The sequence below is a fragment of the Amblyomma maculatum genome, chromosome 11 (assembly GCF_055883805.1).
Source record: "Amblyomma maculatum isolate TAMU_Amacu chromosome 11, ASM5588380v1, whole genome shotgun sequence".
Lineage (NCBI taxonomy): Eukaryota > Metazoa > Arthropoda > Arachnida > Ixodida > Ixodidae > Amblyomma > Amblyomma maculatum.
In genome coordinates, this window is record NC_139354.1 from 69,657,483 (window position 1) to 69,801,661 (window position 144,179).

Sequence of the window (144,179 nt, forward strand, 5' to 3'; positions counted from 1 at the left end):
ACAAATGGTTTGACTGAGCGCGTTAACAGAACGCTGATAAACATGCTAGCCAGGTATGTGGATGCAGGGCATAACAACTGGCACACCATACTGCCCTTCATCACGTACACTGTCTCGCCGAAGAAGCTCGGAGAATCGCCCGCTTACGGGCTGGTGCTTCACGAGAACGTTTTACAGTACGATATGATGTCAGTCACCGGCGTGTCACGTACTCTATAGGCGATTTATTCTGGCTCTGGCGTCCAATTCGACTTCGCGGCCTACATCAAAAACTCTTGGCCCACTATGACGGCCAATACGTGGTTGTCAAACGCATCAGTGATTTAACGTATGCAATAGCCCGCCTGACAGCATCGGGTCGTCGGTCTGCCAAAACTGAACTCTGTCATGTTGCCCGCTTGAAGCCGTCTCAGCCTCGCACGACTGAAGAACACGCCCACAGGGCTTCGGCAGAGTAGGGGAGAAATGTCACGCTACTGACGACGATGAAGGATTGTGATGGTGTCAGAGGAAGAGGAAGAAGCGTTGGTTTCTGGGGGCTAGTACGGTTCACCTTCTCCCGCTGCATCAGCACTGTAAATAAACACCCCCTTTCTTATTTTATCGTAACAATATTTCCATGATCATGCCTTCGAAGTTAAACGTGCAAAGTGTTATTTATCATCTTATGCAAATTCATTCATACTTAACACTATCATTGAATGGAATAACGTGACATCGCACATCGCTACAGAAACTAACAAAAAAAATTTCCAAGAGCTACTTAATTCGCTGTGACGGAAACATGTAGAATAATTTGCTATTGCTTTTATTTCCTCAGTTCAGTTCAGATCAGTCGTTCAGTCGTGTCCGACTCTTCGTGACCCTATGGACCATTTCACGCCACGCTTTCCGGTCTCTCACTATCTTCCTAACATCACATAACTTCATCTGCAGTGCCTCGAGGATGCCATCTAACAATCGCGTTTGCGGCCTACCCCTTCTCCGGCGACCGTCAACCTTTCCCAACATCAAATCTTTCTCCAGCGACTCCTCTCTTCTCATCAGATGACCAAAGTAGCTGAGTTTTAACTTTAGAATTTGACCCTCCAATGAGCAGTCAGGGTTCATGGTCGACAATATCGACTGATTTGATCTTCTGGCAGTCCAAGGAACTCTCAAGAGTCTTCGCCAGCACCACAATTCAAACGCGTCAATTCTTCGGCGGTCAGCCTTTTTCACAGTCCAACTCTCGCATCCATACATCCCAACTGGAAAGACCATAGCACGAGTTATACGGATCTTGGTTGGCAGACTAATGTCTCTGCTCTTTACTAGGCGGTCAAGGCTAACCATTGCTCTCGTTCCCAGAAGCAGGCGTCTCCTAATTTCATGGCTGCAGTCTCCTTCCGAGGTAATCTTGGAGCCCAAGAAGAGAAAATCTGTCACAGCTTCCACTTCTTGTCCATTGATGCTCCAGGACTTGATAGGGCAAGACGCCATAATCTTTGTCTTTTTGATGTTCAGTTTAAGCCCAAACTTCTCACTCTCTTCTTGTACGCGCATCAGAAGTCTCCTGAGTTCCACTTCACTTTCTGCCATTAAAGTGGTATCATCCGCATATCTAAGGTTGTTGATACGTTTTCCAGCAATCTTCACTCCATATGAAGACTCGTCCAGACCGGCCTTCCTCATGATGCACTCTGCATATAGGTTAAATAGGCAGGGCGACAGTATGCAGCCTTGCCTCACTCCTTTCTCATTCGGAAACCAATCTGTAAGACCACGCCCAGTTCTGACTGTGGCCTCTTGTCCTTCATACAGGTTCCTGAGGAGACAGATGAGGTGAATTGGAACTCCCATCTCTTGGAGAGCTTGCCACAATCTGCAGTGATCTACGCAGTCAAACGCTTTCGCATAATCAATAAAGCAGAAGTAGATGGGTTTCTGGAACTCTCTTGCTTTTTCCATGATCTAGCGGAGGTTCGCAATTTGGTCTCTAGTTCCTCTGCCCTTGCGAAACCCAGCTTGCACGTCCGGAAGCTCCCGATCCACATACTGCTGCAGCCTACCTTGGAGGATTTTCAACATCACCTTGCTAGCATGCGAAATAAGTGCGATCGTGCGGTAGTTGGAACAATCTTTGGCACTGCCTTTCTTTGGAATGGGGATGTAAACTGACCTCCTCCAATCCTGTGGCCACTGCAGAGTTGTCCAAATCTTCTGACATAATGTATGCGGAATGCTAACAGCGTCATGGTTGAGGTTTTGAAGCAACTCAGCTGGAATGCCATCACTTCCGCTGGCTTTCTTCTTAGCAAGACTGGCTAAGGCCCATTCAACTTCACTCTTCAGGATGCCCGGCTCGAGATCAGTAATCACAACCGTCTTATGTTGGGTTTGCACATTCGGGTCCTTCTTGTACAGTTCTTCTGTGTATTCCTGCCACCTCTTCTTTATCTCTGAGGCTTCAGTGAGGTCCTTGCCTCGTTTGTCCTTTATCACGCCCAGCTTAGCACAGAAGCTTCCTTTGATATCTTTGATTGTCTTGTACAGAGCTCTTGTGTTCCTTAATTGGCTGTTGTCCTCAACTGCTTGGCACTGTATGTTCAGGAAGGCATTCTTATCTCTCCTTGCTATTTTCTGAAAATCCGCATTGAGAACCTTGTATCTTTCTCTTTCCCCCATAACTTTTGCCATCCTCCTTTCCTCAGCTATTTGCAAAGCCTCTTCAGATGACCAGTTTGCTTTTTTGCATTTCTTTTGCTTTGGAACTACCTTAGTAGCAACTTCTTGTATTATATCACGAACATCAGTCCACATCTCTTCGGGCTCTCTGTCTTCTAGATCTAATTCTTGAAATCGATTGCTCACTTCTACAGCATATTCTAATGGAATTTGATCCAGATCATACCTGAAAGGCCTTCTAGTTTTCTGAGTTTTCCTCAATCGAAGCTTAATTTTGGCAACAAGAAGCTGATGATCGGTGCCACAATCGGCCCCAGGCCTTGTTTTTACTGCTTGTATAGCGCTTCTCCATCTCTGCCGGCAAAGAATATAATCGATCTGTTTCCTGTACAGACCGTCCGGTGAAGTCCATGTGTACAGGCGCCTCTTGTGCTGTTGAAAATGAGTATTCGCTATGGTCAGGTTGTTTTATTGACAAAACTCTACTAGCCTCTGTCCAGCTTCATTCGACTCGCCAAGACCGAACTTGCCTACAATTCCGAATATTTCTTCACTCCCGACCTTAGCATTCCAGTCTCCTACGAGAAAAACGACGTCTGATGATGGGGTGCGGTCTAAAAGGCATTGTAGGTCCGCATAAAATCTCTCAACGTCAGCTTCTTCAGCAGCAGTGGTCGGTGCATAGACTTGGATAACTGTTATGTTGAGAGGGTGGCCTTGGATCCGAAGTGAAATCATTAGGTCGTTTTTGGGGTTGTACCCTAACACTGCTTTACCCATTCTTCTGTTTACTGCGAGAACGACCCCATTCCTTCTCTTGGATTCGTGCCCAAAATAAAAGACATAATGGTCGCCGGAGTTAAATTCTCCCATTCCGGTCCACTTGAGCTCGCTGATACCCAAGATATCAATGTTCAATCGGTTCATTTCTCGCTTGACGACATCCAGTTTACCTTGCGTCATAGATCTTACATTCCATGTTGCTATGTGATATATCTCCTTGCAACATTGGACTTTCCGGTCGCTTCCCGACACATCCACAACTGAGCGTCCTTTTGGCTTTAGCCCAGCCGCTTCATTCGTCCTGGAGCTACTAGGAATCGCCCTTTGTTCATCCCCAGTAACACGTGGGACGCCTTCCAACCTGGAGGGCTCATCTTCCGGCGCCATATCATTAATGGTATTGTGACTGGCCATAGGGTTTTCTTGGCAGGAAATACTGGAGTGGGTGGCCATTACCTTCTCTAGTGAATCACATTTTGTCAGAACTCTCTGCCGTGACCTGTCTATCTTGGGTGGCCCTACACAGCAGAGCTCACGACTTCATCGAGTTTCGCAAGCCCCTCCGCCACGACAAGGCAGTGATCCATGAAGGGGTTTATTTCCTCGTTTCATTTTATGTTTAATGTTTTTTATTGTAATTGTTGCGAATTGCATTGTGTTTTTTACAATTGTATCCCCCTCTATGTAATACCCTCCTTTGGACTGCCTTTACGGGTAACCTGAATAGATAAATTAATAAATAAAAAACTGAGTCAAGTGGACATGCCTTTTCTGAAGCTGTGCTGCAAAGATGATAAAATGTTATTTTTTCCAAGGAATTTGTTAGATAACCAGAAACTATATGTTCTAATAACTTACGACACAAAGAAGTAATTGATATTGATCGGTAATTAGAAATAGCTTATCGCCGTTTTATGGATGAGTACAACGCGGGCCATTCTCCAGGCTTCAGGAACATCACCAGAACGCAGCGAAACTCTAAAAATCTTGGTTAAAAACACATATAACAGTGCAGGAAAACGTTTCAGAAAGGCATTGGAAAGCCCGTCAGGACCGGCGCATTTTTTATCAGCGAGTTTTTGCAGCATTGACAGAACACCATTTAGAGAAACATTTGGAACATGAGCACGACCTTCCCAATAGATTCTAGCTGTGGTTGCCCCCTCCATCAGAAATCCGCTTTGAAAGCACTTGTTAAAACTTTGTGCTATCATCGTACTGTCAGGTACAACTTCCTTATTCATTCGAACTTTGCTCTTGTCTTGACTGTTTCGGGGGAGCGCTGGGTTAATGTCAAAATTGCGCTGCTTCGCTCGGTTGGATGCATCGCCTTCAAATTGGCTGGGGAGGGAGAAAATGTCTCGGGTTTCCGCTAGCTCATCAAGGAAAACAATCGTCATGCTCTTGTTCAGGTGCAAGTATTCGTCGGTGAAGTTCGTGACGAGCACATCAGCTTGTCTATGACGGAAACGGACAACGGCCCTTGCGATGTCAAGTCGTCTATCCAGAAACAACTGAGTGTTTCGTTTGACAACCCCTTCCGTGATTGCGACTTCTGTTGTAACTACAGGGACGACGACGCTTGATCGGGGCGGTAGGAACAATTCTTCGTCGAGGACGTTGAGAGCGACGTGATGCGCCGAAGTTCTCGTAGTAGGTATGGCCTTGTCGGTCGACAGCTTGATTAGTTTGGATCGGAGATCGATGATCGCTCGATGTTCGTTCAGAAATTCCATGCACAGAGTCACATCGTGGGAAGAGTGCTGTAGGGCGACAAAGCTGGTAGGGTAGGTACGTCCATTTACTGTAACCCTTGCGGTGCATCGCCCCGATGGCGTAATAAGTTTACCACGAGCAGTGCGGACTAGTGCGCCGTCCCAAGTGTTCGTCACTTTCTCGAGCTTGGCGGCGAAAGCTCCACTAATGAGTCCATGAGTCCGTCGACAGCAATCTTAAGGGCGCTTGTTTGCGTCCTAGTATTGCACGTTGGTTTCGGTGTTCGATCTCTGCTTCGTCCGTGCTGAGGTCACGGCCGGGGTACAGCGCCATCACTTCGCTGGGCGGCAGTGGTAGCTTAAAGTTTGGTCGTGTCATCTTGGATGTTGACGACGGCCGTAGCGGCGGTGTCACCTTGAAGTCTGGGCGCGTCGAGGGCGTCTTCGCAGGTAATGTGGGCGTCGTTACTCGTCATCGGCGGCGGAGGATATTCGTTAGTTCGCCGTATAGCAACATCACCTCCAAAGATTGCTACATTTAGTTTCCCCTACGAGGGCTTGGGAACCTTCCTCGCATACTGTCATTGTAGCTGTGGCCTGGCGATGAAACGCGGGCCCTGTACGGCGATGGGGACCTGAATCGACGTATTTGTGTCGCCAACTCACCGCTACATAGGTAGTTCTCGATTTCTTGAGGTCGTTCACTGGGGCGGGGTCCAGCAGCAGCATTCTGAAACCGAATGGGGTCCAGCAGCAGACCGTGTTCAAGTTGGAGCCCTTGAAGCCGGCGACTGGTTTGGTGGCCTGTTGGCTGGTCCTTCAGAGTAATAGGAACGAAGCTGGGGTGTTTGCTTGAAGGATTAAAGGCGTGGTGGTGACAAGGTCGATGACACAAATGAACAGTCGGTGATTGCACTGAAAAAACTCTTTATTGAGCTGACGCGCGCTCGCAAAAAAAAAAAAAAAAACTAAGCAACTCTGCAGCGGCGATAGCAACAAATGTGCTCGTCGATCGTCGAACAAGGAAAGCCCGTCGCACTCGTCAACGCTCAATTTAAAGGCTTCACAGAACAATCTAGATAACGTCGCAAACTGCTAGTAGCACAACCCAGAACATTGTAGAAACATACGCGAGTGATCGGAATCTTCGAGACAGATCTCGGCGCATCGTTCGCGACAAAGAAAATGATAACGCGTCGTATCGCGACAACGAGCATGAACATACACGGGATACAGAATTGATAAGCGCGCCAGAACAACATTGATAAGGCCGCATTCCAGCGGCTGTAAAACCGGAATGAATAAAGATTTAAACAGTTCGCGGCAATATATATATATATATATATATATATATATATATATATATATATATATATATATATATATATATATATATATATATATATATATTGTCATGCGCCTTCGTGGAACGTCGACGGAAGATGAAGAAGAACTGTCCAGTAGATCGAAGAAGAAGAAAGAAGAGCAAGGGCAGAGGGACGTTTGTTGTTGTTGTTGTTCTCCTCTAGAGGGACGTTTGTACGCTTCACCGCAGTCCTGTTCGGACCGATCCCTGTAAATAAACCTCCCGTGCGTACAAAGCGCGTAACAATGCATATATATATATATATATATATATATATATATATATATATATATATATATATATATATATATATCGTTCTAACTCCAATATATTGGATGAAGGGTTGTTCTGCAAACCTCTCAAATTATATTTATTCTTTTGCTGTTTTCGCATCCTTCCCATGCTTCATGATGTGAGCTAGAAGCATTTTTAATTTTAGGAAGCTTATTTAATAATCTGCAAAAAGTTTATAACGTCCAAACCGCGAGTTTGTAAGTGCGTGTTTTTAGTTCAAGTTATCTATCAGTTTGGGAAAATATTTCATACACGTGACAGCATGAGCGATATACGCCTTTTTGCATATTTTTCCTCCTTTTCCGTGTTTGCTTCTGCTTGCAGATGCCTGCACATTATTCAATATTTTATGAGGCAGTAAATCTGTCTGCATGTTTTTTCTTCGAAGCGTTGTGCGCATGGCTGAAAAAGATTTAAAAGAAGAGATAAGTAGGTATTATACTGCGTCACATTTTATAGACTAATTTCAATATGACTTCTTGACGGCGCTCAGTGTTAATGAGGCAACGTCTACTGCGAAATAAGCAGAATTTCGATGCGACACGTTTAGAAAGCGGAATAGCTCTTGTTTTATTTCGCTCTTGACGCAGTGATATTTATTACAGATCTGAGCAAGATATATTTCATATTTCTTAAATACAGATTCGGCAATCATCGCTACCGAGTTTATTCCGTCATCTCTCAGAGCTACCCTAACAATTGAAACGGGCTAAGTTTTTCCGTTCCAAAGGCAAACTTGAACAGCAGCCAGCAGTCACGCTAGCCGACTTTCAAAGGAGGCGTCATCATGCTCGGCCATGTTGTAGTCACCTATATGCTAACTGTGCTACGCGCTGCTTCCGGTACTCCCTTCGAAGACGATCCTCGATATTTAAAGAACCATCGCGCAAGTGAGGTAAGTTCCTCTACTTAGTACTTTTAAAGACGTTCTTTTGCTTTAGTCACAGTCTTAACCTGTTTCTTGATTTCTTGAGGTGAGGGCAAAGGAAGATTGCGATATAATATAGAAGAGATCGCAATTGGACACATAGAAAACACTGTTTACAAGTGAGAAATATCAAAAACGCTCAAAATATTCCTAATTTTAGTTTCGAATGGCAATATATATTAGGCCACAGCTTTTAGCACGTCCACCTGACGAAAAAGAAAAGAGCGACGTGGCAAAGTAACTCAAATACGTCGCATATGCTTATTTGATGTGAGACTCAGAAGCGGAAGCTCTACTTGTCCCATGCTAGAGTTGAACCTCAGTAATGGCTGGCAAACGTTATTTTACTATATTCAACTTTTTATCCTACTCGTCACCAAGAGTAGTTCAATTTATGTATGCCGTGTCGGGCTCAGCAATCCGCCTGGATGATTGTTAAGTGAACAGATACTTTTAAGAGACCTCCATAATACATTCCAAAATTGTGAAATATACAGCTATCTGAAAATGAAGGAAACTATATTCAGGAAACAATTTTTGCTAAAGTAAGCATAGTTTACAGAAGCGGCGTAAATAAAACATTCAACGTCATAAGAGTTAAGGCCCAGAACAAAGATGTGCTACAGCACTGAAAGGGATTGGGTTGCTAGGTACAAAATTGAGCTTGATGCAACTCAAAGCATTAGGAACACACGAAAATTTGCCGCAAATGGCTGAAAACTAGCGTCTAGACAAAATACCCTCCTGCGGGTGTATTTCTTTTCTTACTACTGTTAGCCTACCCAGTTAACTATTTTGTACACTTACAGGCGCGCATTCAGACCAAGTGGGTGCCTGAAAAAGAAGGCTGCTCTCAATATACCGGATATTATTTATTCCAAAATACCGATTCAAAAAAAGATCAGAAAAATTTCCTAAGGGCAGTACACCAACTCTTCATATTTCCTACTTATATCAGGTGCCTTTCAATTTGTTGGTAAAAGGTTAAACATAATCTCTCATATGCCTTAGATTGATTAAAAACCAACATTTAATGAAAACTAAAGCAGATAGTTATAATTGTAGGCGTCGTTAAAGGAGTAATTATAATAGCAGCTCTAAAAGAGGGTTTTCTGCATGTAACTAATTGAATAAATAATGTAATATTGTCACGTGTCGACAGAACGCCAAGGAGGGTCGAAATATAAGACTGTTTGATTAGTGGCCTAGAACGAGTCTTGCGATCAAGCTTCCTCCTTCTTCTTTCAGCTCGCGCTTGTGTTCCCATAGTCGTCATCTTCTGCGTCGTCTTCTATGCGGCATTTGCCCCCCTCCTTAGGAAGCATCGTCCCGATGAGAACAAAAGGAGGCAGGAGGTTAAGGTCAGCCTGAGTGGTATGGCTTCATACGCACGACGTGGACGACGTCAGCTTGGTGCTGGCGTCGCTTTGATGTCGACACTCCGTCTGGCATCACCTCATAAGTGACGTCGGTTAAACGTCGCTGAACAACATAGGGTCCAAAGTATCGCCGAAATAGTTTTTCGGAGAGCTCACGGCGGCGAATAGGCGTCCAGGCCCACACTTTGTCGCCAGATTCGTACATTACATGTCGGTGTCTCTGATTGTAACGTCGTGCATCATGCTCCTGCTGATTTTTGATCCGCACACGCGCTAGTTGGCGAGCTTCCTCTGCACGCTGAGCGAATTCCTCGGCGTCATGATCGAGATCATCGGTGCCGGCATTCGGGAGCAACATTGCATCCAGCATAGTTGTTACTGGTCGCCCTTGAAGGAGGCTGAATGGTGTCATGTGAGTGGTGTCTAGGCGGGCCGTATTTTAGGCGAACGTGACGTAGGGAAGTATTTCGTCCCAATTCTTGTGGTTCACGTCGACGTACATGCAAAGCATGTCTGCGAGGCTCTTATTGAGGCGTTCCGTCAACCCATTGGTTTGAGGGTGATAAGCAGTAGTTTTACGGTGACTGGTACCACTGAGGCGAAGAACAATTTCCAAAAGTTCGGCCGTAAATGTAGTTCCTCGGTCAGTTATAATAAGTGCCGGAGCGCCATGCCTCAGGACAATGTTCTCAACGAAGAACCTAGCTGCTTCGGTGGCGGTGCCCCTTGGTAGAGCGTTGGTCTCCGCGTAGCGGGTCAGATAATCAGTGGCGACAATTATCCATTTATTCCCGGCTGTAGACGTCGGAAATGGTCCCAGGAGGTCCATGCCAATTTGCTTAAAAGGTGTCGCTGGCACTTGAAGAGGGTGGAGTAGGCCAGCTGGTTTTACAGGGGGTGATTTACGGCGCTGGCAGTCAATGCACGTACGTACATAGCGTACACTGTCGCCGGCAGTTTTGGCCAGTAGTATCCTTGCTGTACTCTAGCCAACGTGCGGGTGTAGCCTCGGTGACCGGCGGTTGGCTCGTCGTGGCACGCTTGCAAAACTTCAGTGCGGAGAACCGATGGGACGACGAGCAGATGACTGCTTCCCCCCGGACGGAAGTTCTTCTTGTAAAGTACGTTATTGCGAATAAAGAATGAAGGGATTACTCGGGCGAAAATCTTCGGAACAACCGTAATTCGCTTCTTCAAGAAATCAATAAGAGTGAGCAATTACTGATCCTCTCGCTGCTGTTGGGAAAGCGTTGCGTCATCTATGACATCTAAAAACGCAGTGTCTTAATCGGTCATAGTGGAAGGTTCGACCGGCGCTCGCGAAAGGCAATCTGCATCTGTGTGCTTCTTTCCAGATTTGTAAATAACTGCCATGTCAAATTCTTGTAATCGAAGGTTCTAACGCGCGAGTCTCCCTGAAGGGTCCTTTAAGTTCGTCAGCCAACAGAGAGAGTGATGGTCGCTGTCGACTTAAAAGGGGCGAGCGTACAAATAAGAGCGGAATTTCATAACCGCCCATACCACTGCAAGGCATTCTTTTTCGGTTGCCGAGTAGTGCGCTTCTGCTTTAGATAGGGTCCTGCTGGCGTAAGCAATTACCTTTTCCACACCATCCTGGCGCTGCACCAACACAGCACCTAAGCCCGCGTTGCTGGCATCCGTATGAAGCAGTGTAGGGGCGTCGTCATCAAAGTGCGCCAGGACAGGTGGTGTCTGTAGGCGCCTCCTCAGCTCATTGCAAGCTTGTTTCTGTTCTTCACCCCAGCGAAAGACAGCGTTGTCACACGTCAGTGAAGTTAATGGGCAGGCTATTCGTGAGAAGCCAGCAATAAACCGACGGTAATAGGCGCAAAGACCTAAGAAGCGCCACAATGTCTTTTTGTCCGTAGGTGTTGGGAACTTGGCGACTGCGGAGAGCTTTTCAGGATCCGGCCGAACACCTTCTTGGCTGACGACGCGGCCTAAGAACTGCAGCTCCTCGTAACCGAAGTGGCACTTCTCGGGTTTTAGTGTGAGGCCCGCAGATCGTATGGCCTGAAACACAGCTAGCAAACGGAGTAGATGCTCTTCAAATGTAACCGAAAACACGGTCACGTCGTCAAGATACACCAAGCATGTTTGCCACTTAAGTCTCGAAAGCACAGTGTCCATCAGTCTCTGAAATGTTGCTGGCGCCGAGCATAAACCGAACGGAAGGACTTTAAACTCATACAATTCGTCGGGAGCGATGAATGCTGTCTTCTCCCGATCCCTCTCATCCACTTCGATTTGGCAATATCCACTTTTCAAGTCCATCGACGAGAAGTAACGTGCATTTCGTAGGTGATCCAAGGAGTCGTCGATGCGAGGGAGAGGGTACACGTCTTTTTTGGTCACTTGGTTGAGCTTGCGATAGTCAATGCAAAATCGTATCTGCCGTCTTTCTTTTTAACAAGTACCACGGGGGAAGCCCAGGGACTCTGTGACGGCTGGATAACGTCGTCTCTAAGCATTTCGGCCACCTTGCGCTGAATGGCTTCACGTTCTTTCGGAGCCACACGGTAAGGATTTTGTCGAATCGGGCGAATCGAGTCATCCGTGATAATCCGATGTTTTGTCAAAGGCGTTTGGCCGATCCGTGATTCTGAAGCAAAACAGTCTCGAAATTGATCTATGAGATCCAAAAGGCGGTCCCGCTCTGAAGAAGACAATTTTGGGCTCACATCAACGATGGTTACGGGTGTATTGCACACTGATCCTCTCTGTTGCAGTAAGCAGCAGTGCTGCGCATTTGGGAGGCTGTCGAAAAAGGCCACAGTTGTGCCTTTCGAAATTTGCTGACGCTCGTCGCTGAAGTTTGTCAGCAGCAGTTCGGTATGCCCATTGGTCAAGTTGACCAGCCCTCGAGCTATAAAAACACCTCGGCTGTGTACCAGGGTAACTGCCCGTTCCGCGACGCCATCGCCTGTATGCGCCACGTCGCATTTCACTTCAACAAGAGAGCATGATCGCGGAGGTAATGTCACCGTCTCATTGGCGACGCGTAAGGGCAATAGTGGTACTTGCGCATAACCAAGGTCTTCATGGTTATTGATGAAGGCAACGAGGCTGTCACGGATGCTGATTACAGCCCCATGAAGACGCAGAAAGTCCATGCCCAAGATGAGGTCTTTGCAGCAGTCAGGGAGAATAACGAAGCTGCCAACAAACACCGCGTTTCCTATTCTTATAAGGGGCAGTGCATTTCCCTGTCGGTGCCAGTAGCTGACCCCCAGCACTTCTTATTACTGGCCCAGTCCATTCAGTTTTTACTTTGCGCAGCGTGTCGGCCAGTTTCTGGCTAATAATTGAAAAATCTACCCCGGTATCCACCAGAGCATATACCGCCAGCCCATCAATGGAAACGGCGAGGTAAGCGCTAACAAAATTATCTGGGTTGATCGTCCCTTTCGGCATTTGCGGCAGAAGCGCGGCAAGGTCGGCGCTGTCAGCTTCGTCGTCATGGCTGATCATCTGGTACGGCATTTTCGGCGGTAGTGCGGAAATGTCAATGTTAGCGGCGGCGTCAGAAGCACGGGTTGTCGGCAATTGCGGCGGTGGTGAGGGTTTCGACACTTTTAGACTGGTTGCAACCTCCCCTCGCGAGGTTGCAGCTCTTAGTTTCCCCGGCGAGGGCTAGGGGACCGCCGTTCGCTAACGTCAGTACTGTTGCGACGCGTCGGCGAATAACGCTGTGGCGATGGGGAGGAGCGGCGGCGGAAGCCCGGGGATTCGGTTTCCTTGCTGACCGGAGGGTCGTCGTCGATTTGGGCAGAATCAGTGTCGAAGCGGCGGCGAGCAGAAGCAAGCGGAGAGGACTGCCCCTCTTCGCGGTGGCGGCAGTACCGATACACATGGCCAGGTTGTCCGCAGTAGAAACAAAGTGGTCGGCTGTCATAACTGCGCCACCTGTCAGTTCGGCGCAGTTGAGAGCGCCTGGGAGGCGCCCACTGAGGCCCCTGGAGGAACCGAATCTCCTGACGGTTCGGTGAGCTCGGTGGGGCGTGGTCTGGAGGTGGGCGACGAAGGACCGCAGCATAGCTCTCGGGCTGCGGCTCGAGGCAAGGTGCAGGAATGTTGGCCGTGCAGCTGATCGGTTTTTGAGCGTGGTATGGTTCGGAAAGGGGTGCCGCGTTGTCGACTGGATGATACTCGTTGCATGGTGTAGACGGTGATAGGGCGTACCGAATTTCATTCCTCACTGTTTCCATGAGGGCCCCTGACTACTGAGCCTTCGTGGTCGTAATTCGCAGCAGCTCCTCAAGGACAATGCATCTAATGATGTCTCGAAGAATGGTCGTATCTGTTGCAGTCAGCGCCGCCGCAGTCGTCTGGGCACAGTTGACCGGTCGGTTGTACTGGCGGCACCGGTCTTGGAAGGCTCGTTCGATAGCCGTAGCGTCCTTAACGAACTCACTCACGGTTTTAGGGGGGTTGCGGACCAAGCCGGCAAACACCTGTTCTTTGACGCCATGCATGAGATGCCGTAGCTTCTTTGATTCACTCATATCAGGGTCGGCACCGCGAAAAAGGCGAGCCATGTCTTCCGCAAACATAGCCACGCTCTCATTCGGCTTCTGGATGAGCACTTCAAGCAGGCGCAGCGCATTGTCTCGTCGATCCGTTCTCGCAAAAGTATCTACCAGCTGGCGGCGGAAGTCATTCCATGTGGATAAGCTGGTCTCGTGGTTTTCAAACCACGTTTTAGCATTATCCTGAAGGGCAAAATAAACATTGGACAGCTTCTGGTCTGCGCTTCATTGATTGATTTTGGCCACTCGCTCAAACTGGTCAAGCCGGTCCTCGACATCTTCAAACGCGTCCCGCGAAAGCACTCTGGTACCTTGGTGTTCTGAAGAGTCACCGGCGTAAGGTTGGTATGTGCCATGGCTTGGGGAACCTGACGAACTTGGGCGTTTGAAGAGTCGTTCGGCAGATGGCTGTACTGCGGGGCTAGGCCTAGAAGGCGGCGGCTAGTGCGATTGACAGGAGTGTCGATGTCTGGGATCCGCTGTGGACTGCCGGAAGGAGTCTTATGCATACCCAGCACCTCCACCAATGTCACGTCTCGACAGAACGCCAAGGAGGGTCGAAATATAAGATTGTTTGATTAGTGGCCTAGAACGAGTCTTGCGATCAAGCTCACTCCTTCTTCTTTCAGCTCGCGCTTGTGTTCCCATAGTAGTCATCTTTTGCGTCGTCTTCTATGCGGCAATATGTACAACTACTGCCGCAACGATCAACTCATCTTCTTCAAGCGTAGTACTCCTTGGCCGTCCAATGTGCTTAGCATCAAAAATTCTGCCGTGTTCGTCCCTGTATGCTCTAAGAGCAGGCTCACCGCTTCTCTTGTCCTTCTGGTACGGCGACAGATTTCACGCTGAGGGACGCCTTCTATGCCCAATCGCATGATCCGCCTTCTTTTCTCGATTGAAATCCTTGGTGGTATTCTTGAGAAGTGCAAAGGCCGATGCAGACGTTCTCGGCTTTATAGATTCAGTGGTCCCTCAGTGACCAATGACAAGTGAGAATGTTATCAGGATAGCAGCGCATACTGCAAAGGCTCTGGCCTATAACGTTGATAAAAGTAAAATACGAACATTCAATCCAGGTTCACAATAGAATAACGGGAAGCCGCTGAACGCATAAAAACGAGAATGGTCGCATTGGGTTTGGTACTTCGCAAATATGCTACCTAGGGCTCAAATAGAGGAGAGAAGGCCCATGGAACGACTTTGCATACAAGATGTCCCACAGCGTGAAATCTGTCGCCGCATCTCAGGGGCGAGAACTGAGGTGAGCCGTATTTTTAGAGTATATAGGGACGAAGATAGCGAAATTTTCGATGCTGAGTGCAGTGGGCGCCCAAGGAGCACAATACTCGAAAAGGATAATTAATTGTTACTGCCGTGCTTGAAGACCCCTTATTGAACGTCAGGGAGGTACGCAGCGCACTTGGGCTCAGTTTCTGCAGCGAATAAGTGTTGGTAGCAAGATATGAGTGTAATGCACTGAGTGGCTGCTCAAAAGCAGCACCTAACAACAAACGAGAGGGAAGAGCTACTGGACTTCTCCGGAGCTTTCGAGCAGTGGTGTACAGAGGAGAGCGGGAAGTGATTTACACGGAGGCGTCCACGTTGCGCACACGCTGGGACCGACAGCAGCGTGTGTGGCAGTAGTTTAGTTCAACCACAGTTATGATCTGTCATTCTTAGAGCGAACGAAAAACGCGGCTAAGGTTGGGCTATCTTAGCTGTGCCAAAACCGAACTATGGTTTGCAATGCATTGTAGTCCTGAGAATGTAGCGCAGTCTCGCTTCTCCCGCTTGTGTTTGATTCGACATAAATACAACGTCGAAAACGAAGCGGATTATTTTCTTTTGCGACCCAGACGCTTGAGGGGAATCTTTGATTTGTCATGTTTTAGCAATAAGCCTCATTTTCCTGAAGCGAAACGGGTTTTAGCTCGGGACGCGACATAAGATAATATTTGCTGACACATGTTCGCTCTCTTATGCTCAGGTATGCTGGGTACACCTAGAGTCTGCACGGCAGTGGCTACAGCTCAGTCAGTGTTTGGGTCACTATCAGTAAGGACGCCGTCGGCACACGCGTGCGACTGAGGGCTTGAACGTCAGACTGAGGTACTGCAAAATCCTGAGGGGGCACATTATTGTGTACGTCATGGACAGAGACCAGCTACATGTGCCAGAATGACATCAGCACATTGCACAAAGCGCGTGGAGTAAGCGTCCTTTTGAGGCCCTACGCCGTGCGTCGACTGGCGTGGCCGTCTAACGGGGCTGATCTTAGCCTTGTCGAGGATATCTGAGGAATCGGGAGAACGAGCGTTCCTAGCGGCGCCTTTGAGGTGGCACAGACGATTAGCTCGGAAATCCCGGCAAGGAAGAATAGGAACCCCTGCGCAGACGTTCGGAGCTATTGCCAGCACTATGCGACTCTATGCCAAGACGACTAAGTCAAGTCATCGCGGCAGACGACACCTTTTCGTCTCACTAAGGTCAGTCTGAAGAATGCCAGTGAGATTTTTATCTGCTTTCGCAAAAAAATTTCATTACTGAAAATAATTTTTGGGATTCGTCTTCCTAAGAATCTCTTCGGGACTGAACTATTGTATAGAAATTATCCTCAAAGACTACGTCTCGTAGACACTAAATAATAAAAAAAATGCATGTGTTTAGCTGAACAGAATATCAGGCTTATTGCGAAGACAGTGCCAATACGACAGCTTCGGAAGAGAAGCAGCACCCGCACAGAAATTCGCTGTCTCCGTTATCTTACTGGCGTGAAAAAGCGCCCCTCACGATGGCTGTCGATGCGGCGTCTTGGACCGCGTAGCCTAAACTCCCGCTATGGTGGATGCAGGGGATTAGTACTAACATCTAACATGAGGACACTATAAAAGGAGAAAAAAAATCTCCGACTTGTTTCTTTACACAGCCGTGGTTTGACGGACTGCGGCTGTCCAACTGATCTTCCACAGCCCGAGGTCCTCGATGAATAGGCGATGCGCGCACCCCTTCGTCGGGACCGTCAACGGAAAAGCAGCAGAACGAAACACTAGATATTACCAAGCGCGACAAGCCCCCGCGCGAGGGCGAGGGCGAAGTTTGTTGTCACTCGGAGCTCTCTGGCTGCCTGAGAGCGGCGCGAGGTAACAGCGCCCTGTGCGGCCCCGCAGCCACTCCACTACCTTGAGCGGTGGTCCATTGAATTAGTTTGTTTGTTTTGTTAAGTTTGCTTAGGGTAACCAACTGAGCATTCGCAGTTTAGACTTCTGCAAAGCACGCTAGCAGGTAAAGCGCGCTAATCAAAAGCTCTTGCCCTAAAACGGCTACAGTAACAAAATCATTTGAGACCATTTTCTTCATAAATGAAATGTAGCTACAAAACATGCAGCAAACTGAACCGACTCAGCGCTTTACAGAACAGTACAAGGTCCTGAGAGTGCAAATGATGGTGGCACACTGAATATCACGAGAGAATACGCTGCTCCATGTGGACCCTCTCTCCTGTTTTGCTGTCAAAGTACACGGATTTGCTGAATCCCTCATCTCGACATTCTGCATTTTGTATATCTGTTATCTTCATATTTTATCCGCAATCTGTCGTATGCTACTGCGTAATGGGAAATGCGGCTTAGTGAGTTTAAGTAAGCTGCACGGGTGTACAGCGGTGGTCAAAAGTTGCCAGGCAGCTCTGAAAAGCCAAGGAACTAATCCTCCCCGCTATTGCGGCGCTGCTATTAGGTCCGCGCCCCGCCGAGCGCCTGTGGCGTATGTCTTTAGACAAGTAGCTTCCCGGCTATCTGGAGTAGCCTCGTAACTTTTTACTACCTCTTTATGTACTTGCACATGAACAGCGTACCCGATCAGGCCGAACAGTAAGAAGACAGGCTCCCAGCTTACAGTCTTGTCCCACAGAAGAGGCAATCGCAATTGGCAAGGTCATCCCGTGAGGTAACACACTGCCCTCACTCACCGCTCACCGATAACCACCTGGAAAATACCACCTGTCAGAGGCAGCCAGACGAAGGAAACTTCCAGATAAAGCCATTGTCCCTCTATTTAAGAAACTAGTGCCAATGCATTTTATAGTGACAAGAAGAAATCCCATTGGTGGCTGTATAAACGTTTTTGACGGAGATTCGATACAACACTTGTGATTGAGGTGTACTCCCAATGCCGGTGGGTTAGAAACTAGGGCCCCGCCCCATCAAAGCGCACCGCATGACTGAGCCGGGGTCATTAGACTATAAATGTTATTCTCCTTCTGTCACAAGGAGCGCTGATGTGGTTGAAACATTGTGGTAGAAGTGCCCTACCTCTGGCATAGTTCGCTAACAGTTTGACCACGAAAGCGCTATTTTCTGCATGACGACTACATTATTACACTCACGTATAAACATCTTGCATATATTGACACATGCCATTCATAGACGACGAAGATTTGAACGGGCGATTCGGAGAAGACGACGAAGCAAAAACGGTGCTCCCCTTTCGTGCTGACCTGACTGGTTGTTAGTGTTCTTCGGTGCCAGAGTGCCAGAGCGCCTTCTGTGTAACGTTACGTTACAAATCTGGTGAAGGAATTGCTGTGTATTGATCCAGTCCTGCATAATCAACCTGTCACTACGGAGCTTACCCCCGTGCATCAACGCCTCGGCCGCCGCCTACGTGGAGAGCCCCCTGAATTCGGACCCCTTCCGGCCGCTACCAGGACGACGCACCCTCAGGTGGCCATAGAACCTGCAGCAATGACATCTGAGAGCAGGCTTCCCACCCACATTCTAGGTCATCAGCCGCAAACACCCCCCCCCCTTTTCATGGAGACGTGCTCGCGGATGCCGAGGACTGGCTTGGGACCTACGAGCGAGTCGCTCGTTACAACGAGTGGACTGATGAGCGTAAGCTCCACAACGTGTACTTCGCTCTTGAAGAGTCTCCACGTACATGGTTTGAAAACCATGAGGCTTCCTTCCCATCCTGGGCAGCCCTCTGTCGTGATTTGAAAGCCACTTTTCCTAGCGCCGACAGCCGGGAGCAAGCAGAAGCTGCACTACACTCTCGCAATCAGCGCCAGAACGAGAGCGCGCGTATGTTCTTTGAGGACATGACACGCCTTTTCAAGCGTGCAGACCCACAAATGCCAGAAGATAAGAAGCTGCGTCACCTGATGCGGGGGTTTAAACAAGAACTTTTCGCGGGACTGGTGCGCAGTCCACCGCGCACTGTGGCGGAGTTTCTCAGCCAGGCAGCGACCATGAAGACAACGCTGCAACACCGAGCCCGTCAGTACAACCGTGACGTGAATATCATTGGGTCCGACGCACCCCCTGTGCATGTCGGCAGCGACATGGACGCACTACGCAATCTCATCCGTTCTGTCGTGCGAGAGGAACTGCAAGCGCTCCGGATGCCTTGCAACACATCTTTTCCTTCACTGGCTGAAGTCGTCCGGGACGAGGTGCGTATGGCAGCTCAGCAAGTTGCTGACGTTCCCCAGCAGCGCGTTCCCCACCAAACGTTCGACGCGAGGCCCACCTACGCGTCCGTCCTACGTAAGACTCCCCCGCCGGACCATAGTATCAATGCCGCAGCTCCAGCAATGGAGCCGCAGGGTCCTCGCATGGAGAACCTCGCATGGAGCCGCATGGAGCCTCGCTACTCTCCTCCGCCAATCTACTAGCGACCCCGTAAAAGTCAAGTATAGCGTCCCCGGGACCGTCGACCCCTGTGCTGTCATTGCAGGCAAGCCAGTCACCTTTACCGGGCGTGCCCGTACCGCCGCGTCAACATGCGGGGTTTCGCCTCGGAGGACCTCTACCCTCAAAATGCCGAACGGCCTACTGAGATTGCAAGCGACCTTGCTGCGCGACAGTATCCCGTCACGTCCGGTTACCAAGAGCGTCGGTCTGCGTCCCCGACGAGCTACCGTTTGACAAGTCTGCCCTCTTCCCGATGCCGCTTCTCTCCCAGCCCTAGCCGGGAAAACTAATGCCAGCGGCCTTCGGAGGCAGGGTCGCTGATGTCGGGAAATGTGAAGGTCCTCCGTCATAGTCAGGCTGACCCGACGAGATTTCGCTTGTGTCAGGTAGCGACAGCATCCGGCATACTACCTCCGATTTATGTGTAACGATTGATGGAGTGGATGTCACCGCGTTACTCGACACTGGTGCCGATTATTCAGTAATGAGCCGTGGTCTCGCCTGAGAAGTGAAGAAAGTTTTGAGACATTGGTCCGGCCCGAAAATTCGCACGGCGGGAAGTCACTTGACTGAACCTGCAGGCAAGTGCACAGCGCGGGTCGACATCCGTGGTTTTGTGTATGTCGGAGAATTTATCATGCTTCCTGAGTGTTCGAAAGACTTGATCCTTGTTCTAGACTTCCTGCAGACCAACGGCGCTGTCATTGACCTGAAAGAAGCGCGTGTTTCCTTTTTGATGAAACGAGCCGTAGCGCGCATAGGAAATGAAGATCCGGGTCTGAACGTTTTGCGTATAGTCGACGATGACGTGAGGGTTCCGGCACGTTCTAGTGTGTTGGTTCTTGTCAAGCATGACTTATTCCCGATTACGAGGGCATCGCGGATGGGCACATTCCGCTATTACTCGAGATGGAATTAGCCGTTGCTCGAGGACTCGTACAACTCCAGAACAGTTGTGCTACTGTCCTCCTGACAATTTTTGCTAAGGAGATGCGGCATCTCGCCAAGGACACGGCTGTTGCCATCTTTCACGATGTCACTGCCTTGCCTCATTTATGCACCGCCGTATGGAACCCTAAAGAAGAGGGTTCTTCAAATGCAAATGTCAGAAGCAAACGTTCTTTGGCGCTGACATGCATCCACAGCTCATGCTGTCTATTCCTGTGACGTCTACGAATGACTTACTGATGGACCATCATCGACAGCTTCCAGAAAGCTTAAGTGTAGGAGCAGTTGCAGTTGTTCACATGATTCATTTGTCTTACACTTTTGTCCCAGCCCTATAAATCCATTTGAAACTTCCTATGAATATGTTAAGGCAATTGTAGCATTATTTCAAATATTAGCTCCTGTCGGTGGCTGGGCAAGAGGTTTGTAGTTTTCGGCATTCGGCATGGACTTTGCTTTCTATATTAGTCGGTTGGATATACGAAGACGAAATGAGGGTGAAGGAAACGCAATTGCGCAATATTTACAAACGTAACCACCATTTTGCTTCTTAAAACTGGCTAAGTCTAGTTATTTGTAGCCGATACGTATGTTTTATTTACCAATTTCTATGTATGTCCTAGAATGTTCACACGCTGTTTCGAGCATCAATTTAGTTGAAACCGTATATGGTGCCACTGGCGCAAGGTTCTAGATATTATTACAGTCTGTCAGGCAAGAAGATTTAATGTAGAAGTTCGGAATTTGTGATGCAAATTGGCACCCAACAATGCGTTGGTGGGTAACGTTGTCTATACTTCTATGCACCTGTATCATTCTAAGATGTTATTTATTTTTTATTTTTGTCATTATTCAATGTCAATTTTCGACAAATCAATCGTTTTATTTCCCCGTATTTTTGTTAAAACCTCTTGCTACTCACATCTCCACTTTGGTTTGAACATCAGAACACTCAATTATGAATTGTTATTTAACCTTATGAACCACGAAGCAATCATATGTATACAGCGCCGATTGTTATTCATGCAGTCTATTTCTTTCAGTTCCTAAGTGTATACGAGGTCATCTTCGTGAAGTTGCAGAGCCGAAATCCAATTCTGTACCCTTACACTATGTGTCAAGCAATGAAATTAGTGGACATCATTGGAGAAAATACATATAGTTTCCGGATATACGTCATTGACCCGAGGACACGCACACAAGATATGTGAGTGTCGTTTGATTTATTTGTATGCCTTCGCTAGCCAACTTTTATGATAGCAAGCTAATGCTTTTTTTTTTCCCACAGCACAACATTTTATACAATGTTGACTGCCTCCATAACAGCACCCCACCGCCATCCCAACATCTTGAGCTACCAGACCATAAAGGGTGAGCTCAAAGAAAATCTTAGCTTACACTGATATAGCTTAGGTACGGACACCCCTTGTATTCGACAGATATGTTTGCGCTGTCCTTATCTCCTGTTAGTTACAGTTTCGGGAGCATTGATACTCCTGGCTGTTGTGAAAATAATATGAGGACACGTTTCTCTGATTAAAACCAGTGCTCAAGTTTTTCAGACCTAAAGAAAATACAAGTTTCGGAACAAAGAAAATGCTCGGTAATATTTTCCCAACCCCGAAAAAAAGACCGACGAAAAATTTTTAAAGACCAGTGATTAACTGAGGTTTGCAGAGAAACATCGGGAGAGAGAATTGATGATGCAATGCAGAAACTTAAGTTTCCTGCGCATTCTGTAACTGTGAGTATTCTGTTATGGAGTGGATTTGCACCGCACGATACAACATATTAGAAGTTGGGAATAATTTCATCTGCTCAATGGGTGCGCGCTGTTACTAACAAATGAAATGATCAGAACAGAATGTTGCACAATTATTAGTTACTAATATTATAAACATTAAAGAGCACTAATGAACACTAGTATTATACGCAGAGGGCTATGAAACAAGAAATGGTAGGGGTAACATTAAGAGATGGGAAGCGCGCAGAGTGGGTCAGAGAAATAACTTAAGTTACTGACATTCTAGCGGCAATCAAGAAAAAGAAATGGGCATGGGCAGGACATGTAGTGCGAAGAGAGGACAACCGATGGTCGCTTAGGGTAACAAACTGGATTTCAAGGGAAGGAAAGCGTAGTAGGGGGCGGCAGAAAGTTAGGAGGGCAGATGAGGTTAAGAAGTTCGCAGGGGTCAAGTGAATGCAGCTATCACAGAACCGGGTTAATTGGAGAATTATGGGAGAGGCCTTTGCCCTGCAGTGGATATAGTCAGGTTGAAGATGATGTATATACGCACCATTTTAAACAAGTATAAACACCAATGAATCAGTAGATAGATAGATAGATAGATAGATAGATAGATAGATAGATAGATAGATAGATAGATAGATAGATAGATAGATAGATAGATAGATAGATAGATAGATAGATAGATAGATAGATAGATAGATAGATAGATAGATAGATAGATAGATAGATAGATAGATAGATAGATAGATAGATAGACAGATAGATAGATAGATAGATAGATAGATAGATAGATAGATAGATAGATAGATAGATAGATAGATAGATAGATAGATAGATAGATAGATAGATAGATAGATAGATAGATAGATAGATAGATAGATAGATAGATAGATAGACTGACCGGTAGAGAGATAGATAGACTGACCGGTAGAGAGATAGATAGATTGACCGGTAGAGAGATAGATAGATAGATTGACCGGTAGAGAGATAGATAGATAGATTGACCGGTAGATAGATAGATAGACAGATAGATAGATAGATAGATAGATAGATAGATAGATAGATAGATAGATAGATAGATAGATAGATAGATAGATAGATAGATAGATAGATAGATAGATAGATAGATAGATAGATAGATAGATAGTTTGACCGGTAGAGAGGCAGATAGATAGATAGATAGATTGACCGGTAGAGAGGCAGATAGATAGATAGATAGATTGACCGGTAGAGAGATAGATAGATAGATTGACCGGTAGATAGATAGATAGATTGACCGGTAGATAGATAGATAAATAGGTTGACCGGCAGATAGATAGATTGACCGGTAGATAGATAGATAGATAGATAGATAGATAGATAGATAGATAGATAGATAGATAGATAGATAGATAGATAGATAGATAGATAGATAGATAGATAGATAGATAGATAGATAGATAGATAGATAGATTGACCGGTAGATAGATAGATAGATAGATAGATAGATAGATAGATAGATAGATAGATAGATAGATAGATAGATAGATAGATAGATAGATAGATAGATAGATAGATAGATAGATAGATAGATAGATAGATAGATAGATAGATAGATAGATAGATAGATAGATAGACAGATAGACAGACAGACAGACAGACAGACAGACAGACAGACAGACAGACAGACAGACAGACAGACAGACAGACAGACAGACAGACAGACAGACAGACAGACAGACAGACAGACAGACAGACAGACAGACAGACAGACAGACAGACAGACAGACAGACAGACAGACAGACAGACAGGTCGATAGGCAGACAGACAGGTCGATAGATAGATAGACAGACAGGTCGATAGATAGAAAGATAGATGGCTAGATAGATATCGCACTTTTATTCCTATAGTTTACACACTAATAACTAGGGCTACAAAAGACTCATAGTTCTTCAATGTCAGCGCCAGGTAGGTAGTAAATCATTTCATCACAGAATATATCAAAAGAGCTACAGTGCAGGTGTTTTTTCACATAAATAAGGTGGACTGCAGGCAAAAATGTGCAAATATGCCACAAAGCAACCACACAATTAGACACTGCCAAAGTGGCAGTGTTAAAGTAATAAATGAAAGAGATAACATGTCTAAGAATAGGAATCGATCAATCGATAACATCGAGTGCAATTTTTTTAACTGCATCTTGATTTTGAGCTTAGAACCCCAGGTGGTAGGCTGTTCAAACTGGCAGCTAGGTACATAAAAATGACGTCTTCCCGTGTTATACCGTGCTGAGCAGCGAGCTATGCAGATCCAGTATTTCTGGCCAAGAATCATAACGGAAAATGTGGAGTGGTGTATTAGCTGTGCTAAAAATGTCAAAAGAACCGTCCTTGTTGCAGACCGTAAAAGTTGAGAAGTTATCATTTTGCTAAGAGTATCAATACCGCTGTCAATGGGCAAATTATGCAAAATAATTTCTAGAAGTAGCCGTGGAATACAATTTATTGCTTTTCCAACAGACTCTACAAATACTACAAAAAGGGATTCCTTATCTCAGCACACTATGCGCAATAAAATATTTAAACGTTCACGTGCAGGAAAGGCCTAAAATAATTGAGGTTATACAATATACATGATACGCAGGAAGATTCTCGCAAATGAAAGACAGGTAGCAATTCTATGAGAGATTGCTGTTGAACATCAGGCCATGATATTTAACCGACCGTATATACTTCATTACCACATAGTTGAACTGAGATCAAGGGAAGTGTGCAAATATAAGGAATGACTTATTTTGGTTGTTTTAGCGGAATAAGAAAGAATATCAGGAGTGTTTTATATGGATTTGCATTGATAATATTGGGCTTGAACTTGTGCTTTGCCTTAGTAGCGGCTCTATCTGAAGTTCTATTTGAAACTCAAGATGATTTTGAATGTGAAACAGTAACAGCATCAGGAGCATATTCGAACAATGAAACAGACGCTGTCTCTACAAGATCATTATAATACCAAGTAAATAACGAAAACTCAATGCCGAAAATTGTGAAGCACTGGCTTTGATTACTGTGAAATCAGCACGAAAATCTAAATCGGCACGTACTCGATAATCACTGCCGATAATCGACACACAATCATTCTGTGCTGTCGTGCTTAGCTGCGAGGACAACAAAGAACGCCCAGGTGCTATTAGAGGATCTTACAGCACCGTTGCCCGTAATTCATTCTAAGAACCCACCCAGAAGTTCTCGCTTGCAAACATTCAGATGCTTTGGGTTGAATTATACCTAACAGGCCCCGTCGGAGTAGATCAAGTGAATCAGAATGCTTGCCTTCCTAGGAGCCTGCGCAAACATTACAGCGAAGGGTCTCAGTGTCCTCCTGCCTCTAGATCTTTCGGCTGGCGACACCTTGAAGGACTTGAAATAACTGAGAACATGGTTCCAGTGGCGGTGACCGAAGGAAGGTTTGGAGTAAGCAATTGTGACAACAAATCACGTTGCTGGGATGCGAATTTAAATACTGCATTAGTCGTGTCATACTGTTATAAAGGCCTAGTACGATTCCCGGCTTGCTATGAAGTTACTCCCAATATCACTGGGCAGGAAAGGCGAGGAAGGTGCAGGAAACGCTGTCTGATCTTTCGACCATTGACAGTGACTGTTAAATGGGCCGCAGAGGCTCCGGCACTACGTGAGGCGATGGCATACGAAGGTTAGTGGTTACCCTCTGCAAATGCAGGTGCTCTATCTCACAGATGTTTTTGACTCAATCGCCCAAAACTGAAGGCGCGGAGCCTGTGTCTAAACGCACAGGCACTTCTATTCTGGCCACACTCATGCGGAACGTTTGCCCTGCATAAGTTACACCAAAACTCCGTCGTCGGAAGGGCAGACAAAATATTGCACCCACAATTACTTTAGCTGTATTGACGAACAAAAAGTTGCATCCGCAACTCCGTCAGCGGGAGGATTGGACCAAACGTTACATTCACAACTCTGAGCGAAAGGTGGAAGACAAAGGGTTGCCCCTAACACCGCTAGGCAGTCAGCAGGTGCTGCAGGAGATGTACACAGCGGCCCTTCCGGCAGTCCATGGGAGGAAGCATAGTCCCCCGACTTCATGAGGGGGACCACTACTGCCGCACCTGGTGTCCACAGGCAGCCAGTTTGCAAGGCAGCGCAGGGGCCTGGTAGATCGCGGACCGGTAAATGTTTATAAGTGCTTACAACCGCAGTCCGTTGTGGTTTCCCTGGTGGCGAGAGCCGCGGTGGCTTGGACACTGGCTTCTGTAGTGGCCTCGACAACCACACAGAAGAGACTTGAATGTCAATATTTGTGTTGCTAGTACCTTGATTAGTGCTTGAATAAGCAGTCCTGCGACGGCCATGGGTGTGCCGTAGGGGTACTCCTAAGTTCCCGGTTTTGAGCTGGAAGTTGTCCGGGGTCGAAGAGTTGTGTCTCTATGGCTCCACCGGACGAGGCAATGGAGAAAGTAAACTAGGTTCCCAATAGATAGCGGACCACCAGGCAACCCATAGGAGGGTTCTAGGGGGATTTTGGGTGGGGGCGGTGGCAGGTCAGTTCTGCTAGCATCTCGGCCTGAATATTCAGAAGCCGCTTTTCGTAAATTGTCCAGTGACGACAACATACCTCCCCGCAAATAGGCCTAAATCGTGAGATCTGCACTTTGAGACAGTTCCTGAAAGGAGCAAATGTGTTCCAGAAGGCTTTCTTTCTCGGCTTGTGTGCGAGTGCGCAATTCGTTTTTTTATGCGGACAGCACAGTGGGGGGTAAGAACTCTGCCATTAAATGCTGCTCGCAATGGGTCCAGTTTTGCTAGGTCGGTAATTCGGAAGTTTTTGTCTGTGCACCCTTCATAGATCTCGGTTAATGCTATCTGTGCTTGACTCTTACGCAGGGTGGTATGCTGCTCCAATATGACATCATATCTTCTGCAGCCGCCCTCACTTGTCAGATATTATGCCAGTCTTGTAGTGAAAAATCCAGTATGGCGCCAAACGGGTTTGAACGAGTCCGGTGTGACCACTGCTGTATGAAGCTTAAACGGGTTTATACCGGAGAGGTTATGTCCGGTATGAATCTCAATCCGGACGGCCCGAACAGGTATAGAGATAATACAGGGTAGACCATTTCCAGTATGTATCTCATACAGGACATCTCAGTCCGAAATGGATATGAAACAGGACGGGCCAGTCCTTTATTGAGCTTACATACAGGACAGGTCATGTCCGGTTAACTGATGCCGGACAAACTCGTCATGAACGAAACTGATACGGGGCAGAGTATTTCTGCTTCTCAACACAATTCGGGCGGATCGTGAAGCTCAACTGGGATGACCACATCGGAACATGCCTTCGCGGATAACCCTTCGTGATAGCCAGGAAAAAGATTCAGTGTGTTTAAAGGGCGATCGTTCAATTACGACCACAATTATACTACACCCTACAAAAATACAAAAAGTACGAAAGAGGTATGTCCACTACATAAGCAGAAAAAAAAATACTGTCGTTGTCGTCGTTTCGGCCACGACGAACCGCAGTGTGTAAAGACGTATGCAAACGTCGCAGGGCCCGTGAGGAACGACGACATGTCGGAACACCTCATGGACGAGGCGGATGCGGAAGAAGCAGCTAAGGAGACAGGCACCAGCTCAGCAGAAACAACGGTCACTCCCTCCTCCCCAAACGCGGACGAGGTCAAGGAGCAGGGTGCCAAGAATTTGCAAGCGTGTTCCGTCGGCGTCGTGGCCGCTAAGGTGGCCAGCAGCACCAACTCAACTGGGGACACGGAGGTCAGTCACAACACAGTATTCATTCACGAGACAGACAGCATGGTCGAATCTGAGGCAGCGAACTCGGCAGCGGTAGCGAAGTGGACACACGACGACACGGAGGACCGAACACCAGGTCACGAAAACGCAGACGTCGAAGGACCGCCGACAAAGACTTCCGCGGCGGTACAGCGGGCGTCCTTTCGGCCTAGGCCGAACTTGTTAGAGAAAAGAGGGGTCGCTGCACCGCTCCCACCTCAGACTTAACACCTGCCACCATGGAGAGGTGCTCGGCCACAGACATCACTAAAGGTATGACCATGCTCCCGGGTATTCGTTCATCAGCAATGATTTGTCTAGACAAAGCCGTTAGATTCGCGACTATTAATGTTCGAGGGCTCGCAGCAAGGCGCAAACAAAATCAACTGTTTCGTTTGGTTAGCGAGCTGGAGCTAGACGTCATCGCGATTCAGGAAACTAAAGTTGATGGTGAAGAAGAAACCGGGAGAATGGTTAGCCTTTTTACTTCAAGATACAATGCCGTTGTAAGTCATGCAGTTGGAGCAGCGGCTGGTTGTGTGCTGTTTGTGCGTCAGTGCCTTGGTGTCACAATTCAAGCTGTCACGACTTGTGCGTATGGCCGCTTCGTTGTTTGCGATCTCGTGCTGTATTCATACGAATGGCGCATCATTTGTGTTTATGCGCCGAACAGCGTTGGCGAAAGGCGCGATTTCTTTGAAGGTATTCGTCAGTATTGCAACTCTGAAAGGCTGACTGTGATAATGGGAGACTTCAATTGTGTACTCTCCGCATCAGATAAAACGAGTAGAAGGCCGCATAGTGATGCCAGCACCTGTGTTCTCGCAGAATTGGTAAATGAGTTTAACCTTGTTGATGTGGCTGGATGTCTGCAGGGTGGACGAGCTGCTCAGTTCACTCATTTCCAAGATTCTAGCCACGCTCGACTCGATAGGATGTACATATCTCTTGATCTGGTGCCTGTATGCCACGAATACCACGTTAAGCCAGTATCGTTCAGCGATCACTGCTTGGTCACCGTCACTATCGCTGGAAACAAAACTAAAAGTCAAGGATTTGACTGGCAAATGTGGAAGTTAAACTCAAAATTATTATCTGATGACAGTTTCCAAGCCGACATTGAAAGGCATATAGCAAATATGAATGACAAAGGCGTAACAAAGTTAGGGGCTAAATGGGAGGTTTTTAAACAGAATGTCAAAATGACAGCATTGGAAAGATCGAGCGCTATAGCCAGACAAGAAAGGGCCGAAGAAAGGTCCCTTCGCGTGAATCTACAGCGTCTAATCGATGTGGAAAGCAATAACCCCGGTTTGTTCATAGACGACATACGAGCCCTTAAGGGCAAGCTTGAACTACTCGACGCTGACCGATATCGCGGTGCCCTTGTCAGAGCTAGAGCCGAACGGCTGATAAGGGGGGAAGGTCCGACAAAAAGGGCGTTAGGCACAGAAAAGTGGCACGCTCGAAGGAATCAGATAGATGAAATTGAATACCAAGGGACCATTACCAACGAAAAGAAAGAAATCCAGCAAGCTTTCTTCGAGCATTATCGTCAGAAGTTCGCACGGCATGCAGTTGATATCGAGAGTTTCAAGAGAGTTTATTTACCTTTAATGCCACAACTCGACGAAAAGACGACACGTGTGCTAGAGACCCCCATCACGGAGGACGAAGTGAAATGCGCTATTGGGAATTTGAACCCCGGCAAATCGCCTGGGCCTGATGGACTTATCGCCGCATTTTATAAAGCTTTCCAGGATTTTCTCTCGCCGGTACTGGAAAAAGTGCATAATTAAGCATATGAGCTTAATGTGCTGCCGCCGTCCTTTGCATCTTCTCATACTATGCTAACTCCCAAAACGGAGGACCGAGGTCAATTACGCAGTGTTACCTCTTACCGGCCGATTAGTTTAACCAATGTCGACTATAAAATTTTTATGAAAATACTAGCTAAAAGACTGCAAACAGTTATTAAAGATATTGTTGGAGACCACCAAACATGCGGTATTAAAGACAGGTCCATTTTTACGAACATTCACATCGCGAGGGCCATTCTTGAATGTTGCGATGCTGGTGGACTTGGAGTAGCAATGCTCCAAATAGATCTTGAAAAGGCTTTTGATAGAGTGCCCCACGACTTGCTTTTGTGTATATTAGACTATGTCAAGGTCGGATGCGTCATCAGAGGAGTGGCTATGGCTTACAGTGCTTGTACAACTAGACTATTTGTGAACAAATCTGTCGGTGACAGTATTGCTGTCCAACGCTCAGTTGGTCAAGGTTGCCCCCTTTCACCTCTCCTCTTTTGTATCTATCTTGAACCTTTATGTTTAAGCATTATCAAGCATGAGAAAATGCGGGGCTTCAAGCTGCATCAAGCAGAAGTGAAGCTTTTGGCTTATGCCGATGATGTCGCGATGTTTTGTGTAGACTACGAAAGCATCGTAGAAGTTGTGAAAACTGTAAATAATTTTTGCGCTGTAAGCGGCAGTGCTGTTAACTGGGGCAAGTGCCTGGGCTTCTGGCACGGTGACTGGCCAGCGACCCCAGGCATTTTTGCTAACATGAAATTTGTTACCAACCCTGTCAGCTACCTTGGTGCCCCTCTTCAACCGTATCGGGACAGTGACCCATACTGGAAAAACCAAGTCGGTAAACTGAAAGATAGAGTGGACAGATGGAATGGATGGCAGTGGTCGGTGTTTGCTAAGGCCACGATTTGTAATTTGTTTTTAGTGACAAAAGTTTGGTATGTGCTTCAAGTGTTATATTGTTCAAGAGCTAATGTCCAAAAGATGCATCGTATCTTTGCCGTCTTTGTGTGGGGGTCTTCGTGGGAACGGACAAGTCGGGCAAATCTCTTCCGCCGGGTGAAGGACGGCGGGCTTGGTTTGGCACATCTGTTTCTGCGCCAGTTAGTCAATCGTTTCATGTTTTTGAGGAATGTGAAAAATCCATTTCTTCGTACGGTCTGTCAGTTACGGCTGGGTCAAGCTCTCCCGGGAATTGTCGTTTCTTCTGACCGCATGTCCACGGGTATCTAAGGGAAGTGGTCTTGGCGTACAGGTTCTTGATGGTGCGGTTTACTTTAGACTATTTGTGGAGTGTAAACCGGAAAAAACTGTACAAAGACTTGTGCGATGTGGTGCTTCCAGAACCGTTGTACAGAGCTGTGTACTCGTCTACCGGGGGCAAAAATGTTCTTAAAAGAGTGAAGAGGATGATGGTGCCGGCAGAGGTGAAAACGTTCTTTTTTAAGCTGCACACTGGAACATTGAAGGTAAAGAAATGGAAGGAACAGAAAGGGCTTTTTGTACCCTGGGGTGTCCACTGCATAATATGCAGGAAAGAGGAGATGATTGAACACGTGTTTCTCGAATGCTGGGATGCCGTATTTTTATGGGACGTGCTCCAGAGGACGCTTAAAAAGGAACTACCCATAAGCCCACATGGTATTCGATTCTTGCCAGTAGAGGCGAACAATGATACACCGTTGGATCTTTTGATGCTACTGGCCCTCCACAGCATATGGAAAAGCAGAATGGCTGTAGAGTACAGTGACGTCGATGCACGTTCAGCGAGACAGCTCTTTAGAGAGAGCATACGGGCATATGTGGACGAACAGAAAGCTTTAAAACTAGAGCCAGAATGGTTAGTTAGTTTTGAAGGGTTGTCACATATGAGGGATTTTTAATCCGACAACTTCAGCTAAGGAAGGCTGAAGCTTTAAGTCAATGCTTGATCTTTTATTTTGTCATGTTATTGATGTCACATGTGTCTTTTTTCTGTACGTCCTCGGTCAGGAAAGAAAAAAAAACAGCTGTGGAGTAGCGGTTAAGGTGCCCGTCTCAAAGGCCATGAAGACCAAAGTTCGATTCCACGTAGTCGTATTATTTTACACTGTTGCATGCTTTTTCCAACCTGGCGACGAGGGCCATTAACCATACAGACCATTCCGGTATCAGCTCCGCGCGATTTTATTCCGGACCTTCCGGGGCAGTACAGGAATTTTCTGAAAAGCCCACAATCTTGTATCCCAGATCCTGTGCCGTAAACCTGTATACGATTTCCTATACGAATTTTATACAGGACTTTTCAGTAGGGTCTGTGGTTTGTTGACTAATTGCGAATAACAACTTTACCTGAAAAAAAGCGTTAGAAAAAGAACAATGGATTTATAATGATGGATCCGAGTAGAAACGTTTGGCACAAAGTGAACATTCCTTGATGTGGTGTCCGATGACTTAGTAAGGCGGGCTCCTAGGGGGATGGTTCTCACACTCTGGCGGTGCTCGCGGAACCGGTATGCACTCAAAGCAGCAGGTTAACACTCCGTGAAAGTTCAGAAAATTTTCTTTGGGTGTGTCTGCCCTCGCTCACGAGGCTCGTGAGCAGAAACCTGTACGAGGAACGATGAGCAATAAAGTGAACTGCTTTATTAAAAAAAAAATACCACCGCGAGATGAAATCGCGAGAAAAAGGAACCACGCCAACATTACTGTTTGCTGCACCGCGCCCTACAAAGACAGTGGTAGAGATAACATGCCACAACGATAAGGCGCGGGAAAAATACCATTCGTCGCTAACGCAGGCACTCACGCTGTGCTTCCGCCGGAGGCTTCCGCAAGGGTCTTCAAGACCCCCTCTTTCCCCCAGCTGTTTGCTCACGGCTTATCTAGCCGCTCACTGAGTCACGTGCCGTATCCCGCATCAGAGTCCAAGGTGCCCCAAAAAGGTAGCAGCTCTGGCGCAGGCCGAGTGACGCCGGATGCTTTCATGCACGTTCGCGCTCCAATACAAAAGGACCAAAAGCCCAATAAATGTATTTGTAAGCAACTGCAACAAACGAGCCACGCAATCCCATTGCTTAAAGCTTACTCATCAAAAGTACATGGCAGATGATCTAAAATGCCTGCTTACACCCATAGAAACTCAGTACTCGAATTAATTCTTGCCGACATCGAAATTGGTTTATATTGGCTTCGGTGCTCAATGTCATAAAACGACTCTGGCTATCACAGACGCCGCAGTAGAGGGCTCCGGAAATTTTGACCACCTGGGGTAGCAAGTCCATTGACATGGCACGGCACTTAGGCGTATAGCTTTTTTTTTCTCAAGGGGAATGTTGCACCGAGGCCAGGATTCAAGTCGGTTGGTTCAAAGGAAGGGAAAGGCGCAGTATCTGTCACACTTGTGTCCTGAACCGCACCGTAAGGGAAGGGAGGAAGGAGGGAGTGAAAGTGGAAAGAGAGAAAGGGGAGCCGTAGTGGAGGGCTACGGAGTAATTTCGACCACCTGGGGATCTTTAACGTGCGCTGACATCGCACAGCACACGGACGCCTCTTCGTTTCGCCTCCATCGAAACGCAGCCGCCGAGGTCGGTTTCGAACCCGGGTATTCCGGACAGTAGTCGGGCGTCTTACCAGGATTCAATCCCGCATTCTGGGAAGGCAGAGATTCAATCCGGCATTCTGGGGATAGTAGTCGATTATAGTTAACACACGTTGGTTACAGGCATCGTATTTAGGCTTAGTAGGCAGTATAAACTGAAGCTTGTACAGGTCTACGGTCCTGCATGTAGTCATCATGACTAGGCAGCTCAAAGCTTCAAGTACAAAGATGTAGATTCCGCAATGCGCAAAAGAAAATACGCAGTATACTGTACTAATGGGCGACTTTAATGGCAAAGTAGGAAAAAAGCAGGCGCGAGACCAGACAGTCGGTTACTTTGGCATTGGGAATAGAAATTGGAGGGTGAGTCACTGGTTTAGTTTGTAGAGCATAATAACAATTAGGAATCATTAATACCTTATTACGCAAATTGGACATGGAAGAGTTTTAACAGGGCGACTAAAATAAATTGACTTCATATTGTGTTCAAACCCCGCCCGTGGGCAGGATGGAGGGGTTTTAGAGAAAATGCGATTCAGTAACCACAGCATGGTAAGGCTCCGAATCAGTCTAAATCTGAAGGAGGAACAAAAGATATTAGTAAGAAAGGAGTCCATCCAATAATTAGCGGTGAATGGGAGGGCAGAAGAGTTCATACATTTTCAATAGAATAGATATTCAGCTCTAACCGTGGATTACGACATTAGCCTTCAAGCAGTGACCAGTAATTTCAGAGTTATCATTATTTACTGCGCTGTAGAATTAGGTGGTTGAAAAGTTAGGATACAGGTAAGCTGCCCAAGGAGCGAAAGATTTGACTGAGAATCGCCAGAGTATGGAAGCTTCCAATCCAGCAGACCAGATGGAATTGGCAGAGATATCTAAGGTAATCAATAAGCGCAAAATGGCCGATATAACAAAGTATTACATGTAGAAATTTGAGCATGCTGTATAGAACGGGGGAAGCCTAAATCTATGAAGAAGAAATAGGGCATAGGTAAAAATCAGATGTATGCGCTAAGGGACAAGCGGGCAACGTCATCATGAATTGAAAAAGATAGTCAAAGTAGCCTGAGAGTTCTATACTGATATCTACAGTAGTCAAAGTAGTCAGGACAATAATGAGATTAGCGGTGGATAAAAGCAGTCAGACAGTACGACAGTGATGAACGACGAGGTCAAGAAAGCATTAGAAAGTATGAAAAGGGGGCAGCAACTGGAAAGGATCAGATAACTATAGATTTTTTGAAGGATGATGGAGATAACATGCTAGCAAAACTGGCCACACTATATACACACTGCCTGGTCTATTCATTCACAATGTATTCATTCACAAGAAAAGAGATGCTAAGAACCTGAAAAATTACAGACTAATCAGCTCTGTACTTATGTATAAGGTATTTACTATGGTAATTGCTAATAGAATCTTGACATCTTTAGACTGCAATAAACAAAAAGATCAAGAAGGTTTAAGGAAACGGTACTCTACTATCGACCATGTCCATATGATCACCCAAGTGATAGAAAAACGCTTGGAATATAACCAGCCCTTATGCGTAGCACTGATGGATTATTAAAACGCATTTCACTTTGCATAAACAACGGCGGTCATTAAGGCATCGAGAAATCAGGGTGTATTCGAGACTTACGTGAAAGTGCTAGAATATACCATATATGGTGGCAGCAGAGCAACCATAGTTCTGCTTAAAGAAAGAAAATTCCTACAAAGAAGAGTGTTAGGCAAGAAGACACACCCTCCCCAGTACTATTCACAGCTTGCTTAGAGGAAATATTCAGACTTAGAATGGGAGCAGTTAGGGATAATGGTAAAGGAGAATACCTCAGTAATGTGCGATTTGTTGCGGACATTTCCTTGCATAGTAACTCAGGGGATGAACTGCAAATAATGATTGGTGACCTAGACAGCAAAAGTAGAAATGTAGGCTTGAAAATAAATATGCAGAAGACTAAGGTAATGTTCAACAGCCTCTGGAAAGAACAGCAGTTTACGTTAGATAACGAAGCGCTTGGAAGTTCTAGGCAAATATGTCTATTTTCGACTGATAGTAACCGCAGTACCTGACTATGACAAAGAAATGACAAGAAGAATAAGATTGGGATTCGGTGCATCTGGCCAGCACTCGCAGAATATGGCTAGCAGCTTACCGGTGAAGCTAAAGAGGGAAGATTACCGCAGTTTCATGTTACCTGCACTCACACATAGGCTGAAACGTGGAGGCTAACATGGGTTTTACTTAAGTTCAAAACCACACAGAGGGCTATGGAACGAAAAATGGTAGGAATAACAATAAGAGATAGGAAGCGTGCACACTGGGCCACAGAAATAACTCAAGCTACTGACATTGTAGTAGATATCAAGAAGAAATGGGCATGAGTGGGACATGTAGTGCGAAGAGAGGGTAACCGATGGTCGCTTAGGGTAACAAATTGAATTCCATGGGAAGGAAAGCGAAGCCGGCGGCGGCAGAAAGTTAAGTGGGCGGATGAGGTTAAGAAGTTCGCAAGGGTCAAGTGGATGCAGCTAGCCCAGGACCGGGTTAATTGAAGGATGTGGGAGAGGCCTTCGCCCTGCAGTAGGTATAGTCAGGCCGAAGGTGATGATGATTATTGCTCTCTATCAAAATATTTTCCCCTTTAAGGATGTTGCAATACGAGGAATCAGGAAATCAGGGAGATTATGGTTTCCTGCTCGCAATTTATTAATAGTGTAGCCATGATTATGAGCAGAACACCACGCTACACGTACGAACGTTGCTGCCCTGCAAACGACTTCCATCCATGTAGCAAAATATCATTGCTCTCCCTATCACGTTTTGGTAGAATTCCATCTTAACCCACCATAATAAAAACCTTTTCAAAGCGTTGATTTAGAGGGCTGTAGCAAATTGTGAGCGCCAACAAAATTCGCCAAGTAAAACAAATGATCACATTTTGTATGAATGTTTCAGATGGTGTGCACACTCCTTTTAAAGTCATGTATGCTGATTGGACCACCGGATGCTTCATACTCACGTTTAGCCAAGGATCGTTCGGAAAAGGTGAGTTTATATTAGCAAGAAATTGTTGCCTGAAAAAGAGAACGTGCCTAAAAAAAAATTTGCCTGGGATAAAACGTGTATACTTTCTTACGTGTCCTCGTCTCAACTACTCCTTGTAATTGAGACGAATTTTATGCCTCTAAAAATTCCGCCTGCAATTTGACAAACAAGAGAATGCTTTGAAATAAGCTGCATGTTGCTAATAAGGGCTGTCAGAAAAGCATTTTCAAAAAAGGGATTCTCTTTGCAACAAAATTAACAGTAATATCTTGTGAAGTGAAATGTGCGCCTTACATACAGAGCACCACAGCGCACAAATCAATGAATGAATGAATATGTATATTGTTCTGTTATATTCTCCTACTTTTCCGACAGTACTTTGTTATATGTCTCAGGTCCACCGTAAGCTGCCTCATTGCTCTCTTGAGGAGACGTACTGTTAGCATTTATTTTGCCAATAGATGCTAACACGAAAAACATGCGATGGCAATTGTGTAAGAGGGCCTGAAAAGGTCTTCTGAGCTTCGCCTTATGAATAATAATTACACTAGACCCTATGCGGACCTTCTATGTAGGCATTGTGCATGAAGTTTTTCTCAACTATTTACCTTGTATGTAATTAAAAAAGTTGAGTGTTATTGGGAATTTTTAGTGGAAGCATTATAAACGAATTTCTTGATATCATTTTCAAGACAGTAAACAGTGGTATGAACGTGCTTGGTAGGACAAGCTGCCCATGTTGATACCAAATTCTATACCCCACATAGATCTCCAATGAGTGGTTTGTATCTCAGTTAGAGGTTTTAGTGTGACAACCATTTCTTTCCTTCTCGTTTACTTTTCTTTTTCAATTTAATGCCTCAATATCAGGCCCTCTTACTTTTCTGAATCAGTGTAGTTATCCCCTACAGGACGCATTGGATGCGCACCGCGAACATTTCTGCACGGGTTCCGAGCTGCATGTTCTCAGTGCAGCGCATTCGCATTCATTTTATTCATAACCTTTTTCAAAACCCCTGGTCCTTTTGCAGTAGTATAGGAAGTATCGCATTGAGCGAAATATATCCGCTTGACAATGAGACACTTTCGTGCCTGCCTGGGCCGCGGGAGGTGGTTAGTTCGAAACCCACTGCCATACATTCACCGATAAAAATGGGTACAAGCGTCCCTCGGCCCGGCACCCGACTCTCACAGTGGTGTGCGCATGAAAAAGGCCCTCCAACCCTTCGCAATTCGACCTGGAATTGCCGAGTACACCTCCTAACAACTCAAAGATCCTTTCATTAAAGAGGACGAGAAAAAAATCGCCACTTTCTTGGCCAGGTTCGGATTTCCGGCTTCGGTTGTGACGATTGAGCAGCCAGACCAGACATTATCAAGAAGCTCTGAGCAAGCTGATGTTGAGGTTCAAAACAAAGCACAAATCCTTTGTGCACTCTGTCACTTGATGTTCTCAATGCTCGAGGGAAGAAACTAGCTGACAGATATAACACTGAAATCACCTTGGGGTTTGTCTCAATGGGGTTTAGTAAGAACTGAAGTACTCGGGTGCGGAAACAGTAGTAAGCACGAACAGTGAATTTTGAACAAATCATACCCGCCGGAGGGCACACCTGGCTCACAGACCTATACAAGTATACAATAGCAAAGGCACCATATAGGAAAAACCTCAAAGCATTACGGTGTCATAAAATTCACAATAATTATTTACAGGCAGTATTCACGTTGCAGAAAATCATTGGTTGGATATTTTGCTGTGTACTTAAGGATCAATAAGCAAGTAACACTACGCATATTAGTACAAGCGAGCAATTGAGGGCGAAACAAAAATTCAGGCACTCAGCGTATACTATTACTACGCACTTCTTTATTGATGTGTTGCTATTAGATCTGACAGATATCATAAGCCCGTGGCGTGCCGTAGTCTCCATTGTGCGTGTTTTCAAGTTAGGCAGTAGATTAACCTTTAATATTGGTCATAAACTATTTTAGCTCTCCCAAAAAGATCTTTTATGGGCCACAAAACAATTCCAAAGCGCTGAAAAGATTCAACCACGGCCACGCCTATACTCAATATCCAACATATAGCAAGTTCTACCGTCTCGTTGGACCATTATTTCTCTGCACGCTTAAGGATAACAATACTGTACAGGGTGACAGGACCTCACATTGCTTGAGAGAACGAAGAAAGCTGTGAACTGATTATAGTCTCGGATTTCATTGCATCCAGAAGCTAGAATAGGCTGGCGTGGCACGTGCTGACCGACGGTGTAAGTAGCAAAGACAACTTAAGGTTGAATAGCTTGGGTGTATTAGTTCACATTTCTTTTTTTCGGTGCCATATACATGTTTTTTTTTTTCGAGTGCTTCGTAAGTAATTTGTTGTTCTGCAGCTAAAAAGCGGTTCTCCTATATTAACGCTCTTGACAGCTGCATATTGTGGTCTCCGTCAGCTCTGCCGTAAAATAGAGAGATTAAGCTTACCGTATTCCGCGATCCGCCACCGTGACTCTCTACCACGCGTGGGCGGGGCGCTCAAGCTGACTGGCCCCGACGCGGCAGGTCTGTGTGCAGACGTCCAGTATGTAGCGCCACCTATCGGCGTTAAGGTGTGTCTGGGCATGCGCAGTGGAACGCGCGGTGGCGGATCACGGTAAGCTAAAACTGTCTAATATGGTTCACAGTCGGTGCTGTGCACTTCGAAGTCCACGTGTTGATTAGAATTCGTTAGGAAAAAACCTCACGCCTTCAGCTACAAGCAATTGTGTAGAGCTTTTAATTAGGCGTGGCAGACCAGACATTAAGTGGGCGTATATTTTTGTTGTTTTAAGATATTTACAACGAAAGAAGGCAGATAAATACTAGGCGATTTATAGAAACGTGCTACTGCGGTCTGACCACCGTGTGTTTGAACTTGTTGCATATTACTTGCAGATTTTGGTGGTGCTCCTCGGCATCGGAAATCAAGAAAGCTCTTGACTTAGCACATCACGTTGCATGAAACTCGCAAAAGCGCACAGAGTATTGCTTTGCCCAACGATTCGTCTTATTTTTCTGCAACTAAGCTCATAGAATTAGGTAACCTTGCTTGATTTTTGCAATTTGGGAGACATAAGAAATTTCGATGTAAAAAAGAGCATATGGGTGCACAAATGCTGAATTCAGTGCCATCTTTCTGGACAAGCCACTCCAGCGATCTGATTGAAAAATACTCAAAGGATCGCACAGGAATACCTTAGTTATTTTCTTTTCTCAGATGAGAGATGACGATCCCTCTAATTGTGCTCGTCGCGGTGGTTTGGGGCATAAAAGAAAGCATAATGTGAAATCGGCGTTTTCTATTCAGGGAGAAACAAAAGGTATAGACGTATAATTAGAGTATTATCAGTAGAAAAAACTACAGAAGTGTGTCAAAAATACGACAAAATATCCTGTAGTTCTGTCATAACCATCAGATGTTTTTGTAGTTCTGAAGTACTTTTCTGTAGTTCTGTAGTTTTCTGTAGTATATTTCTTATGTCTGTAGTTCTTAAGCACTTTTTGTTGTAACTACAAAAATTTGTGATGTTATTACAGAATGTTCTGTTGTCACAACAGGTATCCCGTCAAAAACCGCACAGACATTTTGTCGTAACATCAGAAAAGTTTCTGTAGTTTATTCCGACTGGGTTGTACCATACCGTGCAGTATATTCGTTCTAAATATATTGATCATTCTTCATGCTCAATAAACACACATTGATTTGTTCTATACGCCTGTCTCGCCGGATGATGGTGAAGTGGCAAAATATTAACAGTTTCGTTTAACATGTGTAGGACATACGACCTGTGCAAATTGTTTTAACGACACTGTAAATATCTGCCCTCTGCCAAACAGATAAAAAATATATATGTAATTATTTGAATTCCTTTTTTCCGTAGGATGTGTTGAACAAAACGTTCTAATTGAAAACTTGATAGCATCAACCTTTTTTATTATTCACAATTCGCATTGCCACACTTCTCTTGCAAATGCCTAATTTGGTTGTGCAATATTTTTCACCCAGGTTGCCGCCTCCTTCAGACTGCCAGTACAGTTAGAGGTCCAATCCCACCGAAATGTAGGGATGTGTTTTTAGAAAATTGTCCCCGAAAGTTTACCGAAATATTCGATCCGATGTGCTTTTCTCCAATAATAAGTAAGAGGCAATAACTACTCTCGGTTTCGTCCGTGGTTCTGCGTGCCTTTAAGTAATAAATGAAGAGCACTTAGGCGTTGCCTTCTCCTGTACGTATCCTGGGGCCTGAATAATATTATTACACGCATGCATAATTGTGTTATTGTTCTGCGGAGTCTTTAAAAGGCGCTTTTCATTACATAGTGCCCAAAGTCTTGCGGTTGCGGAGATGCCTACCTATTAGCTTTTGTGCTTTAATAAATACGTGTGCGCAGCCATATATAACCTCCTTTTTTTTCTGTGAAACTACCTCCTAAGCTAACTGACTTTTATTTGTGCAGAAATTAATAAGATTGTAGCCAAGACGGCTTCATCATCTCTGCTCTTCAAGTTTCAGAGCTTTAAGTGCGGAAGAAGTGCACTACTCACTGCAAGCGAAGTACCATTAATGCCTGAGTACGCTAGCCACTACGAAAAGCATACTCATCTATTTTGTTTTAATGTTTTAGAATATATAAACTGTCAATTCCTCCCTAAAAACATGATATTCTGTCCGTATAAAGTGTGTGAAGTGTACGATGTAGCAAAGTAGAAAGAAAAAGAGTGCCGTTTCCCGAAGAGAGGGAGTGTGAGAAGAACAAGAAAAAGATGCGGAGGGGGGCGCAGGGAAGAAAGGATGGGGTGTGTCCCAGTATGTTCCCTTTTTTGGACAGACTAGGCTGAGCGCAGGGATCTACAGCATACCATAATTGATGAAGTGAAAAATGCTGCCCCTGGAAGAGTCTAGATTCTTGAAGAGCAGCCGCAACATTGTAGGAAGCGAACCGCAATATTGCCACAGTTTCAACCCTCGCCCCAAAGGCGGTCTATATCGGTTGAATGTTGTTGATTAAAACTTATTTGGGAATATTTACATATCAAACTGGGCCACCGTTTCGCCGCTGAGTTTATATCATGTTAATTCCAGCACGTTGATGTGTAAAGAAAACCACATGCAGATTAACCCAATCATTCTGCAGAAAATGCTTTCACATTTTTAGGTATTCGTGAAACCAAGCATAAATTCTTTACAATGTTCTTTATAATGGTTCTTTATGATCGCTCTCAGACTGGGGGAGATCATGCTGTTCCACAATTCTCTGAGGTTACGTGTTTTCCAAGCTACGTGTTTCTGATAACATTGGGGCAAAGATTATTTAACTCTACCGCTTATCTAAAATTCCGCCACCCTCTGCTTGATTAAATATTAGTGAACCCATTCCTTGCCTTTAGGGAACATTGGCATCCTAATTTGACGTTCCCTGAACTCTACGTGCCTATTCCCTGTTGTCCATAATGACTATTTGAATGTACTGTCATCTTTTTCCTGATCAGCTTCACTCCCTTGCGATCAATTAATGTTAAGAGAACAATTTGTTATTTCTTGGCTAATTGTGGCCTCCTAATAAACGCTCAGTTGATTTTCTTCATCTCCACCTCTCTTTCCAGAACTATGTTGCTGTATAATACTGCGAATAACAATACTCTTTCAGAGATACTCGGTACAATTTATAATATATTTGAGAATGACTGGTAACCCAATTGCGAAAACCAGTGCCGCTGGGTCCCAGGGCTATACCTGATTATGGGCCCAGTATGAGGCTGGAGACTGGACGTAATGGGACGCAGCATACTGGCACGCGCCGCACTGGTGGCACTGGTCACCCGGAGAAAAAAAACAACGCCTCGGATAAAATGAAAAACTAGAAAGTAACGAAGCACCTCAACTACGTTAGAAAAAGCTAAACAAATTAAAATAAAATAAACAATACGCGAAAAAGAAAACTGCAGCACTAGCCTCCTCTGAAATCGGTACCTTTTACTCCGTAGCTTGCAACCCATTCGTTCAGGCCAAGAACTGCGAAACCTGGGAAGAGCAGCTCTGAACCTCCAGCAAAGGCTGATAGTTCGGGTATGGCTGGCTTGCACGCTAAACTGGTACCCTGGACAGAGGGCGCCACCGAGGGCTGCTGTCTTATCTACTCCCTCTTTTTAATAAATATGTTGAACAAACAAACAAGAACTTCGAATCTTGAAACAGTTTCGCATGTTATGTCATCATCGCATTCATAAGGTTGGGACTTCATGTTTTGAAGTGTACAGGCTATTGCTCCCGCCTTAACAATTACTACTTCTTGATCATTGGAGCTTGACGCCTACTCTCACGACTTGCAACTAATGTTCTGGATGCCTATGCGCACTCTTTTGTGCACTGCTATTATTTTAACATGGCGAGTTTGGCATCGCTGCAAATTTACCAGCGCCGGCTCTTCGGTGGTGCTCTGCTACCGGGGGCGTAATTTTGGCGCATGGAGTTGTAGCACAAACCTTGAAGAAAAAAAGTGCGACCAAGCTTCAATACCGGCAAGCGCAGCAGCGACGAAACAGTTTTGCTGGTAACTAAATCTTATTTTTTATCTAAACATTTCGGGTAGCGATGCGAAGACTGAGGAATTGTACGCAGAGCAAGAAAGAGCTCGAAAGGTTGAAAAACACGCAAAATATCATGCATTAGAAGCTCTGTATGTTGTTTTTTTCATCTCGCTCGGTAAACTACTCCCTTCGTTGTTTAATTTTTTTTTCTTTCTGCTGTTTATACTGAGCCGCAGTGCAGGCTACGCTCCCGAATGCATAGGCCCTGTTTGGAGCCTGCTATTGATCCCGCATTGAGAATTTTAACTGTAATCAATCTGTTATAGTGCTCTCAAGATCAGCTGTGAAGTTGGTATGCTTGGTGATGCACATTATTCAATGCCAGTATAAGTTGTACGAAATCGTTAGTGCATCATAAAATATCAGAGGCGCGGCGATTGTTGTCTATCTCGAAACGCTAGAAACGACCAATCGAAAAATAGAAATTCTAGAAAAAAGATACTGCCTTTGTTTTCTTGCAGGTGTGCAACGATGTCGTTGCAGAAAGCCCTAGCTTGAACCATATTTTTTAAATGCGCCCCGATGGTCGATTGCGAGTACGCTGTTTCCATGTTGGCCCCTGAGGGATGCTAGCGGGGACCAGTGCGGCCCCAGCGCACATTCTGAGCTTCTTCCAGTGCATCGCGGATGCCAGCGACACACCCAGCTTCAAAAAGCTAATCCCAGCATTTTTCTCTCATCGTACTAGTGCAAACAGTTCCTTCCCGTCACTGCTCCAGTGAATATCGCAGACCTCCAGCGTTCCCAGCCGATCCAGTGCAAAACCAGCGCGAAAAACTTATTGGTTCCACACTGGGAGACGCTAGTTTTCGCAATAGGCAAATGCGATTTACCTACTTGCCATCTTCAAAAATTTCTTTACTCTGACAATCCAAGTCTCTGCTGAATATTTGTCATGAGCGGATGTTTTCATTTACGGCTTAATGACCTTTCTATTATCGCAAACAGCTGTGCAGTTTGATATTATAACGAGTGAAAACCACGCACCAGTGGACAATACAACTCCGGAATCGATGGGCACTGCTTCATGGCTCAACTCAACCCTCAGCGTCATTTTCATTTACAAACCCAGGCACTTTGTTTTTCACTTGCTGAATGCCAGTATGGGACACCAGATAACATTACCCCCGCCGCAGAAGCACAGTCCCGGTACGTTCTAAGTAAATAAAGCAGGGCGTGAATAATATGGCTTGAGTCGTGTCACATGCGCAATGTCGGAAGTTCGTAGTGTAGACGATTTCGAGTTCAGAGGCTCCATTTCATGTGTGACGTCGGTGACTCGGCACAAGTTACGGTAGGAGCCTGTGTAGCATGGTAGAAGTTTTCCGCATAACCCCACCTGGCGGGATCGGAGCCAGAGCAGAACGAGAGAGCCTTGAGCGTAGTGCAAATCACGGTGGCGACGGGAGATGACGCCAAATAATCGACACCGACCAAAACAAGAATGATGGAATGACGTGAACAAGGTTCCCGTATGGGAGCCGAAACGTCATTCCATTATTCTTCTTTTGGTCAATGTCGGTTATTTTTCGCCATGTCCCATCCTGACCAGACGGGCTTCCGTCAAACTCTTCACTTCATATAACGGGAAATCTGGGAGTATTGGGAGGCAGAGTCTGCCACGAGCAATGCGGCGAGCATAATTAGCGCGGGAGATGGCATCCCGAGCGTAAGTACTAGTGGAATCGTCAGTAGCGGGTAGCGATGTATCAAAGGGGAGTAGTGGGTGTAGTTCAAAAAGCAGATAAAAGGGAGAGTAGCCCGCGCTATTATGCCGAAAGGAGTTATAGGCGAATGTTACAAAGGGTAGAATAATGTCCCAATCCCGATGGTTGCCGTAGACATACATTGATAACATATTTTTGAGCATACGGTTGACGCGTTCTGTTAGGTCGTTGGTGTGAGGATGATAGGCGGTGGTATATTTGTGGCGGACGGTGTACACACGAAGTAGCTCGTTAACCACTCTGGAGAGGAAGCAGCGACCACGATCCATAAGTAGATCACGAGGGGCACCGTGTTGTAGTTTCACGTCGTGGAGGAGAATATCAGCGACGTCTGTGCCGCAGCTAGTCGGGATCGGCAGGGTAATGGCTAAACGCGTATCAATATCTTTAACATAACTTTTACTTTCTGTATAGAAGTTTCAATATCGAAAGTAGACTTTTGGCTATCTAAAGCATTGATCATGCTGCTAAGAGGTTTGAGGTTGTGTGAACGAAATTACTGTCTTTGAAACCTCTTTGTCAAAGCAGCTTAGTTGTTTATTTTGATGGTGAAATATAGCAAGGAACGAGGCAAAGGAAGTGAAACAAAGAACGACACAGGTATGGACTATAAAATAAATTTTAAATTTGGAAAACAAAGAATATATATAGAAGAATAGGTCGGTAGATCCTTCGTTTTGTACAGTCACGTTTTCAAAGCATGGTCAAAACCAATAATAAGTCGGGGAAGATGAAGGGAGCAACATACAAACACTATTTACAAAGGAATTAAAGATGTTCTATAAGGACTGATTCTTTGAGATTATAAATTTGTGACATGTAGAGGACGTTCAATCTAAAACATGTAAACTTTAAAGAAAGTGAAGTTATTGGTGCACTAAAACGTTAGTCTTGAAACAAGGAAAGCTATGAAGTGTTGAACGCCTTCGAGCAACAAATGATACAACAGCTCATATATATAAATGGGCCAAATAGAGCTAGGCAAAAAGTCACGTGTTAAATGATAAAAGACAAATGTGGGAGCAGGGAAACAATCGAGCCAGGTGAACGGTCGCAAGGCATTCCTTGCTGCACTTAGAAACTTCAATTCTTTCTAGCCTTAATAGACTGTACCGAAGCTGCACGTAGATGATTACTTGCAAATATTTATATATTTGTTTATTTTTCAATTAATTGAGTACTCTTTTTTAAACCGTAACGCCTCGAGAATTCAACTGCGTTCATTCTGTAAGCAGCCTATTACCGTAAATTAATTACCTGTACGAAAGAAAAGGTAATAGCGGCTAAGCAGCAGTGGCAATATGATTCCGGGAAATTGTCAGCCAGAACTCGGAACTCATGGTTTTGTAGCCTTTAATGGACGACGCCAGCAGCTGCACCGTCGAAGGGCGCACACTATTTTTGGTGGAGAAGCTCAACCAGATTTATTATTTTAATAATTTCATACCAAAATTCCTCAGCTGATGATAACAAGAAAACACTTATATGAGATTTTTCTCTGGTTTTCAACGTAATTTCAAAACATCAAAAAAGAAGCCGAGTGCATCAAGAGAACACGGATGCAGCCAACGAAATATTGTCCAACTACATATGACATATAACAATCACTACCTGTTTTATTCGTCAAATTTTAGACTGTTTCTCTAGTACGTGCCGTGCCTATTAATGGTAACGTGGACAAAAAACAAGCGGTGGGAGCATAACCAGAGCATGAAATTATGAAAGCAAAGTGTTCTTGCCCTTTTTTGGTTTCTCAGTAAAAATTCGGAGATTATCTTGCGTAATTGAGAAATCTAATGTCGCACTGCTGTAAGAACTTCGAAACATTTGATTTTCTACATAAAAAAATTATCGATAAAACAAATTATTACCGTTGCTGAATAGACACATTTATCTAAGAAACTGAGTTTAATGGCCGCACGGAATACAAGAAAATTATACATCATTGCCCTGAATTCCAGTAAGATCATTTTAGCCTGCTGTGATCTACAGATCTGTTATGAATAAATTGGATTCCGAGCCCTGCGTTGGAAATTTTTATACATTTCAAATGTAATAGTAGCGTGGTAAATAGTCCGCCCCAATCAGCTATATATCGCAAGAATGGTACCGGAGATCATATATAATGTTTGCAGGTAATGAGAACAATTTAATAAATTTGGCGCTGCTTTTCACCATCTACAATTTTCAAATTGCGCGTGTGCGCATTAACTGGCAGCCTTATTCTTATGTAGGTGCACTATTATCTCTGCGCAGATAACCTTGGTAATGTGCATTACGACGTTCTATAATATAATGATACTTTAAGGGGAACCTTCGATATGCGAGGACGAAACAAGCCGAAATACTAGTATTCTCCGCGGTGTTTCCTGCGAAGATAGCAGAAAAATATTTTGAAAGCTCGGCGTCTCACAGTGCCACACATACCGTTCTACTAAATGTACGCGCAAACATCCATGTAGCGCAGCTTTGTCGAGATTGGTATAAAAAAATGATGCAGCCGTTGAACGTGCAGTACTCCCGGAGATGTAATACAATTGCTGCTTTCATGTAGTATACATCTTCCAGCATATATATAGCTGACTCACGACAGATGTGCGAAACGGCGAAAAGTAATATATTATTTTCAGACTTTCGCATCTTTTGTATCTACATTGGGATATAACAGTTTGTCGAACATCGTTTTATGTGGAAGCGTCAGAGATATGCTTGCTGCGATGCTGCTTATAGATGCAGGTCTTCAGGTCGGAGCCAAGGTCGTAACTTAAGCTCGTGATTGAAAGTCAGACTGTCTTGTTATTGCAACAGGTTTGTGATTTCATCCCAAGATTTTGTCGAAAACGACTCCCATATGCCGCATCAAAAATGGCAATCGACCTCGATCTGCAAACACTGGAGCCAAATGTGATTCTTGTGCCTAGCACTACCAAGAAAAATATGGCTGCCGCTGTACTCGTGTGCCGTATCTACTCTGAGCGACTCTCGCTAAGCTCGCTTTGTCCTGTACGTGTGTGGAAATGAGCGGATGCTGCACAGTAGTAAATACCAGGGTTTTCCATTGGGTGTCTGCAATTCCGTTTCTGCGGTCGTAAAATCAGACCTGTGTCTTATTTTCAGAAAACAATCGGACAACGTATGCGTTTCAAGAGACGCAATTATGTCACCAAGTTCTTCGTTTACTGTCATGGCATCCGCGACAATAAAATGCTTTTGCATCTTTATTTTCAACTTTTGTGCTGCGAAGGAAAACTTCATAAAATGAGCTACCGATGTAGGATCTGCAGAATCGGGATATGCATCCATGACCAATTTCCATTCGTAATGCAAGCAGTATCTTGAAGTGAAATGTTTCACAGAGACACAGATCTACACGGATACTATGCATGTCAGCTTACAAATTTGTCTCTGGCCGGTTATTGATTACATTGTACCAGCTTCTTCATTGCCGTACATTACATTTTGATGCGATTCTATCGTATGTATTTTCTCTGAGCGGCGCAAGAGTGACAACGCAGAATATGCAGTCCACTGTCAGGAACGTCACGCAAGGATAGATTTTGCATGACCCCACAGGAATAAAATTAGTCGCTTCATTTCCCCAGCGTTAAGAAACAAGAATAAACTCCGATATATCGACATGCCGGTGCTAGCACCTACCTAAAACACATCTAAACCATATGGGTAATCACTGGTATCTACTGTATGCCTTTGCTTCGGAGGATAATATAATGGTTTGTTCGACGAAAAGCGCTGAATATAAAATCGAGGGGCGGGTTGAACAGCGCCTCTGAAATACTCAAGATTTTAGCGACATGACACACCGCCAGGAAACTTATTCAGTTACCTCTTACTTCTGACAATATTGCAAAAATCTCTTTTCATTCCTGTGAGAGTAGCAAAGCGAATTCTAAAGCTGATGTAAAGAGGAAATTCCAATCAGGTGGACAGATCGCCGAGAAAGAGGAAGTGCCTTTTGCGGACAAGCTGTCTACAAGCTGAGCCACCCCCGCTCCGGTCTTACTCGCTACCAGTGCCCACTACCTGTGCCTGGATCCCCGCTTAACACTTGGCGGAGGTCGCGGGATTTCTCTTTTACTTTCTCGCCCTGGAGCTCCGCAGCCGCCGAATTCCAACCGCAATGACTGACTCCAGCACCAACACCACCGGTCCCGCTACCTCGGTCTCTTCCGCCTCTTCAATTCCATGCTCCGGGGTGCTTCAACAGCGGGACCCGCCGTTCTTCAGCGGTACCGACGATCAGGACGTGGAGGACTGACGTTCGTCGTATGAGCGTGTAAGCACCCACAATAAGTGGGACGACGTCTTGAAACTTAACAACGTTATCTTCTACCTTACGCAAGTCGCAAAGCTGTGGTTCACAAATCAAGAAGCTGACATTCCAACTTGGGCCTCGTTCAAATCTCGCTTTGTGGATATCTTCGGTCGCACTGCGGTCCGCAAGATTCGCGCTGAACACCGTTTGCGCGAGCGGGTGCAGCAGACAGGCGAAACCTTCACAAGTTACATCGAAGACGTTTTAGATTTGTGCCATCGTGTAAATGCATCGATGACTGAAGCTCAGAAGATTCGCCACATCATGATGGGCATCCATGAAGGCGTATTCAACATCCTCATGGCCAAAGAGCCCCGCACTGTAAGTGATATTGTCACGATGTGCCAAAGCTACGACGAACTTCGTCGCCAACGCATCGTTCCTCGACAACCTGAAGGCACGATCGCGGCTATGTCTGATGGCACTGTCAGCTCTACACTTATCCAGGAAATCAAAGACTTCGTACGGGAAGAAGTTGCCCGGCAATTATCATTAATTTCAAACGTTCCGCAATCCAGCTCACACCTCGCTTCGAACATACACCAGGTTATTCAGGAACAAGTTGCCCAACCACTTCCGCCCCCTCGACAACCACCTCTTCATGCCGCTCCACTGACAGCTCCGCTCATTCATGCCGACGCTGTCCCGACGCCCGGAACCAGTCCACTGTCTTATGCTGAGGTTGCCGCAATAGCACCCCCTCCTTCGCCTTTTCCATCGTACGGTCCGCCTCAGCGGGCAGTTTTCACTCAGCGTCGTGCGCCACCTATTCTACGCCCTTGGCGCACAGCTGACAATCGGCCGATTTGCTTTGCATGTGGCCTCCCTGGCCATGTTGCACGCATGTGCCGCCGTCGCTCGGCACCGTACGCTTTCGATCAGAGCCCGGTCAACTACGCGCAGCCGCCGTCCCCTCTCCGTGCGCCCCCTCAGCCCTCCTCTCACTTTGACCACTTTTCGCATGACAACCGCTCAACCTATGACAACCACTCAACCTGTCCGCGCCGTCGCTCTCCGTCGCCGATGCGCCGCCGTTCTACCTCGCCAAGGCCGGAAAACCACTAGACGCAGTTCCGCAGGCAAGAACTGCGCATTCGTCGAACAGTGAAAGTCCTGCTTTGCCACCGAACAATTTAATAGAAGTTACCATTGAAAATGTTTGTACTCTTGCGCTTGTAGATACCGGTGCTGCTGTGTCGGTTATTGACGTTAGACTGTGCCGCTTGTTACGAAAAGTTGTTCTGCCATATTCTGGGGTTTCATTGCACACCGCCACTGCTCAGCACATCGAACCGATCGGTACCTGCACGGCTCGAGTCACCATTCAGAACGTTCTCTACGTCATCAGTTTTATCGCTCTCCATGACTGCTCTCATGATATTATTTTAGGATGGGACTTCTTGTGTCGCAATTGCGCCGTAATTCATTGCGCTCGTGCCGAAGTAGAGTATTTTTCCGCTGTGCACCGCACCGACTGCCGCTAACGTTCTTGGGGAAGCCAAATGCCACGTTGCGGATGCTACTGATATCCCGCCTTCATCTGCTGCGATTGTGCCTATAAACTGTCCCTCTCTTCAAGACTGTACAGTGTTCTTCACCCCATCTTCCCTCTTCGTCTCGCGACGCTGTCTTCCCCTACCCTGCGCCGTCCTTAGTGTACGAAGCGGACGCACCGAACTAGCCATTACTAACGATTCGTTCTATTCACTCACGTTGCAACGTGGCGAGTGCGTTGGGCATGCTGAGTCTGTTCGGTCACAAAATTTTGTGACCGTCCCACCGGTTTTCTTCACCTGTGCCGACACAACATCCCACAACGTTAGTGCCCTTAGCCCACCTCGTTTCTCGTCTCCTTCACCGCTTTTGGCTACCTTCGACAAAGCCATCGACAGTGCTCTCGCTCCAGATCAACGCGCCAAGCTCCTCGACTTACTGAACCGATTCCGAGCTTCCTTTGACATCCAGCAGCTATCCTTGGGTCCTACGTCAACTGTTTCTCACCACATCTATACTGGTACGCACGCCCCATTACGCCAACGCCATTATCGTGTATCAGCCTCAGAGCGCCGCATTATTGATGAGCAAGTCGACGAGATGCTCAGTAGGGGTGTAATTCAGCCTTCCAGTAGCCCTTGGGCGTCCCCGGTCGTTTTAGTCAAGAAGAAAGACGGGTCTATTCGGTTCTGTGTGGAATACCGACGCCTTAATGCGATCACACGAAAGGACGTCTATCCGCTACCACGCATAGACGACGCGCTGGACACTTTGCATGGAGCGGAATTTTTCTCTTCAATTGATTTACGTTCTGGCTACTGGCAAGTTCCGATGGCTGAGGACGATCGCCCCAAGACACTTTTGTCACCCCCGACGGGCTCTATGAGTTCAACGTCATGCCATTTGGCCTGTGTAATGGGCCCGCCACATTTGAACGCATGATGGACAATATTCTCCACGGTTTGAGGTGGCACACATGTCTCTGCTACTTGGATGATATTGTTGTATTTTCATCCGACTTCGCGACCCACCTTACTCGCCTTGAAACTGTCTTGCAATGCCTTAGCAACGCCGGTCTACAGCTCAATCTGAAAAAGTGCCATTTCGCCGCTCGCCAACTCACTATTTAAGAGCATTTAGTGTCCAAAAATGGCATCCTCCCAGATCCATCTAGACTTCGCGCTGTCGCTGAGTTCCCGAAGCCAACATCTATCAAGCAATTACGCAGCTTTATAGGCTTATGCTCCTATTTTAGGCGTTTCTTTCGGAACTTTGCGACCATCATTGCTCCTCTGACGCGACTTTTCAGCGCTCACAAAGATCTTTCTGCCTGGTCGCCGGCTTGCGATGCTGCTTTTACGAAATTGCGCACGATACCTACCTCACCCCCGTATTGCGCCATTTTGACCCGGCTGCTCCTACTGAAGTGCACACCGATGCCAGTGACGTCGGCCTCGGCGCTGTTCTTGCCCAACGAAAACCCGGTGTTGATGAATACGTTGTGGCGTACGCAAGTCGAACTTTGACCAAAGCCGAGACCAACTACTCGGTGACAGAAAAGGAATGCTTGGCCATTGTTTGGGCGCTTCAGAAATTTCGGCCATACTTGTATGGGCGCCCATTCGATGTTGTTACAGACCACCACGCTTTGTGTTGGTTGTCATCGCTAAAAGACCCCACCGGCCGTCTCGCCCGCTGGTCGCTTAGACTACAAGAGTATGATATCCGAGTAATCTATCGTACAGGGCGTAAGCACTCCGACGCAGACGCTTTATCTCGCTCGCCAGTGTCGCCTGACGCTCCGTTGTTCCCTGCCTCCAGCTCCGCCTTGTCTTCCTTGTCCATCGACGACATGCCATCAGAACAGCGCATGGATCCGTGGCTTACATCACTCATCGATCTTCTTACGAACTTGTCACTTTCACCTTCTCCTCGCGCCCTTCGTCGTCAAGCGCAGCATTTCGCCCTTCGTGACCGTCTTCTCTATCGACGCAGTTATATGCCAGATGGCTGTAAGTGGCTGCTCGTCGTACCTCGCCACCTCCGTAGTGATATATGCGCATCTTGCCATAATGATCCGCAGTGTGGTCATTTGGGTGTATTTAGGACTTATGAACGGTTGCGACAGCGGTTTTACTGGCACGGTATGTACACCTTCGTCAACAAGTATGTGCGTTCATGCATCGACTGACAGCGTCGCAAGCCTTCTCCTCTGCATCAGCCTGCTCCGCTACAGCATCTCCCGTGCCCGTACCGACCATTCGATCGTGTTGGCATCGACTTGTATGGACCCCTGCCATATACACCTGCAGGGAATCGTTGGATCATCGTGGCCGTCGATCACCTTACTCGCTATGCGGAGACAGCAGCCCTTCAGGATGCCACCGGACCCAACATCGCGTCCTTTCTTCTTCATCATTTTATTCTGCGGCACGGGGCCCCTCGTGAACTTCTAAGTGATCGAGGAAAGACTTTCCTATCCGAGGTTGTCGAAGCGCTCCTACGCGAATGTCAGACCATCTACCGGACAGACAGCGCGTACCACCCTCAAACCAATGGCCTCACAGAGTGCTTCAACCGCACTCTGGGTGACATGATGTCCAAGTACATCACCTCCGACCACTCCGATTGAGACAAGATTCTCCCATTTGTAACCTATGCCTATAACACCGCCGTTCAAGCAACTACCGGATTCTCACCATTTTTTCTGCTGTACGGGCGTGAACCTTCGTCTCCACTCGACACCATCCTCCCCTACCGTCCTAATATGTCAGAGTACACATCACTTTGAGCAGCTGCCAGGTACGCTGAAGAATGTCGCAAGCTGGCTCGCTCGCTTACTTCGGACGAGCAAGCCCAGAAGAAAGCGCACAGCGACAGCAGCCACCCTGTGCATCAATTCTCTCCCGGTGCTTACGTATGGCTCTGGGTTCCATCGACACCACCAGGTCTTACCAACAAGTTTACTGCCAAATACCAAGGAACATATCTAGTGCTCCAACAGACGTCTCCAGTCAATTACCTTGTTGAACCGCTAGCCGCTTCCACCGACCTTCGTCGCCGTGGGCGTGAGATTGTTCACGTGGACCGTTTGAAACCCTATTACGATCCCGCTATCCTGTCGTCTCCTTGAGTCGCCAGGATGGCTCCTCTTTGCTGCGGGGGCAAGATTGTAAAGAGGAAGTTCCAATCAGGTGGACAGATCGCCGAGAAAGAGGAAGTGCCTTTTGCGGACAAGCTGTCTACAAGCTGAGCCACCCCCGCTCCGGTCTTACTCGCTAACAGTGCCCACTACCAGTGCCTGGATCCCCCCTTAACACTGAAAATATTACCATAGCATCTCTTGCTGCATTGAAATGCCGGAAATACTTAACAGACGTGTCAGTAACAAGTGCTAGCATAAGGTAAACCCCACAGGTTCTGGGGTTTACCTGCATAAAGACAATCAGCGCATTCGTAGAACAATGCTCTAGAGAGAGAGAGAGAGAGAGAGAGAGAAAGAGACAGAACTAGTAGAACATTAGCAGAGGTTTAACTTCGTTAAAAACAAGTTTCAGCGAAATCTACATACTATGGTTATGCATGGCAGAATTCTTTCATAGCCCAATTTACCTGGCATCAATTTGACGTGCCAAGCGCAGCATCATCGCTGTTAGCGTCCATGGCTGGTTCTGCCTCGAATTGGTGGGGTTGCTCTTCGTTCTTTTGTCCACTGATTGCTGCCAGAGCTAATTCCCTCTTGATATTGCGCGACGGGACCTCAGCCATGTGATTAATCACGGGCTCCATCCCCTCCCACTCTCTCTTCAGCTCCAGAATTGAAAAGTCAAAATTCGCCGAAAGGTCACAGGTTCAAGTTATGACCTTGTGGTGCGACACCATGGTTATTCATACGGTTTAGCTTCAATCCGTTGGATGCTTTTGGGGAATGAAGCCAGAGTTTTTTTTAGTCACCTTTGTCCTGTGGCACCATGACGATCGATGGCTAGCCTACGCTGGCATTGTGTGGTTGTTAATAATAAAGGAAACCACAATATCGTTCACATTTTTGTGGATGCCTGAACCGGACAGCGACAGTCCCACGTTTACTTTGTGTGTGGCTATACAGGAAAGGGAACGCACAGCATCTCCCATTTCAGTACTTCAGCAGCACTACCCGCATTATCGCAAATAACGCAATGTCTAGAAGGTTTGAACTTTGACCTTTACAAGGGACTTTAGGCGAGCATAGAATCAAGTGTAAACAATAATGCACCTGTCTTTCCCGTAATCCAATTATAGAACGCTTGGTTCATTTTTTTGCGTCCTACAGAACGCTTATAGTTTCGACAGGGGTGCGCAATGTACCATGTGCAGCAGAGTGAAACAGCAAAATAACATTCAAAACCTGAGGCAAAGCAAACACAGGCCTGTCAAAATGTCCAACTGCTGCATGATATTCAGTTAATCACTGAGTTAAACCGTCATTGTTTTCTATGGACGTCTGAACAACGAAGAACAGTTTGTCCTGATGTTCTTGAAGGTTAACTGAAGGCCAAAGCGTATGTTAGCTCGACATTTCGTAGTGAAGCTTTCACTTCAATACAGAGCAAACACACCCCGAAAGAAACAAGCTAACAGGTCATCCTCCGCCCGGATCGGTATGCAATCAATTTCCTGCAAAATTAATCATTCGACATATGTTACATATCAAAATGCAAACTGAAAACATCTCGAGCTATGAAGGAGTTAATTCCGAGCTAAACGCAGGATGTGATAGACCAATCAGTCGAAAAGTACAAAGAAGCACATAAAATTCAAGCAAGTATTGACTCGTCTCTCGAAGAGCGAAGACTCATGCCGCACTTTTTTATAGCTTTAATGCACAAAAAAGGAAGGAAGAAGAGGGGTAACCATATCTCAGCGCATACTCTCGCCGCCGGCTCTGGGTGAGGCAGCATTTGATAGCAACGGCGCTTTTCCGAATTGTATTTTCCATCTAGCTATTGTGAGCAGAATAAGAAATTTTGACAAATGCGGATCTTCTGGATTTTTCAATCTGGCCGTTGTCATCGAAGGGTGCACTGAATTATCAGTAAGTCACCAGCCTAGCATTACAGTTATTATCTACTTATTACTAAGCTTCTAGATGCTGATCAGTAATACAATAGATGCGTTGCTCGGTTGCTATGCTATACCGCTCAGCAGCTGCAGCAAAACGGAAGTCGGAAACGAACACGTTGAGCAATTTGTCTATCTGGAGAACATGGCTTCCATAAGCATGCAAAACTGTATTCGTGAATGTAAGTGTAATAACTCGACTGTGTATTTACTAAAGAACGCCGCAAATAATTTGCTAGCCATACCACGTGGTTCTAACGGGAGTACAGTTCGCCATACCACGTGGTTCTAACGGGAGTATAGTTCTGGTGACCCTTATTTATTTCCACTAGGATTTCCTTGTGAGGGACTGCTATCCTCGACCAATCCATAGATTGCAGAGAAAGTTGGAACTACAGACGTCACTCATTTTTTTTATTTCACTTATTAGCTGCTCAAGGCATTCAGTTTCTAGTTTTGAACTATTCTCAATAACACTGCGAAATAAAAGTGCCTGCTGGACGTATTGGCCGTGCGCCCGTCAGGAACTGTTGTCTTGCGTTTCCACACACACGAAAACGGTAAAACTCGTCATTGCCATGATCAGCATGCACGAAATGGTGTAGCCATGGATCGCAGAAAATTGTTGATACCTAGATTGTGACGTATAAATGGCTGCCTTTCCTTTTTGGGCTTTTGGTGTCCCTCCATAAGGCACCCCAAAAAAAGTGAAAAGGACGCAAAAGTAGCCTTCCTAAAGGTGCATGTTCTGTGTTTGCAAAAAGGTACACATAATCTACTTTGTGTGACCATCAAGCACAACGATCCTATTGCCTTCTGCCTCCAGGAAACTAGCTGCATTTTGCTGAATGATTACTTCTCGAAATGCTAAGTGAGTGTTTCAAACCAACATGGGAATTCTCGAAAAATGTGCTGTTGGGGTTGTTTATGGCATCCTACACACCGGTTAAAGGCATACATCAATGAAAAGAGCCATCTTTTAATGGGCATTTAGGAGATCACACAGTGTCTATGATGAACAGCACGTCATCCGTGATGACTCGAAGTATACAGGACATAAGACGTGGTAAAGACCTGCTTTAGCAGCCGCGAGATGAAAACCTATTTCTAATTAGCTGTGCAAAATTCATTCTTTATAAAGTTTACACTTGATCATAGCAGCAATTTTAAGCAACATTTCTATATGTGAATTACAATCTCTACAAAGCAAACCACTATTTCGTCGGAACAAAAGTGCTTGGTTAAAAATTTTGTCAAGCTTAACGCAATGCGAATGTAGTAAATTTATTGGTGTCAACAATCAAGAAGCATAAAGTTTCATACAAAAACAACATCGCAAAACGGCTTCTAATGGTCGCAAGCCCTCATTTATCGCCATCACCCGGACTATACAATTTATACAACGACGGACTCTTCCAGGTTGCCCCAATTAATTTGTTCTTATGCAAGCATCGTCCACTCGGCTCCTGCGAGTTTTTTAACTTCATTCTTGCAATGGACTTTCTGAAGCCTACTGCTATACTTTCCTCCCTTTGTATTCAATTTGCTACCCTTTATCATTTTGGCTGACCAAACATCCGTCTTAGATTAGCCGTCGCTTTATTTGGCACATAGCCTTAATATTTTTATTTATCCGCAAAAAAATAGTTTTTAATACTCGTTTGATCCGCTGCTACTCTGTTTTGAAATGAGAAAAATACTACATTACTACATTTTCAGCATGCTAGTGGTTAAATAATCATTTACATTCGTAATCATAATTTGAATAACCATGCCATTTCATCAACTTAGAAAAAACGCAGCCATAAAAAGCAATTTATCTTCGTTTCTACAGAATAAGACGCACAGCATGCTGGAGTTCATGTGGGCGAAAAGCGTAACCAGCATAACCAGAGCACCAAAACTAGAAAAGGAAATCTATTGCAACTGCTATGGCTGCTCAATGAAATTTTTGCGCTTACCGATTGTTTGCAAGGAATCAAATTTTCGCATTCTTCTGAGCATATATTTAATCATTATTAAATTATTTCTTCAAAGAGCTATGAAATGGCTGTACAGTCAGTGATACACTTCGTGAATGCGTAGAACGAATGCTTGTGAGCGTTTCCCAATGCACAATTCCCTGAAACAAAGGCAGCAATTTATTATTAATTTTTAAAAACTGTGTTCTTTCAAAATTTGCGGTCTGCTCGGTTCTTGCACGGCGGGGAGATTTAGAACTATTCTGCCGTGATTACCTGTGTCACACCTACCGAGAGAGACAGGCCACGACAGGTTGCCGTTGACTGCAGCCGCGATGGGCACTACGTTACGGACAAACTTCTGGTAGCTGCGAAAGTCATTTGCTCGAGTGCAGCATGCACTGCATGCGTGAATCCGTGAGCTTGCCGTTCCGGTTCGCGATGTTAATCGAGAAGGTGGTGACATCTAGCTGAAACCGCGCATCGGCGCCGGACTGCTAAAAGAGCACGAGATGGTCAGATGTATCACCGAACCGATTGTACTCTGCTGCTTCAGTTCATATTTCACGAGCAGCACGTAAAATAGGTGGCGTCGACCTTCGCGTACCGACCGACGGCGCAGCAACAGCCTACTGTAGTCCCATCTCGTCTTTGGAGTATTGACCGTTAGTGCGGCGTGCTGATAATTAAATGGAACATGCGTCAAGAAAGGGTTCCCCTCAGCTGCATTGCAAAAGTGCACATATTCGCACCCGTTAAGTACAGCATCGACTTCCGCCAGGTTGCAGCAGAGTCCCTCCTCGAGCGCTGCGACTTAGGCCTTGGTTGTCTGAAATCGTAGCCACATAGGACGGCGTTTTGGAGTCGGCCATTTGCGGCCTCTCTAGCGTAGCCGCTCGTGTGCTCCTGTGCGCGGTTCCTGCGTGTAGCTGCAGAAATTGATGACAACCTGAACTGCCTAACTGCATGTGTTGAGCTGCTTTGCTGATGTTTTGCGCCGTCAATTCTGGTCCAGACGATGCGTACACATGAGATAAAACACGCGTGAACGTTACGCATTGACGCCTCTTAAACGATTTGTGAAGGTACATCAACAAAAAAAAAAAACAATACTGTATACTGCTTTTTTGATAATCTCAATTCTTAAGATTCGCGGACGAATAATTCGTGCTAACTTGTAATCCGATATCCAAACTTTGTAGCAATCATCAGTCCGTGCTCTCGAAGATGATACGTGTACATTTCATCCGTTGTGCACCACGAGAGATGCTTCTCGCCGACCATCGTGAAAGTGCTCCTGGATAAAAATGTCGGCGACAGGTTTGCACACATGCAGCGCCCACGCTCGTCTGAAAGCATCAATGCAGAGTCGTTGCTATCACGTCAAGTGTGCGAAGCGACCGGCCGCCGTTGGTCAAACCGCAGACGACGCTACCAAAGCTACTATCATCGCAGACTGACCGACAGTGCTAGAGAATAAAGGGGACTTGTAGAAAGTCGTACTCGACAGCGTGGACGCTAATGTCCAATGAATGGGGGAAGGATATGAAGAGAAGTGCTCTCCGCGGCGACCGACGGTATGTGTGGACAGCAGCCTGCCCACTCGCAGGCATGCGCGCATGAACGACCCGGGTCGTTTGAGCTTCTGTCGCATACTACCAAGAGGTCAAGAAACTGAAGCAACCGGCGGCCCAGGAATGCACCGAGCATGGTTGAAAGCTATGAAATCGTAGCGGGGAAGGAAAAAGCGGTTACCGATGAATCCGTGGGCGATGCTCGGGAAAACAGGCGCGACAACCGGAAGTCTGCGAATCGAGCGTCAGCCGATCACTTGTCATGGGCGGCGCGGAGTTCCCCAGCTGCGTAAGTTGTTTTTCTAGTGTCTCGGAGTGTTCAGTTCCGGGAGAGAGGAGAAGAGGTGGAGCGCCGTTTTTAATCGCTGATAACTGCAGTGTTAACGAAGCAAGCTAAAACGTTGTGATGAATTAACTTCTGAGGGAGTGCCTATCCCTCGTCCGATTTGCTTTATCTCATTTCAGGCATTTCATAGTCTTTTTCACGTACATATATGTAATAAAAGTGCATACGTATACTGTTTTACTCCTGCGGTTACCATATGGAATTGATGTTTTAAGTGAACATTCGGAAAATAGAATGTATATGTCTTCATGGCATTTTTAAGAGTTCTGAAATGCAGAGCTATATGTTAGACCAAATTTTGTTATACTGCGTTGCCTGGTTTTGTATATTTTGAGTGAAAATGAATAATATTGTCAATATCTTTGTACTAAAAATAAAGGCCCAATATCTACCACATTTTTTTGTGTGTAAGGGTAAGGAGGAAGCAGTTAGTGAAAGGGGATTAAGAGAAAAAGAACTGTATTGGGCAGCTAAGTAGTATTTCCGACCATCTAGAGTTACATCAAGTACCCGACATCGCTTGCACCCGGACGCCTTTCAGTTTCAAAGCAGCACCTATGAATCATAATGCACTCATCATCTATATTACGGACAGGTGCCAAGAAGTAGGGTACAGCTTTAAGCAAATACTCGCGAAATTTTGACAAATATCCGATGGAATTTGTACTTTTGTGTAGCATCGGTAAATTCGTATATGTTATTGTGTAAACACGCACTTGGTGTCGCTACGTAAGAGCATTAATGTATGTGCGCAGATATATCTCTCAGTCAGTATCACAGCTTGCTGTTCGATGATGCTGCCGTAAGAGAAATACCTTCGATGTTCCTCTAAGACAAACGCTTGAGTATTTCTCCATTCTCCTTGGAATGTAAATGGCCAAAAACCATCATCAAATACTTTCTGCTCATGTCGTTCTTCCAAGAATACTCACCACAGGTCGGCTTCCTTGTGACGGCAGCTTTGCTGACATATGTATTGTAATTGTAATTCAGCCGTTCAGCGTACACCATTGTCGGTTATGTCATATGATTGCCGCTTGCATAAAGCATACATCAGCCACTCCAGCTAAAACCTTCTGAACACAAATACGAAACGTTGAAATATCATACATCATTTCCAGGTTTACGCTATTTTTGTATTTATATTTTGATGCAACGTTTTTGTACTGCATTTTAAGTGGCATCATGGTATGTTTGCTGGATACAAAATGCAGCTATTGACATTAGAGCCTAGCCAGTGACTACGAGTAAAACCGACCAGGTATGTGCCATAATTTTTATGCCTTCATACTGAGATTTATGTTATAAATCTTTCTGGCGACTCAGAAAAAATGGCAGCGAACGTGGCATAAACAAACACACTCAACGAATACATAGTCTAGTAGAACGCACTTTTTACGATAACAATTAGCGCAGCCGAAATGATTTCCTTGTGCAACAATTATGTTTTCGCACTGATACTCGTAAGCAGCTTTAGGACCTTATGCAAAAACGTTTGTGCATCAATTGAGATGAGATTATTTCCCGCAGCAAAGGAGTACAAAAAAGCTTGACCTATTTGCTTAAGGATCTCTGCATGCTGAATGGCAGAATGAAAGAATTTTTAATCGGTTAATGATAAATATGCGGGTGACACATAGGAAGCATGCATTTCAATAGTCCTGGGTAATTTAAAAGTGCGTACCTGTTTGCAAAACAGCGACATGTTTGGCTCCCACGTGAATTTCATTATCTCTGTTCTAGCTAATATTGGTAAGGGTTTCAACAACACGTTGACTTCCTTGTCTCCCTACAGCCAAAATCTGGGTAGCGGGGAAAAGCATAAATTCAAAGTAACGAAACCGAAATTGAAGCAGGGTCAACTCCTCTCATTCCAAGCATGCTAAAATAACGCTTCCTGTGCGGTTACAACAGCATCCTCACATAGTTACCTTTCCGCCACCGTGCTTTAAGAGTGGTCGGGTAGAGCAATGTGACAAACCGGGAACTAATAGGACGGCATTGTCTAATTGTGCGAAGATCTCTCAGTACAAGCGAACGGTTTCTGCAATTGGGACATGCAAAGCACTCCGCGAGACGGCACCGCTCATAGGTTTCGTTTATCGTTCTGGTCATTAGCAGCCGCGTATGTGACTGTGGCTGGCAGAAGCTAGGTCCCGCTAATGCCGAGATTTCTAGACTAGGTCTTTCTGTTGCGTATTTACCTTGATAAAAGCGGAAGCTCTTCTTCGTAAACGTAATACATGTCCACTTAATATTTAATATTCAACCTCAATATCTACTCTTCATATGTTCTGTGATTACTTGGAGGTTGTTATACATACGATTTGCAGAACGATTATGGAGAAATACAGTGTGACTATAAATACGAAATCAGTTTTTCCGAATTTGAATAAGTGAATGCATAGAGGAATCTTTTGAACTTGGGGCAACCAATATGGTTTCAAACAGCCTCGTTTATTATTTTATTGATTTTATTTTCCTTCTACTAAGGAGTTATAAGAATGTTTTCAGCACCAGAAAAATGATCCCGCAAAGACGGTTGCAGTGACCTAGACTGCGGTAGTTCTTTACTTTCGGCATAAATTGCTTAAGTGACCTGAATGTTTAGGAATCGGTTTCAAATTGTAACATTTTTTCTAATCGAAAATGTTATGGCAAGTTTATACACTATAAATTGTAGCGTTTGCCCCGCCGGGTTGGCGCCGTGGTTACGGCGCTCGACTACTATTGGCAAGGACGCGGAATCAAATCCCGGTCTCGGAGGTCGCTTTTCGATGGAAATGAAAAGCAAGACGCCCGTGTGCTGTGCGATGTCAGTGCACGTTAAAGACTCCAGCTGGTCGAAATTTCTGGAGTCCTCCACTACGGCGTCTCTCATAGCGTCAGTCAAAGCGACTGACGAGGGACGTTAAAAAGCAAACCGAATTGTGCCGACTTATTGCCAAGGCTGGCTAGAAATGAGACCGAACGGAGCTGTGATTCCAGATTTCCCTGTATGAAGAATGCCCTGCTTTCTGTAGAACAAATCCACCCCGGGCTACAAAAATTATGCTGAGCTATAATAGGCAATGGCTACATCGCAAAACAACGCATAAAGTGGAAAAAGTAACAAAATGTGCAAAATGTTGTTCGATTTGCAGTCCTTGAGCACAGCAGCCGGAAACAATAACCCCTACGCCACTTTGACGTTTAATTCTTGTATTTGATACACTGAAATTGTGCCATATTGAAATGAACTATATACAGAGGTTTCATGAAATACCACAAAGAACTGCAAAATACCAACAGAACACTAGATGTGGTGTAATTGAGGCAGAGCCCTTCACCAATAGAAAGTAGCACTGCGGATTAAAGTCGCCCTGTTGGCACAAAGTCTCAGTTAGAAAATCGTTTGACAGAAGGGGGTCTTGTAGAAATAATTGATTCACAGTATACATCCATCATTCTAGTATATCATAAGCTATGTAGTATAATGAAACGGAGAGTTCAGCCAGTTTCTAGGAAAAGCAAACTCGCCTGCAATGTGAAACTTAGCGTGACCACTCTTGAAGCAGCTAGCGGTACTCTAATCACATGAATTGACGGCCTGAATACGCTTTTATTAGAGGTCTTCTAGACATGCTATCCATGCTCTTCTGTAGACCGGCTATGCTGCCTAAAGAAGCACATATATCCATATGGATTCCGCCAAAATGTTAAATTGATCTAGGGATCTCTATGCAGGCATGACTTGCATTGGGCTATTATTGTATGGGTTGTTTATTGCAAGTTATTTAGCCTAAAATATGTGAAGAACGCTTCAATGCGAAATACATTTTACTTCTGCCTACTTAAGGTGGCCGTGCATAAATTTTGTAAAGAAAGCTTCAATACGAAATACATTTTACTTCTGCCTACTTAAGTTGGCCGTGGTGGTCTGCCTAAAAGCTTAAGTTGGTGTCTCATGATGTCAAGAAAAGGTACCTTCAATATTTAGGACATTTTTCTATTCTGAGTGCTTTGCTTTGTTGAAACTCCATCCATAACACTTATTACAAAGTTCAGGTTCATTACTAAATGAGAATCCTGCATGTTTCTGAAAAGGTACCTGTAATAATGTTATGTTCCAAGTTAACCTTGGTGCTCTTCTATGCAGCCAGACAACTATATTATGCTGAGTACATATAAGCTGTATCATAAGCTTAAATTAGTTGATTGTCTTTTTGCTGCATCTTTGATATATGCTGCTGTGCCGAATTTGCTGTAATGCAAACGTGTTTCCATGCAGTAGACAGGCTATGGAAAGTCACTTGAGATACCTACTGATGTGGGCAACTGAATATAAATGCAAGGCACGCAATGAGGCAGTAATTCCAATACATTCCTTGAATATGCACGTTGAGCATAAGTTCTTTGGTTATATTTTTATTTTAACAGGAAGGCAGGGAAGCACCATATTCTAACAATAGGCAATTCAGCAGTCCTATTGTCTATTTTGCTATGTGTAATAAACTTTATTACTGCTCTGTTTGCTTCATCATTGTAGACCATCAGTTACTTGAGCTGCTCTTGTAGCTTTTGTGACAAGTGACTGACACTGAACTTTTTGCAACAGTTGGGTGCTAACTGAACTTGTAAACATTGTGGTGCACAGGTTTTGGAAGAAGCAAACGAAGATATTGGAAAAGTGAAAGACTAGTGCATACTATGTTCGAGTTATGTGTTGTATAGACAACGTATTGAGAGTGTAGCACTAATGAGGTGCATTTTTTATTTAAGATGGGACAAGTTTTTTGTACATTCACCAGCACTGCTTCCTTTCTCTGGCTTTTATTATAACTTGTTTAATGTCTTGTTACCACCATTCCAAAACAAGCACATTCATCTTGACGATGATGGGTTGTTACTGTCAACTTGTCAAGTGTAGCAGCTCATTGACGAAGTCATGGTGATCTGCTACACAGCCTTTTCCACATTCCTTTGTTGCCTTTTCGAGTGCAGTTAGCTGTACCGTTTCAGACTGCATACAGGGTGATAGCGCAAGTAATATCATATTACAAGTAATAATACCATAAGATATCGAGCAGTCAAAACATTTCCCATTTTATATATACTATAATATCTGCCAATAGTGTACCAATAGTGACATTATATTTGTGAAACTGGTAATGTTTTGAAGCAAATACAATTATCAATGACAACAGGGAGGAATGAATTACCGTGCGCAGCACTTTTCTTTAACTTTGCTGTGACTACGGAATCGAGATATACTGTCCTCAATTAATATTTTTATCTGCTTATCATAAAAGCAAGAAAGAGAATCTCGAAATATTTCTGACGCTTACATCATCGCTTCGGTGATAAAAACTGAAGCAGGGAGACAAGTACTATGTGAGTATTTAAGCCGTTATTCCCTTCGCGCCTATAAGGCATTCTTGAAGATCACAGAACAAACACTTAGGTGATAAAAAGGTTCATGAATCTTATTTGTGATGCACAGAATAGAAGCATATGAAATTAATTCCCGAATATGACATATTTGAACATAAGTTATCTTTTTCAAAAGCGAAAGTACTCAAGCGATCCAAAAATTTCATGAAAGTTGCAGGAACAAATCTCTAGGAAGAGGTGAGAAACATATCAAACAACACATAACATCTTGCTTCAAACATTGTTGTTAAATCTGAAACCTGTAGCTTGTCGACCATTGGTGCAAGCATCGAAGTGAAGGCGCAAGAGAACCAAAATACATCCATGCGCCAAATTTCACCCCTATACTAAGGCTGAGATCTTTACCATAAAAGGCGTTTTTCCTGCTTGCCTTAAGATAGCAAAAGCATTCCGGTCTTCAAAAAAGGTGACAGACAAACAATATCTAACTGTCTTCCAATATCTATATAATCATCTCATAGTAAGGTAATTGAAAAATTAATAGTCAGCCGCTTAAACAATTATCTAAATAAATTTAATATTATTACCCCCTGTCAGTTTGTTTTCAGGTCCGGCAGTCCAACTGACTTGGCTCTTATCTCTTTGACTGAATTTATTAAGCAAGGCATTGACAATGGCGAATTTGTTGGTTCTGTGTTTTTAGATTTCACAAAAGCTTTTGATACGCTTAATCATTTGATTTTGCTACAGAAACTAGAATGTTATGGCATAGTAGGCCCTGTATCTCTCCTTCTGAAAAGCTACTTACAAGATCGTAAACAAATAAATAATATTAATGAAACTACCTCTCTAGATAAATCTATTAACCAAGGTGTTCCTCAGGGATCTATTTTAGGACCTTTACTGTTCATATTATATATTAACAACCTTCCTACTTCTATTAGTCCAAATCATTGTGTTTTATACGCGGACGATACTACCGTGTCATTATCTAACAGGTTCATTGATGATCTTACTGTTGATTTGAATACCGTTTTGAGTAACATAACAAAATGGTGTCTTAATAACCACCTGGTTATTAACCCCACTAAAACAAAGTTTTTAATCTTCAAATTGTCCAGAAAATCCTTCCTTGCACTCCTACGTTACCCTCTGTTCTTACCCTATCCCAGCTTCCGATAACACTAGCTTTCTGGGCGTTATTCTTGATTCTGCACTTAAATTCTCAGCCCACCATCACTCATCTGAAAAACATATCTATGTTTGGCATCCGAGCTCTCATTAAAGCACGCCCATGTTTTCCTTCTTACATTCTCTTATCTCTGTATTATGCTTTCATTCCAGTCGCCTCACTTACGGGATTGTCATTTGGGAAAATACTTACAACTGCCATTTATCGTCTGCACAGCATATACAAAATTAGGCCATCCGCATTATCACCTACAGCCCTTTTTCCACTAGCGCTCGTCCATTATTATATGAACATCATATCTTATCAGTCCACCAGCTCTTTCAGTATCGCCTTATAATCGCGTTCTTTAAGCTATTGAGTGGCAGCTTGCATTTCCAGTTTGCTAATCCGTTACTACTTCCGAACTATAACTCTACAAGATTTGCAACGAATAACAATTTACTACTCATGAAAGTTGGTACTAATTATGGAAAAATGACATCTTTTGCAGCCACTTCATTTTGGACTCATTGCCTTTAACACTGAAAACCTATATGTCCTTGCCCATATTTAAGAATAACTTGAAGGAATATGTGTTGAATTGCTGATGTTAATTATTTTTTATGTCTGATACCTGTGTTAGTGCCTTTGTTTTTGTGTAAAACTACTGATTCGCCTAATTCCTGTGTTAGTGTCTCGGTTTTTATGTAAAAATACCGATTTGCCATGTTTTGTAATAACCTTTCGCTAACTTTGCTGCCATTATTTATTTTGTTGTAGTGATCTATCGAGGGTCCCGGTGCAGTCTAATGACTATGGGACCCTCGTCAGTATTTTTATGCATTTTGTAAATATGTTCAATGTAATAAACTTTCACTTTAAAAGAAAGCTCTAAATTTATTCGAAGTACTTTGTTCCACCTCATTTATCAAATCATGAGGGCCTAGTTGCACAGTCGCTTCACTGAAGCTGGACGGCTAGTGCTTACAACAGAGTTCACTAAGTTGGCTGCAAATTGACTCATTCCCGAGGAAAGTAGTAAGCCTTGCCTATTGAAAATAAGTTCAGTGTTCGTTGAATCTAATTAGGATGTTTGAAGATGTGTTGATGAATTTTCAGAGACTGGAACCGCTGAACATCCGGAACAGCCGCGCTGCTATGTGGTTATTTTGGCATGTGCTGGATTCCTGCAGATCACGACATTTTGTCTGGTACAGGCATTTGCTTACCTGCGTATTAAGGGCTTTAAAATTTACTCCAGTTTTGAAAATTGGGTGGCGAATTTCACTATGTTGAAACGCTTCGAGAAGAACATAGAAGAATCTTCATAATAAAAACATCAGTGCGCGAAAGCATGGGGTGACTTACGACCGGGATGATTCTTCCTAACGTGTGCATATATCAGTGGCGGTGTGCTGAACTGCTTGCTTACCTTGTAATTTACATGCCTAGCTTCTGGCCAGCCCTCTACTCTGTCTACTGTCCTACTTGTTCGCGATAGGTGTAGTTAGCCATTACGTAGCCACTTGCCACCTCTGTGAACATCAAAATAGAGCCTCAACTTTCCCAGCCGTCATTCTACAACCCATCAACCTACTTCCGGGGCCTTTTTGTGTTTGCCTGGGGTTCCTCGGCACTTTTCCAGCAACTCTATTTGGTAAGAAGTGGATCGCTCTCGCAACTTCCTATACGACTCGGCATTCCACCAAGCGCGATTTAACTACTAGGTGTGCTACAGATGTCACCGAATTTATTTTTAAAACATCATTCTTAACCACGGCAGCCCTGATCCACTGCTCGACCTAAAATTTGTCAATTTAGAACACCATATTTTCTCCTTCCCTGTTGCAATACAGTCACATATTTTTTCCCACCTTTCTCCTTCTACATGACGGATCGGCTTAACTTGGGCCAGCTGAATGACTGGTTGGTTGGTCGTGGTAGCCTGGCCTAGAACATTCTTTACACCTAATCGTATCGTGCGCCAATACAAATGTTTTTTTTCTATTTCTCGCCCTGAATGGCAGTGACCATTATTTTCTGTCTATAGTATGTGACATATTTCGCTCATGCTCCACACAGCACAAAACAGCGACAGCATACTCCCGTCAAATCAATTGACTTACGGAAGAGCTGAGTAGTACACTGACATTTTAACTTTGTAGACCTAACCACACCACCGAAGTTCGGGCGAGTTTGCCTTATTTGACCAAGGCATATGATGCTTTACAGTGTAAACCAAAACTGTATTCAGATTTCTAATATTTGTTTGGCAGACGCCCCACCTCACCGCCCTTGTACATAGTAACAAAACTTTCTCAAGTCTCCCCCACTGCTTTGGCACAGACGCCATCATTCAAGCCATGCTCGCGCGCCAAGTAGCCTGCAGTGGCGTCCAGTGTCTCCGCCGCCATCGCGCTGTCGACTTAATGAAAGGAACGCTCATACTTATCTGGTCGCTATTGCAGATTTGCGCATGCGTCTGCTAGCAGAACGAGGAGGAAGACGAGGTTTAGGTTTCTCATCATCCGCAGCCAAACCAAGTAAGCACCGTGGTCAAACTTACATCTGAATATTGGGCAAGTTAACTTTATTATCACTTTTACGCGAGTTGATCTAGTTGTTATGAGCTCCATGAGGTGATAGTAATATTTACAAGTTCCAACTAATTTACGGGGACCTGATATGAAAATGACTAAAGGAATTCGTCGGTGATAAGACTTTTTTTAAATTATTCGCCCGTAATTGTGGTATTCATAGATTTAAGGTGTTGCTAATATTTAGTATGTCGTATAAGATTCCTTAACACTATTGCATGAAAAATGACACTGCCCAATTATTCGATAATTTTAATATGTAGGCATAAGATATTAAAAATATCAGATGTGCAATTGCTTTGTCGTATGTTCATATTAAAAAGGAAAAAATTGTAAACATTTTCATTGCTCAAGCAGCATTTTCTGCAGTTTACGATCACGTATAGTTTTAGTAATACAAGCTAGGAGAATCTACAGTGTGCTTTAAAGTAACAGGTGGCAAAGGGTAAGTTATCATTCTTTCCTTGATTCTGAAAAAGTCACTGTTTGCAAGAAATTAGAAAAAGTAAACTAATGAGAAATAAGGCCACATTTATGATTTCTTTCGCCGCGAATAAAAGCCCACCTTGTTCAATTTTTGAGAATTAATAGGCATTTTTGCCCTAAACCACTCTGACATTATTTGCTATACAACTATGGTAAATAACTAATACTTGAGCTCGGAAAAGTTTTGAAAAGCAAGACAAGATTTGCTGTAGGCGGCAGAAAAGGATAATTGACCACTGTCACCACACTCTGCGCAGAATGGTGAGCACTGCAACGATCCCAGGGACCACACTCCCTACTGCGAGATCCCCAGCCAACTATAATTTCTCGGCTTCGTGCTGGCCAGTAGCTTGCCAGGAAGCACTAATGCATCGATATCACCTGGCTAGGTGATAGTTAGGTGATGATAGCCTCATCCGCCCACATAACAGGAAAGTTAGGTGGGCGGATGAGGTTAAGAAGTTCGCAGGGGTCAAGTGGGTGCAGCTAGCACAGAACCCGGTTAAGTGGAGAAATATGGGAGAGGCCTTCGCCCTGCAGTGGGTATAGTCGGGCTGATGATGATGATGATGATGACCTGGCTAAAGGCACCACCCTATGCTCCACACTGGCATTCGGCTCTAGGAGTACGATTAGTATCCCTTTCGTTTTCTTCATCCGGACCTTTGCTCTTGGGATACACCTCAAGTACTCTGCCTAGGGTGTCCCTATCCCTGACGGGATACTGACACATGACATCATCATCACTACATAGTTTTTCAGCAGTGTCACCTGTCCCAAAAATATTACTCTTTTACAATGTATCGCATGATAACACATGAATTCTAAGTATTGATGCTTATCCATTGGTTTCCTGAACAAGGAAGGTTCAATTTTTCCATTTCCCACCGACACCGTGGTGTCGAGAAGATTGACTCTCAATTTCGAAGAATGAGGAATAAGTTTTATTCGACGATGGTGACTACTGAAATGGATGATGGACGATTGGAGTAATTCCGATCCATGCTGACCTAGAGCACTGGACGGAATCGGGCCGGCCCGAAAGCCCGCCGGGCTCGGGCTTGAAGTTGGGCATAAGGTGTCGGGCCCAGGCAAGGCTGCGCTAGCTGCGTACGGCTGCTTTAGGAAATGGAGACATCCCGGCGCTAAAATAATTGAAGTGGTTTGTGAATTAACCACTAATAGTACATTTCTTAATGTTGAATGAGAGAAAGCTCAGTTGTAGACAGCGCCTAATCATTTAGACTCATTGGTTTGTTCAAGTCACGTTCGTGCGCACGCCTCTCGGCATTCAACAACACAGACGAAACATTTAAAAAGATAATGCGCAAAGCCCTGCAGTGTGTTCAGCTACAGTGCAGATCTTAAGGAAGCTGAGGCTGTTAAAGCTTTAAGCACAATAAGTGGGAGGAATAGGGGAAGTTAGCTAGCGTGCCACAGGCCGTGGAGATGTTTGGCAACGCCGGCCTATTCAACGGCCTTGAACTGAATTCCAGGGTGATTGCTGGACCTTAGCTTGTCCAAAGCTTCTTTAGAGGGATCAGGCAAGAGTTCTGAGGGAGGCTTATCTGCTTTGCACGCCGAGATCACATGCTCGAAGTTGTCTTTGTCCCCGCAAAACCAGCAGAAGGGATTTATATCCTTATTTATGTTTTTCTATATGTAGTTTGGATTTGGAAGGGTCCCCCTCAGTAGTGGTCTCCATATTACTTGCTGTCTGGTCAGTGTATTATGTTGTGGTGGGAGTGTTCTTACAGCTTTGTTATGTGCAGTGAGTTCGTGGTATGATACGGCTGGCTCACCGAAGGTTTCCTGTTCCTGAGTTTGCGCCACCGCTCGGCCGGCTAATTCTCGAGCGTAATTTGGCCAGCCGGATACGCGTTGAGATCGGGGTACCTAGAGTTAGCATTACTAAATAACTGTGGCAGCCGTGTGTTGCAGATGATTCCGAGTGGACGTAAACGATTCAGTGAACGTGTAGCACAGAATTACTATTCGAAGTGAGGTATAAAAAAGAAGAACCGAACAAGGGTAAATAGGATGCAGGTCGCAGATGAGCCAACGTTTCGACAAGTGGACTTGTCTTCGACAAGACAAATCCAGTTGTCGAAACGTTGGCTCATCTGCGACCTGAGGCGTACAATATTTACCCTTGTTCGGTTCTTCTTTTTTATACCATGCAAACCATCTTCTTCCTTTCGTTCTACCTGAATATTCGAAGTGAGACCCATCAAATGTGAGAGATTCGCATCAACGACGTTTTTTCCTCGAAACAATGGGGGAAGCTTCTGATCCTACCTTATAACGAAGTATTTTGAATTCTATGAGACAGATGTCCCTGTAAGATGGAGCCGAGGCTTATGATGGGTAGGTCTCTTCGAAACTCAGCACGGCAAAACGCGCCCGCATAGTTCATCGCAGTGACATCTTGCGTAGCAGCCATCGTGGATGTCCTTGAGGAACAACCATCGCCTCCTGAACTTTCTTACAGACGACGTCAGTGAGCGACGCTAATTGAGGTTGCACGGGCAATGGCAGGAGTCGCCCCAGTTCCTACCGGAACACTTTACAGATAAGATCCCGCCAGTCATTGTCAGCATTGGACTTAATGTGCGGGCAAACAGAGCAGGCTTGTGTTAGAAAGTTGTATTGTCGAGTGCGGGTGTCGTGGGTAGCTTCGATGTTGGAGGCTTTCGTGATGAATTCCTCAACGATTTTCGGCGGCTTCTTAGCGAGGCAGGCAAAAGAAGACCCCTTTACACTTCGCATCTTTTCTCCTCGCTCATCGCAGGCTCGGCCCGACGAAAACGGCGCTTTTTTTCTTCAACATATGCGAGGACGGACTCGTTAGGCAGGTGGACCCTGGACTGAAGGAGGAGTTCAGCTCTTTACCTCTTCATCATGCTGTAAACATGTAAACATGTAAACCATGTAAAAATTTAAAAAATTACATAAAGTACCATCCCCAACACTTTCCTTGGCCTCGCCGACTCTTGGCTTCTTTCCTTCATGTATTATAACGAGCACCCTCATTTCACCTTAATTGATCTGCTTGTAGCTTACGGGGCTCTCGGTTCTGGCAGTCTTGAAGCCATAGGTAGCGTAAGAGGGTTCTAGCACAGCTTTCGCCCTCGCTCTTGATCACGTTCTACGTGACGCTGGCGGTAACAAAGAACGTTCCACGTCCGCCGCTATGGTTGAGGGTGGCGCTGGTGAACACTCTGAAGGTTCGTATACAGACAACATAAATACCTAAGCAAGTAGCAGGGGGGACAGCGGCCGATGTAGCTCAGTTGGAAGAGCACCGGACGCGATATTCGGAGGTCGTGGGTTCGGTTCCCACCATCGGCACGTTGTTTTTTCTTCTACTTTGTGTTTAATTATATTTCCCCTAAACAGATTACATTACTAATTTCTGTGATTATCCAAGTAAACATTAAAAAAATACATAAAGTACCATCCCCAACGCTTTCCTTGGCCTCGCCGACTGTTGGCTTCTTTCCTTCACACACACATAGATATATATATATATATATATATATATATATATATATATATATATATATATATATATAAACAGGATGTCACACAACTTTCCCGATTATCTATTTTATTCCTACAGTTTCGGACGGTGGACCGTCCTTCTTCAAGCAATTCTACCTTGAAGAGGGACGGTCCACCGTCCGAAACTGTTGGAATAAAATAGATAATCGGGAAAGTTGTGTGACATCCTGTTTGAATTTAACTCTGGCCTATTAGTAACAAGTAATCCATGTCTATATATATATATATATATATATATATATATCGTCCTAACTCCAATCTATTGGATGAAGAGTTGTGAAAAGCTCTACCTAATTATAATTAATCTCTTGCTGTTCTCGCGTCCCTCCAATGCTTTGTGATGTGAGGCTATAACATTTTTATTAATAGAAAGCCCCCTTTAGACTCTGCAAATAGTGTATAATGCCAAACACTGAGTTTTTAAGTGTGTGTTTTTAGTGCAGGTTATCTGTCAGTTTAGGAGAATTATTTGATACACGTGCAAGCATGAGTGATATACGTCTTTTTGCATATTTCTCCTCCTCTTCCGTGTTCGCTTCTGCTTGCTGATGCCTGCACATTCTTTTATATTTTATGAGGCAATAAATGTCTCTGCATATTTTTTCTTCAAAGCTTTGTGCGCATGACTAAACAAAGATTTAAAAGAAAACAAAAGTAGGTAATAAAGTGCATCACATTTTATAGACTAATTTCAATATGATCTCCTAGACTCACTTGGGTGTTAATGAGGCAACATCTACTGAGAAATAGGCAGAATTTGAATGCGACACGTTTCGAAAGCGAAATGGCTCTTGTCATATTTCGCTCTCGGCGCAGTGATATCTCATACAGAATAAGCAAGGTATATTTCATATTCCTAATTAGAGAGATTCAGCAACTATCGCCCACGAGTGCATGCGTCATCTTTTAAAGCTATGCTAACAATTGAAACGGGCTAAGGTTTTCTGTTACAAAAGCAGACTTGTACAGCAGCCAGCAGTCACGCTAGCCGACATTCAATGAAGGCGTCATCATGCTCGGGCCTGTTGTAGTCACCTATTTGCTAAATATGCTGCGCGCTGCTTCTTGTACTCCCTTCGAAGACGATCCTCGATATTTAAAGAACCATCGCGCAAGTCAGGTACGTTCCTCTCCCTAGAACATTTAAAGACATTATTTTTTACTTTAGTCACAGTTTTAAACTGCAATTTGGCTTATTTCTTGAGGTGAGGGCAAATAAAGATTGCGATATAATATAGAAGAGGTGGCAATCGGACTCATAGAAAACACTGTTTACAAGTGAGAAATATGAAAAACGCTCATAACTTCTGAATTATTTCAGTGCTTAGAAATATTCGTAATTTTATCTGCGAACGGCAATAAATATTCCGCCACGGCTTTTAGCACATCCTCCTCTCGAAAAAGAAAAGAATGACGTGGCGAAATAACACAAATGCGTCGCATATGTTTATTTGATGTAAGACTCAGAAGCGGAAGCTGTATTCTCTCATGCTAGAGTTGAACTTCAAGAAGTGGTGGGAAATGCTGTTTACTTCTACTTCTCGCATGTAGAGTTGAAGCTTAAAAAAGGGTTGCAAAGGTTGTTTCCTTTACTGCACCCATGCTAGAGTTGAACCTCAACAAGGGGTGACAAATGCTGTTTCCATCTACTGCTCCCATTCTAGAGTTGAACCTCAACAAGGGGTGGCAAATGCTGTTTCCTTCTACTGTCCCCATGCTAGAGTTGAACCTCAACAAGGGGCGGGAAATGCTGTTTCCTTATACTGCTGCCATGCTAGAGTCGAACCTCAACAGCGGGTGGCAAATGCTGTTTCCTTCTATGGCTCCAATGCTAGAGTTGAACCTCAACAACGGGTGGCAAATGCTGTTTCCTTCTATGGCTCCAATGCTAGAGTTGAACCTCAACAAAAGGTGGCAAATGCTGTTTCCTTCTACTACTCCCATGCTAGAGTTGAGCCTGAACAAGGGGTGGCAAAAGCTGTTTCCTTCTACTGCTCCCAAGCTAGAGTTGAACCTCAACAAGGGGTGGCAAATGCTTTTTCCTTGTACTGCTGCCATGCTAGAGTTGAAACTCAACAAGGGGTGGCAAATGCCGTTTCCTTCTACTGCTACCATGCTAGAGTTGAACCTCAACAAGGGGTGGCAAATGCTGTTTTCTTCTACTGCTGCCATGCTAGAGTTGAACCTCAACAAGGGGTGGCAAATGCTGTTTCCTTCTACTGCTCCCATGCTAGAGTTGAACCTCAACAGGGGGTGGCAAATGCTGTTTCCTCCTACTGCTCCCATGCTAGAGTTGAATCTCAACAAGAAGTGGCCAATGCTGTTTCCTTTTACCCGTCCCATGCTAAAGTTTAACCTTAACAAGGGGTGGCAAATGCTGTTTCCTTCTACTCAGTTTCAGTTCAGTCGTTCAGTCGTGTCCGACACTTCGTGACCCTATGGACCATGTTATGCCACGCTTTCCGGTGTCTCACTATCTTCCTAACATCACATAACTTCATCTGCAGGGCCTCGAGGATGCCATCTAACCATCGCGTTCGCTGCCTACCCCTTCCCCGGCGACCCTCAACCTTTCCCAACATCAGATCTTTCTCCAGCGACTCCTCTCTTCTCATCAAATGACCAAAGTAGCTGAGCTTTAACTTTAGAATTTGACCCTCCATTGAGCAGTCAGGGTTTATGGTCGACAATATCTACTGATTTGATCTTCTGGCAGTGCAAGGAACTCTCAAAAGTCTTCGCCAGCTCCACAATTTAAACGCGTCAATTCTTCTCGCATCCATACATCACAACTGGAAAGACCATAGCACGAGTTATACGGATCTTGGTTGACAGACTAATGTCTCTGCTCTTTACTAGGCGGTCAAGGCTAACCATTGCTCTCTTTCCCAGAAGCAGGCGTCTCCTAATTTCATGGCTGCAGTCTCCTTCCGAGGTAATCTTGGAGCCGAAGAAGAGAAAATCTGTCACAGCTTCCACTTCTTGTCCCTTGATGCTCCAGGACTTCCTAGGACAAGACGCCATGATGATTGTTTTTTTTTAATGTTCACTTTAAGCCCAAACTTCTCACTCTCTTCTTGTACGCGCATCAGAAGTCTCTTGAGTTCCACTTCACTTTCTGCCATTAAAGTGGTATCATCCTCATATCTAAGGATGTTAATGCGTTTTCCAGCAATCTTCACTCCAGCTGAAGACTCGTCCAGACCGGCCTTCCTTATGATACACTCTGCATATAGGTTAACTAGGCAGGGCGACAGTATGCAGCCTTGCCTCACTCCTTTCTCAATCGGAAAGCAATCAGTAAGACCATGCCCAGTTCTGACTGTGGCCTCTTGCCCTTCATACAGGTTCCTGAGGATACAGATGAGGTGAATTGGAACTCCCATCTCTTGGCGAGCTCGCCACAATCTGCTGCTGCTCCCATGTTATAGTTGAACCTCAACAAGGGGTGGCAAATGCTGTTTTAGAGCGCAGCTCTTTGGCGCTCGTTCCTGGGTTTCGCGTCGGCGTCGGCGTCGGCCTCGTAACCAGCGCCTCCCCACTTTCATCCCCCCAGTTCGAGCCGGCGCTTGGCAACCGAAGCCTCCCAGGAAGCGCGGAGCAGCCGGAGAACACAAGGAAAGGAAGGGGGCTGGGGGGGGAGGGGTCGCCGGAGGAAGCGCTAGCAGCGACTGTCTGATGCCGCTGCCGCCGCTAGCGAGTCAAGACAACGTGACCGCGTAGATAATAATAATAATTGGTTCACAGGAAGGGAAAGGCGCAGTATCTGTCACACGAGTTTGTGGACACCTGAACCGCGCTGTAAGGGAAGGGAGGAAGGTGGGAGTTAAAGTGTAAAGAGAGAAAGAGGAGCCGTAGTGAAGGGCTACGGAGTAATTTCGACCAATTGGGGATCTTTAACGTGCGCTGACATCGCACAGCACACGGACGCCTCTTCGTTTCGCCTTCATCGAAACGCAGCCGCCGAGGTCGGGTTCGAACCAGGGTATTCCGGACAGTAGTCGGGCGTCTTACCACTGTACCACCCCGGCGGGGCATGACCGCGTAGAAAAACTGATTTATTTTTTATAGGAAGGGAAAGGCGCGGTAACTGTCTCACTTGTTTTCTGTGGACACCGCAACCAATCCGTAAGGGAAGGGAGGAAGGCGAGAGTGAAAGTGGAAAGAGAGAAAGAGGAGTCGTAGTGGAATGCTATGGAGTAATTTCGACCACCTGGGGATCTTTAACGTGCGCTGACATCGCACAGCACGCGGACGCCTCTTCGTATCCCGTTCCTCTCGCTCGTAACGCGTCCCACGGCTGTAAAATACATAATTACCGACTCGCGAGGAGCCTGTCGGAACGTCAGACAAGGCTGGACTCCCTTACTAGCCTATAAAATTTACTTAAACTGCATACGGGATACGGACCCCGCACACCGCTACCTTATATGGGCCCCTGCTCATCAGGGTTTGGCAGGAAACGAGGCAGCAGACGCAGCCGCCCGCGCGCTCTCTCACCGGGCTGTTTTCTCCTCCCTACACGATCAGGAACCCGATTTTAATCCGGCCTACACCTTCAAAGATATCACGACGTACTATCAAAATTGTCATCGCCTTTATCCCAGCCCATGCAAAGGTCTCAAAAAGGCGGATGAGCGGCTTCTTCTCCGCCTTTTCACCAATACATTGCTGTGCCCGGCAGCCCTAAAACATTTTGACCCCTCCCTTAGTGGCAGCTGCACACACTGTGGAGCGGTGTCTTCTGACATCTATCACATGGTGTGGGCCTGCCCCTCCAACCCGGCTATTCCCCCCATCCCCAACCCAACCCGGGAGAACTGGGAGGCGGTCCTGCTCGGCTGCCACGACTTACAGGCCCAACAAGCCTTAGTCGGACGCGCCCGAGCGGCGGCAACCGCCACTGGGGTCCCCAACTAGGGACCTCCACCTAGTGCTTGTAAGGATCGGTCCCTTATGGGCCGATCCAAACATACCTCCTGGCCCTTGTGTAAATAAATGTTCTCACCACCACCACAACCTCGCGAGGCACTTGTATAGATCTCGTCTTTGAGAATCAAGCATTGGTGTACCAAGTCGAACATATATCAGTCTATTTCTCCGACCAGAAAGCTTCCTTGATGACTGTCAAGAACTGTTAGTGGAGTCTTTGTTAAAGGAATACGTGTGAAAAATAAAAAAAAATTCTGTGATAGCGCATACATGTGTTGCTCGATTTCTTTGCCTCAATCTATCGAAAAGGTGAAACAGCTTATTTGCTGCGCTCAAATTTCGCATTAGGAAGTAACGTAATCGTCGGTAATTTTTTTTTTACTGCTCCCATGCTAAAGTTGAACCTCAGCAATGGCTGGTAAATGCTGTTTTATTGTATTCCAACTTTTTTCCTACTCGTCACTAAGGCTCCTCCCTTTCGATAGATGTATTCCATGTCATGTTCAGCAATCCGCCAGGATGATTATTAAGAGAACAGATACTTTTAACAGGCCTCGGTAATAAATTTCGAAATTGTGAAATATATGGCCATCTACTGCTAAATAAAACATTCCATCAGCGGCGCAAATATAACATTTAATGTTGTAAGAGTTAGGGCCCAGAACAAAGCTGGCCTGCAGCACTGAAAGTCATTGGGTTGCTAGGCGCCAAGATGAGCTTGATGCTACTCAAAATATTAGGAATATATATGCACACGAAAATGGAGCCCCAAATGGCTGAAAACTAGCACCTTGACAAAATACTCTGCTTCGGGTGTATTGCTTCTCTCACTAGTGTCACCCTACCCAGATAGCTATGTCGTACTCGTACAGGCGCACATGGGTGCATGAAAAACAATGCTGCTTTCAGTCTACCAGATTTTATTTATTTCAAAACGCTGATTTCAAAGAAATGTTCGAAAAATTCTTTAAGGATAGAAAACAAAATTTTTAGGTTTCCTACAAATTATCAGGTGCCTTTCAATTTGTTGCTAAAAAGCTTAAACATATTGTTTTGTCTTATAAGTCTTACATCTATGAAAAACAGACATTTAATTAATAATAAAGCAGATAGGTATAATTATAGGTGTCGTTAAAGAGTAATTAGGATAGCTACTCGGAAAGAGGGCCTTGTGCATATAACGCAATAAATATGATACCCCTCATTAAGGTCTGCATAATACTTTGACTAACTTCATTTGAGGAATTGCTGTAAACCTAAATAGCCGCAATATGTACCGTCAGCCGACCTAATACAGTAGTGATACACCTATTCTGTTGCGTGGTTCATCACGCCAATTTAAGCAGAGAAAGTTAAGACCTCGCCGAAATTCTCAAGTTAAGGATCTAATAAAAAAAATAATTGTTACTTGATTAGAAAAATAACAGCAGTAGCTATGTCAGTCAGTTTTTGCAGATATTGATTTCTCCTATATTAAGATTTATTTACTTGAAATGGGTGTTATACTTAGCATGTGATAAAATAATGCCAGCCTTTTCTTTAAACCCTTAATTGTAGGTAAGATTTGGTTAATTCTGGTACTGACCCTCATGCTGTGCTAAGGACAAGTACATGTACAGGCATATTTATAAAATCGCACAGCTTGAATCGCAAAACCTCCAATATATACTTTGTGTTGCCAAAAACAAGAATTTAAAGTATATTTTAAAGTTATGTAAAAGTAAATGGACGTCATTGGCAGCAGCAAAATTCGTAAAGCCTTTTTATTTTTTTAGGTAGCCTTCAAGCCTAACTATTCCAACAGCTTGATAACTAAGCTTTTCACCTTTTAAACAAAAACGAGGAAAAACTGCCATGCAGTTGAAATGTTTCGTTTCATCTGTGTTTATAAAAATGGATCGCCGCAGCAGTAAGAAAACGTTTCTGCACGTAAAGGGCAATTTCAAACACAACAGAACTTTATATTTAAAATTTGTTTTAATATAGAAATCTGTCGTAATCAAAATTTTTTCATTCAATTTTAATATCCTCTGCTATATGTTACAGGGTATTTTAAATGAACGGGTGTTTGAAGTTATCACACAACTCAGCTCAGGCGTTCAGTCGTGTCCGACTCTTCGTGACCCTATGGACCATGTCACGCCACTCTTTCCGGTCTCTCACTATCTTCTTAACATCACATAGCTTCATCTGCAATGCCTCGAGAATGCCATCTAACCATCGCGTTCGCTGCCTACCCCTTCTCCGGCGACCCTCAACCTTTCCCAACATCAAATCTTTCTCCAGCGACTCCTCTCTTCTCATCAGATGACCAAAGTAGCTGAGCTTTAACTTTAGAATTTGACCCTCCAATGAGCAGTCAGGGTTTATGGTCGACAATATCGACTGATTTGATCTTCTGGCGGTCCAAGGAACTCTTAAGAGTCTTCGCCAGCACCACAATTCAAACGCGTCAATTCTTCGGCGGTCAGCCTTTTTCACAGTCCAACTCTCGCATCCATACATCACAACTGGAAAGACCATAGCACGGGTTATACGGATCTTGGTTGGCAGACTAATGTCTCTGCTCTTTACTAGGCGGTCAAGGCTAACTATTGCCCTCTTTCCCAGAAGCAGGCGTCTCCTAATTTCATGGCTGCAGTCTCCTTCCGAGGTAATCTTGACGCCCAAGAACAGAAAATCTGTCACAGCTTCAACTTCTTGTCCATTGGTGCTCCAGGACTTGATAGGGCAAGACGCCATGATCTTCGTCTTTTTAATGTTCAGTTTAAGCCCAAACTTCTCACTCTCTTCTTGTACGCGCATCAGAAGTCTCTTGAGATCCAATTCACTTTCTGCCATTAAAGTGGTATCATCCGCATATCTAAGGTTGTTGATGCGTTTGCCAGCGATCTTCACTCCAGCTGAAGACTCGTCCAGACCGGCCTTCCTCATGATGCACTCTGCATATAGGTTAAATAGGCAGGGCGACAGTATGCAGCATTGCCTTACCCCTTTCTCAATCGGAAACCAATCAGTTCTGACTGTGGCCTCTTGCCCTTCATAAAGGTTCCTGAGGAGACAGATGAGGTGAATTGGAACTCCCATCTCTTGGAGAGCTTGCCAAAATCTGCTGTGATCTACGCAGTCAAACGCTTTCGCATAATCAATAAAGCAGAAGTAAATGGGTTTCTGGAACTCTCTTGCTTTTTCCATGATCCAGCGAAGGCTGGCAATTTGGTCTCTAGTTCCTCTGCCCTTGCGAAACCCAGCTTGCACGTCCGGAAGCTCCCGGTCCACATACTGCTGCAGCCTACATGCAGGATTTTTAACATCACCTTGCTAGCATGCGAAATAAGCGCGATCGTGCGGTAGTTGGAACAATCTTTGGCACTGCCTTTCTTTGGAATGGGGATGTAAACTGACCTCCTCCAATCCTGTGGCCACTGCAGGGTTGTCCAAATCTTTTGACATAATGTATGCAGTGTGTTAACAGCGTCGTGGTTGAGGTTTTGAAGAAACTCAGCTGGAATACCATCAATTCCGCTAGCTTTGTTCTTAGCAAGGCTGGCTAAGGCCCATTCAACTTCACTCTTCAGGATGCCCGGCTCGAGATCAGTAATCACAACCGTCCTATGTTGGGTTTGCACATCCGGGTCCTTCTTGTACAGTTCTTCTGTGTATTCCTGCCACCTCTTCTTTATCTCTGAGGCTTCAGTGAGGTCCTTGCCTCGTTTGTCCTTTATCACGCCCAGCTTAGCACAGAAGCTTCCTTTGATATCTTTGATTGTCTTATACAGAGCTCTTGTGTTCCTTAATTGGCTGTTGTCCTCAACTGCTTGACACTGTATGTTCAAGAAGGCATTCTTATCTCTCCTTGCTATTTTCTGAAAATCCGCATTGAGAACCTTGTATCTTTCTCTTTCCCCCATACCTTTTGCCATCCTCCTTTCTTCAGCTATTTACAAAGCCTCTTCAGATAACCAGTTTGCTTTTTTGCATTTCTTTTGCTTTGGAACTACCTTAGTAGCAACTTCTTGTACTATATAACGAACATCAGTCCACATCTCTTCGGGCTCTTTGTCTTCTAGATATAATTCTTGAAATCGATTGCTCACTTCCACAGCATATTCCAATGGAATCTGATCCAGATCATACCTGAAAGGCCTTCTAGTTTTTTGCGTTTTCCTCAATCGAAGCTTAATTTTGGCAACAAGAAGCTGATGATCGGTGCCACAATCGGCCCCAGGCCTTGTTTTTACTGCTTGTATAGCGCTTCTCCATCTCTGCCGGCAAATAATATAATCGATCTGATTCCTGTACAGACCGTCAGGTGAAATCTATGTGTACAGGCGCCTCTTGTGCTGTTGAAATTGAGTATTCGCTATGGTCAGGTTGTTTTCTTGACAGAACTCTACTAGCCTCTGCCCAGCTTCATTTGGCTCACCAAGACCGAACTTGCCTGTAATTCCGAATATTTCTTCACTCCCGACCTTAGCATTCCAGTCCCCTATGAGAAAAACGACGTCTGATGATGGGGTGCGGTCTAAAAGGCATTGTAGGTCCGCATAAAATCTCTCAGCGTCAGCTTCTTCAGCAGCAGTGGTCGGTGCATAGACTTGGATAACTGTTATGTTGAAAGGGTGGCCTTGGATCTGAAGTGAAATCATTCGGTCGTTTTTGGGGTTGTACCCTAGCACTGCTTTGCCCATTCTTCTGTTTACTATGAGAGCGACCCCATTCCTTCTCTTGGATTCGTGCCCACAATAAAAGACATAATGGTCGCCGGAGTTAAATTCTCCCATTCCGGTCCACTTGAGCTCGCTGATACCCAAGATATCAATGTTCAATCTGTCCATTTCTCGCTTGACGATATCCAGTTTACCTTGCGTCATAGATCTTACATTCCATGTTGCTATGTGATATATCTTCTTGCAACATCGGACTTTCCGGTCGCTTCCCGACACATCCACAACTGAGCGTCCTTTTGGCTTTAGCCCAGCCGCTTCAATCGTCCTGGAGCTACTAGGAATTGCCCTTTGTTCATCCCCAGTAACATGTGGGACGCCTTCCAACCTGGGGGCCTCATTGTCCGGTGCCATATCGATAATGGTATTGTGACTGGCCATAGGGTTTTCTTGGCAGGAAATACTGGAGTGGGTTGCCATTACCTTCTCCAGTGAATCACATTTTGTCAGAACTCTCTGCCGTGACCTGTCTATCTTGGGTAGCCCTACACAGCAGAGCTCACGACTTCATCGAGTTTCGCAAGCCCCTCCGCCACGACAAGGCAGTGATCCATGAAGGGGTATCACACAACTAATAAGTGTCATATTTTGAATTACTGACACGGAGATAAAAAAATACGCGCTTTCGATTTTGGAGGCCACAACTACTTGAGATTCAAACACCACAATATATTAATGAAAACTGAGAGTTCCAGCTCGACTACGCAGTTTACGCGCGAAGTGGGCATTTAAGTCTTTTTTTGACCCGATGTTCAGTAGTGGCTGCTGCGTACGTGTCGGAACCAGTTGCAAACTGTTGCATTATATGATCTAGGTGCACAAACAGTGGTACTGTAAACTAAAATTTGCACCAAAAGTTAAAACTCAGCTACTTATTAAATTGTGGGAATGTAGTAAAGAAGGCTTTATATTGTTACCGGGAAACGCGGGACCAAAGTGATGTGCTCACTGACAAGGACGACGACCGAGGAACGCGGGCACGACGAAGCATTGAGAAAGAGTACGACGCTAACAGAGTGAATACTGTACGGCTACTGAAGTCAGAGCGTCGAGTTCAACCCATCGCAGTGCCGTTAGATTAAGTACATCCCCGTAACATCTTGGTGAAGGTGCGGGGTGACATTATTATCTGCACTTTAACTATATATGTATTCCGGAATTTAATTGTTCTAGGTGCTGCGGGCTTGCACCAGCCATAGTGCTATTGTGCTTCGCTACTTCACAAAAGGCACTGATTCATGGGCATGCTCTATCTAGAAGCGATTCTTTGTATTTTTTACTTGGTCTTGATCTCTCGCTAGGCTATTTCCACTTGGCTAACAGTTTAATTATACCATTCTTAATTCACGATTTGGCTCCGAAGTCCGTGCTGAACAGCGGTTTGAGAAAGCCTAATTCGGATACGCCTAAGTCACTCTGCTGCTGCTTCTTCTCTTTATCACCAACCTTATTATATATTACTTAACTTGAAAAACTCCTCTTACCATATCACCGTGTGTCCTACAGTGCCATCTCCCTAGCTGCATATCCCGCCCCACCCATTATCGCTTCCCCCGGTGTTGTTTGAAGTCCCCGTCCCTCCTAATCATGCCACTGATTACGTATCAGCAAAAGCAATTCCCAAAGACAGAACATCGAACGTCACAGCGATGCAAAACATGCAATGAATGTGAGCTAAAGTTTACTCTGAGTACAAAAAAGGGTTTAGTGCTTTTACACAGCAAGACAGAACCTAGAGTGGCACAGATTAGACGACATGACAGCAGCGGAAAGTGCTCCGAACAAAAAAAAAACAGTTTGCTGCCCACGTCTTTGTAAATCATGCACAAAGCCCAGCTCAGGTGATACCGCTTCCGTCTTTGTCCTTGTGAGGCTCCGCTGAGAACTCCGTGTACATCACGATGTCTCGTACTACTCGCCTTCACCATGATCGCGTTACTTTATGGCTGCGGCCGGAATTCTCCTGTTCATCGATTTTCTGCCTTGATCACGACTCACTGCCGCGTCGATTACGAGACGTACGCAGCCATAAACTTCGCACATCTGTGGTTGCGGTGCATTCGCGAGCATGCGTACTGAGGAAAAGAACGAGGGCGATTTAAATGGCTAAGAGGCGCTTAGGAATGTCAAACTCACGATGTCTCAAGATGAGGAACCTCCCGAGGTAAACAAGAAAATAACGCGAAAAAGCAGAAACGAAGCTGATGCTGCGGTGCATGCTCTAAAGGATCCGCCAATACCGGGTAGCCGTTGTACCTCATGACTCCTGCGTTTTCATAATATTGTTTGATGCCCGTGGTAAGCTCGGAGATTGACAACGTTAATTTTCACGGCTTTCCGGCCATTCTTTGTATGACGAATTGAGCCAAAAAAACGAGTCAGCCCACAGCACCATAAAGACATCCACTTATGTCTATATGATGTTGGGGTTAACTAGCTTGTCTAGTGCCTCCATCACAAAGAAGGAAGTTGTCTTCTTGTTGCAACCACCACTTCTTCAGGCGGAAGGACGTATGGTTTCTCGTTGTAGCCATGACTCCACCTAGGGAAGTCGCCTGGCGAATTCATTTTGCACTCACAAATCGGTCAAGGATTGTTAACAGAAGACTTCGCCTTGCATTCACAATTTTGTCCGGTAGACGATGAGTGGCAGCCTGAATGGTTTGAAAGTCGGTGTGCACTGCAAGTCACGTTCATGGGATGACTGCCACCATCTTAGTATCTGCAACTGCCACATGCGGTGGTCTTTGCCTGTTGCATGCTCGGAACTGAATCTCTTAGTGGCCACAATTGAGGGAGGTAGACTTCGATAGCCAAGATCCCGAATAATTAATCCCTTATCTGCTTTATAGTCGTTTGTGCTACAGGGTGAGAACCATTCCCAAAACCATTCGAGGGAAGCCTCCACAGGCAGAGGCGGCTTGTGATGGAGTTCAGCGAAAAATAACACCTCGACAATTGGTGCCTCCACAGCCAATTCGACGATGTCCATGAATATGCGGTTCCGACGGGATGGTTCGAACCTTGGATGGTAGTACTGAATAGTGTGGGCCACCTTAGAGCTCACGTACTAAAGGATTCGCGCTTTTATGCATTTCTTGCAAGCTCTGAAGGAACTCTCTCAAGACCTCATTTGATCCTTGCGCCCTCACACAAATATCGTATTTTATGCTAATGAAGTAATCAGGTGATGGAATCTTGACACAAAGGGGCTCTACGAACGCTTCGTGTGTGTTTTTTTTTTCATGCACGCTGTGCGTATATCCAAGTAACGACAGAACCTACTATTGCTGTAGGCAGTGTTTGTGCGACAAGAGCGGCTTCTGAATTCGCCATTGCGATCTGATATCTTTCTCTTTCGCTATGAAAATCACCGATAGACTTATTGATGTCATAATCTTCACACATTGGCAGAGCCAAACGTAGCTGCCGCTGATGATCATTTTACAAAGTGCTTGAAGGCAATTAAGTTCTCTCGGCTCCAATCATCTCTATGAAATGTTCCCTTTATTAAAGTAACTGGGGGTGCATATTGAGCATTTCATTAGAAAAGTCAGAGAGCTCGGTCCATTGTTTCTCCTAGCTGCTGATGTACAGAACCGCATGTCACTGAAGACCAGCTTGTATGTGCCGACATGGCTAAGCATGAAATCTCGGAATGCTGGTTAGCCAATGCAAAATGGTGCCGGTAGCGTAAGGTTCTGGATAATATTACATACTGTCAGGTTACAACAGGTAATGAAGGTAGCTGAAGCTTGGCTTTTCTGAAGCAAATTAGCACGCACTTATGCGTTGGTGCGTTACATCGTCTATATTCTTTCTCTTTTTCATTTTTGTCATTCTTTAAGGTCGATTTTCGACAAATCAAACTTTTTTTTATTTCCGCTTATTTTTGTTAAAAGCTACAGCTACTCACATCTCGACATTTCTTTGAACATCTCAACACTAAATTATGAACTATGTTTTTTACCCTTGTGAACCACGCATCAATAATATGTGTACAGCGCCGATTGTTATTCATGCAGTCTATAATTTTTTTTTTCAGTTCCTAAGTGTATACGAGATCCTCTTCGTGAAGTTGCAGAGCCGAAATCCAATTCTGTACCCATACACTGTGTGTCAAGCAATGGAATTAGTGGACATCATTGAAGAAAATACATATAGTTTCAAAATGCACGTCATCGACCCGAGGACACGGACACAAGATATGTGAGTGTCGTTTACTTTATTTCTATGTCTTCGCTAGCCAACGTTTATAATCGCAAGCTAATGTCTTTTTTTTTATTTTCGCATAGCACTACATTTTATACAAGGTTGACTACCTCAATAACTGCACCCCACCGCCATCCTAACACCTTGAGTTACCAGACCATAAAGGGTAAGCTCAAAGAAAATCTCAGCTTACACTGATATAGCCTAGTTACAGACACCTCTTGTATTCGACAGACATGTTTGCGCTGTCCTTATCTCCTGCTAGTTACTGTTTCTGGAGCATTGATATTCCTGGCTCTTGTGAAAATGATATGAGGACCCTTTTCTCTCATTTAAACCGTGCTCAAGTTTTGCTTACCTAAAGAAAAGACAATTTTTAGAACATTGAAAAAGCGCTGTTATATTTTGTCATCCCCGGAAAATAAGACCGATGAAAAATTTCGAAAGAACAGTGTTTAGTAGAGGTTTGCGGAGATAAATACGAAAAGTAATGATACAAAGCAGAGAGTTAGGTTGCCTGTGCATTCTGTAACTGCGAATATTCTGATGGAATGGATTTGTATCTGACGATACAACATACAAAAAAAATAGGAATAATTTCATCTAATGGGCGCGTGCCGATACCAACAAATCTAATGACGAAAACAGAATGTTGCACAATTATGAGCTACTCATATTATAAACGTTAAACAGCACTGATGAACACTAGTACTATACGCACCAGTTTATACAAGTATAGACACCAAAGTATCAGTACACATATTAGATAGATAGATAGATAGATAGATAGATAGATAGATAGATAGATAGATAGATAGATAGATAGATAGATAGATAGATAGATAGATAGATAGATAGATAGATAGATAGATAGATAGATAGATAGATAGATAGATAGATAGATAGATAGATAGATAGATAGATAGATAGATAGATAGATAGATAGACATCCATCCATCTATACATACATGCATACATACATACATACATACATACATACATACATACATACATACATACATACATACATACATACATACATACATACATACATACATACATACATACATACATACATACATACATACATACATACATACATACATACATACATACATACATACATACATACATACATACATACATACATACATACATACATACATACATACATACATACATACATACATACATACATAAGCAAGTACGTACAAACCGGCAAACAGACATAGACAGACTGACAGACAGAGAGACAGACAAGACAAGACAGGACAGGACAGACAGACAGGCAGACAGACTGGCAGGCAGGCAGGCAGGCCGATAGAAAGATAGGTAGATAGATGGCTAGATAGATATATCGCAATTTTATTCATATGAAGTTTACACACTAATAACTAGGGCTACAAAAGACTCAAAGGGCTTTGATGTCAGCACCAGGCGGGCAGTGAACCATTTCATGGCAGAATACATCAGAAGAGATAAAGTGATAAAAGAGATAAACAAGGTGGACTGCATGCAAAATGTGTGCAAAAAGCCACAAAGCACGCATGCACTTAGACACTACCAAAGTGACAGTGGTAAATTGATAAAAGAGGTAACATTTCTAAGAACAGGAAGCGATGAATCGATATCATTCAGTGCTATTCTTTAAACTGCATCTTTATTGCGAGCTCAGAACGGTAGGTGATAGGCTGTTCAAACTGGCAGCTAGGTACATAAAAATGACATTTTCCCGTGCTATACCGTGTTGAGCAGCGAGCTATGTAGATCCGGTATTTCTGGCTTAGAATCATAACAAAACGTGTGGAATGGTTTATTAGCTGTGCCAAAAGTGTCAATACAACCTTCCTTGTTGCAGACCGTAAAAGTTGAAAAGCTATACTTTTCTAGGAGTATAACTGTCGCTGTCAATGGACAAATCATGCAATATAATTTTGTGCAGTGACTGTGGAAGACAATGTATTGTTTTACCAACTGTACGAATACTATAAAAGAGATGTCTTATCCCAGCACACTGTGCACAAGAAAATATGTAAACGTTCACGAACAGGAAAGGGATAAAATATTTGAGGTTATACAACACACATGATACGGCAGGAAGATTCTGGCAAATGAAAGAGAGATAGGAATTCTATGAGAGATTACTGTCGAAGATTAGGCCAAGATATTTACCCGGCCATGCATAATTCATTACGACATAGTTGAACTGAGATCAAGGAAGTGTACAAATATAAAGAATGGCTTAATTTGGTTGTTTTGGGGATTAGAAAGCATATCAGGAGCGTTTTAGATGAATTTACATTAATAATATTGGACTCCAACTTGTTCTTTGCCTTAGTAGCGGCTCTAACTGAAGTTCTATTTGCAACCCAAGACGATTTTTAATGTGAAACAGTAACAGCATCAAGAGCATATTCGAACAACGAAACAGGCACTGTCTCTACAAGATCATTATAATACCAAGTAAATAACAAATAACTCAACACATAACTATGTGAGGTACCGGCTTTGATTACTGTGAAACCAGTACGGAAATATAAATTGACACATACTCGATAATCAGCGCCGATAATCGACACACAATCATTCTGTGCCGTCTTGCTTATCCGCGAGGACAACAAAGAACGCCCAGGGGATTTTAGAGGGTCGCACAGCACCGTTGCCCATAATTTATTTAGGGAACCAACCAGAAGTGCTCGCTTGTAAACATTCAGATGCCTTGGGTTGAATTGTACCGGACAGGCCCCGTCGGAGTTGATCCAATGAATCAGAATGCTTGCCTTCCTAGAAGCGTGACAGTGAGAACCCAGTTCCAGTGGCGGTGACCGAAGGGCTGTTTGTAGTAAGCAACTGTGACAGCAAATTACGTTGCTGGGATGCGAACTTCATTGCTGCATTAGTTTTTCTGTCCTGTTATGAAGTCCTATTACGATTCCCGGCTGAGCTATGAAGTTAATCCCAATATCACTGGGTAGAAAAGGTCAGGAAGGTGCAGGAAACGCTGTCTGATTTTTCCACCATTGATAGTGACTGCTAAACGGGCCGCAGAGGCTGCGGCACTACGTGAGACGACGGCATACGAAGGTTAGTGTTTATTCTCTGCAAATGCAGGTGCTTCGTCTCACAGGTGTGTCTGACTCAATCGCCCAAAACTGAAAGCGTGGATCCTGTGTCTAAAGGCGCAGGCACTTCTATTCCGGCCAAACTTGTGTGGAACGCTTGCCCTGCATAAGCTATATCAAAACTCCATCGGTGGGAGGGCGGACAAACATCGCACCCAAAATTCCGTCAGCGGGATTGACGAAAGAAACGTTGCATCCGCAATTCCGTCAGCGGGAGGGTTGAATCAAATGTTGCATTCACAACTCTGAGTGGGAGGTGGAAGACAAAGGGCTGCACCCAACACCGCTAGGCAGTCGACAGGTGCTGCAGGAGAAGCACGCGGCGGCCATTCCGGCAGTCCATGGGGGAAACGATATTGCCCCGACTTCATGGAAGGGGACCGCTGGCGCCGCACCTGGTGTCCACAAGCTGTCAGTTTGCGAAGGGGCGCCGGGGCTGGTAGATCGCGGGCCGGGAGTGTTTATAACTGCTTACCTCCACCGCTTGTTCTCGTTTCCTTGATGGCGAGAGCCGCGGTAGCTTGGACACTGGCTTCTGCAGTTGTCTCGACAACCACACTGGAGATACTGGACTGTCAATATTTGCGTTGCGAATACCTTGATTAGTGCTTGAATAAGCAGACCTGCGACGGCCATGGGTGCGCTGAGGGGGTACTCCTAAGTTCCGGGTTCGGAGCGGGAAGTTGCCCGGGGTCGAAGAGTGTGGTGTCTGTACGGCTCCAACGGGCGAGGCAGTGGAGAAAGCAAACAAGGTTCCCCATAGATAGTGGACCACCAGGCCACGCATAGGAGGGCTTAGGGGGCTTTCGGGTGGGAGCGGCGGCCGATAGGTCAGTTCTGCTAGCATCTCGGCCTAGATATTCAAAAGCCGCTTTTCAGAAATTGTACAGTGATGACAACATACGGCCCCGCAAATAGGCCTTAAATCGTGGTTAGGCTTGGCATATCGCTCGTGTGACTTTCTTTCTTTCTGGCACGGAGGGATCTGCACTTTGATACAGTTCCTGAAAGGAGCAAATGCATTCCAGGAGGCTTTCTTTCTCGGCTTGTGTGCGAGTGCGCAATTCGTCTTTTATGCGGACAGCGCATTCGGGGGGGGGGGGGGGGTAGGAACTCTGCTAATAAATGCTGCTCGAAATGGTCCAGTGTTGCTACGTCTGCAGAAGGCCACCAGCATGCGGCGGAGCCAGCGAGGCCAACTGGCAAAAGGCGTTGCAACATTATGGTATCGTGTAGGGATTATGCATGGCGGTAGTCCTTCATTTCGTTTAGGAAATTCGCAGATTTTTGTTCGTGTACCCTTCATAAGTCGGCGAAGCAAGTTGAAAATGAAAGCTCGTCGATGCTGCCTGTGCCTGACCCTCGAGCAGGGTGCTATGCTGCTTCAAAATTACGTCTTATCTTCTGCAGCCGCCCTCTCTTGTCAGACATTATGGTAGTCGTGTGGTTTGTTGACTCGTTGCTAGTAAGAAGTTTACCTGATCTTAGAAGCATTACAAAAAGAACAATGCATGTAGAATGTTGAATCGGAGTAGAAACGTTTGGCCTAGAGCATACATTCCTTGACCCAGTTGATGCAGTATCCGATGACGTAGTACGGAGGGCTCCGGAGGGGGGTGGTTCTCACGTACTGGCGATGCTCGCGGAACGGGCGTGCACTGAAAGCAGCAGGTTAACACTCCCTGAAAGCTCAGAAAATTCCCTTTGAGTTCGTCTGCCCTCCTTCACGAAGCTTGTGAGCAGAATCCTGTACGAGGAACGATGAGCAATAAAGTAAACTGCTTCAGTGAAAATAAACCACCGCGAAATGAACTCGCGAGGAAAAGGAACAACGCCAACCTCACGGTTTGCTAAACACCACCGTACGAGGGCGGGGGTACAGATAACGTGCCACAGCGATAAGATATGCAAGAAAAACACCGTTCTTCGCTAACGCAGGCACTAACGCTGATCTTCCGGCGGACGCTTCCGCACGGGCCCTCAAGACAAGCCCCCTCTTTCCACCAGCTGTGTTCTCACGGCTCATCTAGCCGCTGGCTGAGTCACGGGCCGTATTACGCATCAGAGTTCAAGGTGTCCCAAATAGGTAGTAGCGCTAGCGCCGGCCGAGTGACGCCGGATGCGTTCTTGCACGTTCGAATTCCAAAGCAGAGGGACCAAAAGCCCTATATCTTTATTAGTAAGCAACTGCAACAAACGAGCCACGCAATCCCAGTGCTTACAGTTTACTCATCAAAAGTGCATGCATGGCAGATGATCTAAAATACTTGCGCACATAAATAGAAAATCAGCACTCGAATTGATTCTTGTGGACACCGAAATCGGTTTGCTTTGGTTTTGGTGCTCCATGTCATAAAATGACTCAGAATATGACAGACGCCGTAGTAGAGGGCTCCGGAAATTTTGACCACCTGGATTTGCAAGTCCGCTCACATCGCACAGTACTTAGGCGGATAGCTTTTTGTCTCAGGGAAAAAGTGGCGCCGAGGCCGGCATTCAATCCCGCATTCTGGGGAGGCCGGAATTCGATCCCGCATTCTGGGCACAGTAGTCGAGTGCCCTAATAATTTTAAGCAAGTTGGTTGCAGGCGTCGTAATTAAGCTTAGTAGGCAGTCCCTATTGCAAAAACCAGCGTCACCAGTGCGAAACCAGTAAGATTTTCGCGCTGGTTTTCCACTGGATATGCTGGGCACGCTGGAGGTCTGCGATATTCACTGGAGCAGCAACGGGAAGACACTGGCTGCACTGGTGCGATGGAAGAAAAACGCTGGGATTAGCCTTTTGACGCTGGGTGTGTCGCTGGCATCCGCGATGCACTGCGAGAAGCGCTTTATGTGCTCTGGGGCCGCACTGGTCCCAGCGTCCCAGTATAGCCGGTGCGGCCTGCGGCGTCAGCCGGAGTAGCATCCCTCAGGGGCCAACAGGGCAACAGCGTACTTTCAATCGACCATCGGGGGGCATATGAAAAATATGGTTCAGGCAAGCGCTTTTTGCTGCGAAGTCGTTGCGCATTTGTAAGAAAACAAAAGGCAGCATCTTTTTTCTACAGTTTCCATGTTTCCATAGGTCGTTTCGAGCGTTTCGAGAGAGACAACGACCGCCGCGCCTCGATCTCATGACACACTGGCGATTAACGCACAATTAAAGCTGGAATTGAACAATGTGGGCTACCATGCATAACCAACTTCACAGCTGATCTTAAGGGCGCTCTAACATAATGATTACTGCCGAAATGTTCAATGCGGGCTCAATCGCAGCGAGCGTAGCCTGCACCACGGCCCAGTATAAACAGCAGAAAGAAAAACTAAAACCAGGAATAGAGTCGTTTACCGAGCGATGGGCCCATGAGAGAAAAAGCAACAACATACAGCGCTTGTAATACATAATATTTGGCGTGTTTCTCGAGCTTTTGCGCTCCTTCTTACTCTGCGTATCAAGCAGCCGAGCCCTCGGTCATCGCAACGCTTCCAGCAATGTTTACATACAAATAAGGTTTAGTTACACGCAATTAGGGTCATCGCTGCAGCGCTTGCCGGTATTGAAGCTTGGTCGCACTTTTTTCCTTGAAGTCTTGTACTAAAGCTCCGTGTTAAGCGAAAATTACACCCACGGTAGCAGAGCACCACCCAAGAGCCGGCGTCGGTAAATTTGCCGGCGATGTCAAACTCCGCATGTTAAAATGACTCCAGTGCACAAAATAGCGCCACGCAGAACATTAGTTGCAAGTCGTGAGAGCAGACAGCAAGCTAAAACGATCAAGAAGTTGCAATTGTTAGAGCGGTAGCAATGGCCTGTGAACTGCGAAACACGAAGTCCCAACCTTATAAATGTGGGTCATGACATAGAATGCAGAAATGTTTCCAGAAAATCCAGTTCTCGGTGTAGCGGAGTGGTTAGCGTGCTGAGCTAGTGAGTGATATGTGCCTGGGGACTGCCTTCGAGGCGCGCTTGGTGCGCTGATTTTTTTTTTCTTTTTTTTTTACTTTTTTTTTAGGTTTTTTTATGTACCTAACTTGTTTCGTTACTTTTCACTTTAAAATTTTTATCCCACGCCTTTTTTTCTCCGGGCGAACAGTGCCGCCAGTGCGGAGCGTCCTAGTATGCCGCGTCCCAGTGCGCCCAGTTTCCAGCGTCATACTGGGCCATAATCAGGTATGGCGCTGGGGCGCTGGCACCCAGTGGCACTGGTTTTTGCAATAGGGTATAAATTGAAGGTTGTACAATTCTACGCTCCGACATGTAGTCATCATGAAAAGGTAGTTGAAAGCTTGTACGAAGATGTAGATTGGACAATGCGGAAAGACAATAAGCAGTATGCTATACTAATGGGCGACTTTAATGTCAAAATAGGAAAAAAAGCGCGCTAGAGACAAGACAGTGGGTGACGTTGGCATTGGGGAAAGAAATAGGAGGGGGAGACACTGTTTGAGTTTGTAGAGCATAATAATAATTAGGAATCATGAATACCTTATTAGGCAAAATGGACATGGAAGAGTCCTAACAAGGCGACTAAAAATATATTGACTTCATATTGTGTTCTAACCCCGCCATTATGCAGGATAGAGGAGTGATCGGGAAAGTGCGATGCAGTAACCAAAGGATGGTAAGGTCCCGAATCAGGCTAAATCTGAAGGAGGAACGAAAGATATTACTAAGAAAGAAGTTTATCAAAGAATTAGCGCTGAATGGGAGGGCAGAAAAGTCCATAATTTTTTTTACAGAATAGATATTCAGCGCTAACTTAGGATGATGACATTAGCCTTGAAGCAGTGAAGAATAATTTCAGAGGTATCATTGTTGACTGCGCTGTAGAATTAGGTGGCAAAATAGTTACAGAGGATACCGGCAAGCTGTCTAAGGAGACGAAAGATTTGATTAAGAAACGCCAGGGTACGAAAGCTTTAACTCCAACAGACCAGATAAAGTTGGCAGAGATATTTAGTGATCAATAAGCGCAAAGTGGACGATATAACAAAGTATGACATGTAGAAAATTGAGCATGCTGTATAGAACGGGGGAAGCCTAAATATATGATGAAGAAATTCGGCATAGGCGAAAATCAGATGTATGCGTTAAAGGATAAGGCAGGCAATGTCATCACGAATTGAAAAAGAGAGTCAAAGTAGCCTGAGAGTTCTATACTGATATCTACAGCAGTCAAAGAAGTCAGGACAATAATGAGATTGGCGGTAGAGAAAAGCAGTGCGACAGTATGCCAGTGATGAACGACGAGGTCAAGAAAGCTTTAGAAAGTATGAAAAGGAGGAAGCAGCTAGAGAGCATCTGAAAACTATAGATTACTTGAAGGACGAGGGCGATAACATACTAGCAAAACTGACCACCCTGTATACGCACTGCCTGGTGTTATCTATGTTCCTGGAACTTTTGAAGAACGCAAAGATGGCAGCGGTGGCGTAGTGGTAGAGCATCCGCTTCGCATGCAAGAGGACCGGGGCTCAAATCCCGGTGCCACGCAATTCTCCACCAGATTTAAAAACAAAAATTCGCGTGTCAATCAAATTGCATAAACAGGTTTGGGGTGCGACCTGATGCCGGTGATGACTCCGGCAACGCACTCCCTCGCCAGAACAGGAGTTGGCCACCGTGGTGCAGTAATTGGCCGCAACCTCTCATGATAAGCTTCACAAAACCCCGGCCCTCAGTCACCAGCGGCTGCGGAACAACTGACCACGGCGGCGGTAAGACCTGTGACGCAGCAGGGGGTGCTAAGAATGCCTGGCTCCGCTGGACAAGCCGCTATTGGAAACTGACCCTGGCAACGTTTAATGCTAGAACCCTAGCTAGCGAAGCTAGTTTAACAGTGCTCTTACAGGAACTAGAGGGTATGAAATGGGATGTCATAGGGCTTAGTGAGGTCAGGAGGCCGAATGAGGCGTATACTGTACTGAAAGATGGGCATGTACTCTGTAATCGAGGTTTACCAGAGAGGCGACAACTAGGAGTAGGTTTCCTTGTCAGTAAGTATATAGCGGGGAATATTGATGAATTCTATAGTATTAATGAGAGGGTGGCAGGCATCGCAATTAGGCCTAATAAGCGGTATAAACTGAAGGTTGCACAGGCCTATGCACCAACATACAGTTATGAAGACCAGGCAGTTTAAAGCTTCTACAAAGATGTAGAATCGGCAATGCGAAAAGTAAAGACGCAGTATACTCTAATAATTGGCGACTTCAATGCCACGGTAGGGAAAAAGCAGGCAGGACACAAGGCAGTAGGTGACTATGGCATTGGTTCTAGGAATAGCAGGGGGGAGTTACTAGTTGAGTTTGCAGAGTGCATTAACTTACGAATCATGAATACCTTTTTCAGCAAACGGAAAAACTGGAAATGGACATGGAAAAGTCCGAACGGGGAGAATAAAATTGAAATCGACTTCGTATTGTGTTCAACCACCGCAATTATGCAAGATATAGAGGTAATCGGGAAAGTGCTATGCAGTGACCACAGAAAGGTGAGGTCCCGAATTAGCCTAAATCTGAAGAAGAAACGCACAAGATTAGTAAGAAAGAAACCCATCAACGAATTAGCGGTGAGGGGGAGGGCAGGAGAGTTCAGGATCTCGCTACAGAATAGGTATTCAGCTCCCAACCAAGGATGGCGACATTACCCTAGAAGCAAGGAACAATAATTTCAGAGATATCATTACTGAGAGCGTGGTAGAAGTAGGCGGTAGGATAGTTAGAGAGGATACCGGTAAGCTGTCTAAGGAGACGAAAGATTTGATTAAAAAACGCCAGAGTATGAAAGCTTCCAATCCAACAGACCGGATCGAATTGGCCGAGATATCAAAGTTAGTCAATAAGCGGAAGGTGGCCGATATTAGGAAGTATAACATCGGGAAAATTGAGCATGCTGTAAAGAACGGGGGAAGCCTTAAAGCGGTAAAGAAGAAATTGGACATAGGCAAAAACCAGATGTATGCGATAAGGGACAAGGCGGGCAACGCCACCACGAATATGGATAAGATAGTCAAAGTAGCCGAGGAGTTCTATACAAATTCTACTGTAGCCAAAGTAGTCAGGACCTTAATGGGATTGACGGTAGGGAAAAACAGCCAAACGTTCCACCAGTGACGAAGGACGAGGTCAAGAAAGCATTAAAAACTACGAAAAGGGGGAAATCAGCTGGAGAGGATCAGATAACTACAGATTAGCTGAAGGACGGGGGGATATGGTGCTAGAAAAACTGGCCACCCTGTATACGCAGTGCCTGGTGTCATCGACGGTACCGGAACCATGGAAGAATGCAAACATTATCCTCATTCATAAGAAAGGGGACTCTAAGGACCTTAAAAATTACAGACCAACCAGCCTACTGTTTGTTACGTATAAGGCATTTACTATGGTAATCGCTAATAGAATCAAGAGAACCTTAGACTTCAATCAAGCAAAGGATCAAGCAGGGTTTCAGAAACGGTACTCTACTATCGATCATATCCATACCATCAATCAGGTGATAGAAAAATGCTCGGAATATAACCAGCCCTTATACATAGCATTCATTGATTATGAAAAAGCATTTGACTCAGTTGAAACCTCGGCAGTGATGCAGGCATTGTGAAATCAGGGGATAGACGAGCCGTACGGGAAATTGCTCGAAGATATATATAATGGCTGCACAGCAACCATAGTTCTGCATAAAGAAAGTAACAAAATTGCCATAAAGAAAGGTGTTAGGCAAGGAGACACAATCTCCACAGTACTATTCAGAGCTTGCTTAGAGGAAGTATTCAGAGACTTGGAATGGGAGCAGTTTGTGATAAGGGTAGATAGAGAATAGAAAGGTGAAGATAAATTTCCAGAAAGGGATCATATATAAAGACTAAAAGCTGGTAGTTTTAACGCGGCTCTGAAAAAAAAAACATGTTAAATCCCAAGAATAATTAAAAGGGCCAATAGGCTCTCATGCCAAGTCTCGTAATCAGAGACTTGGAATCGGCGCAGTTAGGGATAAGGGTAGATGGAGAATACCTCAGTAATCTGCGATTTGCTGATGACATTGCCTTGCTAAGCAACTCGGGGGATAAACTGTAAATAATAATTAATGACCTAGATAGGAAAAGTAGAAAGGTCGGCTTGAAAATCAATATGCAGAAGACTAAGGCAATGTTCAACAGCCTCGGGAAGGAACAGCAGTTTACATTAGGTAGCGAAGTACTGGAAGTAGTAGGCGAATACGTCTACTTAGGACAGGTAGTAACCGCAGATCGGGACCATGAACATGAAATAACAAGAAGAATAAGATTAGGATAGAGCGCATTTGGCAAGCACTCGCAGGTTATGACTAGCAGCTTACCGCCATCGCTAAAGAGGAAATAATAACAGTCGCATCTTACCTGTACTTACCTATGGCGCTGAAACGTGGAGGCTAACCAAGAGAGTTCTACTTAAGTTGAGGACAACCCAGAGGGCTATGGAACGAAAAATGGTAGGGGTAACATTAAAAGATAGGAAGCGTGCAGGGTGGGTCAGAGAAATAACTCAAGTTACCGACATTCTAGTGGAAATTAAGAAGAAGAAATGAACATGGGCAGGACATGTAGTGCGAAGAGAGAATAACGGATGGTCGCTTAGGGTAACAAACTGAATTCTAAGGAATGTAAGCGTAGCAGGGGGCGGCAGTAAGTTAGGTGGGCGGATGAGATTATGATGTTCTCAGGGTTCAAGTGGATGCAGCTAGCACAGAACCGGGTTAAGTGGAGAAATATGGGAAAGGCCTTCTCCCTGCAGTGGGTATAGTCAGGCTGATGATGATGATGATGAAGAACTCAAAAAACGTTAAATTCACAAGAAAAGGGACGCTAAGAACCTGATCAATACAGACTAATCAGCTCCCTTCTTTTGCATAAAGTAATTACTAAGGTAATCGCTAGTATAATCATGACAACCTTAGACTGCAAACAACCAAAAGACGAAGCAGAGTTAGGAAACGGTGCTCTACTATCGACCATATCGATACTATCAACCAGGTGATAGAAAAACGCTCGGAATATAACCAGCCATTATACGTAGCATTTATTGATTATTAATAAGCATTTAACTGAAAAAACCACGGCGCTCATTAAGGCAGTGAGAATTCAGGGTGTATTCGAGACGTATATGTATGTATGTGTTTATATATATATATATATATATATATATACATATATATATATATATATATATATATATATATATATATATATATATATATATATATATGTGTGTGTGTGTGTGTGTGTGTGTGTGTGTGTGTGTGTGTGTGTGTGTGTGTGTTTGTGTGTGTGTGTGTGTGTGTGTGTGCGTGTGCGTGTGCGTGTGTGTGTATATAAATATATTGGCAGCAGAGCAACCATAGTTCTGCATAAAGAAAGTAACAAAATTTCTATAAAGAAATGTGTTAGGCAGAAAGACACAATCTCCCCAGTACTATTCAGAGCATGCTTACAGGTAGTATTCATAGACTTGGAATGGGAGCAGTGAGGAATATTGGTAGATGGAAAATACCTCAGTAATCTGCAATTTGCTGCTGACATTGCCTTGTATAGTAACTCAGGGGATGAACTGCAAATAATGATATGTGACCTAGACTGGAAAGGTAGAAAGGTACGCTTGGAAATCAATATGCAGAAGACCAAAGTTCAATAGCATCGAGAAAGAACATCAGTTTACATGTTTACATTAGGTAACGAAGCGTTGGAAGTTGTAGGCGAATCTGTCTACTTTAGACTAATAGTAACCGCAGATCCTGACTATGAAGAAGAAATGGCAAGACGAATAAGATTGGGATTCGGTGTATCTGGCAAGCACTCGCAGAATATCACTAGCAGCTTAACGGTATCGCTCAAGAGGGAAGAATACAGCAGTTGCATGTTGCCTGTACTCACATATGGGCTGAAACATGGAGGCTAACAAAGACGGTTTTACTTAAGTTCAGGACCACACAGAGGGCTATGGAACACAAAATGGTAGGAGTAACAATGAGAGATAGGAAGTGTGCAGAGTGGGTCATAGAAATACCTCACGTTACTGACATTCTAATGGATATCAAGAAGAAATGGGCATCGGAAGGACATGCATACTGCGAAGAGAGGGTAACCGATGGTCATTTAGAAGTAACAAACTGAATTACAAAGGAAGGAAAGCGAAGCAGGGGACGGCAGAAAGTTAAGTGGGCGGATGAGGTTAAGAAGTCCGCAGAGGTAAAGAGGATGCACAGGACCGGGTTAATTGACGTAATATGGGAGAGGCCTTCGCCCTGCAGTGGGTATACTCAGGCTGAAGGTTATGATGATCATCGCTCTCTATCAAAATAATTTCCCCTTTAAGAATGTTGCAAAACGAAGAATCAGGAAACCATGGAGATTATGGTCTTTTTTGCATCTCATCGATGTAAAAAAAACAAGCTTTACTCTAAATTTATCAAGACGAGAAAGCCTGATGACTAGACACAGTAACAACCTTATCGAAACCAATTGGATCGCGACATTAGATTCACTAAGTACAGTTACTGCAGAGATATCTTTGAGAGTAGCGGTGGTCGTGCGTATGTATCGTGGAAATAGCTTTTCAACATTCCTAACCCTTCAAGTATTACTGTTAATGGTTTTATTTTTAATTATTATTATTATTGTTATTTATTATTTTAAATATTATTTGTTTGAGATGAGTAGGTTTGACTTGGCTAATGCGCTTAATGATTCCCTCCTTGATAAGTCGCGATAAGAATATTACCCGGAAGCGATCAAATTTCTTCAGACAAACAACCGGCAGAGTGTTTTTATTACTGCAGTTCACAATCATCACTTCGATCAATCCTCAGGCAACTACACAATAGCGCATCACTAGACGCGGATAGACTTCGAATGTCTCGTGTTAAATATGTTATAGATGTTATTTCACCTTCAATAACTCATATGTTTGTTATTTGTTTTATAAATGGTACGTTTCCCATAGAGATGCAAGTTGCTAGAGTGCTGTCTCTTTTTACAAAGTGTGATCACAATAATATCGCCACCTATAGACGAATATCACTTTTAACAGTGTTTTACAAAGGTCTTGAAAACGTGGTCGCTAAACACCTGGACCAATTTTTTGATCGCCAAATTTTTATCACCGGCTCTAAACAGCGTTTTCAGGAAGCCTTTTTTACTGAAATCGCATCGGTAGCCCAAAAGAATTTATCTCAGAAAACTGATTATACTTGGGGTTTTCATAGACTATAAAAGAGCCTTCGCCAGCGTTAGTCATGACACTCTTCTTGTGAAAACTCTGTGATATGGTATCAGGGGCCATGTGCTTGACATATTTCATTCTTATCATTCACACAGATATCAGCATGTTGATATCTGTGGGTGCTTCTCGCACATGACTCAAATAAAAACTGGCGTCCCGCAGTGGATTATCTATACATCAATGATAAATTGTGTATGCTTCAATAATGGCTATCTATACATCAATTGTACATCAATGATAGTGACACGCACTTCCCGCACTCCTGTATTGGAGGAGGATAAACTGTTTCGGGAGAGGCAGAGGAGGAATATGAGCCTGTCCGCTCTTGGTGTGATAATATCCAGCGCATCCTAACACCTACGTGTAAATCAATCTCGTAACAACCATGGTCGAGATGTTGGATTATTCACCAAGAAGCTTTCTACACCGCCGAAGCTGAAGAATAGCTGGGCTACCCCATTACGGGCAGAGATAGCGCAAGCAGATGTCCCAACATAGATAACGCCAGCAGCTCAGCCAACCACCACACAGACGTATCGGAAAATCTCTGAACGTTTGTGGCAAGCCTTCGGAAGACGTGTGACGGGGTCACCGACTACAATCGGGTGAACAATTCCACCGCTGAGATGCGACGACCAACTCGGCGAATCTGGTACTCATTCTTGATGAAACGACGCTAACATGGTTTGACAATCATGCAGCATCCTTTACCACCTGGAATCCCTTCCTGGTGAAATGCGAGCAGGATTTGGCAAGCCGATGCTCGAAAAAAACGCGGGACAGAATCAGGCTCACCGAGCGCTTACACGAGGGAGACATACTCAACTTACATAGAAGTTTTCAAGCTGTACAGAAGATCTGACGCTATGACGACTGAGGAAGACAATGTGGGCCACATTTTTAAGTGAATAGCGGAATACGTGTACAGTAAGGACGATTCGAATACTACAGCTGATGTAACACGACACTGCCGCACGTTTGAAGGTTTGAAGCGACGCTGTATCATCCTGAAGATTGGTCGCTTGCCGATTGTCGCCAATGCTTCTATGTGTATGTGCTTGGAGCGATGGGCATTGCAGATACATTTCTACAGATCATCTGCGAAGTGCTTCGGTGGCATCAAGATATTGGGGGCCACATAAGACCCATCCACAGTGTCACCTCCTCGGCAGGCGATAGTCCACCATCTGCCTGATATGCTCCCCCTGGTATAACCTCCTCGGGCATCCGATGCTTTGCTGCTCATTGCCTGAACTTCCAACCTCTCAGTACCAACACCTACAACACCCAGCACTCTCGTCCTTCTTATCAACTACATCACATCATGAAGCATTTAACCTAAGACGTTGAGCCTTATGCAACGCGTGACCGGGAGCCGCGGTTTGTTAAGCCTGTGCATTGATGGACCAGATTTCACGTTTTTGCAGTAATCGCCGCCCGTACTAGCAATATCGTCGGCAGTGGGTGCTCTCCCATACAAAGTTTCCTGCTGACAATCATGACGCATATAAAAAACACCTGGCCAGATGGAGTACAGAGCAACACCTAGCCGATTGGAACACAGAAGGGCGCGGAACCGAAGCGACTCATCGGTTTCTGACTGCAGCCTGACACCCCCGTCTCCCCTTATCCCCGAAGAAACTCGCCACCTCCGGGAAAAGAGTCAGTTCTGCCGATGAAGGCGAGGTCGCAAAGCATCGAAGCTTGCCTATGTCTCTGCCTGTTTCAATAATAAACAACAGATTTGAAGTGCTTGTGGATAGTCTATGTGTTAACGCGTTCATGGAGAAAGTTGCAACAATTTTTATATAAACCTCGCTTTTAAAACCTGCCCTGGTCGTAAAATTATGTTTGGTTACGATAGTGCGGCGACATTGTGTAGTGTTGGAGACGAGCCGCTTAACCTACTTTGGTTCTGTTTCGCGAACTTGCGGGATCAGCGCATGACGTTATTCTTGGTCTTGATTTTCTGGAACAAAACGGCGCCACTCGTAACTTTCGCAGGGGAGACAATTTTGTGAGTACTCGTATTGAATCTGCTTTGTGTGAACATTCGCCGACGAATCCAAGCACGAATTTGGTTTCTGACGACACAGTCATACCTGTAATGTCAGCAGAGTTTACACAAGTGGTTATTTCAAGCTCGGTCAGTGATGCGTTTGACGCTATAGTTGAACCACTCACCCTCAGCTGTGCGAAGAAAAGTATTTCAGAAATCATTAGAAAGAAAAGAAATCGTCTCAGTCAGGAATGCCCATTCTTTGTGGATGACTAACTGCCCAAAAGGACCTGTTGATTATCACGTGGCCCTAAACTTGTCAACTTTGAGGAAGATGCTGTTAAATCAGTAGCAGTCCTCAGCATAGACATTTCCCAGCCTACTGCATGCAAGAAGTACATAAGACAAAATTTCTTGGCATGGTCAACAAATCCCTGCCAACAACGGACAGTCACAGTTCAGTGGAAGTTCTGTCAAAACATAATGAGGCTTTCGATTTCTCTCGGGACTCGCAACCACAAATTCCAATTTTCCGTGCTCAGCACAGAATCAATACCACGAACGGGACAGCTGATCCAATCCTTAAGAGGTCTTGCCGTGTACACCATCAGCGCGTCACGCTATCGAAGAACAAGTTCGTGATATGCTGCATTAGGGAATCATTCTATAATTGTCTAGTTTCTGGACTGCCCATGTGATACTAGTCCAAAAGAAAGATAGCACATGGTGATTTGTGTCAATTATTGACGGCTGAATACTGTTACCAAGAAGGGCGTGTATCATCTGGCACATATTGATGATGTCATTGATTGTTTACATTCAGCTTCTTATTTTTCTCAGTTGACATGCGATCAGGCTATTGGAAGTTTTCTATGCACCCGAAAGATAAACCAAGGACGGCATTCATCATCCCAGACAGACTCTATGAGTTTAATGCGGTGCCGTTTAAATTATGTGGGCTCCAGCAATCTTCAAAAGAAACAATGAATACAGTTTTGAGCGCACTGATGTGGCGGATTTTGTATGGGTCATTGGGAAGATGTAGTAAAATTCGGAGTTATCTTTCGTGAAAACAACACACGATTAGTGATATTCAGGAGTGTATTGAGTAATCTGGTCTGGTACTTAATTCCAAGAAATCTATTTTGGAGAACGCCACACAGAGGTACATGAACATGTCGTAAACAAGCATGGGGTCAGGCTTTATTCGAGACTTATTGAAGCTGTCATTTGCGTCAAACCTCCGAAATCGTTAAAAAGAACTCAGGAGTTTTGGGGGCTTTGCTCCTATTTCCGGCATTTTGCTCTGAACCTTGCTGACCAAGCAATAATCACTTGTCTTTTACGAAAACATGTGCCTTTCAAGTGGACTGCCGGTTATGACTCCGCCTTTCGTCAGCTAAAATTTATTGACATCAGGATCTGTAATACGTAGCTTCTGTCCATCAACGCCAACAGAATTCACAATGATGACAGCGCAATCGGCGTTGATGAGGTGCTCATACAGCGCAACAATGGCAATGAATATGTCGTTCCATATGGAAGCTGTTTTTTAGGCAAGGCTGAGTTGAACAGGAATGCTTAGCTGTTGTTTTTGGTGTCCAATGGTGCCGGTGATATCTTTTTAGATATTTATTTAAAATTGTGGCGGACGGTCATGCCTTATGTTGGCTTAATGCTTTGTGACTCTCTGGATGCCTCGAGTGTTAGGCTTCGCGCCCCCAAAAATTCAATTTTAATCTATCTTTTAAAATTGATCAGCACGGTGATGCTGTCTGCCTGTCATGGTTGCCACTTGAAACTACTGATACAGGCAACGAGCTCTAGGATGAATATATAGCTGCTATTTTTCTGAGCTTCCCCGATGTTGGTGAATTCAAGATTGCACTACAGACCAACAAAAAGCTTGCCCCCCTTCATCATGCAGCAAGTTGCCGGAACCCTGCGACCTCATTCTGCATTTGTGATGGTCTTCTGTACAGGAAGGACTACTCGTCAGTGGTGCATGGTTTCTTTTGATAGTTCGTACAATTCTTCGGTGTCAGGCTCTTCGGGTAGTGCACAGCCATACGACGGCTGAACACTTAGGGATTTGCGAGAACGTTAACAGGACTAAGGAACGTTTATACTAGCGGAACATGTATCAAACTACTCAACGTCACGTGGCCAACTATCTGCTGTGGCAGCGTTTCAAGCACCCAAAGTGCTCTCCGCCGTGCCATCTTCAGCCTATACCGCCGCCACGAATCCCATTCTAACAGTCGGGTATCGACCGTTTAGAACAGTTTACGCATTTCACCAACGGAAGCCGCTGAGTCATCGTGTGGGTAGACTACCTTACGCGGTACTATGAAACTGCTGCAATATCATCAGCAACTGCTTCTGATGTCTCGGGCTTTCTGCTATGGTCCGTCATTATTCGACATGCCTCGTGTGTTAATAAGAGCTCGTGCGCGTAAAATAACTTCGCCTTTGCGTATGGTATTTTCGCTATTCCCTCATTACCACCCACAAACAGTCTTACCGAACGCACCGATCGTAATATTAGCGATATGCTCGCAATGTATGTCGACTTCCGCTACAAAACTGGGATGAAGGCCTCCCGTTTATAGCATACGCATTTGACACTGTTAGGCACGAAATGGCACTCTAGAGTCCGTTTTTTCTTCTTTACACCCGGCTTCCACGTGTTTTTAACTTCCTCACTCTCTGCTGAAATTTCACTAACAAATACTCACTTTTTGGCATAAGAAGCTCTGCTGAGGAACACTACGACAAGCATCACGAAAATGCTAATTATGCCCCTGGTGACTTGGAGTGGTTTTAGACGCCATTGCGTAAGCGCGGCTTGTCCCAGGAACTGTTGCATCAGTATACTGGCCCTTGTACTAGAATGCCTGAGTGCGCTCAACTTTGTAGTCTCCCGCCTCACCAGCCATGGTCGGCATTCTCGGAAGACTCAAGTAGTTAACTTGACCCTCATGAAGCCCTGATATCAAAATAACGAACCTTGGCTCCCCCGGCAGGCATCATCTGCGAACAGGGCACAGTCACTCATTTCCCGCGGTCCTGTATTGGAGTAAGATAAGGTTCAGAGAAGAGGCAGGGAGGAAGAGGAAGCTAAGCTTGTCCGCTATTGGTGTGCTGAAATTAGCCGCATCCTAACGTCATGCAGGCAAATAAACCTCGTAACAATTTTTGCCACTATTAATATCTAGCATACTTAAAAATATACGCGGACGACACAGGCATATTCTTCAGTGCTTAAAACACCGCCGACCTCATTATCTTTGTAAATTAGACACTTTCAGCGCTTGCCCACATGGTAAACTCTAATTCTCTGCAGATAATTGTTTCGAAAACGAAGACGATGTTCGTTCATCGGAGGGAAAGGTAATGGATTTGTTCAGAAAACTTTGCTATGCCTCGAATTATATAGAAATTGTTAAAGTCTTTAAAGCATTAAAAATCTGGTGTATTGCAAACCTGCTCTGGGGTATAGAAAGAGATCATATATGCCTTACGGTTGCTGGTGTAGTTTTCTCGAAATCAATTAAACTCATTCAGTTTAAAACCGTCTTTATGTCACATTTGCATTACTGCAACCCAGCTTGGGGAGCTGCTCCAATGACCACTCTTCAAAATATTCACCAGCTTCAGAACAAGGCCTTACGAATTATTTTCAACCAACCTCATAACTATCATTCCGCAGCATTTTTTCACAGTTGCAACGTACCGAAAATATTTAGTCTCTATACGTTTGTCCTTGCACTACATATTGGAAAAACGGAACATAATTTCAACAACTGAATTCACTAAGCTTTAGCTTCTGGTGTCAGTATACCCGCTGCACCGTCTACGGCACTACTACTTTAACACGCCACGAACTTAGTACGGACTACAGTGCTTAGATATTGTCTTCCCACATTGCTAAACCATCTCTCTGATGCAGACGTTGCCATTAATAGATGCAGTAATGCTGACCTCTGGGCTTTCTTTCATTAAATCATTCATTGTTCGAGTTTGTGGTTTTAGTTGTTTCTATATTGTTAAAGTATGCAATATCATTGAAAGCTTAGCGTAACCTGTCAGTACGCCAAGATTATGTTCCCTTCACTCATATATGTAGACAAGTGTTCTTTTTATGCATTTTCAATGTGTTTACAATTAAAAAATAAGTGCTATAATCCCTGCATATAGAATGCCTAATATATACTTTCAGTACATGCTTTGAATTTTGTATGTTACTTGTATTTGTTTTATATCACGCGCTTACTTTGTGTTTTAACTATTTATCCCTAGATCTTGAATGATGTCTTAGGTTTATCTATGCCTTTCATATTTTCTTGTGACAAGTGGCGTCACTATTGCTGGATGTTGTTGACTTCGGTAGCTCGTCAAGCTGTGGCTTTTCTCACCATGGCCACTGCTCTCTGTAGCAAGAAGTAAATAAAAAGGAACTGAAACTGTGCCACCCGGCTAGTAGAAACTGTGCAGTAGTTGTAGAAACTGTGCACCTGTCCTCGATCACGGCGACTACCAATTTGGTGGAACCGCGGACGCACGACGGAAACGCGATGGTAGCTATATTGTTGCCGGCGTCACCTGACGCTGCAGAGCACTCACTTCCTTCTCGTCTTGCCTTCCTACCATAGCTGTCACTTCAGCGAGCAGCTTTGTGCAGCGTACAGTGTTGAATGTCATATCGAGGCCAGTGGACGTTTTCTTTGTATGTATTCTCGTATTGCTACGTGCGCGTCGTTCTCTCTGCGCATGTGCATAGAGCCTTTGTGGGGTAGCAGGTGTGTGGTGGCTGACCAGTGCGCGATGAGGCGCAATAGGTCTTTGAGCCACAGGTGCTCAGAAAAAGGTCTTGCTCAATTGGGAGTTTCCACGTGGCGTTTTACCCCTTAGTGAAAGCTTTCTGTATTTTTTATAAATAACTTGAGCTGTTGTTCACGCGGCATACGTTGGTCCCGCACGCACATGTGCGAAAAAGAAAACAAAGGAAAGCAGAGCTTCGGATTGCAGTGACGTCAGTGCCGTTCGTATGTTTGCTTGGCACCTCTCTTTAACCAAGTGTTATTTAGTTACTATCCTTTACACAGTCTTTGATTGGTGAGAAAAGTTGCCTTATTGCTTATTGGTTGCTGTCCCCGCCAAGAGCGGAGACAGATGGCTTAAAAGTAGGCGCTCTGGGTTAAACCAGGGCTGATTTCGTCCGACCAACGGGTCAGTCATGTAAATAGTTTTCTTTTGCTTGTGTCTTCTTCTTTTATTTATGTGTAAATAAATAGTTAATCTTTCTGCCATGCCATAAAGCAACGTGATTGTTGCGAGTCTGAATTTTCAATTTAACAAGAACATCGATATCTTCAGGTGTTTCCTTACCTGGCCATCTGAAGGGGGAACTCAACTGGGTGTCTGCGAAAACACCGCCAGAAAGGATGACTGTCCTATTGCAGCAGACATGCGGGAAGCTCCAGCCAGAGCCTCGGAGAGTAGAAATCAAAGTATGAATGAAAAACAACCGAGCGCGCGTTTGCTATGGAGGGATCACTGAGAACTCTAAATATATACCTATGAGGTTGTAATATTCCTAGGCAACCGGCAGCGAATCGCTGTTTTAATCTCGTTTCTTAGATATAGTGAAACGCTGCAGTTCTACATTTATGATAGCGGCTCAATTTTGTATGCACCTGCCAGCCTTACCTCGGCCATGCGTCCCACTATATGGAAAATTACATATAGCTAAGAAGGAATCCTCCTGCCTAGAAGCTAAATGTGGCCTCGATTTTATGCAGGAGTCCGTAAACGTATCGTCTTTGCTCTTCTTATAGGATACTCACCGCGGACGGAATGAAACATGCAGCGCAAATATTCGTATGCTAAAACATTTCTACTATTGTTGGTTTTATACCAATGATCTTAAAACATTTGATATTTTAAGCGCCGTAATCTAGACAAAGCACTCGTAAGATAACCAATTAATTTCTCGTTTTCTGTAAACAAGATCAACTGATTTTTGAATTATTGAGAGTCAATTATTGAGAAAAAAGTATTGAGAGTCAAGCAAGTGAAGAATATTCTTCGAATATGTCCAATATAGCAAACGAAGTCAATCAAGAAGTTCTTCTCATTTTTAAATTGATGAAATATAGTGACATTATTAGCTCATGCTACAGTGCTGTATGCCTAGCGCGAAGTAACTCGACGTGTGACTTGATTTAAGGACTTTAGAAAGCATACATACATAAAAATTTATTATTTTCGTGAAAAACAAATAAACCAAATTATGGCATTATTACAATACTCACCAATGCGAAATATGAGCCCAGCCTCCAGTTTATTTCGTTTTTGCCATACCCTCAGGTTAACAACTGGTCGAGTCAGGCTTACACTGGAGGCCGTTGCTACAGGCCGTTGGCGCTGCTCTTTAGTTTTGAAACACAAGCGCCCATCAACTGAAAGTAATTTTATCCTTCTGACCTGTTACAAAGTAGACCTTTTAATCTGAGAAATGGAACATATTTTTGAGGTTCAAAACTAACGCCCTGCTCTGAAAGCGGCGCTCTAGTAACAAGCTACACAATGCTCATGCAGCAGTGAGAATCAGCGTCGCGCCTCACACACCTTGTTTCTTATTTACCAATTTTTCATGTAAATCACCATATTTATATTAAGCATCAGACAGCGCAAGCATACTGGAATGTCTCCTGCCGACTTCCAGAACACCCTACCCCTCTATTTTTCTCAATTTCCTCTTCTTCTCTTGCCGTCACTGCTCGCATCTCCCTGATTGCATCCCTTTCTCCTCCCTCCTTGGTGTAGTGCCATTTTTTAGTTCGGTTCATACACGTTTGCTCTCCCTTTAGTCACCCCTTAACTTGTTTATTGGGGCACTACACTGCGGTTGCGCACTATTCCGAACTCATTATACATTTCTCACTGAACTGCAGTCACGTTCTGGGTCATGCTAATGTTGCAGTCACCAAGGGGCATGCATCATTCTCTTCACACGGTTATGCTACTAATACACAGAGAAATATTCATCTCTCTCTCTGTTGCTAATTATCATGGCTCTCCATATTACTTTTGTGGGGCATTGCATTCTATCCTGCCATGATAAAAAGCTTTTAAAAGCATTAAGTTAATTTAATGCGCAAGTCCAATAAATTACCACGTTTTGCATGAATGTTTCAGAAGGTGTGCAAACTCCTTTTAAAGTCATGTACGCTGACAGGGCCACCGGATGCTTCATACTCACGTTTAGTCAAGGATCGTTCGGAAAAGGTGAGTTTATATTAACCGCAATTTTCTGCTTGAAAAAGAGAACGTGCCTACAAAAAATCGTGCCTGTTACAAAGTGCATGCTTTCTTACATTTCTCTTCTGAACTATCTCCTTGTAATTAAGGCGAATGTAATGCATCTAAAAATTCTGCCAGAAATCTGAAAACACGCGAAAACTTTGAAATAAGCTCCATGGTGCTAATATGAAATGGCAGGAAAGCATTTACAAAAAAGGGATTCTCTTTGCAACACAATTTGCAGTGCTGCCTTATGAAGCGAAATGTGCGCCTTGCATCCAAAGACCCACAGAGCAGAAATGAATGAATATTTTTCCTGTGTTACATTCTCCTACTTTTCCGACGTTACTCTGCTTTATGTCTCAGCTGTACTGCCAGCTGCCTAATTGCTCTCTTGAGGAGATGTAGCATTTGCATTTATTTGGTCAATAAATGGGAACACGAAACACATTCGATAGCAATTGGGGAATAGGGTTGAAAAGTTCTTGTCAGCTTCCTCTTATCACTGATAACTACACTAGACCCTATGGTTATCTTCCATGTATGCATTGTGTTGAAGTTTGTTTTTTCTTTATTTAACTCAAATGTAATTTAAAAAAGTGGAGTGATATTCAGGATTTATACTGGGAGCATTAAAACAAATCTTGAGATTATTTCAAGACAATAAATAGATGCTAGGACAAGCTGCGCATTTTGATACTTAGTTCTATGAACCACATAGCTCTCAAACGAGCATTTTGCATCTCATATAGAGGGTATTTTGGTGAGACCCATTTCGTCCTTGATCGTTTACGTTTCGTTTTCGATTTAATGCCGCAATGCCATGCTCTGTCACTCGTTTTGAATCAGGATGGTTATCCCCTACAGGATGGATTAGATGTGCACAGCGAAAGTTGTGCACGGGTTCCTAACTACATGTTCTTCTCACAGCTGTGCATTCGCATTCATTTTATCCACGACCTTTTTTCAAAACCCCTAGTCCTTTTGCAGTTAAAGTAGAAAATATTGCATTGTGCGAAATATATCCGCTTGACAATGAGACATTTGGGTGCCCGCCTGGACCATGGGAGGCAGTTAGTTCGAAACTCAGCGCCGAACACCCTCCGGTAAAAATGCATACAAGCGTCCCCTGGTCCGGCACCCGGCTCTCACAGTGATGTGCGCATGAAAGAGGCTCCGCAAACCCTGAGCACTTCAACTGGAAATGTCGCGTACACCTCCTAACAGCGCAACCAGAGTCTGTCATTGCAGATGACCACAAAAAACGATCACATTCATGGTCAGGTCTCAATTTCCGGCTGTCGGGCGTTACGATTTGGCATTCAGACGAGGCAGTATCAAGAAGTTCTGAGAAAGCGGATGTGCAGCTGCAAAACAAAGCACAAATGCTTTGTGCATTCTATCACGTGATGGTGCCAATGCTCGAGGGAGAGACTAGCTGACAGGTTAACACTGAAATCACCTTGAGATTTGGCTCAGTGCTGTTTAGTAAGAACGCAAGTACTCGGGTGCGTGGACAGTAGCAAGCGCGAACAGTGCACTTTGAACAAATCATATCCGCCAGTGGGCACCCTTTAGAAAGACCTAGCTCGGAGACTTATACAAGTATACAACAGCAAATGCACCATAAAGGATCAACACCAAAGCAGTAGTGTAACCCAATTAACAATAAATGTTTCCTCGCAGTTTACACTTTGCCGAAAATTATTGCTCGGATATTTCGGTGTGTAGTTGGGGATAAGTCAGCAAGCAACACAACTTATGTGGGCACTAGCAAGCATTTGTGTGCGTAGCAAAAACTCAGGTACTCAACGTACACTACTGCTCCGCTCTTCTTTATTGATGTGTTCTTATTAGATCTGACTGATATCGCAAACCTGTAGTGTCCTGTTGTCTCCCTTGTGCGCGTTTTCAAATTAGGCTGTGGGTTCACCTTTAATATGCGCCATAAACTATTTTACTTACAATACAATCGCAAAGCCCTGACAAAATTCAACGACGGCCAATCCTGTACTAAATATCCAACATAGTATGTTCTACCGGAACGTTTTATCACTGCTTATCTGCACGCTTATGAATAGCAAAAGGTCCAGGGTAAGAAAACCTCACACTGCCTGAAAGAACGTGTGCAGCTGTGAACTGATCATTTTCCTTGATTTCATTCCCTCCACTAGCTGGAATAGGGTTGGCGTGGCCGTCTGCTGACCGACGGTGTAAGTAGCGTAGACAACTTGAGGTCGAATGGCTTGGGGATGTTAGTTCACATTTCTTTTGTTCGGTGCTTTGAGTTCGGAAAGCCTATATACAGTGGTTTTGTTCAAGTGCTCCGTAAGTAGTTTGTTTTCTGCAGCTGAAAAGCAGTTCTCTTTAGTTTGCGTTTCTGAGTGCTGCATATCGTGTTTTCCGTCAGCTCTGCCGTAAAATATGTTACAAAGTTGGCGCTGTGCACTGCGAAGTCGACGTGTTGTAGTAGGATCCTTTAGGGAAAAACTTCATATGTTAAGCTCCAACTCCATTGTGTAGAGCTTTTGATTATGCGTGGCTGAACAGACATTAGGTTGCCAGTATATTTCTTTTTGTACAAGATGTGGACAACAAAAAGGGGCGAAGAAATACTAGACGATATATATAAACGTGATCCTGCTGCCTGTGATTTTTCTTAATACTTGTAGGTCTTAGTGGTGTTCCGTTGCATCGGAAATCAAGCACACTCTTGACTTATTACATCACAGTATATGAAACTCGCAAAAGCACTGAGAATATTGCTTCTTCGAACAATTCTTCTACTTGCGCTGCAACTAAGCTAAGAAAAATAAGTAACCTTGCTTGATTTTTGCAATTTGAAAGATGTCAGATATTTCGATGCGAAAAGGGACCTTTGTATGCGCAAATACAGAATTCAGTGCCACCGTTCTGGACAAGCCACTCCAGCGATCTGATTGAAAAAACTCGTATGCGATGTGAAGCACGAATCGCACCGGAACGCCTTGTTTGTTTTCTTTTCTAAGATGATAGTCACTCTCGTTTTTTTTTCAGCACAAGGTGGTGCTCGCCGTGGCAGCTGGGGTATAGAAACAAACCGAATGTGAAATCAACCTTTTCTGTTTAAAGAAGAAACAAAATTCACAAACGTCTAGTTAGAGTTTAGTACCATATCCTGAAGGAAGGTCATTTTAAATCTTTTGATGAATCTTTGCTTAATCAGAACATATATTGATTTGTTCTGTACGCCTGTCTTGCCGCATTATAGTGAAGGCGTTAAATATTTACACATTCATCCAACATGTATACGATATACAGCCTGTTCTTTTTGTTTTTCTCACGTTTTTAATAATCTGTAAATAAACAGATTACAGTACAGACAAATATATTAGACCTTATTGAATTCATTTTTTCCGAAGGGTTTGTTGACCAAAACGTTTTAAATTAAAACTTGATGGTGATAGTATCAATCTATTTCCTTATCACAATTTGCATTATAGGACTTCTCTCCAGATAGCTGATTTGGTTGCACAATATTTTTCACACAGGTTGCCGCCTCCTTCAGACTGCAAGTACAGTCGGAGGTGCAATACCACCGATATGTATGGATGTGTTTTTACAGAATTGTCCTCAAAAGTTCATGCAAATATTCCATCCGACGTGCTTTTTTCAAATAATAAATACGAGGATATAACGACTCTCGGTGTTACTCATGGTTTCGCGTGCCTGGAAGTATTAAATGAAGAGCACTTAGGCGCTGTCATCTGATTTACAGATCTTGTGGCCTGCATAAATACCATTACAAGCATGCAGAATTGTTGTATTGAGCTGTCGAGTTTTTATAATGCGTCCTCTCACTAAATGCTTCACAAATTCATGCGGTTACGGATCCACCTTCCTATCAGCTTTTGTGCTTCAACAAATACGTGTGCGCAGTGAAATGCAACATTCTTTTGTCAATGAAACTGCCTCCTGTGCTACCTTACTTTGATCTGTAAGCAAAATAAGAAGATAAAGACGGGTTCATCATCTCTGTTTAAGTTTTACAGTTGTAATTGCGGTGGAGGTATTACGACTCACTGCAATCGAGGTACCAATAAAGCTTGAGTAACCTAGCCACTACAAAATGACACTGATCTATATTGTTTTATGTTTTAGAATATTTCAACTGTCAATTTCAAAAAATATGACCTGTCTGTCTGAAGTGTGTGAAGTATAGGAGGTGGCAATGTAGACAAAAAAAAAGAGTGCCTTTCTAGAAGAGACTGACGAGGAGGCGGTAGTGTGAGAGGACAAGAAAAAGGTGCGGAGTTGGGCGCAGAGAAGAAAGGATGGGATGTATCATATAGCATGTTTCCTTTATTGAACAGACTGCGTGGAGCGCAGAGATCTACAGCATACAATGCCTGATGGATTGAAATATGCTGCCCCCTGGAATGGTCTAGACGCTTGAAGAGCAGGCGCAACATTGTAAGAAGCGAATCGCAATTTCATCACAAAGTTTCAACCATCGGCTCAAAGGCCGTCTATATCTGTTGTGATGTAGTTGGTAAAACATATGTGTGTATATTTATGGATAAAACTGGGCCACCCTTTTGCCACAAAGTTTATGTCATGTTAATGCCAGCACGTTGATACCTAAAGCCAACAGAATGCAGCTCATCGCAGTCTTTCCATCACAAAATGCTGAGTCAGAGAAATAACTCAAGTTATCGACATTCTAGTGAAAATTAAGAAGAAGAAATGGACGTGGGCAGGACATGTAGTGCGAAGAGAAGATAACAGATGGTAGCTTAGGGTAACAAACTGGATTCCAAGGGAAGGAAAGCGTAGCTGGTTGCAGCAGGAAGTTAGGTGGGTGGATGAAGTTAAGAAGTTCGCAAGGGTCAAGTGGATGCAGCTAGCACAGAAACAGGTTAAGCTGAGAAATATGGGAGAGACCTTGAGCGATACCGGTAAGCTGCTAGTCATAATGTGCGAGTGCTGGCCAAATGCGCTCCATCTCAATCTTATTCTTCTTGTCATTTCCTTTTCATGAACCGGATCTGCGGGTACTACCTGTCCTAAGTAGACATATTCGCCTACTACTTCCAGTACATCGCTACCTAGTGTAAACTGCTGTTCCTTCCCGAGGGTGTTGAACATTACCTTAGTCTTCTGCATATTGATTTTCAAGCCTACCTTTGTACTTTTGCTGTCTAGGTCATCAATAGTTATTTGCAGTTCATCCCCCGAGTTGCTTAGCAAGGCAATGTCTTCAGCAAATCGCAGATTACTGAGGTATTCTCCATCTACCCTTATCCCTAACTGCGCCCATTCCAAGTCTCTGATTACGAGACTCGGCATGGGAGCCTATTGGCCCTTTTAATTATTCTTAGGATTTAACATGTTTTTTTTTTTTCAGAGCCGCGTTAAAACTACCAGCTTTTAGTCTTTAAATATGATCCCTTTCTGGAAATTTATCTTCACCTTGCATTGGCGGTTCTTCTACACTCCCTTCAATGCCATCCCATTATCGCCTTTTATCGCTATTTATTGCAGAAAACATTTGTTTTGCTCATAAACACGATTGTAATTTAAACACTTTTGACCACACCGCCCTCTTATCGATACATGGCCCCTTTCTGTTGCGATGTTTGTTTTCTTTTTTTGAAAACAAAAATTCAGTTGCGGTCCTGTTTCTGTCCTTTTGTTTCGTCCATTGCGCTATACCATCAGCATGCAGGACCTTCCTGCCAAATCGCTCTTTTCATTTATATTATTGTTTGTGCAAGGCAGCAAATTGAAAGTATTTTGAAAATCCTGCTGTCTCGATTAGCAGGCAAATATTTAAAGAAACGTGAAGCTCATTTATCATGCTCTTTCATACCTGCTCCGTGTGGGCGCACGCTACAGCATGGCAAAGGCAGAGTAGAGTCAAAGCTGCACCTTTGCTTGGTTCTGGGAAATTATATGAATGGAACAGTGTAGCGGAGAACATGGGCATTGAATAATATGAATGAAAGCTTTCGCTAGCCACCATAAGAATATTCATAAATTATGCTTGAAAAAGAAGGGACACATGCACATAAGGAAATTATAAGAATACGCATGATAAAGTTTCAGAATAAGGATATAAAAGCAAATCACGATAATTATAGGACATCAATACGATTCTTTTTCCGAATTGAAAATATTAGTTCCCGCTAAAATTCACGGTAAAAAACCTGGAACAGATCCTCTAAAAGGAGCAAACCAGTATAAAATGAGCTTCGATTTCCTCAGTGAACATTTATGCCAGGGAATGGAAATACTAGGCATTGTTTATTTAGAAACATAAACGTATATCAACAAGAGTCTCACGGGCTACATCTTCATGCTTTTCTGTACTTTTCGCATTGCCGTTTGCCGGAAACGGGTAGCGGTGTAGTATCGGCATTAGAGGTGCATTGCTTGTGGTAATGAAGGCAATAAGTTCTACGGGATAATAAGAAATTTTACGCATACAAACAGCAGCTATCCTTTGATCTTTGTATTCATTGCAGTCCACCGTCTCCCTAATTTCTTTCTGAAATTTTTAACTCCTAAGCAAATATTCTCAAAGCAATATTGTACTAACATGCAATCTATATAGTGACACTTTTAAACTCACACATTGTGTTCAGTATTACCTTAATTGAGTGAGTTGCTCTAGCACTGACAATATCATCCGTACTTTGAAACTCGCAAATTGTAGGCGTCAGGATAGGTAGTCATGAATTCACATTATTGTCATGAGATGTACAGCGTTTTATGTAATATGTATGTGCGTTGATACTAAACAAAGTAGCGGATTGTTATTTTCGAGCTCTTCATAAATTTCACAAAGAATTTACAACTTCAAGCAAACCTTTGTGAACAATATGCCTTCTTGACGATACAAGCAGAAATGACCTCAATCGAAGCTTTGGTTGGGATATTTAATGGCAGAAAGTCAAAGTGACTCACATGATGAGCTGCACGAGATAGCTGAAGCAAAAAATGAAGACACCTCAAAAACAAGTGCACCAGAAATGTTATTATGGGGATATCTACTAAAGAACATAGTTATGGCAACTGCCTATGCCTAATATATCAGACGTCGTATTACGATAGTGATATCGCACACTGCAAAGTTGTCTCACAGCAAAGTTTTGTTTCGAGAAGCGGCGTTTTATTTAGAATGATTTGTAGCAGCTGTGGTGATAAAAATACGAGGGGTATTCTTGCACCAACTAACGCAAAAGACGAAGAACAGAAATGTATTTTATGAGGTAACAGTTATTTTTGACAATGAAGGCGGTTTCAGAGTGACGGACGCGTTCAGTGAACAGATTGCTACTCAGAGAAGAAATCTAAACACGCAGCCTCAGGCTTTGCCCCTCGCGTATATTTCCCACCCCTCTCGTCCTGATTTCCGGAATTCTGCCAATCTCTGGACAGTAGATGACATTTGCTATAGAACATACTAAAGATGTTGCAGTTAAAAAAAAAAAAAAAAACAGGATATGATAGCATCAGGTTACGCGAGTAAGGAAATAATTCCCGCAAACCTAAAATTCTTGAATAGGGATATTCATCCATGCGCAGCCACATGGCTACAAAGGAAAGCTATACGGCTTTTTCAGAAACTTTGTAGTTGAAGAAAAATTGGTCCTGGTCTCGAGATCGAACACGGAACCATCACCTATTCGGTGCAGTCGGTCTACTGGCACAGCTAACCAGGATACTCAGCAGATCAGGTGGTAGGGAGAGAACGCATCGATCAATACCCAGTAGTGAAAAAGGTTTTGGTCGGATAATTGAGGGAATCTCCCAAGGTTTAGTAGATTTGATATGAGGGAGTAATTACTTATTCACATGAAGAATTTTTCTTCAACTAAGAAGTTTATCAGGAAGCTATATTGCTTTTCTGAGTAGCTACATGACTACACTATGGTGCACATCAGTGATTTATAGGTCCCTGTTCGTGAATCCCCTCCACCTTCGGGGTTGTCCTTAAATATTAGACGAATTTTAAAATTTAGCTTTTACGTATTCTCCATGCTTCTTTATAAAAAGGGGATAAATGCAACAAGCAATGAAAATACCTGTTTTATGATCCATGTCTCGGGATGCAAGAATTGCATGAAAAAGTAATCAGCATTTGCTATAGACCAAAGATTGCGACTGAAGAAAATAGTATATAAATGTGTGGTGTTGTTTTGTGGTCGGTTTGGTGTAATTGATACCATATATTATAATCTCCGGCGTGAGACTAGAAATATATATTTCCTCAAAGACAGTCGCCATAAAATTAACCTACACATAATCAGAAACGAGATTTCCGATGCTCTGTTTTCAGACGAGAAAATAAGATTGACACCATTCTACAAACACTGTAAAATGCGGACATTGCAGCCCTGTACACAGTGTCTTCTTAAAAAACTTTTGAATTTCTGCTCAAACAGAGAGAGTAAAGATGTCTTTAGAGCGTTTGAATCTTTTTCATACGGATTACAAAAACTGTTTTTGATATGTATCTTTTTAACACATCTGTTATTAATTTGGTTGATCGGAAACTCAATTCTGTGCTGTTCCATAAAAAGAGTGAGAGGTGCTGCTTATGCCCCATGAGTCTCATAAGACAGCCGAACTTACACATGAATGTTAATAAATTGTGAGATTTTACTGCTAACAGTAATTTAAACTGTTATAAAAGGTTGATTTTAAATAAATTAGTTTCTCTTTATAGTTCTTTGTGTTCACATGACAATGCGTTCTTCCCTCTTCCCTTTTCTAAAGGGGTAGGCTATCTACACACTAAACACAAAATACCCGAAAGGGAGCACTAACTCATGCCATACGCTTTTTAGGTTCGTAACATGGAAAGGAACCCCGGTTAAACAGAGCACTGAATCTTGTCAGCCTCAAAGCCACTCTGTCTTGCCTTCCGCGGAGCTCTGGCGGAGGTTATACGGAGCTCTGAATCCACGATTCTAATGATGTAGAAAAAAAGAACGTATGGCAACTCTGGAACGTATGGCATCTTTGCAGCGAAAGATGCCTTAGTTTTCTTTATAGGGCGACTCCTAAGAAAAAGTGCAATGCCACGTGCCTCGTGATTTAATTATAAACTTTAAGAGATAAGTCAATCAATACCTCATACGTGTTTTCCTAATAAGGAACTGAATGCTGAAAAGCAAACGTAATTGTTTGGGATTGTAAAACACTCACAAACTCCAAATTGCGTGCCCAGGGCTCAATAAACTGAGCTAAAGAGAAGTATCTTCACGTATGTACCAAGGTTTCAGTTAAAATTGCGTGTAACCGGTCTGTGACAGGATTCGCCTGTCCAACTGCACGCAATAGCGTCGAGCGTGGGCAGCTTTCTTTTTTAGCTAAAGGTACATATAACGTTATATAACTTGGAAAGTTGAAGTTTTGTAATAACCTGGAAGTTCAAAGGATATACATCAATAAAATTTGTTCCAGGCCTCTTCAACATGTTTTTAAATATGCCCGCCCTTCCACGCTAAGAATAACAAAGATCTTCACTATGTCAAGTGACTGTAATTATGTATGATACATGGCAAAATGGAGATCTTAAAAACAAATAGCGGGATGAGAATGTATTTTCGATGACAATGGACACAACTGATTCTATCTATTCTTATAGCTGTTGTGACAGTATTAGCGCTACTTGTACGTATGAGTTACGATTGCAACAAAACAAAGCGCTGTTGCTATGAAAGCATATATAGTTTTATATCAAACTGTAAAGCTTCGTTACAATGTAGGTGTTGACGATCAGTGTCCCCACATTTCAGAAGATAAAAACAGTAAAATATGAACCCCACAAAAGAGCTTTTGCCCTCCAGTTATCCTTACCTTACCGAAGCTGTGGCTTTGCCTTATTCTTGCAAACCTCTTATTGTCATCTTGTCACAAAACACTCTGTCGAACCCTACTTTCTTTTTCCTTGACAAGCACACATCTGTTTCCTTTCTTCTCTATTTTCTCTTCGTCTGCACGAGGCAGCGGAGGTGGCTCAGCTACAGAACCAGTAGCAGGCTCGTGCATTTTCTTTTCCTTCTTCCTACAGCCACAACAACACGTAAGACGAAATATAAAACGTCACTTACATGCACGGCTGAAATTTCGCGCCAAGGATCCGTTGGAACACCACCACCGCGACGACGAGCCATCCACCGTTTCATTCCGAAGTTCACACGTTCACGAAGTCGTTTCAGAGTGAGGCATCGGTGAGCGCACTCGATGAAATAATCGCTGAGTGCAACCGAACCTTTCTGAAAACTTACCAACGACAAAGAGCACGAACGCTGACTCGTGCGGCAATAACCGTGGTCGTCTTCTCGCCAGAGTCGCAGGGAACGCAGACAGGCAGGCAGGCAGGCTCAAGCAACTACCCAAACGTTAATAAAAACTGTTTGCAGAGCTACTTCTTCTGGTCTTTGTATGATTTTCTGTACTCTTGCTGGTCCTGTTCCAATCGTGCAAGTGCCAGCAGGCGCTCGGTTCCTTTATCAATGTACGATTCGCAGGAAAGAGTAACGGCAAAGTTCTCAAGAGACGTGGCTGGCTACTACGTTTGTTAAAAAGGCAGCCTTACTGTGGCGTATTTACCAACACTGTCTTCAACAGAAAGCGAGAAGAGCGGTATCCAATAGATCTTTTCGAAGGCAGCTGGTAGTACGGGTGAAACATTGGAAGCTGCGTAGAGTACAGTAAAGAGAAAATAGCAAGAACGAAACTGCGTGTTTGAGCCACACTACTAAATGTGCGTCACGGTGGCAAAGGTAGTGGCAGTTCTGAGTGCGCTAGAATGCGCCAAGTTTGTATCAAACAATAAGACGGTTGGTCCGAGCGCGGTCGATGGCACTGCAAGCATAATTACATGCGCAGTTTTGAGGAGGCACTAAGGCATGCATTGAATAGGAGCGAAATGGTAGAAAATAAAGGTGTGGGGGGGGGGGGGGGATATTTATTTATATATTTTTTTATTTATTGAGGAAGAGAGGGAGGGATCAAAGACCAAACTTTGTGTTCCACACTTGCAGTGCAAGCACCCTTAACAAGTTCCTTTTAGTACAATTGCGAATGCAACAAAATAGCTAGTAGAATTTAACACGTTCGCTGCTGTCAACGTCAATATCGCAACACTGATCGGTTAAGAACTGCGGCACAGCACTGCCATTAACTAATTTAAAAACCTTGCTTCTTTTAGGAATGAAGCAACACATGATGTATTTAAAAGTTAGTCATCTCCTAGAAGTAGGAGAGGATGAAATGGAATGTGTTCGTTGAAGAAATGTGGGAAGTGTTTTTTTCTCATCTTGTCCAGTTTTTTGCATGAGCATAAAATGTGTATCATTGTCATCTCTTTTCCACATAGTCCACATGCCGATCTTTCCTGTTTTGCGAGAATAAAACTGTTAAGGTGTGTGTGTCCGATGCGTTATCCATTTTACTTAAAGTTGAGAAAAAAAAACTCGGAAATTAGTTACCCGCCGCCAATTGTTACGCTAGCCACGGTGTTGTTATAGAGGCGCTTAGCATTCTACTTTATACTTTCGCAAAGCAAAGGTTTATGTACTCGTGTCCGTGGATAATTTTGAGAGATACTGCGCCTTTTCTATCCTGTAAATCAATTCCTAGCGCCTCCTAAACATTTGGGTTTGCTTCTGTTTGCTGTGTAGTGCGGCGTTCGAGGAAACTCCAAACGAAAGGCTAACACAACCAGCATTCCTTGAGACGACCGGTCCGTAGGGGCATACAATAGCGCACACCCGCATCCTTCGTCCGCAGAAAAGTTGACTCAATCTCAACTTTTTGCCCGCACGTGCTGATTAGCAAGGCGACCGGATTGCAGCTATTGGTTGCGCTGTAGGCAACGTCTCCAGCTTCACCTCGATCTCGCTTGGGCAACGTGGCTGCCAGTGGTGCGAAGCGAAGCAATGTCAGTTATTTGCTTTTTTTTTTCTCTATCTATCTATTTATTGTTTGTTTTTTTCTTGATGTGCTCTACAATTCTCTGACTGTGTATATAAGACGTGCTACTCATTGATTTCTTTCTTTCCGTGACATTTTTCGTCTCGGTTTTATTTCTTGTGTTATTTTTTTCTTCTTTTGTGTTCTATCTATCTGTGTGTGCGTAAAACTTGTGTGTGCATTGTGATTTTTTTTGTGCTGCAGCACGAAGACCACATGGTCGTTCCTGCGCACATTAAATGAAGATTGATTGACTGATTATTATTGTTATTAATAATAATATACCTAAGCGTTTCGAATTAGCTTTGCATAATGTACTTTCCATCAATCTCAAACATGTCATCATATCGAATCAACATGGCTTCATATCGGGTCGCTCTACTACCAATCTAGTCACATTGTTCATTTTTCAGAATTTCCTACCACCAGCTTTTCGCGGTTTTCTTCAAGGCCCATAGCTCTGAGTGCCCCGTGGCTTCTCCCCTTGCTTCCCTTCTACTTGGCGACAGGTTTCTTTAACGGTTCCATAACTTCCACATTTTCAACCTCTATGTTTTTGATGCCAAATACAAGTGCCGACAATTTCTAATTCATTCCTTTTGTGTTTATCGTTATTCACGCTAAACGCTTGACAACCAACTCCGGCTTGCAAAAGCATACCTGTTTTCTACATTATTATGTTGTAGATCGTACAAAATAATGGGACATATTTTCATTCCACTCACAGAAGTACAGCTTTTAGAGTTCCGTAATTGTTTTTATGCTCAGAATATATACAATATATATTTACATCCAGTCCAACGTTGTAATACGTTGAATTGAAATACAAGATGTGTATATTAAAAAAATCATTCGTGCCTCTTATTTTGAATCAAAATAAAGTTATGTTAAGGCAGACACTATGGTGTATATTGATAGTTGTTCAAAAAGGAAGTGTGTTGGTTTACATACACTTACATTGCGATGTCACGTCCACATTCTATCGGTTACACTTACAACAACAAGCACATATAGCAATTATTTAGAAGCATATCATAGCACCAGCTGCGTCGATGTAGCGGCTGAAACATCAAGCGATTTGGAATGAGCATTACTACATATGGCATAGAACAATCATTATCTTTTTATTCGTCAAATATTAGACCTTTTCTCCCGTTAGTTTCGCACTTACTAATTTTCAAACAGATGAAAATTAATGCACTCATGTTCAGGAAACCATTGCTTACTAAGCATTAAAATGTTTAATGAATATGCTATGAGCCACACCTTTCAAACAACAAATAAGAATAGCAGCACCAAAATGAGTTTTCTTCATTCACACACTTAAAATTTTCATCGTAAAGCACGAACCTACTAAATGTAACGTGAACGAAAAACATGCAATGGGAGGATAACCAGCGCATAAAAGTATGAAAGCAAATTGTCCTTGCACTTTTTTGTTTCTCAATTAAAGTTCTGAAAGAATTTATTTTGAGCATTAGAGGAATCTAATGTCGCACTGTTCTAAGAATTTGATGCACTTGATTTTCTACATAAACAATTTAGGCAATTTACTGACACTATTACCTAAGGAACTGAAATCTATGGGCAAATGAAATACGAGAAAATTATATATCATTGCCTTGAATCCTAGCGAGGTCATTCTAAGTCTGTTGTGAACTACAGAACTGTTACGAAAAATTTGTTTCCAAGCCCTGCGTTGGCAATTTTTTATACTTTTAAAATGTATTAGTAGCGTGGTATATGGTCCAACCTAATCAGCAAAATAGCGAAAAAATGGTGCCAAGGAGATCATATTTAATGTTGTACTTACGAAATAAGAGCTATTCCTGAAATTTGCCAGTGCTTTTCAACACCTATAGTTTTGTATTGCGCTTGTGGGCATGTGCTGACAGCCCAATTCTTACGTAGCTGCACTCTTATTTCTGCGCAGATACTCTTGCCAAGGTGTACTACAACGTTCTAGAATATGGTAATACTTTGAGGGGAAACCTTAGACATGCCAGCGCAAGAGAAGCCGGAATATTAGCATTTTCCGGGGTGTTTCCCACGGAGATAGCTGAAAACTATTTTAAAAGTTCTCCTTCTCACAATGCTACATATAACGTTCTAAATGCCGAATATCCGGTTAGCGCAGCTTCGCCGAGTTTAATATTAAAATTACGATGCAGCCGTTTATCGTGCAGTGCTCCCGGAGATGTAATACAATTGCTGCTTTCATGTATTGTACATCTGCAAGAATGTTTATAGCTTGCTCACGACAGATGTCGGAAACGGCGAAAAGTAATGCATTATTTTCTGACTTTCGCAACTTTTGTATCTTCATTGGGATACAACAGTTTCTCGAACATTGTTTTATGTGGAAGCGTGAGAGATACACTTGCTGTGGTGCTGCTTATAGATGCAGGCCTTCAAGTCAGAGCCAAGGTCTTGACAAGCTCGTGACTGAAAGTCATACGGCCTTGGTTTTTGCAACAGCTTTTATGATTTCATCCCAAGATTTCGTCGAAAGCGACTCCCAGACGCTGCATTAAAATTGGCAACTTCGATATGCAAACACTCCAGCCAAATGTAGTTCTGGTGTCTAGCACTATGAAGAGGAATATGGCTGCCGCTTCAGTTGTGTGCCTTATCTACTCTGAGCGGCTCCCGCTAAGCTCGCTTTTTCCTGTACGTGCGTGAAAATGAGGGGGTGCTGCTCAGTATAAATACCAGGGTTTTCTTTTGGGTGTCTGCGCTTTTGTTTTTGCGTTCAAAACATTAAGAAGTACTTTGTCAACGCATGTGTTTCAAGAGATGCCATTATTTCTCCAAGTGCTTCATATTAAGCAAGGTGCTCTCCAACCTGTCCGCCGAATTCATTTTCCACCCTTTTTCATTCACAGACATTCGATGTCTGTGAATACGTTTATCGTCTCATGTGTTGCGTCTCATGATGCATACCCCGCACCTCCACCACGTGTGGAAGTAGGTCAGGTCGAGACGGCAGCGTCGAGGCGGCAAGGCAAGGGATGCCGTGTCTGGCGTTTATTCCGATGGACAAAACCCAAGCGCGTGCCGGAGCCGCAGCCGCGGGACGATGATGATGGTATGTACAAGAGGAAGAAGAATATCATGGTATGTACAAATGAAAGAAGATCCGTGGAGGGCTCACATTAGTCTTACTGTTGCTCTGTCGACATCTGCACGATAAAGCTTCTTTCGTAGCGCTCGGAACAGGAGCTGCTGATATCACGCCTAGGCAGCCAAACACATTCCTAATATTTTTATTTTCTTACACGGCATTCTTGACAATAAATTTATTTTCTTCTTTTTTTACCCTTTGTGCGGCGCAGAAAAACTTCATACAATGTGTTACCCATGTTAGGTCTTCAAAAGTGGGATATGTATCCATGAGTAATTTGCTCTCGTAATGCAAGCAGTAGCCTGGAGCAAAATGTTTCACTGAGGTACACTTGTAGATGAATACCATGCATGGCAACTTACAAATTTGTCTCTGGCCGGTTATTGATTACATAGCAATAGCGTCTTGATTGTCATACTTTACATTTTGATGCTATTCCATCATATGTATTTTCCCTGAGAGACGAAAGAGTGACAACGCAGAATATGCAGTTCTCTGTCAGGGACGCTTCGCAAAAATGCATTGTGCATGACCGCATAGGAACGAAATTAGTCGCTTCTTTCCCGAGCGTCAAGAAACAAGAATAAACTCCGACATATCGACATGCCGGTGCTAGCACATACCCAAAAACCATCTAAAAATATGGGTAATGACAGGCATCTGCTGTATGCCTTTGCTTTGGAGGATAATATATTAATTTGTTCGACGAGAAGCACGGAACGTAAAATCGACGGGCCGACTGAGCAGCGACTCGGTTAATCTCAAGAAATTTACACGTTTACCGCTTACTTCTCACAATATTGCAAAAATCTCTTGAGAGCAACAAAGCGAATGCTAACGCTGAACATAGTATCCTGCCATCTCTTGCTGCATTGAAATGCCTGAAATACTTAACAGACGTATCCGTAACAAGTGCTAGTACATGGTATATGCACAGGTTCACTTTTAACTTTATGAAGACAATCAACACACTCGTAAAATTCAAGAAGAGCTCATGTGTCTGTCTCGCCTTCCTACACGTCCCGTCTGTTCGAGCTGTTCCTTCCTTCCATTCAACACTCGTAAACCAATGCTTGAGAGAGAGAGATGCAAAGAGAGTCGAACATTAGCAGATGTTTAGCTTAGTTACACGCGATTTTCAGCGAAATATGTACATCATCGTTACGAATGGCAGAATTCTTTCAAAGCCCAATTTACCTGGTAGCAACATGACACGCCCATCGCAGCATTGTCGCAAGTAGCGTTCATGGCTGGCTCTGCGTCGAGGTGGGGGGGTTGTCTTCATTCTTGTATGCATCAATTGATGCTATGGCTGTTTCTCGCGATTGCGCGACGGGACGTCAACCATGTGATTCATCACTGTATTTGCTCTCCTGCTATTCCGATCAGCATCAGAAATTTTGACCATTACTGTGCATGATCAGTCAGCACAGCGAGGTTCGTGTTGCCATATGTTCCTTTAAATGTCTCGTGATTACAAAAGCACCTGCTAAACACACGGCGGCAGCGGAATATATTACAAAATCATTCGGAATGGGGTTAAATAATTACAGGTGTAGGTGTTTTGGCAATGTGAGGGCTAAAATGAGAAATGTAAGAGAGGCATGTCAAGCGAGAACAATGAAAATAATTCAAAGCACAGATGTAAGTTCAGCGCTGCCAATGTCTAACGCGTGTTTGTGTGTACACGTCTTTTGTATTTGCTTCAGGTCTCGTTTTGTTACACTTGTAAGACGAAAGAAGTAAGAAGAAAAAAAGAATATTTGGCATAAACACATGGATAAGCACATACTTTAGAAAATGTGTACAATTAACGTTGTATGCTCTACTTATTGTTTGGAATGCCCCTTCTGTCAGAGACAGACAATACGTTGAGGAGTGGGTAATTCAGAGACATACAATACGTTGAGGAGTGGGTAATTAATGAGTAGAAAGTTTAATGATCATCATGCAGCTAGAAGAAAAAATCTCCTGAAATCAGTTTTTTCAGCATACTAACCAGAATGGCGAGAAACTTTGAAGTGTATTATTTATTCTTCAGTCAGGCTTGAAATATCGAAAAGAAAATAGAAGGACAGATTTAAAATCCGTGCAATTACGATATAAAACTTGAAGGATTAAGCATATGCAATGGAACATTACAAAATCTGAATTATACTTTTCTCACCATAAAGCTCAGAAGACAGCTGCAGCGTTAATCGTAGACTTTTACTGCATTTTTTCCCTCTACATAGGGTGACTTAAAGGACAGGGCGATGAGTTTAGGGCCCCTTGTCGCCGAAAGGCCTGTGTCGGCGTTGTTCTTCGTTGTAAAAGGAAAATCAGCGAGCAAGCAGACAAATAATAATTGTTCTGAAAAAACCGGGAATAGAACTCCGGTCTTTGATATAACCTGACGATCACATAGCGCTACATATATATGCGATATTTGAGCAACTGTACGTCTAGTGTATATTTGTACGTATATTTGTATATTTGTCTAGTGTACGTCTAGTGTAATCGTCTGTCAACGAAAAGCTGTGGCTTTTGAAAAGAGCTATTACGTGGTTTTATAGCTAAGCGAGTAGCACAATACATTTCCGCTAATGTTGTACTTTGTTTGCATAAAATAGAGCAAGGCTGCAGTCTTACTGCTCGTGATCGTATACTGCGCTGCCACAACAAATGGTGTGCCGCCAGTTCAAAATATACGGTGTTCGCGCATAAATTGGCACGGAGCAGACGTGTTACTTGAACTGAATATGAGATTAATACTATGCAAGTTACTAGCTCGGGACTTTCGTATGAGTCGTCGTCGTCGTCATATACGAGTGATGATGGCGCATTTTTATCTGCTCTTGCTCGATACTTTTACGTATGCCGATAGTGTTTGTAAGTCTGGAACTCGGCGACGGAGTCGGCCGAGATAATCTGAAACCGAGAAGCAGGGAATGAAGGCTAGGCGTGCAGAGACGAAGAATTTTAGGCGACTTGAAATTTTGAGATGCGGGCGAGAGAGACGAATGAAATGCAAAAAAGCAGGCCAGACACTCGGAGTACCGAAAAATCACGTTCTGCTTAACGCGCACTTGGAATCATGTTTAAGAAGCGGCGTCTATAGGCTTCGCAAAGTTTCATTAAAATAAGGTCTCATTAGAACGAATCATGATATTTTTGCGTCCACTGAATATTTTTTACTGTTGGAATCTGTTGAAAAAACAGAAGCTCTAAACCGCATCAGAAATGTCATTGTAAAAGTTCGAACGATTTTTCCTTGGTCCTGCAAAGTCTTGAATGAAATGGAAGCTTGGTATTACGACACTGCAGCAACAAACAAAACTATAGTTTATATAACTGTAACAAAAAACAGCACGAGAGCAATTGCAGCACGTGTCGCTCATCGGTAATCAAAAGGCAAATCTCCACAAAGGGGAGTAGCAAAAGAAACAACGCAAACATCAATACACGCGCATCGCTGTGCTCCTTTTCTCCGAACCACTCCAACCTATTATAATTTTCTTACGGTTGCGCACTTTTCCGCGTACTGTTGCTCAAAAGCGCTGTGAGAAAGGAGCGTCGGCAATTAGGACGCTGCCGCAGACGCTGGGCGAGAGTGCCTCCTTGAATTCATAAGTTAAACTTCTGTCAGCTTTCACCACAGGCTCACGTCGGACGAGAAAGCGCTGCGCATTGTTCTAAGGCGCACATTCGGCCACGCGTCCTATGCAGATCTTCTGGATTTTTTAATCTGTGCGTTTTCTTGAAAGGGTGACGAAAATATCAGTAAGTCCCAAGCCTAACATTACAGTTATTATCTATTCAATAATAAGCTTCTAGTTACTCACCAGTAATCCAGTAGATTAGTTGCTAGGCTCCTATGCTGTGCCGCTTGGCAGCTGCAGAAAAACGGAAGTAAAAAAAATTACGTCGAGCAATTTTTCTATGTGGAGAAGACGGCTTCCACAAGACTGTAAAAACTCTGTTCGTGAATGTAAGTTGAAGAACTCGACTGTATTTCACTGTAAGAACACCGCAAATAACTTGCAAGCCATGCCATGTGCCTGTTACGGGAATACTCTTCCGGTGACCTTTAAGTGTGCACAATAGAATTCCCTTGTGAGAAACTGTTATCCTCGACCAAAACACTGATGGCAGAGAAAGTTGCGATTTCAGATGTCACGTATAATGTTTAGATTTTACACTTTTTGGCTGCCGAAGGCAATACGGTTTGCAGTTTTTTAGTATTCGCTATACCACTGCGAACGAAACTCCCTGCTGGATTTATTGTCCTTGCGGTCATCAGGAATTGTCTTGCTATTCCAGACACGCGAAAACGGCAAAATGCTTCATCGCCATGATTTGCATGCACTAAATGGTGCAGCCACGGATTGTAGGAAATTATTGACATCTAGAATGTGACGTATGAAAGGCTGGCTTTCCTTTTTTGCCTTTAGTTTATCTCCATTAGGCGCCACAAAAATGTTAAAAGGACGAAACAGAAGCATTCATGAAGGCGAACGTTTCGTGTTTGCAAAAAGCAGCACATAATCTATGGGTGTGACCGTCAAGCAGAAGGATGCCTTACCTTGTGCATCCAGGAAACTAGCATCATTCTGCTGAATGATTACTAATCTAAATCCTGAGTGGATCAGATCAAGCATGGAAACCCTCTTGCATAATGTGCTATTGGGGTTATTTATGGCATCCTAGACATGTGTTTAAAGATATACATCAAAGAACAGAGCCACGTTTCAATGAACATTTAGGAGGCCACACACTGTCCAATATGAACGCTCCTCGCAATCCCAGATGACTCGAAGTATGCAGGAAATATGACGCTGTAAAACCTGCTTTAACACTCGGGAGATAAAAACTTATTTGTAATTAACTGCGAACAATTGATTGTTTTTAAAGTTTGCGTTTGATTAGAGCAGCAATTATAAGCAATTCGTGTACATTTTAATTACTATCCCTACAAAGCAAGCCGTCATTTCTTCAGAACTTAAGTGCTTGGTTAAAATATTTTGTCGCGCATATTGCATTGCAAATCTAGTAAATATAACTGTGCCACAAATCAAGACGCCTAAAGTTTCATATATAAATTTCTTCCTAAAAACGGCTTCCAGTGATAGCGAGCCCCGATTTATCACCATCAACCAGACTGTACCATTTATACGATGAAGGTCTCTCCCAAATTGTTCCAATTAATTTGTTCCTGTGCAAACATCATCCACTTGACCACTGCGAAGTTCTTCACTTCATACTTTTAATGGACATTCTGTAGCCTCCTACTACGCTTCCCGCCCTTGGTATTCAATATACTACCCTTTATGATAGTAGCTGACCAAGCGTATCCATCTTAATTGATGCTTAAATCATTTGGCACATAGCCCTTATATTTTCATTTATCCGGCAAAATATTGTGTGTTTAATACTCGTTTATCCCTGCCTACTCTTTTTTAAACGAGAAAAATGCATATTTTAATTATGCCAAGGGGTAATAAACATTTACACTTGTAACCATCATTTTATGAACCACGCCATTTCATCAATTTACAAGAAAAGGAGCCATTAAAATAATTTTTTTTCGTTGATATACTTACCCTCTTCATAATACGACACGCATCATGCTGGGGTTCACGTGGACAAGCAACATAAACAAAATATATCTAGAGCACCAAACCTTGAAAACGAAATGTATTGAAACTGCTCTGGCTGCTCAATGAAATTTCGGCACTTACCGATTGCATTCAAGGAATCAAATTTTCACACTGTTCAGAGCATACAAGTAACCATCAATAAACTATTTATTCAAAGGACTATAAATGTCTACAACGATCAGTCATAAACGTTTTGAATGTGTAGAGCGAACACTTGCGAGCGTTCCCACATAGTAGAACTCCTTGGAACAAAAGCAGCTATTTACTATTAATCTTTAAATTCTGCGTTCCTTGAAATCTGCGGGCTGCTCGGTTCTCGCGTGGTGGGGATATTTGGAACTATTCTGCCGTGACCACCTCCATCACAACTACCGAGAGTAACAGGCCACGACAGGCTGCCGTTGACTGCAGCTGTGACGGGCACTACGTCACGGACATACTTCCGGTAGCTGAGAAAGCCGTCTGCTCGAGTGCAGCATGCACTGCATGCGTGAACCCATGAGCTTGACGCTTCGGTTCGCGATGTTAACAGAGAAGGTGGCGGCGTCTGACTGGTAATGCGCGTCGTCGCCGGAGTGGAAAAGAAAAAGTGATTGTCCAATTCATCATCGAACCGATTGTGTACTTCTGCTTCAGATTATATTTTAGGAGCAGTACATAAAATAAACAGCGTCAACCTTCTTGTACCGGTTGACGGTGCAGCAATAGCCAACTGTTGTCCTGTCTCGTCGTTGCAGCATCAACCATTTGTGCGGCATGCTGATGATTTAAAAAAACTTGTGCCAAAAAGTCTGCCTCAGCTGCATCGAAAAAGTACACATATTTGCACTGGTTAAGTGCAGCACCGGCTGCCGCCATGTTACCGAAGAGGCCGTCCGCGAGCGCTGCGGCGGACGACACTCCGATTGTGCGCTGCTCCCTGGTCGTTGCTAGGCCTTGGTTGTTTGGCACCGAAGCCACAGCTTACGGCATTTTGGAATTGGCAATTTTACTGCCTCTCTAGCGTCCCCACTCGCGTGCTCCTGTGCGTGATTCTTACGTGTAGCTGCAGAAATCAGTGACAACCTGTCCGGCCGAACTGCATTTTTTGAGCTGCTTTGCGAATATTTGCATTGTCGATTTGGGTTTGGACGACGCGTACACATGAGACGAAACACGTGTGCATGTTACGCATGGGCACTTTTTAAACGATGGGTGAAAGGACACGAAAAAAAAAATCAATAAACTACCCTTTTTATAAATCTCAAGGCTTAAGATCCGTGCAACCTGTAATCCGTTATCCAAACTTTGCAGCGATCGTCAGTCGCCAATGATACGTGTATATCCCATTTGTTATGCACCACAAGATATGCTTCTCGTCGACCATCATGAAAGTGCTCCCAGCTAAAAACGATGACTACATGTTTGCACGGGTGCAACGCGCGTGTTGTCTGAACGCATCCGTGCAGAGTCGTTGCAATCGCGTCAAGTCAGCGAAGCGACTGGCCGCCGCTGCTCAAACCGCAGAAGACGGTGCCAAAGCATCGGAGACTGACTGGCAGTGCTGAAGAAAAAGGCGAATTGAAGAAACCCGTAAACGGCAGGCGTGCACGGCAATTTGTGCTGAATGGGATTGAGATAAGAAGGCAAGTGCTCTCCGCGGTGGCCGCCAGTGTGTGTGGACAGCAGCCTGCCCACCTGCAGGCATGCTCGCGCGAACGACCCGGACAGTTCGGGCTGCTGTCTCACACAATACTGAGAGATGAAGAAACTGAAGAAACCACCGGCCAAGGAATACACCGAGTAAGGTTGAAAGCAATGCAAACGTAGAGGGGGAAGGGAAAGGCTGTTACCGATAAATCCGCGGGCGACGCTCGAGAAAACAGACGCGACAACCGGAAGTCTGCAAACCGATGACGTCCATGACCTCCACCCGATGACATTTCTTGGGCGGGGTGGAGTTCTAGAGGTATTTTAGTTTTTTTTCTAGCGTCTCGGAGTGTTTAGTTGGGGTGGAGAGGAAGAGCGCCATTTTTAAGCGGCGATATCTCCACTATCAACGAAGCTAGCTGAGAAATTCTTGCGATGAATTGACTTCTAAGGGATTGCCTATCTCTCGTCTGATTTGCTTTATCTCATTAAGGACATGTGATAGTCCCTTTCACGTAGGTAACTGTAAGAAAAGTGCATATTTTTAATGCTTTACTTGCGCGGTTACCATATGAAAACTGTTTTTCTTGAACATTGGTAAAGTAGTATATATATGTGTTGAAACTTCGTGATGTCATTTTAGAGTTCTGAAATACAGAACGATGATAGACCAAACATTTCCTCACACTGTGTTGCCTGGTTGTATATATTTCGACTGAAAATAATTATTAATATAAAATTTTTATATGCCAAAAAATAAACGCGCGGTATCTATCACATTTTTCATGTGTGTAAAGAAAAGGAGGGAGCAGGGAGTAAAAGCGGAAGAGGAAGAGGTGCCGCATTGGGCGGCTACGTAGTAATTTCGACTGTGTGGTATTATTTAACCTCCGCCTGACATCGCGCTGCACAAGGAATCCTTTCAGTTTGAAAGTAGCACCTCTAAATGAATATGTACTGATCATCTATATTACGGACTGGTGACAAGAAGTAGGCTACAGTGTTAACCGAATACTCGTAAAACTGAGACAAATATCCGACGGAATATGTAATTTTGAGTAGCGCCGGTAAATTCATATATAATTGGCTCCTATAAAAACGCACTGAGCGCCCTATTCTTCTATAAGAGCACTAATGTATTCTTCTCTAAGAGCACTAATGTAGTCGGTATCGGGGCTTGCTGTTTGATGGTGGTGTTGTAAAAAAAAAAGCCTTCAGTGTCCCTCTACGACAAACGCTGAAAGATATATCCGCTGTCCTTGCAACGTAAATGGCCAAAAAATATCGCCAAGTACTTCCTTCTCATGTCGATCCTCCAAGAATACTCACCACGGGTCGACACCAATGTGACGGCAGCTTTGCTGATATACGTATCGAAATTGTAATGCAGCCGTTCAGCTTACACCGTCATGGTGGTGTCATATGGTTTCCACTTGCATAGAGCATACATCCGCCATTCCAGTAAAAAAATTCTTAACGTAACAATACGATTTTGAAATATCATACAAAATTTCCAGGTTTTCGCTGTTTTTGCATGTATATTTTGATGCAGCGTTTTGTCGTAGTGCATTTTAGACGGCGTCAAGGATTTTTTGCTGCATACAGAATGAAGTTATTCACATCAGAGCCCAATTAATGACTACGTGTCAAACCGACGACGTATGTGCCATAATTTTTACGCCTTCCTACTGCGCTTTATGCTATACTTCTTCCTGACGCCGCATGAAAAATGGCAGTGAACGTGCCATAAACACACACAGGTAACAAATACATAGTCCGGTATAATGCACTTTATAACATAACAAATCGCACAGCCGGAAACATTTTTCCGTGCGAAAATTATGCTTTCGCATTGATGCTCGCAAGCACCTTTAGGACATGCAAACATTTTTGTGCATCAATTGTGAGCAGATTCTTCCGATAGCGAAGGTGTAAAATAAAGGTTGCGCTATTTACTTAAGGCTATCTATGCATGCTGAATGGCAGAATGAATAAATTGTTTATTCTCTTAATTATAAATGCGTGGTTAACACATAACAAGCATGCATTTGAATAGTACTGGTTGACGCATAAATATATACCTGTGTGAAAAACAGCTACATGCTAGGCTCTCACGTGAATTTTACTATCTCCGTTCTAGCTAATATTGGCAATGGTTTCAACAACACGTTACTTCCTTGTCGCCCTACAGCCAAGACGTGGGTAGCGCGGAGAAACAAATTCAAAGTAGCGAAACCGAAATTGGGGTAGTGTCAGCTTCTCTAAACAATTTTAGACATGCTAAAATTAATGCTTACTCTGCGGTTACAAGAGCGTCCTCACTTAATTATACCTTTATGCCCCCGCGCTTGCAGAGCGCTTGGGTGGAGCAATGTGACAAACCGAAAACTCATAGGACGGCACTGTCTAATTGTGCGAAGGTCTCTCAGTGCAAGCGAACGATTTTGGGATTGGCACATGCAAAGCACTCCGCGGAACGGCACCGCTAGTTGCTTTTCTTTGTCGTTGTGGCTTTAGCATCCGCACATGTCACTGTGCCTGTCCGAAGCTAGGTCCCGTTGACGCTAAGATTTTTAGACTAGGTCTTTTTGTTGCGCACTATGATAAAAGCGAAGCTTTTATTTGTCAATATGTTACATATTCACGTAATATTTATTATTCAACCTGAATATGGACTCTTCATATATAATGCGATTAGTTGGAGGCTGTTAAATATACGATGTGCAGAACGATGTTGGAAAAATACAGCGAGACTATGAACAAGGAATCAGTTTTTTCAGAATTTGAAGACGTGAATGGATGGAGAAATCGTTTCATCTTATAGCCAATCGTTTGTTCATACAGCCACGTGTATTATTTTATTGCTTTTATTTGCTAAGGTGTAAATGCAATGCCCTTAGCACCAGAAATATGATCACAAAAAGACGGTTGCAGCGACCTAGACTGCGGCAGTCCTTTTACTTTCGGTATGAATTGAATGACGTGAACATGTTGGAATAGGTTTGAAATTGTAACATTTTGTTTATTGAAAAAGGCTGTGGCAAGTTTATACCGTATACATTGTACTGATTTATTGTAAAGGCTGGATAGGCGTGAGACCGCACGGAGCTGCGATTCCAGATTTCTCTGTATGCTGAAAGCCCCTGCATTCTGGGGAAACAATCAGCCCCGCGCTGCAAAAATTATGCTGAGCTGTAAAAGGCAATGGCTACATCGCAAGACATTCAATAAAATCGAAAAGTTAATAAAATGTGACATGATGATCTTCGATTGGCAGTCCTTCCACATAGCAGCCGGAAAAACTAACTAATACGCCGCGTCGACGTTTAAACCTTCTATTTATTACATACACTGAAATTTTGCTATATTGAAATGAACTATTTAAAGAGATTTCATGTAACACCACAAAAGAACCGCAAAATACTTACAGAACACTAGATGCGGCGTAACTAAGGCAGAGCAATTCACCAACAAAAAGTGCCACTGCGTTTCAAAATCGTCCTTTGCGTACAAATTCAAAGTCGGAAAATCATTGGACAGAAAGTGGTTTTGTAGAGATAATTGATACACAGTGCACATCCATCATTCTAAAATATCGTAAGCTATGTAATATATTTGAACGAAGAGATCAGCTAGTTCCCTGGAAACCAAATTCGCCAGTAAGGTGAAACTTAGCGGGACATTCTTGAAGCAGCGAGCGCTACACTAAGCTCGCGAATTGACTGCATGAATATGGCTTTAATTAGAGTTCGTCTAGACATGTTCCCTGTGGACTCGCTATGCTGGCTAAACAAGCACGTATATCCATATCGATTCTCTCAAAATGTGAACTTAATCCTGCGATCTATACGAAGGTATCACATGTATTTGGGCTATTATTGAATGCGTTGATCATAATAGGTTATTATAGATTAAATATATACAGAATTCTACTATACGAAATAAGCCTAATTTCTATTGACTGAAGGTGGCCCCATGAGGGTTGGAGTTCAGAAACGTTACTATATTGAAAGGTTTCAACGAAATTTGCTGCAGTTGTAGCATAAGTGTATTTCAAATGACCCGCCAGTTGCCACATTGTGACGCCTTTCAAAAGCTAGATGGCGCAAGAAATGTGATCGCCAGCATCTCCCGCAATCAGAGATAATTAATTTAAACTAAAAGGTACACTTTTTTCGTTTTAAAACGCGAACCATTTTTCTATTACCATTTTCTGGAAGAAATTTTGCTAATATATTTTTTGTGTTAGCGGGAATTGTAGCAACGTTGGGTTGTAGTAAGCAGAGTTTGGGCGAGCCGCGCTGCTATTGAAGTATTTTTTTCAATTAGAATTTTTGAGCAGTGCTCCACATTTAACATTCTAATTTCGTCTCTAGTAAGAAAATTACGAATTTTAGCTTTACATCCGCAGCAACGATATTTATCAACTGCCGGCCTACGTACTCTCGTCAAGCATCATGATCGGTGAGTAATGTTTAGTTAAAGTTCGTTTTGTAGCTTGCATCGCGTTTATTCTGAATATTCGAACTTGTGTCGTTCTCTATGCACGTGTCCGCGCGATTCTGTTTCTTTACGGCCTTTCCTTACTGGTCAAATTTTATTCTTAAAATTTAAACGATGTGAGCACAGTACAAGAGTGGACTGCAGGCCTACTTGTTGTGCGATTATCTTAACAAACAGCGTAAAGGACGGGTTGTTTGGTCCTGTTCTTTGCGCCGTTATCATGAGCACTGTAGTGCCTAAATGTACTAGAACATGTAAAAACTTGTATTTTCTTTGTGTAAACAGTGGTGCATTCGTCTTAACGTTTTACTGTGCCTTAAATAAGCATTGTTGTAAAATGAAAAGGCGTTTGCTCGCAGTGACAGTTTGTGCACGTTTCAGCCATTTCTTTGGCAACATTACCGATATTAAGGTTCTAATCCTTTTAAGCACTAGCGTTGGGCAAAGTCAAACGTTTTGTAGAGATGCTTTGTTGGGCAGCAGTTTTAATACTGAACTACAAGATCATTTGTGTATATAGTTCTCTGGTTACTGAGATTTCCAGCGGCGCCTTATCGCTTTTCAGCCGAAAGCAAGAATGCTTTGTGGTGGTATTGACGGTGGTTATGGTATCGGTATTGGTGGTGTCATTACCCTTGTAATATTTTTCTATTCTTATCTTTCCTTTGTACTTTTCACCGCAGCCTGTGTTCGTGGATGCCGGCACTCCCGAACATGGCTAACTAGCCGAAGCTTATGTCGTTATTGGTAAGAATAACAAAACGCAAAAAAGCATTTCAAGGTATGGCTGACAGAAAATTCGAGTTTTTATGTGTTGTTTGAGATGACCGATAATATTTTGCGTAAGATGCATTTTTCCTCATAGCGCCACTTGTTTTGTACATCATACACGTTATTAGGAAGAGAAAATTTTTAAGTGCCCATTAAAAACCATGTTTAGTGTGACGTGTGTTCACGGTGAAGTATTGAGTAAAAACTCTGAGGCAGTTTCACCTATCCGTATATGTGTGCCTGCAAATCATTTATACTGCCTGCATTGAAGCATGCATGTAATTTTTGTGCAGTCATAAACTTTTTCCTAATTTTAGAATTAGAATAGGAAAGTGTTTTTCTACTAGACATGGGTTGTAGTGAGTAGGTTACATAATTTTTAGTGTATTGCATTGCTGCGGTGATATTGATACTTTAGCACAGCAAGCCGCTGTGGCCTGCCTAAATGTTAGAGTTCCTCTGTCATGATGAAATGAAAAGGTAATTTCAATATCTTATACATTTTGCTAATCTGTGTGCGAACGCATGCTAACATTGAATTTAAATGTTAACCTTGTACGCATGCTAACATTGGTTAACATTGAATTTTTCGCAACAGCTGGGCGCTAACAAAACTTGCAAACATTGTGGTGCCCAGCTTTTGGAAGTAGCACAAGAAGATATTTCTTGGAAAAGTGAAAGGCTACCGCATATTATGCTCGACATATGTTTTCTATAGAGAACAGATTCAGTATGTAGGACTAATGTGCACATAAATATTTTAAGGGTAAAATGTGACAAGTTCTCTTTGTACATTAACCAACACTGCATTCTTTTTTGGAATTTTATTATAACTTCTTGAGTTTATTTTTACCACCATTTTAGGAAAAGCACAATCTTCTTGACGATGACGGGTTGATATTGTCAGCTTGTGAAGTGTAGCCACCCACTGATAACGTCATGGTGAGCGGCTCTACAGCCTCTTCCAAGTTCCTTTGGGAAACCATGCCTCGTGACAACGTTTCTTTGCATAGAGTCTGGTGGCATATGCTTTCTTCAATTGATTGTACATCGGCTAGTTTCGCGTTTGTTTTTCAAATTTGCAGACTATCCCTTTTTAGCATCTGTACTTATTAAGCGCCTTAATTTTCGCTTGCTTTATCTATTCCCACCAACTGGACAGGCGCATGAGAGGAATTTACCGGGATTCCTTAAAGAGGGTGGCGATATATTCAATCTCCTCACTCCGCTTATTTCTTTCGAGAAAGCAAATGACCTAGGTTTTTAATGGGTCTTTGTCCCTGCATATCACTGTACCGGCAACCTTATAAGAAGATTATTGACACCAAAGCTTTAAAGCGTGTTAGATGCAAGTGCATTTTCTCTGCTGCAAACATGCCTTTTTATGCTGCAGAGCTCAAGGTTCTTTGTCATAGAACAGCCACACAATTGGGCCATTGTGCCATAGGCACTGCACTGTCACCGCCAGAGAACATCGACCACTATTTCGATGATTCAATGCCGTGATGCTGTGTTTTGGGACATGTTGAAGCAAACACTTAAGAAGAACATTGAAATTTTTCCAGATAGTTTGCTCGTGTTGCCTGTTTGAAACAACTATGATGTGCCTTTTGATATATTTATGTCGATGGGTCTATTAAGTTTTTGGAAAAGCCAAATAATGGATCGTATGATCGATTCCTACTTTTATCAAAGTATATATTCCTAGAGCAGTGCACTTTAGGTGAGGAGAATGTACACTGCCCTCGAAGAGCAGCCTACTTGGCTATCGGATCTCAATGCTTTTGTGTGCCTCCCGGAAGTTTGATATTTTTATGCTGGGAAAATGCTCGTTTATTATGCATCACTGTGGTTTGAGGCATAGGTGGTTTTATTTTCTCTTTCTCGGAAGTTTTTCTTACGGAATAAGATAAAGCCCGGCCTAGCCTAGCGGTTTGTGTGTTGAGCTTGGGATCGGTGGTACAGTAGCTCGATTACCGGTGGAGGCAGGTTTTTACTTTACTGTGTGCTCAGGCGAACTTTTCCTGCGTATATGTTCTGCTATCACAACCACAGCCGATGAGCTTAGAAAGGATTTCGCTTTATTAAATTCAGTGGTGTCCCTTTAACTACGATTGCAGCAAGTGACTCTCTTTGGTGGGGTTTTGTCTTGTTGCTGCTCTTTGCTCGCTGTATACCTCGGCATTGTCTATAAGTTTTATGACGCCTTAAAATGTATACGCACGAAACTGACTTGCGGGTCGCGGCAACCACGGTGAGAACAATGGGAGATTTGTGAACAAGGCATGGGTCTCTCATTATTGCTGCGAGCGTCATACGGGTAGCGCTTTGCCCTAAGCCAGATAGGCCATTCGCCTACCGACGACCACAAATTTCGCACAGTCAACTACGCGCCGCTTGTCGCGAACAATACCGTAATACTTCACTGCTGATGAGTTCTAGGAATGAAGCAAACAAGTCAACCCTCCCAGGAGTAGAATGGTCAACAATGGAAGCCATTGTGACCTGTAAGCGGAAGTACGAAGAACAAGGGTGGGCTGCGCCTAGAAAAACATTCTTTTTTAGACAGGCGAAGAGAACTTAAAAGTACATTCCGCAGTAGAGAGTGCGATAATTTTACAAAGAAGTATATTTTCAACCTCACCCATGTAGTGTTTTGAATGTTTCGCAATTCTTTTTTGTTTAAGTCCAACCCTTTTCTTGACCCCGAATATTGAAAGATAAGCGATTATGACGGAACAATATGCATTGGGTCAGCTCGTTCATCATTCCCCTCTTGTTGGGGGTTCTTTCAACGCCAGCAACGAAATCCGTCGGGAAATGATTGTGCCTTTTTGTTTCTCGCAACACAAATAAGAACTTCGCGAGAAGTCGACTCCCGGCATTGTAATATACCGAAGTGCTGCTTCTCGGTGTGATGATCGCAAAGTCAACATAAATGAGCAGAGAAATGAGCAATGGCATTCATAAACATAGTCCCTTGCTGAGTATAGAAACATCATTATTGCTCTTGAGGCACCGTGCTATTTTCTCGGGACTACCGTATGATATTTCTTCTTAAAGGTGGGCTAAAATTTGTTATTTTGCATGGTTGGGTTATTTTCGGTCATTTTGCATGTTTACTTTATGCCTTCTTTGGTTTGCCAATAGCAAATGGGACGGGACAGCTTTCTTTCCACTCAGCAGCGTTTCTTCACTTTGTTACGATCCACCCTTGATGTTATGATTAGGACGGAACTGCTTCTCGGCAATGACCACATAACTAACCCTTAAACACTGCACATATGCTGTGATGGTCTCCTCAAATCCCACCTTTACTTCGCCGCCACCCATTATATATATAAAATGTAATTCCACAAAAGGAAATTAAGTACAGAGGGGAGCCTGCAATTCATAAAAAATGCGCTCACATTTCCGGCAGTCAATCATTCTTATATCGGGCAGAAATTCGCGGCTCTAAGTCCTAACAACGCGGCTTGGTTCCAGCGTGTCGGACGATTTATGGTAATCGTTACTGGCAATTATTACTGGTAAACAGTCGCAACTCGTCAAAGGTTGGCAGCGAGGTTTTGGAGAATAATTTTGAGTATATGGTGTATCGTGATGGCCACCAGTAATGCGGTAGGCGGGTCGGCTACTTTAAAAACGCGCAGCCAAGTTCTGGCGATATATTCGAACATGACTAAAGCCCTTCTGGTACTGGCAATATTCGGTTTCATCAGTGTTGCACCGCTTTTATTGTTCATCATGCATACACAATATATTAAAAAATACAAAATACAATTAACAGAAACCTGATACATTTAGTCCCAGTCAGAGTTAACCCTAACTTTAGTTTTATTTGTGTCGTTGTAAATTATCCGTGCAGCAAGAGCAGCAGGGCACTTTGTAATGCGTTTTGAGGCAGCGTATGCGAGCTGTGCATGAGCATGGATTTAATAATTTCGGGTATGTTGAACCTGGCCGTCTAAAATATCTTAAGTACCGTGGAGCTTCAAGTGTTTTTTGCCTGCCGCTGTTAATAGGCATGTTGTGACTGCTTTACTGGCGTTATCAGAGGGCTTCCATGATACCTCTTAATTTTACACGAGAACTTAACAATTATAGCGGTCGAGCCGTAATATTGCATAGCAATGTAATTGGAGCATACTTGGACGGAAAACATAACAGACTCAGTAGCGCTTGCCTGAAAAGGGAAAGCGATGTCGGGCCGAAAGGCCATTGAGAAGCCGAGCAGCAAAGCGCGCCATGCAATTTCCTGTTTACCTGCTGTGCAAGATCAGGAACAGAAATGAGAATTATTGAATGCCTATATAATGGAGTAAAAATAGGGGTAAACATATAAACTGCAGCTAAGGCGGAACTGCTGCCTGATGTAGAAGGACTCGATAAAAATTCTTAGGTCGAAAATGCTGAGATTATTGGTACAACATCTTCTCAGGAAGGTTGCGATCTTGGACAATAAGTTTGGACAGAAATAATTTGTTAGAGACCAAAGCATCGACACTGGTACACGTCATAAATCTTGTGAGATAAATTTATCATTGCATGAATAACTTCCAACTTGTTTGCTTCTGATCAGCAAGCGCCTACATCGCTGAAAAGAATATTAAGCTACTGAAGAAATATTCTACCTTATGTGCATGATCGAAATTAGCGAACTGAAGTGGGCCCTCTGAGCATTCATATTTTAATATACACGCGGAAACGTATATAGCCTTATGCGTGCCTAGGTCAGTCTGAGATAAGTCAAACTATTGGCTGTTACGGTTGTTGATGACGTGCGTGCGCGTTGTAGTGTTGTGCCTTGATTATATGGCTCATTGAAGTAATCACACTTTCTATGTTATTTGTAAATTCAAAGCTATCCTAAAAACAACATGTGCAATAGTGAGATTGGTATCTTGCTTCTTTTTCCATGCCTGTGCCTCACGTTTTCCTACTTGTTTATTAACCGATTTCAACGGTGTGTTTTATTATCTACATTTATTTTATTGTCAGGAATTTCTTGTTGCTATTACGTGACACTTTCATATGCTTTTAATTCTTTTTACGTAAAAATTGTTTGAGCTTGTCTGTATAAGTCAATATTCCTGAGTATTCGGTATAAAACTTCCTATTCTTTGAAAGTGATGACTGTCAAATATTTACTGTTGTAGAAGAAGTCGCCGTGTTTTCATATCGGCCTGTGTTACCACTTCAAACGCACATCCTATTGAAATCCTTTTGTGAATGAAAGTATAGCAAATAAATCAACTAATGGTAGGATTGTACTTGGAGTTTTGTTCCAGAGCTGAACGCCTTTAGAAGTGAAGTTTCTTTATTCAGCCGAGCATGACTCACCGCCTAATCTAATATTGGAGCCGACTATAAATTTTTGTATGTTTAGAGCATCCCATCCTTCCCTGATGCAAAGGAATATAGACTACATTCTCTTACCCACCTATATACCTAAGGTATGCTGTAAGGGGTGCCAGAGTTTGGCAAACTTTTCTTAGCAATTTAGCGCTCAATGCTGACGCAATTTTGATTACAAGGTACGGCTAACTGGCAGGTTCAGTTAACCAAGGTTGTTATCATCCTTCAAGCTAAGGGGACCATATTTATAGCGTCGCCGCTATCCTCTAGCCGAAGAAGCGAGGAGTAGAATTCATAATATGTTTGAAGTTTTGGTCGGAAGCGTGTAGAACAATCGAAATCTTTCACTCTCTACCGTTCAAGCAGGGTTTGAACGTGTGTTGCCGTAATCAAAATACCTTATTTGAACAACTTCCAAATTGTTCTATGACTGCTGAAGCGAGCAGTGTGATGTTAATTACCCGGCAGCCCTTTACTGTCCGTGCTCAATATATTTATCAGGGAAATATTTAGTTAGTAACTAAATGCTCGGTACCAGCCGTAACGAAAAAATGTTGTCGAATGAATGGGCGCTTACATGCTTTTCATTTCTTTTTAGTATTAAACGATCAGCGATATTATAACGAGGTTACCCTGCTACTTGAAAGAAAGGGATCTCGAAGCAGAATATTTTCTCTTTACACGGAAGTCAAAAGCCGTGCAACGTGCCCAGAAACGTGACGTTTTCCTCTGGTTTTGTTGTAGCTTGGGAAAATAAATTGAAAGAAAAAAAAAAACGCTTTAGTGTGGCATTGCGAGACGAAGTGGCTCCTGTGGCACGATGTGGACATGATTGGAAACTTTAAACAAGAGAGCCTATTAGAAAAGTTATCATTTTACAAAGGCAATCTTGTCATAACATTTTTGAGTGTTTTTGGGCACTTTATTTGCTTCTCAGGTGAACGCTGGCAAAG

The 144,179-nt window shown here is 43.9% G+C and overlaps 2 protein-coding genes across 5 annotated transcripts; both read left to right on the forward strand.

The window, feature by feature from the left end:
• Positions 1-7,336: 7,336 nt before the first annotated feature.
• Positions 7,337-40,758, forward strand: LOC146174111 (uncharacterized). Its single transcript, XM_084583357.1, has 5 exons — positions 7,337-7,720; positions 21,370-21,533; positions 21,615-21,697; positions 36,251-36,340; positions 40,386-40,758. Exons 1-5 carry the CDS (start codon positions 7,613-7,615, stop codon positions 40,529-40,531), a joined length of 591 nt encoding a protein of 196 aa, XP_084439483.1. The 5' UTR covers positions 7,337-7,612; the 3' UTR covers positions 40,532-40,758.
• A 32,878-nt stretch (positions 40,759-73,636) lies between these two features.
• On the forward strand, positions 73,637-113,912 carry LOC146174112 (uncharacterized). Of its 4 annotated transcripts, none has more exons than XM_084583359.1 (6): positions 73,637-73,814; positions 86,399-86,562; positions 86,649-86,731; positions 108,304-108,437; positions 110,128-110,217; positions 113,269-113,682. In XM_084583359.1, exons 1-6 carry the CDS (start codon positions 73,707-73,709, stop codon positions 113,302-113,304), a joined length of 615 nt encoding a protein of 204 aa, XP_084439485.1. In that variant the 5' UTR covers positions 73,637-73,706; the 3' UTR covers positions 113,305-113,682. The 4 variants fall into 4 exon arrangements, with proteins under 4 accessions (XP_084439485.1, XP_084439484.1, XP_084439487.1 ...); XM_084583358.1 differs by lacking the exon at positions 113,269-113,682 and adding an exon at positions 113,763-113,912 and having other exon boundaries at positions 73,638-73,814; XM_084583361.1 differs by lacking the exon at positions 108,304-108,437 and having other exon boundaries at positions 73,639-73,814; positions 113,269-113,628.
• Positions 113,913-144,179: the final 30,267 nt, after the last annotated feature.

Coding starts and splice junctions, on each gene's coding strand:
- LOC146174112 (XM_084583358.1), top strand. CDS start 73,707: ATGCTCGGGCCTGTTGTAGTCACCTATTTGCTAAATATGCTGCGCGCT. Junction 86,732..108,303: donor GAGTTACCAGACCATAAAGG/GTAAGCTCAAAG, acceptor CGATATCTTCAG/GTGTTTCCTTACCTGGCCAT. Junction 108,438..110,127: donor CTCGGAGAGTAGAAATCAAA/GTATGAATGAAA, acceptor TGAATGTTTCAG/AAGGTGTGCAAACTCCTTTT.
- LOC146174111 (XM_084583357.1), top strand. CDS start 7,613: ATGCTCGGCCATGTTGTAGTCACCTATATGCTAACTGTGCTACGCGCT. Junction 7,721..21,369: donor AGAACCATCGCGCAAGTGAG/GTAAGTTCCTCT, acceptor TATTTCTTTCAG/TTCCTAAGTGTATACGAGGT. Junction 21,534..21,614: donor AGGACACGCACACAAGATAT/GTGAGTGTCGTT, acceptor TTTTTCCCACAG/CACAACATTTTATACAATGT.